The following is a 131464-nucleotide window of genomic DNA, read 5'->3' on the forward strand; positions in this document are numbered from 1 at the left end:
GCGCATTCCACTGTTACGCTGTTACGCCACACGCGCGCTCTCATCGATCGCAAAAATGTGCACTTGCGCTGTGTGCTGTTTGGTTGCAGCGTCAGCTTTACCAATTGCCATTCCTGACCGTGGAGTGGTTTGGTGCGTTATGTTGACGAATATGTGAAAGTGCACGTACCGAAACATTCGCGACGTACGAGGATTGTGAATTGTTTGAGTGGTATGTTTGGTTTTTTTTTGTATGTGCTTGCTTCATTTCCTTTCATTTTGCCTAAAAGGAATGCGGCCGCCGGACTCACGCGGAATAGAATGCTAGATACGGCGAGGAGGCCTGTTTAGCTGCGCGCCGTAAATCCGTTACGGCAAGTTGATCGCTACCTATCGGTGTATACACCGGGTGCGTTGCAGTTCATTCATGCAACCACAATCGAAAAACAGCGATCGCGATCGTTTCCTTTCTCGATTGTAACGAGTGCGTTGCAATTGCGTTTTTGCAGTCACAGCTCGTCCACTTCAAATCCATCGCCAATCGATGTGCAAGTAGGATCGATTTGAGACCGTATCCCCGGTCCCTAAGGGGACCGGCTGCAAAAGGGAACAAGCGTTCCATATTGATCGTGCACGGGGGTAAAAAAAGCTAAACATTTACAAGAAAACAAATAAAACTAGACTACGCTACGGTTGCACATCACCGCATTTCGCTTGCTTGGTATTCCCGAGTGGGTTTTGAACCGTGCACCGTGCAGAAGCGAAGAAAAAACGACGGAAAACCTGCCATAACCGTCAACTGGTTTAACAATTTAAGCGAGAGCTCTCTAATTCCCCCTAGCGGGGAACAACGGCGAGTGAATAGAAAAAAAACCCCAACCTGAACGACCTATCAGAACATCCCGTGATACCATTGCATCAAGTGTCTTTTCTAACCGTGTGCTACACACACACACATACAGAATCGAGAAAAAAAGCAATCCTTATGCTAAAAGAAACACAACAATCAAGGCAGACCATAAAAAAAAACTAATTCTACCAACCCCATGCCGAGGTTCGTCGCTTGCACAGTGATTGAAATCTCCATTCGCACCAAATCAATCACCCGTCAGACGAGCAGCTCGTCCGTACAAATCGTTCTTGTGTATGAACACGCCAAGGTAATATTTTTCCTCCTTTGTTTTTTTTTTCGTTCTTGCTAAAATTTATTGCTTTTATATCTTTCCGTAAGACATATTTTCCGTGGCAGAAAAAAGGAACTAAAACAAATGAGCTAAGCTGGTAAGGAATAAAAAATAAAGCCATGTTCCCATGTTCCCATCTCTCAAGCCGCTGTCTCGGGCGTGGTATCTTCATGAGTGAGGATCGAATTTGAATGACTTCTAGCGACGATAAATCCGTTGCACCGAGCGGCCGTCCGGTCCGATCGTCATCCGATCGGACGCGCACGCAGACTCATCACAGGACCTACTTGTCATTTATGACAGTTTGTCCACTTTATCACTCACGCAAGCTGATTGGCATCGATGCGCACTGCACAAATACCTTCGACAGCGGGTGCAGCCTGCTCGACTCGGTCCACTCGCAGATTAAACCGATTTGCATTTCGCGGAAACGGACCATTGACGAGCCGTTTCCTTTCGCCTACTATAGCACTGTCTCGAAATCATGAGCGCACGTGAAACTTGTGGAAGTTTTTTTTTTTCATTTTCCTTCGTTCTTTTTTCCGTTCCTCGTTTGATCCTTCCGATTTTTGTGTTCCGGTGTATGTGTGTGTGTGAAAGGGTTTTTTTTCTTCTTGTTTTACTGTTTCGTTTTGTGAGACATGCGCCCCAAAGGCATGTCCTGTTGTCTTGCGTTATTAACTGCTTCTAACGATTTTTCTGTCATTCCCGGGCTACCGTTTCGTATCGTCACGATCCGTAAATATATCAAACTGTCAAGCGAACGGAGTGAAGGGAAGCGCCAGGCCGCCGAAAGCCCGCTTTGAAATGGCAATTCGTCGGAATTGTTGCCATTTCCATTTGTTGTGCTTTTTTTGCTCAATTTTTATGTACATCCGTTGGCTTTTGGTTCGTCCGGTCTTGGGTCTTGGTTTGGTTCCGCTCAAGCTTTGGCAAAACATTATTTCGACAACAGACAATCAAGTCTGTATGTTGCGCTCTGTTGGGAGTTCTAAGGCGAGGAAAAATTACTGTAGCATAAACAAATGCACAAATAAAGTACAAAATAAAATAAAAATACTGGGTGGAGACACTTCAAATGTCCACGATTCTCCCTAACTTCAACTTCTCTAATCGTTCACCCCATCACCGCGCAATGAACTGCAAGTCGTATGTCTGAGCACCCGCTTTCTACTAGTTTTCGTATTTCCTCCCCCAAAACATAACTAAAACGTCCATCCGCAAGGAAACGAACACGTCGGTGCGCGCACCACCAGTACAAAGTTTACATTTCTGCATACTTTGCATAAATGAGTCCAAAGTCGCATGCAAACGAGCTGCCAACCGCAAGTTCATCGTAGCACAACACCTCACCCAATCGGCGGACGTTTGGGAAAAGCGGTTGCCATTGGTTTGTGTACCGGGGCATATAAACGCCGTAAATGGTAGCCATTAGGTGATCGACGATTGGGCCCAACGTCTGGCTGTTCGTTCAACGATGGGCAGACAGAAGGACTGCATGGGAAATAAATTCTTGATTCCGGCCGACACAAAGGTAATCGATGGGGAGTTTTCTTTGCGGAGAATGGAGTAACTGGATGTAGTGTAGATAGCTAAGTTGGAGAGTGAGATATTCATGGAGATTCGGTCTAGACATGCGCCGCATGAATAACCTGACGAACATCAAGCAATCTTCCTGCTCTAGCACTTAGCATCTTTTGACTATTTCTGGATTAAACTCTTTAAATAGTCATGAATAATGAGATGTTTTGAGTTGTGTGAAAAAACAACTTAATAATATCACTTAAGTTTAAGATTAATATCACGTCGCATATCTTCGACCAAATTATTCCTGTACGAACAGTAAATAACACACGCTCGTAAAACACGCAATCAAATCATTGTAATAAAATGTAAACTTCTCCGATCTGCGGTTCCTTATAATTTGTAACGTTATCAGCAAACGTGTCTCCATCGTGATCGGATTTCTTCGGTTTAGCTGGTCCTATCCCGTACCCCATGCTATTTCAATTCAGAACTTCCTTTCCCTGCAGGACACGATAAACATTTAGTCTTTACAGTCCCTCCCGGGTACGAGCTACTCCATCTCGTCCGCACACAAAGTACCCATTTCGTGACGAGGTGCTTACAATCCCGAACGGTTGAAGGACGTTTCCAAAGGTGTCCTTGCATGCGTGTGTGGATTTTAATACCGTTCGTCCACCATTTACGGCCGACGAACCGGTGCGGTGGAAGTTAATTTCTCTAATTATAATCATCTTACCGAACGTGGGATGTTGTGGAGATGTTCCAGCTTCCCCAACACTCCGCCGAACTCCTAGTCCCGACTAAAGCGATTAATGTCCAGCTCTGCTGTGCGTGCGTGTGATGAGGAACGGGTGCATGGGTAAATGGTGTACAAAGGGCAACCAAGATGGGGCTACCCTGGAACGCATCACTGACAGCATCACGCACTTCTGACATCAATCAAACAAAGAGTTTGCCTGTTGCCCTTCTCTCGCTTTGTCCTGCTTGTTGGTTCGATGTTTGTCTCTATACGTTTTCGTTTGCCGGGCTCAAAAAGAAGCCTGGGTGATCCTCCGTGTTAGTCCCCACGCTTTATGGTAGTGTAGCAGCGTACCGATTTGCTCATTTACGATTGACGATCGACTTACCTGTGCTTGCGTTTGCAACATTGTAGCAAATGGAAGCCTTTTGGGAAAGGAGTCCCCATCGCCTTGCGCTCGCGATCTTTCCCTTCGGGCGAGCAGCTTAGCAACCCACATCGTACACCGGCGGCGCACACACGGGTACGGTAATTGCATGGTAATCAATCTTGATGCCGGCTTGACTCGCGCTTCCCCAGCGCGGAAGCTGCTGCCCGGCACAGGTTGCCCTTTTTAGTCGCATTTGCAAAAATCAAATCTAACTGCAACTGCTGAATCGCGTTGGCGCACGTGCGTCCAAATAGAGCGTCGTCCGCGTTGTGACGCGAATTTGCAACAAAGTTGACTTATCGAAAAACTTTACGATCGCACTCCATTACGCTGCGTGGCCCAACGGTTTCTCGCCCGGCTCACCCGACCCCACTGGCCCCACAGTGTTTGTGTCGCTAATAAATGGTAAGGAGAAAAAGCCGTCAAAATGGTTAATTGAATAGTATCGAGCTTGAAAGCAGCTTGGCCACTTTAAGATGTTTGCGATATCCGCACGAACAGGTACCTGTACAGGGATTGGAATAATCAAATTAAACCTGATCGGTCGGGTTTTAAGAAGGACCGGGTGCCAGGAGGCGTGGGTCGAAAATTAGCGTTTTGAAGGGTAACCGACGCGTGATGGTGAATTGGTAGCCACTGCTAGAACCTGCTAGAATAATACCCCCCGGGATGCCCCGAGTTGGACGAATTGGAGTTCTTCATGCATACGACCCTGACATGAAGATGCTGTTAGACAGCATAAAATGAAGTTGAATTTCTAGTTTCAAAAACGTTTTAATTTGGAAAAGTAAATGTACTAACCTCATTCTTCACGATGATGTCTTGGAGATTGAAGAAATTGAGGGCCCATTGCTACGGAATATCGCAATAATATGCTAGAACACCCGCGAAGTTTGTGACATTTCGAAGTTTCTCGTCATTGAAAGAAGCGTAGTGCAATTCGCGTCCATTACGTGTTTGCCCATTAGTTGCATGTGGCGTTGATTGCATCTTACCTCTTCTTAAATCAACCCACGGATCTGTTTTTTTTACTGCCATAAAACGCAGCAGGAACACTCACCTTGCCGGGTCGTAAATCGCGCTTTAAAGAGTCCCCATTGCCAACCCGATCGCGAAGATTTCACTTCCGGTCCATCTGGAGATCCTTCTTCGTTTTCTTTTACGAGTTCGAGCACTCTGCCCAACAAAAATCGCAGCTTAACCTCCTTACGGTGATATTTGCCAACGAGGATCGGGCGCGCTTATCCAGCCATCGTACACGATCGCACACTTGCTATCGAGACTAGATGAATCCGTCGTTTTAGCGGATTTTTAATGTAAGATTGTTGCAAAGATTTGTTCCTTGTCAAACAATCACACCTCGGGGAGATTTAACATTCGCACACACACATACACGCGCGTGATTATAAATTATGCGCCCACAAGTCCGCAGGCTCACTGCAACTGTTTTATGGTGGAGCTTTTATCCACGAAGAGGTCAGAAGTGGTACAGCAAGCAACAAAAAAGATAAAAAAGAATACCAAAAAAAAATCCATCTCGTCGTTGAACGTTGTTCCAAACGCACGTTTAAGTGCATGCATTCGTCATTAGTTTTATGGTGGTTTAATTTTCGGGCATTATTTACGTTTTGTTTTGATGCGCGATGCTATCGCGGGACGTACGATTTCATGTTTGGCTTTATTTCATTTAACCCGTTTTTGCAAACGTTGCTTATCTAGCGGTTTTAAAACTTTATGGCAAACACTGACTGTCTAGCCGACAGACTGTTTGGTGTATGATTTAAACGAATGCCATTTAACAATGCAATCGACGTGTGTGTGTGTGTGTTCGGCCACGCTCGATACTGTTGTGTGAGAACAACGTGTTTCAACCATTTGCAATGAGGTTTACGATTCGTTTAATGGTGGTTTGCAGCTTTTGGGGCTTATCAATGAATCTTGCTAAATAAAACACATCCGGTGATAATGGTAAACAGTGAAAATGAACTTTTATTGCGTCATATTTTAAAATGTTGATAAAACGGTGAAGATCCATCACTATACAATAAAAAAAAAAAAAATTAAGTTGATAAACAAAGCCCCGTTTCAGTTTAGCTGATCTCATTATAACAATATCGTTAAACAAAACAAACAAAAGAGCTTACATGGAAAGAGACGAAAGTAGCCGTACTAGCTCAAATCCTCTATAAACTAAATAAAAATCTATCACAAACTTACAAATAGTATTACAAAAATACTGAAGTTCCCTGCCCTTCATATTTCCATAGAGCCCTGACTGTTGGGTATGATTATATTTACTCAAATAAATTATTATTTACATCTGTTATCAGTCTGCAGTAAAATTCTGTTTAGGATACCCTAAAATTCTTGAAAAGGATCATTCTTGGTACGATCATGGGTGAAAGAATTAAGTAAAGAAAAAGTTCAAAAGGTCTTAGAAATGTGAGCAAATGTTTAATGCGTTAGAAAACAATCAATTTTCTCTCAAACGATAATCAGTTGAGAATAAGATCGATCTCTTCGAAATTGCTAAACTATCAAACCTAAACTGGTAAGTAGGTGAATTAAACTATGCTAGAACAAGTTCAAATACGTCATCAAAACATGAACCAAACACAATCAAATGTAGTTCTTTTTTACAAACACCGTAAAATCGCTCAATAAATTACAGTACTTTTACCCATAAGGAAGATTCCCATCTAGATCATGTAACTTCCAACCACCAGTAAACACTGCACCTCTCATTACACCAGCTGATTCGTGGCGAATCATTGGCTACAGGAAGTGAGTCAATCTGTAGCAAGTTATAAATTATCCACCTCATTCTACACCCTACGCAGACAATCCACTAATACCACGGCCAAGGGATGCTGGATCCAATCGGGTGGCCCACCATCGTCACCTTAGTGCGCCCGATTCTCACCCGGACAAACGTGACACGACGTGAGGTGCCGCCGCGGATGTGCGAATTCTATAGCGCAAAACGATGCCACAAGGTGCCAACGACACCCGCGCCCTATCCATCAAATCATGGTAAATGATTTTTTAATAAGAATGCAATAAATTACCGCCTCGCTCACCGGTGCATCGTTCCGATCCGCGGCTCACGGTAGGTGCAGTTCGCTCCGGCTCCGGCGACTTTGGTGCGATTTAATTTGATGGATATGAGCGCAAACCAAAATAATGAATAATAATGGCGCACAAGCACAACGGCAACATCCATAATCCGCACCGGTTGGGCGCCCCGGTAAAGCCGACCGCGGGATGATGATTTCGCTTCGGTTTCGGATCACAGTTTTCGTCCCCGTCTGTTCGGTGCCGGTCCGAAAGGGCGCCGGTAATCGCGCATCTTCAGCACATGTAGGAAGCTGAACGCGATTATAAACCATTTTATTTTCGTGCTTAAACTGTGCAACCCTTTACAAATGGGATCTTCGCGATGTTGATCACGCATTACATGGTTGTGTGGTTGGTATGAAAAATTACACCGCAATGTTGAATTGATTAACGCTGGTTTCGATTTTATTAACTCTCGACGTACGTACGGTGCTACGGAAACATGTTTCTGCCGTGACGGAAAGTTTAATCAAACCAAAGGAGCTTACCTTGTTAACTTTGTTCGCCGATAGTGAAAGGTTCGTTTGCGACGAATGTGTCAAACACAACTGTCAAGAGTTGAAACTGGAGATTTTACCCTAAAAGAGCTGAACAAATAGTAATTGAGTTTTTAAACAATATTTGAGCAATTTCTTTGTAGGTATTGTAAGAATACAGTTGTTGGATGTACGGAACAAGTGCCTCAACTGACCTCCTATAAGAGACCCAAGTACGAAAAGTTATACACTAGCTGCTTTCGATATTATTGTCAATCTCTTCCAAATCGAAACCGCGAAGTATCAATCAATCGCTTATAGTAAAACGACTAATATATCGACATAATGTAATGTACAACCGCTTTTCGAAAACGATGCCCTCCGTAGCACCGTGGAATCGCTAATGGTAACCATGACAACAGAGACCACCTCGAAACCACCAGCGACGATCGATCAGTCTCGATCGCTTATCAATAATTCATATTCAATAATTTACAGCCATTGACATCGGAATCGTTGATGAGTTTCGTGCGGCCCTAAGAGATTCCCGACACGGCCAAAGGAGATTTAGAAACCCCTCCCCAACCCAACCAAGAGGTGGGTAACGAAAACGGGCAAAGCTCATCACAATGGAAAACGTGTTAAGGGATTCATCATGTACATGTATCCTCAACTCCCCAGCACCCCAACCCGCCGCCAGTTTCCGGGAGGTGAAAGATGTTTTACTGAATAAAAGATCATAAAATCACCTAAGCTATTGGGCAGACTTGCTTGACGATCACCATCAACCACCTGTCGCCAAATGGAAGTTTGTTTTCCATGTTTTAGATGCGCTGGTGACAACAATCGTAATAGGAATGGTAGTCTCGCTCGGTAATTGGAATTTTACGATACACGATATGGATTTGCTCACCCAAACGACCATGCTTCAGCTTGTATCGAAAGGATGATCGTTTAGGACTGGTGCAGTAAATATAATAAATTTATCCATTCATTAAGCAATAAATCATTGTGTGGCCATGTTAAGCTGCACGCTGTCTATGCTAGTTGGGATTATCGTTCAGTATTACAATCCCAAGTTGTATAGTTAATTTCACCTCTCTCCAAGATTTGTGCTGCAATCCATCATGAAAGTGACGAGACGGCGTAAAAGAGATATCACTATCACAAATTAAGTTACAATCAGATTATACAAATTACAAATTTTGTTATTTTCACCAAATATTAACAAAGCATTTCATCCTTAATAGTTAAACCATCTTCTTAATAATAAGGCATAGACAGGTAACATTAACCTCATAGCCAGCTGTTCACATGATGCTCGCCGGTTTCGTTCACAATGCCGATGGTAATGATTTAATGCGGCATTAGCCGGATTAAATTATTTTCATATTAGCTTCCTGACCTATCAACACAATTCGGAAAATAATGGTTAATGAATATTGTTGGCGTTGAATTACCATTTGCGAACGCTTGAGCCTTACGTTGCCTAAAAACGTGAGCCATGTGGAGGGAACCGCATGGATAGCAGAAGGAAAAATAAGCGTTGGATTTATCGTTTGCAGTTAATGTAAATTGTACATAATTAATTATCAGCTTTTTCGAACCGATAACTAATAATGTTGCTGCTAAACTCTTGGATCTCGGTCACTAAACGGCATATCAATGCCCACCAAACTGTTGGATTATTAATAAAGTTAACTGTAACGTTATACAGGATTAACTCTTTATTTTATATTATATGAAATATAATTATATTATTTAATATAAAATATAATAAAAAATATGTTTTCTAAACGAGCATGCCCAGGATAAGGCAAACGACAAGGAAGAAATGCCTTGAGAAATATGTACTCTCCTCAGCCAAAATATGGTAGATGATATAGCCGTCAGAATGTAATAATAAAATAAAATATATACAAAAAATATGTTGGTATGGAAAACCCTTAGTATAACTTACTGTGAACCTATGGAAATAACGATGACAACATCGAGTAGATTCAATACACATGGATCTAAAGTAGAAATAACTAGTGATCTCACTTTACAACTGCATACAAATAGTTCAATCATTCAGCCACATTCGTTTCTTTCAACGATCTGCTTTTCCAAACTCCTTACGTGCTTGGGCAAAGAGTCAGATAAGATAGCAAATCACTCCGTGTCTGATGGTTTGAACCAATCGAACGCGCATTTACATGCATTTCCATGATGTATGAGTTAAGCGCTCTGTCCGTATGCAAAACACCGTGTGTTTCTAATCCCTCACAAGTATTTGCATTCATCCAATCTGCGCACTAAATTTTCACCACCGTCTTTTGGAGAGCGCTGGCGATAGGCAAAAACATTCACTATCTTTTCCCCTTTTGACTTTCGATCCCGAACCGTTACCGACCAAACATATCCGTTACGGGGGGGAGAGAAAAAACTATCAACAAACGGTGAACTAATTGAGCTTCTACTCAGGCAACGACTGAAGCAAACCGCTGGCAGAAAACGGACTCCACACCACAACTCAGCTCCCGGGCTATGAATGCACCACCACGTGCACTATGAATCATTGCACCGCACTGGAATGCATCGATCGTTTGCGGTACCAGCATTCGGAACTTGGCGTACCTGGGCAGTTTGGGAAAATCTCCAAAGCAAATGCAGAAATCAGAGCAATCTAACTAGATCTCGAACGGGAATGGTTTGTCCCTCAGATCCGTTGCTAACTGGTCAGCCCGATATCCCGCACAGCCGATCGTCGATCGCACCAACGACAAGACTTTCCAATCCGTACCGATCACCTTACCGGGTGTATTGGGAAAATTTATGGTTTACCGATTTATAGATCTCATTCCGAGCGCTCCCACGAAACCGAGGCTGGCTGTCAATCCCCGGACATAATGGCGGTACGCCACATGTAAATTTTTTTTTCAATTTTTGTTTTACCGGTCTTACGGATTCTTGCAATCTTTCAGCTATCGTACCGATTGACCTTCAATCCTTTTGCGTCGGGGAGAGATACGCGGACTGTTGGTTCTAGAATTCCTGGCTACAATCTAGTGCTAAACATCGGCAGCAAATTGTTTCTAACATTTGCTTAACGTAGAGAGAATTTAATATGGCTTGCATATAGGCTTTGTCTCAATATGCCTCAATACGGCTTTGAGTCTAATACGTTGCACAACTGTGAGATCTCCGTGTAACTAACAGCCAATGTAATGACTTCTCCACTGTCCTTCCAAATACGAAAATATGTTTGGGCGCACACATCCTTCCAACAACGTCGCAAATGGTTAATAGAATTTTATCGCTTCAGAGCATATCTAAATGATGTATGTGAGTACTCAATATCAGAGCAATATAATCTTTATTATACAATATAATGTTTGTTTGCAAGAGAAGTATTCCCTAATTGTAGAATATCCGGAAGAAATAGACCAGCCTTAATTTTAGCATCATGTTTTGTACTTAAATTACATTACCTTATGTTATAAGCTATCAAAGGCTTATAGGGCCAGTCAAAATGCGTTGTGGAGCAGTTGCCTACATTTTCTAACAATTAACTTCTTATCTTACAATAATTTAGTCATCTCCAAATTGTGGATAACTATAACGCATCCTATATCAGATATAAACGCACTTTTTAGCAACTTATCTAATCAATTTCCTGAGGCACTGTTCACCTCAATTTCTTTTCATTCTTTATTCTCATCAAGCTATTGACACTCAATTAACTCAATTTTCGTTTCCTAACAAAAAATTGGAAAACCTTTTCTGAAAGGTTAATAAAAATACAAACAAAACACGTGCCAATAAAAACAGACAACATAAATCGAGACACCCTCCAGATATTTCCCGGAGTTCGTGCCACGTTCGTGACGACTGCCCGCTTTTGTTTAATTTAACGAATATCTCATAAAATTATTAATCCAATTTAAAACGTTATTGGCCACCTCTACAGCTGCAAGCGATAAACATTAGCGTTTTAAATGCTCTCGTTTTCACCTCTTTAGGGCACACGATAAATTATTTACAGTGCGGTGCAAAAATTAATTTCATTTCCAACCATCCACCGCAGTAACAAACAATTTTTTTTGCAACAGCGACAACTCATTACTGCAGCACCAAAACCGAACAGTTTTCATCGTACGGTATCGGTGTATCGATCGTTAACCGTTGCGTTTGCCAGTCCGGTCACAACATTCTAAGCGGTTTTTATTTTTCACCTTCACCTCAAAGCACCGGGAAGCCAACCGGTCGCTTAATTAGGTGTGTGTGTCTGTATGCATACATATGCAAAATAATAAACATCGCTACATAATGAGTATATTATTGCACATTTTATGGTGCTACCTTTCAGACCCTGCTTCCGTGACGATCACAAACCGGGGTTGCCATTTTTCAATCGGGCCTCCGGAAAATTGGCCTCCCAGCGGGAGATGCCCGTCCGTTAGCACGGCTACAAGGGGGCTGCTTGCAAGGTTCAACCGGTGGCGAGCTCGATCGTACGGGCATGCTTTCGGGAAACCTTAGCGGCAGTTACACTCGGTCCCCACACGACGCCGTTCACCACACTATCGGTCCATAATCTACACCTTGCACCGTGTGCACCTTGCACTTGCATACCGCTCGATAATGTTTTATGATTTATGGGTGCGTAAAATGTGGATTTTTCTATCCCTCACCGCACCACGGGGGTCTAGCGACGATTATGGTTTCGTGCAGAAGACCTGGCTACGAATCCGGCGATCGCCCGCTCGATCGACAAAGAAGAGGCGCACACACGAGGTTGAATTACGGAAGCCGCAAGCGATGCTGCACCCGGCACTAGCAGGCCCGTAAAATGCACCCCGACTCTGTTACACCTTAATTCTGTATCTAATCGTACGGTTTAGGAAGCGATCTGCCAAGAAATCGTAAGATGCACAAGCGAAATAAATACCACCAGCTCGCCAACGCCATTGGTACGGAAGCGATGCCCACATGCCACAAACACAGGAAAGTGAACAATTTTCTTTTCGCTTCACCATTCCACCAGTAATCGGTACGGCGCGTGCTCTACCATCACGATCGATGAACGATTAGCCGGAAGATCGACCGAAAACATCCCTTTGCCAACTTCCCCATCTTGCACGCGCAAACTTCCCCGGGTGCCCGGTAAATGATAAAACGGTAGCTAATTTATCGAGATTGATTTTACACGGTTCATGGATTGCATGCCGTCATAGTTGGCGAATATAATCTGCCCACCCATTCGGATGTAGTGGGGCGATGTAGAACTAGCCGAAAAGGGTGGAGAAGGTTCCTACAACCGATCCGATGAGTGTTCGATTATTATGCTACACCCGATACACCCGATGGTGGGTTGCCGTACGCTGGATACGATCGGAACAGAAAGATTTGTGATATTAGCAGGTATTAATGCTGTTCGTTTTTTTTTTTTCTTTGCCTCACTCTTCCATTTCATGACCCTGCTGGCGAACCGATCGCACACTCCCTAAAGCACACTGTTTGCATAGAGCGTGCGTGAAGAAAATGATTACATTTAGCTACAGGGCATCATCATAATAAACCGCACCAGGTTGGCGCAGCACCAAACCTCCGCGTAGATCACCCACCACCACCAACAACAACAAAAAGTACTCCACCCTGGTAAGCACGGGCACGTTTTTGCCCTGGCCTGGTACTGTGGGGTGAAAAATCCGATCCGCAATTGGGCCAATTTTCTAGCTTAACGAACGATTAATTTAATTATGTTGTTTTGTGTGGATGTGGGGCCGTTCGGGAAGCGTGCAAAACGAATCTGGTGTGATTTATAAAACGGACTACCATCGAACATCGTTCGCATGCAATTATGTTTTATCATTATTATTAAACATTTACAGCTTTCAAACGTTCGAACGGTTCGTGCGGTTGCGGACGGAGCGGATTTCTATACCCACCACCCACTTGCGAAAATTACTTATTTAAGTACCCTACATCTCAAGGAGAGGCACCCATGTGGTTTTAGTACAAATATACAACAATAATAAATATAGGAATATATGAATATGAAATAAGATTGAATACTTCTATCTTTAGAGCACAATTTGTAGAAGTTATATGCTAAATTCTCGTTTCTCGTTCATCGTAAGAGAATTCAGGAGAGGAGAGACTTTATACTAGAGAACTATCTTTAAAAAAAAACAAACTATAAACGAGTAGAAATTACATTAAATGAAACAATAAACTGTAAGAAGATTTGGTAAAAAACTGCTAAGCATTCCGAAAAAAATATTTAAAACTTTTAAAAACTCTATTGGAATATTCAATATAAAATTTAAATATATGACAAAAACCAAGTCAGGAGTAGTACATTATTAGTATACTAAACATTGATATAGAAAAACAAAGCTATAAATATACAGAGACTGAAAACAACACACAACAAAGTAAGCAAACTTGAACCAATGAACAAATGTTTACCTTTATCGCACTGGCTGAAATAAAGAGCTAATAAAGGTAATGGAATGCAATAAAGTCCCGCTAAAAAACGCTAAAAGTTGTTTAATAAACAAATTCAGGGAAAATATTTCGAAGCCATTTTAGGCGGTCATACGCCAACTAACCAGAACCTTAGCTAGGATAGGGATGGAGATCAATTTGTCTTCGATCTTCATCTTTAAAATCTACTGTGCTTTAATGTACCGTTTGTTGTTTATTGCCATCACAGGAATTCTGTTTGGCACTCTTGCCTTTCTCCAGATGGGTGATAGCTTAAGTGGCTCTCCAGGTGAACTGAAAGTGATAACTGTCCATTTTTAAGATAGATTTAAATATCATGAAAAATCATTTTTAAAACATTAAAAAACATTAATCTAGAGTATTTCTACACAAGATTGAAAGTTATGCACTTTTTATTACATAATGTTTAGGAAGTGTTACAAAATTGCAATGAAGCGTACCACGCACAGCTAAACAACCTTGTTTTACAATACAAAAGCAAGTATCAAACATCTTCCACCTTGCCGCAAGTTCCAAAACTAGCTATTTATCTATATTTCATTACACTCGTCGTATGGGATGTCAAATTGTCCAGCCCAACCAATCAAGGCAAGTGATTGGGATTTCGTAACACACGGTTATGTGTGTGTGTGTGTGCGTGGAAGGTTGATTTGAAATTCAAAAATTGCTCCCACCCGATTTGGCGGCCTACGCAAGCATTGGCGACGTCAACATCTTGAGCAACCGATTTTGTGAATAGCTTCCCCGCAAAGTCAAGTTGGAACAGTTGGAACTCAGGCACATCCCACAGGTTACAAGTCATGCTCACGTCCTTCGGCCAACACTTTCTCCCGTTCCGTACAAGATGAGCCCTTCAGCGTGTATACGCGTGTGGGCACCTACGTCAACAGTTGAAGCGATCTAACTCCACCGACAGTTGCTTGATGTTGGATGCCCAATTCCAGGGTCTTCGCTTTTATTATCGACATCGGTGCTTAGCCATCACTAAAAAGCTATTGACAGGGTGAGGTGTTTGAGGAGTTGATGTTTGTACTATATGGACATTACCCTGAAAATAAAAAGATTTCTACTGTTATCGTTTACTAGTGCCACACGTACATTAACTGCTTCGTCCAAGCAACACGTGCCACCACAAGCCCACGATACAAGCGAAAGGGCTTTGCAAGGCATCATTAGCCTCAGCGATCGGGCTAACCTGCCGAACCTCGGCCATGTGGTAGGATCACCCTAGCGCCTGCCAGCTAATCAACAACGGTCTGATAGGCAGATCAAGCCATCAGGCAACCCTGCCAATAGCCAATGTCAGGTCCACACACGCGGGCGAATGCAAATCTATACTCGCCGCTTTAAAAAAAAAAACAACACAGAAGGAAGGCCCACACTCTTCACACTCCCTGTACTAGCTATTCGTGAGCCGTGGACTGCAAACGCGTAATCACCATTTCTATGCAAAACATGAGTGCAGTCGATTGCTGCAATCGTACCCACACACACACACACACACTCAACTCGATGGTCGATAATTTATTTCCACACACTTGCCAGCAGACCGGCGGCACGGGTTTTTGCGCATTTTCGCACTATCGTTGGCGCCACTCAAACTGGATGTGTGGGGGGGGGGGTTTGGTGCCCCGTTTGCGAACCGGCTGTTTTGCCTGCAAGATGTGAAAACGTACAGATATGAGTGTGGAAAGCAAAGAAGAGGCAAGATAAATGCAATGATTTAGCCTTTGCTTATAACGCACGACCGACCTACTCATCCTTCGAGGAATGGTTTCCATTTCCATTACCACGGCGACTGTTCCACGCTAAGGTGCGTTTCCTATACAGGCCCATATCATATGCTTCAATCAGTTGCCAAACTGTACCACGGTTACACAATGCACTAACGCGCCTCACGACGACCCACGAATCTTTCCAAAACATTTCACGCAGTTCGGATCGCGTAAACAATTCTCCGGAAAATTACTATGGCGTCCATGCGCGTCCTATTCGTCTTAAATCATCCCAGCCGCCCTCAGTCGCTACTCAGCATAAAAGACACATAAAAATTCAAATCAACCGTAGTTCCGTAAAACCGACGATCGGTCTGTGACACTGGCGCATGATCATCTGCGAAAGGTGCGACTGGCGAGACAGTTGCCAGTTTGGTGTAGTTGCTGGGAAATTATTACCTTCGATCCGTTGGTTTTAAGTACATTGCTTTCCGACGAATTGAAAGTCTTTACGTTCTCAGAACATTATTTTACATTGTGAAGGTATTTTACTGATGTGATGTTGTTGTTGGTGGAAATTTTTGAACAGGTGTTGGACCTCCTGGGTCTTTTTCACCTCTTGCGGAAATAGGGGAAAAATAGTTTGAAAAGAAAGAAGGAAAGGATATGTGAGGGGTGGTGTATGAGATTTTGAGGATTCTCGTACCTTATTACCTAGGATGTGGCATACTATAGAAAAATAGTAGAATCTACACCTTGGGAAAAAACGGAGTTGTTAAGGTAACCCAAACCTTTTGCCATTTATGAGCAGATAGACTAGTGGTATAGTCGAATTCGCCCAAGGTTTTTTAATTATTCCTCTCCAAAATTAAATACAAAGTATTACTAAATTATAACTGTGAATGTGGTGTTATATTTGATAATGCAGTTTAGTTTTTTTCAGTAATCTTAGAAGATTCCTCTGTTCTGTAGAGTGAGGCGACAGAACTGTGTCTAGGTTAATATCCAAACCGCAATGATTTCTCTCCATTTCATTACTGAAGTGATGGTTTCTTCTTATAGGCATCCTACCAATACTGTCCGACTAGAAATGTTTCCATTCCATAAAAGAAATAGTTACATTACGAGGTACTACAACTGAAAACTATCTTGCATTTTGAAAATGTTTCTCAAGATAATTAAGTAAAATTTTAACATTAGCATTTTATTAGGTGTTTGGTTTTATTACGGATGCAGTAGTGGCATCGTTAGTCAGATTTTGTCCGAGTGCAACATAACGTGAGGATCAATGTGACATGCTCGTGTTCGTACTGCCCTCACATCGTTCTACGTTGTATATGCATTCTTGCAAAGATATACTATGCGTGTGGTGTGTGTGTGTGTGTTTTTTTTTGTATGTGTCCAACTATGTTACGAACGAATTTCGTTATCATTTTGCCTTACTGGTTTGCCTATGATATGGTAGTTATTATTGACATAAACCGTACTGTTTTGTAGTGTGTGTTTTGCTAAACCAGAACAAGATTTGCTTTACCAGCCTAGAAGTGGTATTTGGAGAAAACTCGATCGCGGTAGTGGAAACTATTGCTGCCGTAGCCTTATACAATTTAACTTTGTTTATAGCAAAAATGAAGTAGAGTGAATATTAGCGAAATAAACACAATTTGGCAAGTACTTCTGCATTACTTAACTAAAAACAATATACATTTCCATTACATTTGATTCTACTTCAGTCGACAATAGCTATATGTTCGTGTTTGATGATATTCTTGCATATACTTAGTTGTGCTGTTACCAATTGTAAATCAAGTACGTACTTTCGGTTCGATGTTCTTAATGGCATTTGATTGATACAAATTAATTTAAAGCTAAGTCTTCCACTACCATCAACTAAAACTTTTCCACTTCGATACAGTCCAAACAATCAATATTGTGTCGTCAAATGTTACTTCTTTTGCAAGTAATGCGAATATGCTTTATGCTAGCCTGTAAGTTTGGTACTAATGTTCAACGTTCTTCCTGCGATACATTTTTCACGTTCACACCGCTAATGGGTCTTTTAAAGTACGACTTATTTCATTAACTACAAACATTTGTACACTGTTGTGGTTTTTGTTTTTTTAGTGGTTTGCAATTGCTGCTGGATAGAGTTTTTTTTTAAGTTCGACAGTGAGTTTAATGTGATGTGCTACAATATTTGTAGAGTAACGTTATTGAATGTGTTTCTGCGGGATTTCACTAACTATCGACAATCGGGTGCTTCGTACAGATTAAACTGTGGCTTGGTATGAAAACGATCGCACCCCAAGACACGCGATATGGGGCGTTGAAGAGATTACTACAGTACTGCTGACGCCATGCAGAGTAGAGAGTTGATTGAATTTGGTCAGTTTTTGCACACAAAACTTACTTTTGTTAATTATTAAAAACAAAGAAACAGTCTAACCTGATTTAATTTCATTATAATCTTTTTGTGCACAAAAACGAAAAACTCATAACAACTTATTTCGTTCGTTAAAAAGAGTCAAATTAATCCGGCGTTAGCCGCTCCGTTACGATACAATGTGTCGCCGTTTGTTCATCGTTTGCACATCACAACGCACCTATACCAGTTTCACCTATCTTCATGTTATTGTCGAGAGTGTTTTTTTTTTGCTTTTTTCATCTCATCTTTTTCTTCGTTTCGCTTACAAAACGTTCTAACAGCCAACTTCCTTTCTCTACTCAGGTGTGGAGATATTATTCATTTACTAGTTTACTACTACCAATACAATGCTGCCATGATCAGCAGGATTTGCCATCTACCAAACACTATTCCGAGTTTACGTGGCTTCTCTCTCTCTCTATTTCTCGGTTTCCAATACAGATAATCACTACGTGCCGATATTATACTAGCTATCTATGTTACATTACCGCCATTGGTTTCGCAGTCAAACTGGAAGTTATCATTACAGCGGCATTACTAGGAATGGATCATGTGTTTTCTGCCGGTAAACAATTCACAAATAGGTCCGACTATCAGGTTTAGTTAGAAAATATCGTTCGCCTCGTTTCTGCAGCATCCCTACACTACACTGGGGGAGAGTTGAACTTGAACCTAGTTTCTGCCGGACAAATACGTACACACAATAATCCAACCGTCCGCAACTGGATGCAGTCTTATGAGCGTTTTGTTTCAAACTGTGTGAAAATTAACCATTATGAAGTAGCTGTTTACAACAGGAATCCGAACCGAAATGTTTGAAAACATCAGTGGCTTGATTTGTCTTTGTGGGAAACTAAAATAACTAAATTATCTCACATATACACACAGCAATATTTAAAACAAAAACTAAATAATCCACGGTACAGGATTATTGTAGTAACCATCTTTACCATCCATTCTCTTCGTACACACATGGTCTTACGTGATTTACATTGTTGTAAATCGTAAATAACGTTAAGTCGATGATACTTGAGCCATCGTTTCTTCATTCTTTAAAGCATTATTTTTTTACCAATAAATAAACCAATTGCTTATCACTCTAGAAAAAATTAAACATATTAGATTTAAACCAAACGCTATACAATCAAAAACAGTTAAGATAAACGGTAAGGTACATGGAAAATAAATGATAACGCAAACTTACGTACAGAAATCGCACTCAAAGCTTAACCGAAAGCCAAAATGAATAACATACAACTGGAACAAAGATATTACTTCTTATAAACCCTATCGTTAACCAATTAGGCTCGTACAAAATTTTGTTACTGCATGGTTAGGAAACTCTTACGCATCCACCACACGTCCGTCGTAAGAATGACTTATACGATACTGTTTCCAGTTTAAGCTCTCTAAATATTGATTGGTAGTTCTGTGACATGTATGCTTCTACTACTATTCCGTTAAACGCTAGACAGTTAATGCTTTCCTTGTGCACGGTATGTCATGAACTTGTCCTGTCCAGATCTCTGCCAAAGCGATTGGTATTTCATCCACTTTATAATCTTTCAACCAAGCAGAAGTGTTCCCATTGATGATCATGCTGGTAGGAAATGCTTTTTGCAGTCCTATCCTATGCTCCTATGTGTTTATGCTATTTAAAATTAGTACGCCCTTGCGCTTCCACTAACCATGGGCAGGCAAAACAAAACCAATGGCAAGGAACAGGGGTTTGTTTACGCAAAATCCTCCCATTCTTCCGATCTGACGGGGATAAACGATACAGTCTACTTATGCTACGATGATATTTGGATTGAATTCCTTCATGTTACAACCTTCTTTACATTTAATTTTCATTCATCGGTTTCTGCGCACCCCACACACATCCCTGTAGGTATATATGTGTGATAGAACTTACTCGCTACTTGCTGATTATTACTGGTAGGTGAGCGCGTGAGCGTATAGGTTCGATAGTACAAAAATGGTGAAAGCATCTAACAAATGTTTTCGTGATTCTACAAAACGGATACTCGCTCCGCACGGGATATGCGAGTCTGCTCTACGATAGACGCTACGCGTTCTAGCCAGGACAGTTGTATGTTTGGGGGGGAAGGAGAGAACTCTAATCATATGTACAATTTTCCGTTACACTCTAAAGGTACCATATCATATCACGAAAGCCTCGCAGAATCTTACTATCAGTAGGTGGCCCTAGTCGAGAAGGTTTAATTTGACCATCCCGCTTACACCCTATATTCCTGTCAGGTCTGCGGCTGTGTTTTTGCGTTCCCTATTCGGATTTCCCCTGGATAAACTCGTACTCGTTCAGATTATTGCATCCTGAGAGCGAGAAGTGATGATGCCGCGGTAGAAAGTTAAGCACAACTTGCTTCCCGCTTTCAACAACGGAACCCTCTACTAATAGATGAAGTGAGATAATTTTCTTCTGGTGTGTAAGGCATTTAAAATGGAAGTGGAGAAGATTGCAGGTCTACCAGGCCAACCAGTGCCCGTTTTGTGGTGCAATACGAAAGTACCGCTGCGCTTAGTTGTGCGGAGCACGCTTGCCTACCATATAATTTTTCCACCGTTCCGCCGTTTGCGATATCAGCGGGTCCGGGTCGATTGTGGCCAACAGCAGCAGCTGATTCACGTGCGTTGCATGGTAGTCCCAGCGGGCTAGATTCGGTGCAATACCTATCGGGGAGTGTAACGAAAAAAAAATTAAGTGAACAATTCCACAACTAATTCTCGTTGATCAGAGCGAATTTGCTTACCAAGAGTAAAGTGTCGTAGATCATAGCTCGTGCCAGAGCCTGTATCGTACAGAAGCAACATTTTCTTCAAACTAGCCATACCCTGTTCAAACAGAACTGCCGCCTCATTCGATTGATTGGCGGGTGCAGTTGAGTTCAGATCGTACAGTCCAAGCAACGAATAGATGAACCCATTCAGCACGAACGAATGTGGTGTCGTTGGGTATTCTTCGTACCACGCGTACTTGCCCAGGAACGTAGCCAATACGCCGCCCTGGTACGATGGTATCCGAAACAGCTTCAACCCGTCCAGTGCTGCTCTTAGATATCGCTTATCTCCTCTAGAATGATAATATGCTCTCGCCAGGAGCGATATCGCGTGTCCTTGGGCCATTGCCGAGTACCAACCGCGGGCCAGCTCGCCAAATCCAGATCCTAGCTTACGCCGCACCGGTATTGGCCACCCACCAGTACTCGGATCTTGGTGCCGAATCAACCATTCGGCTGCATCATAAAAATGACTAATGTGTTCACTCGTCGAAAGTGTCAAATTATCGATACTACCATTACCGAGCAGCGATATCTCGATCACCTTCAGCTCGGTGCGGCGCATTTTACGCCGCTTGTCCGTGCTTGCGTACTGAGGCAGTCCCTTCTGCAGATCGACAAACAAATCGCGCGTCAGATGTTTCCACGCACCGGTACTGTTTAGACCGATGCCGTAGTAAATGTTCTCATCCTGCACGCCGATCAGCAGATCCGCCAGTATGTAGTACACGTGGTACAGCTTCTGCGTTTCCCGGTTCTGTAGCGTGACACATATCGTGGAATTGGGCTTCAGCAGCACATCGATACTCAGCACCAAGTCCAGCACGTGATCCATCGGCAGCACCACAGCCGTATCGAAAGATTTGCCGGTGGAAAAGCTCAACACTGCACCGGCCACCGGTCGAAACCGATCGATCGTACGATTCATCGAGCTACCCTTCGGTACCACCCAGGTCGCCATCTCACGGTCACCATCCTCCACAGTTTTACGGCGCGGTTCCGGTTCAGTTAAATTTTTACTATAATGCGATAGTCCGAACTGCGCGATCTGGGTGGCGTAAAAATAGCCCTGGCTTTCCCACTGTGTCGATATCGGTACACCATCGATCGCACTGATGCATTTGACGCGATCACGCATTTCTACGTTGTAGTTTTCGAAGTACATGAAGATACCGCGCGGATCATACGCTCCCTTCGGGTAGTTTACCTTCCCGTAGCTGTGCGTCCAATCGAACCGCCGACTACCGTCCACCACGTTTAGCGAACCGTACACATCGAAGTACTTTTGCAGGAAGGAAAACGGAAGGTACACCTCCTCGCCCTCCTTCCGGCACCCGATAGCATACTCCTGGTTGATGATGCAGTCGATTTCTTCCGTCTGTTCGAACGGATTATCTGAGACGGAATGGACAAGTGCATTAAACCATTATTCAGTGCAAAATTATGTGAAGAGCATAAGCTTACCACCATCGCCATGATGCTGGGGCCACTTCGGTACAAGCCCATGTCCAACGCCACAGTTCGCCCACAGAGCGAACGTTATCAGTGCAACCGTCACGCAGAGACTTATCAGCAAGAACTTTAAATTCAGTCGCATAATTACAAGGAAAAATCTTGCCTGCAATGGAATGAAGAAAACAATCATAGTGAAGTTGGACGATTGCTGATACGAAGGAAAACAGTGATTGATGTTCGAACTATATTGTTTACCGGGAAGCATGAAACCTTATCGATTACTTCTAGCCTTTTTGATTAACCAACAACCAGTTTAATAGCATTTCAAATTACGCCCGAAATTCTGTCTGGAATGATTTGAAATTTGTTCCAAGAAAAATGGTAACTTTCGCAAACTATCCGGCCTGGATACGTCACTACCGAGATTGGGGATCTGTTTAACATATTTCTTCTCACAACGCAAACCATCAATAACCTCCCTCCTACGACCGGGAATCTGTCTATTTCGTGCGATTTTCGCATGACACCGTCAATAATCATAAATCATAGACGACAAACTGATCGATAACCGGCAGTCGGACAAACCGTTCGACACACGGCAATTGGATGGAATGGGGCGGAAAATGATTCGCGTTCCTTCTGTGCTTGCGTTTTCACCGCGCATAATTGAAGCAATGGGTGGTTAGCGAAAGGTTAACCCCGAATAAAGTAATGCTTAATGAGTTCACCGAATCGTAAGTGGCGTGAATTTCTTCCGTTTGATAAGTTTTCGAGGAGGGTTTCCTTCTCCGCATTCGCTCTAGGGTGAACATGGTAATAAAAACATAAAAAGTAATCCAATCCAGGAGGTTCGGTTCTCACTTCAGGAAAACCATGCCATCATCATTAATATGAATAAAGTTAGTAAATTATAAATTTAAAACATTTTCACCATTTGCCATATAGCTGAACCTTACCTTTTGATCTGCGGATGCGCCAACACCGTTTTTTAACGCAGTCATCGATCTCGTATAGATGTTTTCAACTGAATGTGCTTCCGAATACGTATAAACTGTTTTCTTTACGCGAAACGAATGAAAACAAACCGAACCCGATTCGGTGCTGATGTAAAACACTCTTCCGGATCTTCCCTCCCTAGCTAGCTGCTCATTGTGGGTGTGTTATTTCCGCAACGTCGTACCGTTTCACCGGAAGACGCGGACACATTGCGTCCATCCACACCCGCAGAAAAATTTCCTCAGGATGTTTTCGTTTTCGGCACACTTTTCCGTGCCGTGATGGTTTTCTGCCTTCACACGCGTGGGTGGATGGTGTGGCCATATGACGAGGGTCGCAGAGACATTTAGTTCCACTTTTTGTTATGCACGTCACTCTTCAACGGGAAGACCACCGGGTGGCGAAAAGGCGGAGGTTTTGATGTGAATTCACTGCACGGATGCTTTTTTCATGGAAAGCTTGTATTTTTGGAGCGTAGCACAATTTTAAAACATATTCCCGGTCCCTTCAACTATCCACCGTCGCTACCAGGTGTCATGGTCGTTAGCAGGTGTGACCGCCAGTAGCTTACTTCGAGATGGCTGTGATTTTGTTCCTTCTCGACCTACGCGAACGATCGTCCTTTCCCAGCTACACTGACGTACGTGTACAAAAGGGAACTTCCACGGGCACGGTACGCAAAATATATGAAAAAGTTCTTCCACCTGCGTCGTTCCGCGGTTGCTTTCACGTTGGGTGCGTGTCCGTGTGTGCGTGTGTATGTTTTTTTCTGAGATTCTGACAGCAGGCAAATCAAAACAAACCACAATGGCGTATTTCACTCACTGCGTTATTGCTTTTCGTACCAGGCCGTGAAATACGCCCATTAATCAAATTTTCAACCATTTGCAATTAAAACAGTTTAATACGGGAATGGTTCTGGTAAATAATTTCCTCGCTTTTTTTAATATAGCACGTCATTTTCATTTTTTCTCTATTTTGTTGTTCACTTCTAGACCGAAGCGTTTCGTCGACGAATTTCCCTTTTCCATTCTGCGAGACGCGCAGCGTTTTTGCTGTCACTTCGTGCTGTCAAATTTCCTCCCAAACGCTTCGTTGCTTGACGTGCGGCCACGGCTTCAGAAGCTAAAAAAAGCCAACTCAAGAAAATATCGCGAGAAACGCGATTTCACGAATAAATAATATAAAAAAGTGGTGCTTTATCTCACCTTTCCCTTCGGTTGTTATTCATAGACGTGGGCTAGCTGTAATGCTTTCCGTGTAATATGGGGAACATAATTTTCGGACAAGAATAGTGTCGTGTGGGACGAAAGCAAAGAGCTCCCCTGCTCTGCTATGTGTGAATGCATGAAGAAGGAACTCGCTGTTACTGTAGTAGAACGATTGTGCACAGTTGAAAGGAAAACCGGCCGTGACTAACGCTGTAGCCATCGGTGTGAATAGTTGTTATTGTTGTGAAGACTGTTCCGTTTGGTGGCGAACAGTAAGTAAAACAAACGGAGCACGATGGCACCACAACCATTGGAACAGGGAGGAGCGGTGACGAGCTTCATCCCGACCGGGCAAGAGATGGCCCAGCGGCAGAATCTGATCCCGTTAGGGCGTTTGATAGATTTCATCATTCAGCGAACGTACCACGAGTTGACGGTGCTTGCCGAACTGTAAGTTCCTCTTTACTTACCTTTAACTCGCTTTTTCGTCGAACACTTCACTGATCCTGCTACCGTTTCCCCCCTTTCCACAGACTGCCCCGTAAAACTGACATGGACCGCAAGATCGAAATTTACAACTTTTCTGCCAGCACACGGCAACTGTTCATTCGTCTGCTGGCCTTGGTGAAGTGGGCCAACTCAGCCTCCAAGGTGGACAAATCGGCCAAAATCATGGGTTTTCTGGACAAACAGTCGATGCTGTTCATAGACACGGCTGATATGCTATCGCGAGTAGCACGCGAAACGCTCGTACACGCCCGGCTGCCCAATTTTCACATTCCTGCAGCGGTTGAAATCCTCACCACAGGCAGCTACTCCCGGCTACCGTCCGTCATCCGGGACCGGATAGTGCCACCGGATCCGATAACGCCGGCGGAAAAACGACAAACACTGCAGCGCCTGAATCAGGTCATACAGCATCGACTAGTGACGGGCAGTTTACTGCCGCAATTGCGCAAATTTCGCATCGAAAACGGACGCGTTACGTTCAAGGTGGATCACGAGTTCGAGGTGTCTTTGACAGTGATGGGCGATGCACCGACCGTACCCTGGCGCTTGCTGGACATTGATTTCTTGGTAGAAGACAAGGAGACGGGCGATGGTAAAGCGCTGGTGCATCCGCTACAGGTGAATTACATTCATCAGCTAATCCAGGGCCGCATTGTGGACTGTACGGATGCGCTGGCGGAAGTGTACACCTGTCTGCATTACTTCTGCCAATCGCTGCAGCTTGAAGTGCTGTACACACAAACACTTCGCCTAATCCGCGATCGGCTTGATGATCACATCCACGTGGACGAATATGTCGTAGGTTCGCGTCTTACCGTTTCGTACTGGCGTGAGCTCACAAACAAGGATCCTAAATCAGAACTAGGCTATCGGCTAACCATCCAGACAGATCCGAACGATGCTGCGAAACAGCTAGCCATCCTGCACGTACCGTCAATCGGTAACAAGGAAGCTGACATCGCCGATCGTGCCGTCCGCTCGGACTTGCTGTCCATGGAACGATTGCTAGTACACACGGTATACGTGCGATCACTTGCACGCCTCAACGACGTGAAAACGGAGCTGCAGCTGTTCCTTAAGGACGTTGAATATCACATCCAAGGGACACCAGCCATGCTGACCGTACCGGTGCTTAATCCATGCCTTCGCGCCGAACACATCTACATTACGGTGGATACGCACACGGGAATGTTACGCTGCCATGTGCCGAAACATCTTGATTGTCCAATTATGCCCGAAATGCAACACGCACTCAACAACGACTGGTCGAAGCTGCAGCATCTGATATCGGAGTTGCGCTACTGGATCACGCAACGAAGGTGTGAAAAAACGTTGCAACATTTGCCAGCAGCAACGCAAGATCGTTTGCCGTTGATCTACCCACAAAACCATCCGATCGCTCGAATGGGACCGCATAAGGTGTTTATTCAACTGTACCGGCATGCCAACTTCATTTTGGTGAGTTCTGATGAACATGGGGACTATAAAGGAACATATATTTGATAGTTTCATTTGTTCTTCTTCTATTTACAGATTGTGGAGCTGAAGGAAAAGCAAACGTGTCCCAACGAAATGACCTACACCTTCTATTTGGTGCTGGTGAAACCATCCTCGGTCGAAGAAGGACAGTCACAGGATGCGGCATCCGCCGGCCAAAGCAACACAACATCCAGCACCGGAGGACATGCATCTGGCAATGAACCGGCAACCGCTGCCATGCCAAAAATGTACCTTCGCGTGCTTTCGATGATTGAGTTCGATACTTTCGTGGCAACGCATGGGCCAGGCACGTACATTGATGAGCCCAGCTCGGCCAGCATTAGCAGCAAGCGAAAGATTTCGCCCCTGGACAGTGCCCTGTCCAGCATGGGACCTCCGTTAAAGCAGCAGAAAACCATCTATCCGGCGTACTTCATTCCCGAGCTGGCGCATGTCGTGGCGATGTGCGACGAGAAGTTGCCGTTTGTAACACTAGCCAAGGAGTTTACCATGCGGAAGATACCGCACGGTGGTCTGCAGGTAGAAGCGAATGCAACCTCACTGGTGCTGAAGCTGCTGACACTACCCCAACCGAAGCCACCACAGGTGCCGCCTTCTGCTCAGCAACAGCAGCAGCAACAACAACAGCAACAATCCGGTCAATCAGGGTCCGATGCCAAAGCGGCGGCAGCAGCATCGGCAAACGAACCGAAAACCGTACATGTACCTCCGATCGATAAACAGGTGTGGAATGCGCTGCTTAAACGTTTGCTTTCTGTGTCGGTACGGGCGCAAGTTAACAAGAGCAATCAAACACGGCTCTGGACGGTGGAGCTCGTTTTTTACGGTTCGCCGCTACCCAGCCTGCACCACAAGGAACAGGGTATGCGACGGGCCGTTTATCTCCAGTACGAAATGCAACCCGTCGAATCCGTCGCGAAGGTGGTCGATCAGCTGTTGAGCGATTGGTCGAAGATTGTGTACCTTTACACGCTAGTGCACGAGTTCCGCGAGCAGTTTAACAACGAAAAATACAACCTACAGAGCATGGTGACGATCAAATCGTACAGCTACACCAACCTGCTGCTCGCCTACGGCCCTAACAAGGATGTCAGCGTAAACATCTGCTGGGACACGGAGGCCAAAGAGTTTCGGCTCGTCTTCACCGGTGGCAACAGTGCCATCAATGCTCACTCGATGATGCGCGATCAGCTGCAGGCGCATCTGAACCATAACTACAGCCTGGCACAGATCGTACATATGCTGCACGAAACGTATCAACCGCTTAGTTCGATCGCGAAACTGCCGATCATACCGCATCTGGCAATTTTACAGTCACCCAAGATCCCGGTACTGTCCTTCTGCATCATCCCACAGTCGCCGACGCTGCTGCGCATCTCCTTCCAGGGTGTGTACTGTTTGGAGGTGCGTTTCCGTGGCGGTGGCCTGTGTACCATTCGCGATGGCGCATACAGTCGGTTCGATCGAAGTCACGTCGTGGAAGAGTTCACCCCAACGCAAGGCCTGAAAGGATTCCTGTCGAAGTACGTAGACGAAACGGCCGTTTTCCGGCGACGGTCACAGTCCGAGGATGACAATCCACCGTCCCCGGTGACGTTAGAGGATCCGTCCGGACATGGCGGTGCTGGCGGTGGTACCGGAGGAGGTAATAATGGTGGCGCTGGTGGTGGCGGTGGTACAGGGGGTGGTTCAAACACGTTCCTCAGCGGAGGTACTGGTATGAGAGGCCCACAGAGTCCGCGCGACCCGGGTCTCCGCTTTGCGGCGCCTCTAACACCGCCCACCAGCTCGAATCCGCACACACCGGCTAGTCCGCATCCGATTGGTGGTGGAGGCGGTGCAGGTGGGGCTGGTGGTGGAGGAGCTGGAGGTACGGGGGGTCAGGGTGGGCAGCAACAAGGTCATATGAATAATTTCAACATGACTTCACCGCCAGCATCTCACATGCCGCATCCGTCGCCGAGCGGAGGACTCATGCCATCGTCCCCACTGAATGCACAACCAAGCCCGATGGCGGCACACTCGCCCGGCCCTAGCAGCTTGTCGTACATGCAGAGCCACACGGACGGTAGCCCATTCGCAGCCCTCTCGCCAGCCGCATCGAACTGGCCCGGATCCCCGGGAATGCCTCGGCCATCACCGCGTCCCGGTCAAAGTCCGGAACATAAAGTACAAAGTATGTATCCGCGTGCGGCAATTACCATTTCGGTTGCGGTTTAATTATTTATTTTCCTGCGTTGCTTTTAGCGTCCCATCACTACACGTCGCGTGTTTTGCCCGCACGCTCGTGGGCTGGAGCGATACCGACGACACTGACTTATGAAGCGCTCGATACGCTTTGTCGAGCCACGTCCCATCCGCAAAAGGAAGTTCCTGGACCGGAGTTGAGTCCGCTGGAGCGTTTCCTCGGTTCGGTGTTTATGCGCCGGCAGCTACAGCGTATCATTCACCAGGAGGAAAGCGTAAGTAAAATAGCATCCTTTGTCTGGGTTTTGAGGTGCAAGGCTCTTATGTTTTCATTTTCAGCTGATGGCAATTACGTCGAATGAACCGGGTGTTGTGGTATTTAAAGCGGATTGTCTTCAATACCAAGTCTTCCTCAATCCTAACCACATGCAATCGCTTCACCTGAAGGTGGATCAGCTACCGATGGGTCCGATGATGGACGGAAAGCCTCCGTATCAGTGGGGCGCCCAAGATCTGCAAATCCTAGAACAGTTCTTCGATCAGCGTGTGGCCGCACCGCCCTACCGCCCAGCGGTCATGACCAGCTTCACGCGCATGCTAAACCTTCCGGCTAAGGTGCTGAAAGACTTTATCCAGATAATGCGCCTAGATCTGATGCCGGAGCTGGTGCAGGGCAACAAGTGGAACGTACAGTTTGTACTGCGCGTTCCACCATCGGCCACACCGATCGTACCCGTCGGTACCACGACGATCCTGTCCCACAGGCAGAAGATACTGTTCTTCATTCAAATTACGCGCGTCCCGTACATGCCGAACATGGAGTGGAAGGATGCGGTAACAATGCTGCTCCCGATGGTGTACGACATGAACATGAATCACACGACACTGGCCGAGCGGCGCGAACCGATGCCACCGCAGCTAAACAGTGCCGTCAGTGCGCACCTGCGCCGTTTCTCCGAATGTTCCGTACTGCTGCCCGATGAGTGTTCCCTCTTCCCGGCCGTACACGATTTGCTGCTGACACTAACACTGCCGAACGAACCGCCGGCACCGGGACAAATGCAGATGCAGGTAAATTTTGGACCGTCACGATTAATATACAATTTGTTACAAATTGTTCTTGCTTGTTCCTATAGATGGGTGGAGTAATGCAACCTGGAGGCGGACCGGGTGGTCCGGGCGGACCCGGCGGTCCGATGGGTGGACAGATAGGAGGTCCCTCGCCGCAAGTTGTGCCGCAGGTTGGTTCTAGCCCGGGCCCGATGATGCATTCGCCGATGCAACAGATGGGCGGTGGTGGACAGCAACCAGGTGGTTACGGTGGAATGGTAGGTGGTCCCGGCGGTGGCCCACAATCCGGCGGTCCTGGCGGTGGTGGTCCCGGTGGACCCAACTAAACGGAGATGTATAAATGGAGGCAGTGTGTGCAAAACAAATCAAACTGTAAACCAACAGGAACGCAAACAACCAGCACTATTATTTAATTACCAGAATTCTAAAATATAACAAACATTTGCAACCAAAAATTGATAATCATTTTGCGTGTGATGAAAAAAACCGTACATAGTCAATTTGTTTCAACCAATCCGTACGGTTTATTAAACATTGCTTTAGTTCCGAACATTCGCACTCCTATTTTACACATGATTTTGCAGCGAAATCGTACCCTTTTTGCATCACTTCAAAGTAATGCAACGGTTAGGACACGGTGCCGAACCTCTATATTTAACCTATTGATCCCCGTCTCTTTTTATTACAAAGATAATATATTACCCGCGGGTTCTCACGTACACACTACTCTCCACGAGAGAATATCGTCTATTTTACCGACTTGCATTGTCCCTGTCTTGTGTTTATTTTTATCACCGGTATTAATGTTAATATTTTTACAATGTCTCCGATAAGGACGAACGCCGTTAGGGATATGCAATTTCGCTTACTATCTAATCGATTATCACCTGCGCAAAGGAAGAACGTGCGTAATCACTGTTTTTTTTTGTAAAAGGTGTAAACTCATTCCCAGGGTGATTGTGTGCTGGTACTGTACATTATCTACCGCACCGATAAAGGAAAGAAGGTCGTGTTAAACACGCGAAAGCTATAAATTTACGTAGGGAAACGGTTTGCGTGAAATGAATGTTAAGTATTGCAACAGAATCTTTGGTTCTTGACATCGTGAATGATTGTGTGTCTTGTTCCGTTAATATCCGGTATGCATCCCTGTAAGTCCTGCGTTTTATTTCCCATTAGTGAAGAGTTACTTTTAAAAAAAGAAAGTTTAAAAAACGAAGCAAAACACTTTTTATGGTCTTAATGCTCAATCTTCTGCCGATCCATCCTCGGGCGCTGTTTCTTCCGTTATGGCAATCGGTGCCATCGTCTGCTCCACATCACTCAGCGGTGCCGTCATCAGGACGGAGTAGCGAATCTTTTTCGTCTTGAAGTACGAGTACGAATTGTCAAACAGTACGTGATCTGGAAATGTAACCAAACGGAAAAAAATAATTCCCCTTGACCTTGGTGGAACCTCTGCAGCTGATATGAATCACAGCAGTACTTACATGTACAGCCCGGTTGGCAGGTGATAAACCCAGACTCGTCGATCTGATGGGAGGACACCCGCTTCAGTGGTACCTCAATAATCGATTCTTCCGTCTTCTTGTTCACGCACTTGACGCCAAACTTGATGTCGTGATCGAATGTACGGAATTCCCACCTGGAAGAAGAGATGTGTTAATTGCGCCATTAAACAACTCTCACCTATCTGTTTGCGCTTGTATGCGTTGCAAGCTAAAATAGGCAAACAATCAAATGTTTGACCAATCAAAACTGGGAGCCGATTGAAACAAATAAAAATATTGTTTCTATCGGCTTTTTTCCCCCCGTTTCTATGCTAATCATCTGGCGACGTCTGGCTCCTACACTCACTTCAAGAAACAGCCAGCATCCTCACAATCGAACGTCATCTTCAGCTTACTGCCCTTCCGGATCTCCGTCTCCGTAAACGTTAGATTGTTGTTGAAGCTGTCCTCCTTCGACGTGTACAGCTCTTTCGGCACCTTGCCGCCCCAGCAGATCTTTTTCTCACATTTCGGATTACCGTCCGGATCGGTTTGGGTGCCACCGAAGTACGCCGGGATTTGATCCGGATCGCACCGTTCCAGAATCGATGGCAGCCACTTGTTCCGGTCCGGCTTGTAGATGCGGATCTTGTCGATCGTGTACTCGCCGAGGAACTTCTTCACCATGTTGTACGCGAACGCGAACACCTTCGGCGTGTTGATGATGTAGCAGCACTTTAGTATTTCCGGATAGTTTGCCTCGTACATCTTGATCAGCGAGATGACGACCTCACTCGCCGGGCGCCAGATGTACTGCTTGAGGTTGAAGTTGTCCATATCGAACACCACCACAAACTGTCGGCTGTTTGGGTTGTTGGTCTTCTGGCTCTGCTCGTACGCCAGCTGCATGTAGCCTTCGAGCGACTGCATCGTCATGCGGATGATGTCGGCCCGGGACACGCTGTGCAGCAGTCCCCAGATGTCAAACCCAGCGAAGGGTATGATGATGATCGGTGAACCTTCCTTATCGAAGCCCGACACACCGTGGGGGCTGTAGTCGAGTAGAATCTGTGGCGTGGGCCACTTGGCGATCTCATCTGTATTCCAGCGCTCGCGGAACTTCATCGAGTCGCGCAGCATCTTTTCCGCCGCCTCAGGGTTCCAGTTGCGTGCTAGAATGTAGATACAAACGAGAGATTAGACATAAGGCTTGGGGATCATGCAAGACCAAACTATTATTTTCAACAGTAGCTCGATGGGGTTTGTTGAGGTTCTAATTTCCATTAGAAAATTGCTACCTTTCATTGCCTCATTTGCTTGCTGTGTGGTAAAATCGCCACAAAAAAAGGAAATCCACATCCGGTCCCTAATGACTCTCAAACGAGATCAGTGAAAAACGCACCACTTGTTAACTTCTCCTTCTGGCCGCATTTTAACATGTCTTTAAGTCGGTGGCCTTCCGAAAGGTGGCGGTCTTCATATCATTCATCGACAAGACTTCGTTTCGTTTTGTGTTCTGTGCGCGAAAACAGAAAGCGCACGGTGAGAAAAAAAACGTTGCCAATTATAGTTCTAAGGCCACTCGCACGTGCCACACACGGGGGGTTTTTTTTTTAGCAGTAGTTGACAAGTGAAGCACCCAGTCTCAGCTTGTAAAGCATCCACCCGCGCAGTGGCGCATAAATACCGGCGTACCTGGGGCGTCCGTCCCAAGAGCGAGAGTCATTTCAAATATTTACTTCTTCACGCAAACCACTAATTGCCAGCAATCAACCGTAAGACCCCGAACCGGTTCAAGCGGCCACTGTTCAGTGTGTGCGACCTAATGCGACCTATCGCCGGTTGCACATGCGCCGATCATCAGTAGGACGCCCCGGCTAGAGACTCTAGACGGTATCGGTAACGCTTACCTCGCAGCCAACGCAGCAGATAGTAATCATCGTGCTCCGGTTTCAGTACGTCAACCACCTGCCGACGAAACTGTAACGAGAAGAGAAGAACGGGAGATAGGTGAGATAGGTACCGATCGATGCTGCAATCACCGTACAAGGGTAGAGATGGAATTAATCAAATCGAAAACCACTAACCGATCAACTTGTTTGCAATCGAATAGAACCAACCAAAACACTCACGGCCCAAAAAAGGGCCAAGCGTGGCGTATTTGCTCGGAGCACGATCAGGGTTGAGGACACCTTACTACCTTTCCCATCGCCCACATAGCGCGGTGACTCGTCTTGACCTTCAACTCACAATCATACCTTATACCCATCGCTATTTGGTTCAATATCACCAGAAAGATCATTAGGACACGAACTATTCGGGACCTTCGTGACGGTGGCACTCCACTGTTGTGCCCCGCGTAGATGACCCTCAATGGCGGTCATACGCGTGGAGATCATGCAGTGTACAAATGGGGTTTAATTCTCTCAGCCCTATCACAGCTGATTCGAGTGTTGTAATCTTTTTTTTTATCTAAATTTCTCACGACGAGTTATGTCGAAGCAACCGCTGGAGCAAAAGGCTCCATGTGTCACGACGGAAGGTTGGCAATTAAAATTCGCCAAATGGCTCTCCGTTATTAATCACAGCGCTGCTGCGTTCGCAACAAGAGTGACCTCAACCGTGGCCTGTCGCCAAGGCAACCCCCTGGTATGTCAGATGATGAGCTTGAACTCAAGTGCATCTGTCGTACAATCGTGTGCACAATGCAGGGGTACACGCCTTCCTCTGCGCTGAAGCTGAGCTAATTGTAATTAATTTTGCGTTCGATGCAACCCTGTGCAACCTTTTCCCCACGACCGGTGAGGCTCTAAATCACTAGCAGCTGCAGCGTATTTTATGCCACACTGACGCACCGTGTGTATTTTAAAATGCTGCACGTGTAGGAGGCGCTCTCATCGGGAAGGAGAAATCTCTGCTAGTATGATGGGAACGTGGTGTGATTTAAAATAGTAACAAAGCACGTACAATAGATTGATTGATAGTCATTCGGGTGGGATTGTGGATCATGATGCGGATAATTGAAATTTATTTTTGCTTGGCATACTCATCACAATAAGGATGGAGTGCTATCGTCCGGGCATCACTGTTAGAATGTATGAATCCATAAGTGGGGCTTCCGTTGCTCCTAGAGATAGTCACGGAAAGCTTAACTATCTGAATGCGTTTAACCTTTCCACCTTTCCAGTCAACCGTCCACTACGCGCGAGGGAAAGGTGTGAAAAATAGCAATTCCCTACTAAACCAAACATACGGCCTACTGAAATATGCGTACGGTAGCAAACAGAATAAATATCACGCCATTGCTGCACATCTTTACAGGTCTCCTGCTAAAACACGCAATATTAAAGTGGCGGTTTTATCAACGATTTCCTGGTGGGATCTTACCACTCATTGGCATCTACGAGGAATTGTCAGTTTACGACTTCTCGCGGTTGAACCAGGGGCTTTTTTCGCGCTCAACAGCACCAAGCACCGCGTGTGGCCTTCAAGCAGAGGTCACAAACATGACTGAAGCAATGACTTTTGCTGATCGTTGGGTTGTAATTAGCATTGTAATTGATTTTGATTGAATGGTTAGCTTCAGTTTGGGCATGCTGCAATGTATTGTTATGTGCAATTTGTGCCGTATGGAAGTATATTATTAATGGCTAATAGCTTTTATTTTATCGCTGAATTCTTTTCAAATTCTTTTTTATAAAATATTCTATAAGAGCTAAGCGTCTGTACACTTTTTGTTCAATCTTCCAGTTGCACTTTCTTCTTTTGAATTTATTGAGATTTTTGCCTTACTTTTTTAAACTCCGCGTGTCATGATCAAATAATAATTTTATATCGTATTGTATTGTATTTATTGCTTACAGTTGTCCGCCCAAAAGGTCCAAACTAGTGTTGTGCACAATGATTAAGAATGAATTAATGATTTATGAAATGATCTTTCTAGGAAGTGAGTTAACTTTAATCTCGAAGAAGAGTATTTAAAACTCTTTGCGATTTAATTCACTCCCAAAGAATAAAATCGTTGTAAATAATTAAGATTTAATTCTTCACGGCGACCTTCAACTCTTGTGGGAGTTAACTCGCGATTTAAGTTCGTGGGTTAACTCTTGTGGAAGTTAACTCGTGATTTAAGTCGTTATGGCGAGCCTTAACTCTCGATTTAAAATAAAAGAGATGACTCACTCTTGTGGGAGTTAACTCACGATTTAAATCGTGAGTTAAAGGTCGCCGTGAAGAATTGAATAGAGAGTTAACTTAAGATTTAAATCATGAGATAAAGGCCTTTTGAAATTATTTAAATCTTGAAGAGTGAGAAAAAGAGTTTAATCTTCGTTCTAACTCTTTAACTCGGATTTAAATACTTAGTAAGAATTAAATTTCCCATCTATAGTCCAAACTTTTCCTGCCGAATATTCTAGAGGAGTACAAACTAAACAGCACAACAAGAGCGCCTTCAAACAGATCGAATCTCTGATGTCAGTTGTGAGCCTATGGGATAAGCCCCACAGCTTTAAAAGCTTTCTTTACAATGATTATGAAGTGAGCGTTATATTATAAAAAGTCATATAGCATTATCATTGGTCATTTTGATATTAAGTTTAATATCGTTTCTCCGTTTCATTCTGACAGTGATCATAATAAAAAAAATCCCCAAATTTCCCTTTTTTTTGCTCGATTTCTTTAACCAAATGATTTCCTGTTTGTGACTCATTCGATACAATGTATTTTTAAGTCTTTCCAAAGTTGCGAAATGTGACACACAGAGCTTTTATTTGTTTGTGTAACATTTAGCGCTTCAATTATTGGTACGGTTTGTGTGTTTGCATCACACACTACCACAGTTTATTTGTATAATTATTTTACTTGCTCACAAAAAAATACTAAATTTTTGTTACTGTTGTTGCAATACCACTACACTGTTATGCTGCTGCTCTTCTCAGCACCTTGAAATTAAACCTTTACTTTAACTCCGAACATTGGCCATTGCGCGTAAGGTCAATAAAAACAGCTAACTTATGGCCATTACTCGATTACGCAAATGCCACATCACAATCTACCGAGCTTCCAACGGTCAACAAACGTTTAACCGAAAACTGATGAGCCGGCATTTCAAGGCAAAGGTCTACCGTATGAACAAACCAACGGATAACCGATCTCATTCGGTTTGCCTTGCATCTTGGGACGATAGCTCGAAGGTATCTCCCGTCGTTTATTAAATCATGCCGCATGGATATGGTTTAGCCGGTCAGTGTCAATAGTCAGAGAGGTGCTACAGATTGAACCGGTCCGCGCACCATTCCAGCTCCGGCTCCGGGTGGCATTGGTCTACGCAAGAGACACCTTTCGGGTATTGGCGCTGGTCCATTGCTGCGTGCTCAAGTATTGCTCGGTGCGCGAAAGAGCACGTGCGTTGCGTAACCGCGATCCACGCGCCGCACTGACTGCGCAAATGCATTCCAAGCGTGTGCGTGTGCGTGCGTATTTGTGTATCGCCGTCTGTCGGCAGTTGGCCGTCAAATAATTGTTAAGCGAAATGAATCACAAAAGAATGGCAGAAGAAAAAAAAACAATCGACGTACAAATTATGCTTTAATTTGGATTTTACACGTTTTCGAATGCGTGTCTTACCGAGGCAAACTACGTGCGTAGAAAGGAAATCAACCTTGAAGGACCTTGACGGTTCTAAAGATATGCCCAATGAATGTCAATGTTGGATTTCTGCCATGTGGCTAAGAGCAAATCAATGTTCTCTCCAATAAAATAATCTAATGACGCTTATAGAACCATTTTAAGAAGTATTTTGACACAAATGCAATTAATTACAATTGCAGTTAAAAAATGCAATTATCAACAACTTTCGTACGATTTTTCGACAACTGTTTGCAATATTTGCTCGAGATTGGGTTCAATTCGCCCTCAATGTGCGGCACTCGAGTAATTGCATCAGTATCCAACGAAAAACGTCTACTCAATCGTGCATTGCAAAAGCAGTAAAAAAAAAACCCCATCTTCTGACTCATCGAATTCACTCACTTTGGCTCAGTGTTGCATTCGCGAAAAAAGTGCGCAAATTACGTCCTGCGCAAACCTCGCGCTTGCGATCTTTCGTCCACCGTTTGAATGCACATTTCGCACTTGGATGCGACTTGGCGGGCGAACGAATTGGGCAAAGGAGTGCCGCCGTGCTGATGTGGCTCGGTCGCAGCCGCACGTTCCCCGCTGCCGGTCAGCTTAATGCGATTTCAGCACCACAAACCGCCGGCCCGATTGGCACAAAACAAACTGAACTGATCGCCAAACAAACGCATCCACATATTTTTTTTTCCAATGTTCAAGATGGTACGAACACTTTTGCCATTCAGCGAACGATCACGACCAAGAGAAGGTTCGCTACCATCATCGCATAAATGCTGATCATCTTTGGCAGGTCCTTTCGGAAGTCGTTGGTCATTCGTTGGGAGCAATGTGTTTCGATGGAACATTTCACGAGTTGACGTCAAAAAGACCGTCTTTGTTAGTAAACGACCACGGCAAGCTTAGTCGGACCTTCGATGCATGCGAACAATCTTGAAACGTTAAGTGCTGCACAATCGTTGCACACTGCGTGATGGTGCAATGTGCAGATGCACGCCTCGGCTGTTGGTAATGTGTGAAAAATCAATAACCTCTTCCTTATTGCGCTTGTCATCGGTGAATGAAATGTGTTTCAAGTCAGAAAATATCAAGCTGAAGTGTTAATAAAATATCCAAATAAATCAAAAATATGAGATTAGATTGAGAAGATTTTTTTTTAATTAAAGAAAGGTTTTATTGAAAGATTAAGGATTTATTTAAAGGACGAAAGAAAAAATGGCTTCTAATTCCAACGATTAATTCGATGATATCAAGATTACTTCATTTCACTGTCAAAATTAATTTAAATGAATTGACCGTTACGACCGTTAGAAATATTTAAAATGCACTTCAATCTATAGTCAATCTGCTCCTTAAAGAGCCCACTTTCTACGTTAATAGCGTTTAATAAGAAACAATTTCATAATTTATGGCAGAAATTTGCGCACCAATTGTTTCAATCGCTCCTAACGCTTCCAAAGGGCTGTAAAATCATTCGACCATGCGGACGGAAATGTGGCACTAAGCGATCGTTCGTTCAGTGCACTTTATAGGCAGCTATAATAAAGCACTAATAACGTTAGGATGCTATAAAACCCATCACCGTACATTAGGCAAACGATAATTTTAACCGCCACTCCATTGAGACCCATGTACCGATGAGTGTTTCCGTGCGCTAAAAGATGATAAAAACGGTGGAATCGGTGCAAAATCACATTTTCTTTTTTGATTACACGAACACAAAAGGTATCTTGGTAAGCGTGGAAAAAGGGTGGCCCACAGTGCAAATGTCAATCCGGGTGACAAATGATCGCTTTTTTTTTAAGGGGTTTGCAGTCTATTTTCTCTTAATGTTGCACTGTGACTACATTGAAGCACTAACAAAAATGGCGATCTGAAACACTTGCACCCGGCAGTCGGTTTTAACTGCACTCGATGTCAGTAAACCATCAATCATTTGCGAGAGAAAGTGTTTTTTTGTTGATGAGAAAATATTCAATAAACAGCGTCATCGTTTGCGCTTAACCAAGACCAATGTTTTGACGCTCTTTAGCATTGTGTTTTTGTTATCTGTTGCTTACGTATTACACAACGCAAATATTATGCATAAAAATATGGGGGGGGGGTTGAAAATCGTCGTAAAAATAATGGTCGTTTCAGCCTAAGCTCATCCGGTAACATCCGACGTAACTGTTTCGTTCCACAACCCGTAAAGCTATGGCTAAATTAAGATGACGCTTTTAAAATTCCCAAACTGGATCCAATCAACATCGCGACCGAAGACGTATGTTTATTTCACTTTTATTTGACTAGCGAACCTGTTTTTGCTCACTAACCCATTCCAGTTTACCCACGTACACATTTCGCAACAGTTCGCGACCGTGAACCAACCCAAAACATGCGGCATTTGGTCTACCCCCGACCATCAGCTGGAAATGCATTCTCGCGCGCCCAACTTAAGCCGCCGCACACTAAGCCCAACCGCTAATCTCCATCTTGCACAGCGCGCTGCACTGGTCGGGAATAATCTTCCCTTGCATCAAAAGCTGCACACCACGACCCGTGGAGGGGAGGGGAGAAACGTGATCGAGGCCGAGGGACGGAGGTGCTGGAAACGGAAAACTGCACCGAAGGTGAGCAACTTTTTCTAAGCACCCGTGGCCATGTGCCTCATTTTCCTTCCTTCGCCGATCGTACCGAACGGTGCCGCGGAACAGCATAAGCCGTTAGTTGATCGCGCAACAGCATCCACGCTGCAAGCCGCTGGCACCGTGACCGATTATTGACTCCCAGCATAACACCTGGCCGGTTCGGGTCGCGTGTGTGTGTGCGAGTGTCTGCCAACGGGTCGATATGGTGTAAAAAAGCCGTCACTTCGCTTACCATCCCATGTTGATTGTTTTGAGAAAGAGAGGTGGCGAACAAGTGGCAGTGTGAAACGAAAGGAACCGCATGTGGTGGTGTAAGTTAGGTGTGCACACATTTGCATAATAAAATTATTAAATTAAAACATAGGCCCCAGGTTTTTTGGTCCCCCATCCACAGTTCCCGGCTATAATGCCGGCTAGAAACGGCTCAAAATTCCCATTAACCATTCGCATGGCATGGAAACTTCCCAAACCCCAAACCATCATTAGCATAGCCGCGCTTAGTGTCCGGTATTCCAAGGCTAAGCACACCGGCCGGGGATCGGTGGTTGTCTCACTGGCACCAGCAACTGTCGGCCGGTATCACGTCTGGGTCGCTCATAGTAAGTTGCCCAAGACACCCACCGACCCCGATAAAGAGCGAGTCCGGGGCGTTCACCGACATTTCGGTTCCGATTCAGTTGACTAATGTTACTGTATGGGGTCATACGTTTATAGTACAGCGGTGATTAATGTAGATGATCTTTCCCTTTTGCGTGTAATTGTACCAGTTGCATGTTTATGGACACACGATCCCCGATATATATTGTTTTTTATCGAAAAAACGAATCAAAAACGTTAGAAAATCATATCCGCTTCTCAACAGAAAGATTGAAGTCTTTTGTTATTTTCTCAGCGACGAACCTTTTCAGGCGGGTGGATCGTTAAATAAAAACACCGAACAAGCTTTATTCAGAGGTTATTCGTCTTGAACAAATAATTTTATTGTGTAAATAAGCGTTTTCAAATATATTTTAAGGGATTTGTTTCCGAATGAAGTTAGTCGTTAGATCATGACAAATGTCATATTTAATATTTAACGATAGGCGGAAACGAATGTTTTCTTCTTGTAATAATACGCGTTTACAGTATTTAAGCCAGACCATACACCATTTGTGTATAATTTAACCAAAATTAAACGATAATTGCATTGATGATTCACTTCCTGAATCACTACCGCCCACCGTCCCATTGTGTGTCACTGGCCGGTGGATTAATTAAACATCTAATGGTGAAATAATTGCCAGCCTTATCAACTAGTGGATGTTATAATTTAACCCCCAACCAAACGCTCACCAGCAACAACTTCTAGAACCGTTCGGAATGGAAATATTCACCACCGTAGCTACGGTTGACGTATAAACGATCATAATGACGATTCCTTAGATCGTGCCGTTGGCTTCGATCGGTTAACTAATACTTCCCGCGATTGTCGTCACTGGACACATCGCCACGCGCAACTGCTCCCTTTTCCTTTATCGACACAGTTTCTGGTACGGGTTTGGTGACGGGGATAAAGATAAACCGCTGGAACGCGTGCTGGAACAAAAACCTTGTGGAAGCACAATTCTAAACGATGACTACAGATTTTGCAACCGAATGCATTCCGAATCGATAACACGATCGTTCGTTAGGGGCGGGTCTATTGTTTTGCCGATCACACTGCAATGGTGTGTGTGTGTGTGTATGTCAGCCAGTAATTACGCCAGGAACTGTTTTCTCATCGCAAACAATTGGCGAGGTGCGTGCCTGTGCCAAGGGTTCGTCGCTTACTAGCCAAACGAAAGACTTCAACCATGATGCGTATCTGTTTACTACCGATTGCTCTGTCGACTTTCAAATGTGGACAGGTTTAATGACACGTGGTGTAATTTTTTTACGTTGAATTATTTTAAAAACCAATTTAAACTTAAGCTACCGTTCTAATAGTGCCCCAACATTATAACACATCTGAGCATTAGCATCGTGTAAAACATAACAAAAAAACAGCTTTATTTTTCCACCTAAACCGGCTATCCGTAGTCTATTTCAAGGTTGCGGGCACGGCGCAGACGCAGACAGACACAGACCGTGTCAAATATGAAACGAAAGCAATAAAGCTGCTTTATGAAGCACAAGAAGCGTATCAAAACTGCCAACAGAAGAAGAAGAGGTAGGAAAAAAAAAACACCATTCTCCGAAGGTTCTCAACCAAAAACGCTCAAACACCATAAACATACCCGCCGATCTTCTTCCGTTGCACTTCCTTATGCGCCGTTTTGCCATTTGTTTCTCTTTAGTTCTGCCACCGTGTTTTGTGAAGGATTTTTCGACTGTTTTAAATGACTTTACAACGGCCGCATGGAAGATTCAGGTGAAGGAACCGTGGTGCTGCAAAGGGAGTAACATATTTTCAAAAACCTTTGCCACATCCTTGGCGCGCTAGAGAACCCGCCTCCCTCCACCACCCAACTGGTGGCCTCCCATTCCAAGGCAGGTGGTAGATTTGACCGTCAAAAACAAAAAACTACTCACACTCCGGTTGCCCACCAAACAAGAACACATCGGAAAAGTAGCACACGCACGGAATGGTGTTGTAGAACAAGCAGCCAACGGACTCGCGCTTGCGCGCAGGAAACAAGGAAGGATAGAACACACGGTGTTCAATGGACCAAAAATGATTAATTTGTTTACGATATGATGCTTCGTTACGATTAATGGCAGTGAAAGACTCGACGCATGAAGGAAATATTGTTGCCATCCAAAACAATAAGCTATTATAAATGAATCATTATTTGTTATGCTTCTGGGAGGTGTATTTTCGGTTGTCTATTTCATTCGAGCTATTTCTGATTACACTAAGATTGTGTTATCGTTGCATGTCGCCAAGCTTTGGTTGTTGCGAAGCTTAAGAGATAAGCTATTTCGACCCCAAAATTGAAAGTCAACCTGATAAAACCGGTAAGCGCTTTGTCATTGTTCTATTCTAGAAGTAAATATTACTTAGCTCTTTGTAGGTGTAACAGCAAAAACTCAAATAAACCAGCTTATCTAGCAAAGGCAATCCCATCGTGTAACGCGGCTCGGAATTATGGTCCAACAAGTTTCGTACGAGCAGTAATTGCACAGCCGTTGCGATTACGGGATTGCTCGTCACTTCCCAACCACACAACCTACCATCAGCCAACGTCAGTCACGCTCATCATTTTTCCCATCGACCGTCCAACAATCTAATGATCGACAGATAAATTGTCAACCACCATACTTCATTCCCCATCGCGCAGCGGGAGGGCGCCCCGATTGATAAAAACAAAACACCAAACGCACCAAAAACCATTCACCAACCGTCCCGGATACGCATCCAATTGGCGTTCGTGTATCATCATTGGGGACCATTAATTTTACACGCTTCGAACAAACGCTTTGTGTAAACTCGTGTATATGTGGCCAGGTGTAAGCGACTGTGTGCCGGTACCTTTTCTTGACGCGAAAACGGGGAGAGTACGGGCCGCCGCGTTTGGGGTCGTACTGTACCGGAAAACAGATTTTTAATTGTACGACACGATCGCACACGATCGACGAACGCCGAAACCGGAACACCCCGGTGCCGACCCCGCCAGCGTGCTTGAATATTAAACGCAACGTTGCATGAAATTGCAACTCCTGAATGGTGCACTCCACGCACACATTGTATCGAGGATTTCTCAACACCTTCCACTCCCATCCGGGAGTATGTCGATCAGAAGCACCCCATTGGAGTCTGAACTTTCTAAATCCCCCCAACCTACAGTTCGATCGTCCCAAGGCTAAGGGATATAAAGGTAACACGAAGCAACATAAGTTCCTTATCTGACAAACGGGCGTCAACAACAAACGGCACAGAACAACAGCTGGATTGACAAAAATGTGCGCAAACAAATCAACACCCTGTGCCCATACGCGCTAGCGGTGGTGACGGCGTGATCGTAACAAAAAAAAAGCTTATCTTATCGAAACCGTGTTCGATAAAGGCTTTTGAATATTTGCCCCCCCCCCCAAAAACCACACAAAACCCGTTCCCCCGCACCTCATTCGGTACCTACCTTCATCAGCGCAAATCGTTGGTCATCTTCGAGGGAAAGCATTTTCATCGACATTGTGTTTTGCTAGCAGTAGTAGCGAACTGTGCACTATTTAGTATTGCTCGGCCCTGTTTGCACTGTGTATAAAACTGCTTCTTGGAGCTGTTGAAATGATGGAACAATATAACAATAGCACATAAACACACACACACACACACGCATCCAATCAAGTGCGCGGGATAAAGTATCGATCAGCGTTATTACGTCCGTTCGGTTTACTGATCGATCATTAACCTGGCGGCTTGATTGAGATTACGACTGTGCAACCGTGTCTTATCGATTGTCACCGCGGAAGGAGTGCCCCTTTTACAATTCTTATTTGAGTACGTATTTATTACGGGCTTTTTCAGTTTGCTTTGTGATAAATGACAAGTCTCAAGCTGATTAAGCGAACCAGATGGAATTCTATTGGAACCAACAACATGGCTTATTATGGGTTGACTATGGGGCTTAACAGTCCATCGTCTTAAGATAATGATTTAATCAATCTGATTCATTTCAATACCGCGTTGTTATACATTTTGTAAATTAACATTTTCTTGAGCACATTTTATTTTTTTTTTTTTAAAGTTCATAATTTAAAATCATCTTTCATTGCACTACTGCCTACTTGCACGGTACTTTCCACAATTTTTCTACCAAATCTGTGCATATATTTCGTTTTAAAATCCACCTGCATTAAATTGCCGTTTTTAAAAATGCAACCCACTGGCATCCTGTCATGCAAAGCAAACACGCACTGAATATGGAACACGATCAAAGCATTGCAAGAAACATTTGCACTCTGAAGCTGAACGTACGTACGAAAGAGCTTCCGCTACAGCGAAAGAAGCAACGCACAGAACGGTGCAAAAGAAAACAGGCACAACACACAAATTCAACCACACAAAACAACACGGCAAAGAGAAACACAAACGAGTGCAACAGTACAGTGCGAGAATGCCGGGCACGCGGCGATACGATTCACGCTTCACAAACGTTCCACGCCGGAACGCCTCAGCCTAGACGCCAAGACAACACGCGTTGGAAAATCCGCACCAAAATACATCCATTTTTCTCTGTAAACGGCACCGACACCTCTTTCCGCGAGTGCATAAATGAATACGGTAAATATCGACGGCACTGCCACAACTGTTCAAATTCACACACGGTTTCAAGGTACGTAGTTGGTTTTGTTTCCGTTTCGATCTGGCTGGTTGTCTTCTTAACACACTCGTGCTTAAATTAAATTGAATTTTGTACGCTTGATGTTGATCTGTACACCGAACGGCAAAACACAACTCGCCACCGATCGATAGTCACAATACCCGTCACAGCGATCTTCCTTACGTTCGGCACGTTCGGCGGTTCGTTCGAGAATGCGATGATCCACTAGCGCCACTAGCTTCCGATGGGTGTTGAGGGTATTGCATCTGAAAACCCCTGCAATCGTATAGGGTAGCGTGGGGCCCGATTGCCTGCATGAGCGTCGGTGAATAAACGACCGTTCGCACTGTATAACAGTTGAAGCGGTTTTTCGCTTCGGCACTGTTGAGCAAGGAAATATGTCCAGGGTTTGCGCTGGTCGGGAGGATCCAAGGTTCGGTATTATTATTCGGCGATCATGTGGATCGATCATTCGATGGATACGAACGTCCAGAAAACGGTCATTATCCTTTGGTTAGAGTAGGACAGTTGGACTATAGATCGAGGGATATTGGCGCTCACACCAACAAATTAATTAGGTCCGGGAAGTCAACAATGAAGATATGGAGTTCAAGAAATGGACGAGGTTTGTGGTAAAGTATGTCAGAAAAACTTCCGAATCTCGTTATCTTGGACACCTTTTTGGAGGATTGCGCGTGTGATTGGATTCAAGCTTAAAAATCTGATCTAAGCCAATAATGGGGCAGATCATATCATAAGTTTGAAAGTTTAAGCCTTCAGGCTGTATCTGTCAAATAATTCAGGTATTGGGCTGTTTCGTTCCATACAGATTCGTTTGTTTTGATATTTGCCGAGCAGCTTACCGAAGCTTTCATTAGAAAAAACAATCTAAACCATTTTTTCTAGGCTTAACATTGCTTGTTATTTGTATGGGGAGCTGTAAGCGGATAAGCCTGGAAACGTCAAAACTCATACAAAAAAAACTGGCTTAGAGTACGATTTCGACCCATGTTGTATAGCGACGTTGATCTCTAGCGATCCGAGATCACCGTTGTATGGAAATATTTAAATTGGTGAAATAGCATATATGTAACGGAAATGAATTGGTAGAAATTATTAAAAAATATCAAAAATATCATTCGAGGATATCTTTCGCAAGGATTAGGGACGTGTTGGATGCTAATTGAGCTACGAAAGTTCAATGAATACACCATTTTAAATGAAATAAAACAAAACACAATTATTACGTTCGCCTTTGTTTAAATGTAACGGCACAACCTGTGAGAAAACAACACGTACACTAAACTTCCATTGTTCATTACTTATTTGGTTTACTATATTTTCAACACATTTTTCAAAACATTTTTAATGTAGATAGTTTTTTTTTACAGTTTTAAGCAACCAAATGAACAGGAATTCCTTTCTGGACGCTTACTTTCATTACTCACACTGTGATAACTTGAATGCCTATAGCATCATCTTGCATGCAATTCACACTGTAACGGATAACGATTCAGTATACGCTGGGACAAACAAATGTTCTACCAAAGCAACAAAACCCACAGTTTCATACTTAACTAAAAGGACGAAACGAAACGTGCAGTAAATTACATACCCTAATTTATTTTACTTAAACAAAGGATGGGAAAACATAGGTAGGACAATTTGTTACTAAAATACACATTCTTAAACAGATAAATTAAGCTTAAATAATATACACGATTAAGTTTATACCTTTCGTTCGATAGTTTTTGTTGTTGTTTGTATCTGTTCTTTGTTTTATTTCCATTTGTTTCGCTCACGCCTGCACGTGACGGGTGTTTTTGCATATATTTGCGCGGATCGATCGCTTACTTATCGTATCGCGTGCATGCGCAGGATTTAGGTATGCTTTAGGTTTACGCCGATCAACATTCTGGGATGAGGAGGTGAGTGGCTCATGCACAACATCCTTTTCTCCATTCGATTCCGTGTTTGTATTTTCTTTGTAGATTAGTTGATTTCCGTTAAATAGTTTGCTTGTAAGTTGGTTACTACCTTTTCCCAAAATCCTCTATACCGCTTGAACTATTGCAAATGCATTCCTGCTCTTCAGTACCACTCGAGCTGGTAAATGAAAGAATCTCACTTATCTTCACGCGCAATAAACAGCCCATTGCCAACTGTCGAGAATGAAAATTACGGTTGCATTTCCATAGATTGAACGTTTTATACTCGGAATGGAGGAGCAAGCATCTCTGGTCACATCTTCGTTTGAGGTCGATTGCCGATTGCGAACCAAATATTTATGTTGTTTTCGAAACTATCTTCTGCTTGAACCAGCGCTTATGGTTTATGGGTAGTTTTTTTATTTTTGTAACAAATCCGTATTATATATTTCTTTGAATATTTCGTCTCCGGTTTCTTTATCATTTCGACCTCTGTTTCTTATCTTTTCTCATTCTCACTCTCATGGACTAACTATCGCGCTGTTGGCGAATTCCTCCACCTTAAACCGTTTCATCATCTACTAAAGTTTCCATCTAATTCAGACTTATCAGTTCGAGTGTTTTGTTGTGTATAGTTTTCTTTGTTAAATGTGTTTAGTGTTTCTGTGCATACGGGAATTTAGCGCAACAGTGTACTTCTGAAGTATTTTTTTGTTTGCTTGTTTTATTCGACTATTAGTTATAGCAAAGGGTGTTTGTGTATGTTTGCCTTTAATTTTCTCTAGCCATTATGTAGTTGAATAGTATTTACTTAGTTGCTTTACGTGTGTGTGTGTGTGGCGATAATCAATGGGAAATATCGCATACACGTGTGTGTGCGTGTGTGTGTAGGATTCATCAACCCCTCGTACGTTTGTTCTATTGCTTTTCCCACAGTTCCGCAGCCTTATCATATTTACGTACGATTTGGGGAGGGGAGAGAGGCTCTGTTTTGTAAGCATTCAGTGCGCCCGACCCACGTGATATTATTGGTAATGCGAGTAGATTGTACTGGATTATTTAGCTCCTAGCGTAATGGTTCTGAACAAGAAGGTAAGCATCCAAGAGTGAGTAAATGTTGTAATATGCACAAATCTTACGTACGCTCCAGCTCATCCTTTATTTGCCGCACTCCACGTTAAACGCCTCTGGTAAACACAGTACAGGATCCAGCAGTGCCCCGCCGGTGGCTATGGGGTTGAGTACAAATAGCAGCAACATTATCGTAATCCACCAGTTGGAAACATACCTTCGCTGCGAACCGCCCCACACATTGCCTAATTGATATATCTGCTGTACCTTCGTTTTGATCAATTTTGTAATTTTTGAATAACTTTTCGCAGTGTAGAACCGTTTCTCCGCTATAGTAGATTAATGTTTGTGTGTTTTTTTGTCTTGAGTTTTATTTTTTAAGTTTTTTTTTGTATTTTGTTTTGATAATATCATTAACCCCTCGTACAACTTCAACGAGTCTGACTCGTTGGCAAAATTTTGAAGCCTAACCCAAGTGGAGCTGATTCTGTTCGGTGTGTTACGGTGTTAAATTGGTTACGGATAAGCTTTATTCGTGTCAGTCATTGTATTTTCTTTATCGGAAATTTCACTAATCGTTAAAAGATACTTTTTCCGTCCAAAGAATTGACTATGTCCGACCAAACCCTGTGCAAAATCCCAATACGAACCAATCTTCCGTAACAAAATACGTGGTAAAATAAGTCTAGTAAGCCAGAAATGGCAGGCATGACCTAGCAGATCGTTACGCCAAGAAGAATAAATGAAAGTGGTCATTTTGATCTATTATGAACGAACTTAGCCAGAACGTCGACCCATTTCCATCGCAAAAACTAAATGACCATCTGCAAAGTATTTAACATGCGTGTAACGATCGTTAAATCAAATAGCAAGAAGAAGAATAAGCACAAAGAGTTAATGCATCGTTTAGAAATCGGAAATGCGCTTCTAAGAAGTATTCCAATGTGAATAAACACAACATAGGCGTGCGCCCATAGCATTACAAATGTCGAATCAGTTTTTGTTTGCAATTTTGTCTATATCGTTTGACAATCATAAGAGATTTTCTTCTTTAAATCGAATTGTTTTACTAACTTAAACTAAACCGTCAAAATCTCTCACACGGACATATCCGATGTCTTTCTATCGATTTTTTTTGTTACAATCTTTTAAGTGTTTTCCTTACTGTGTACCGTGCAACATAGGTAAATAAACCCAATATCCGTCCGTTTGGCAGAAATATCCATTCCCATTCTTGACGCTATATGATTGCCCCCGGGGGAAGGGTGACTGCTTGCTAACAACTTGCAACAGGGATCAAAACAACAATTTGAACGCGTGTGTCATTCGCGATATTATCTACCGATACGCTCATATCGTATCGTACGTATTCCACTTAATACGGTTATGCTAGACCGCCTTACAGAGCCTAGAGTTAAAATTAAACTGTCACAAACTAGTATAGTAATTTGGACATTTGAAACGATCATCCATTATCGCTCTCGGAAATGTTACGCCGAGGTTCCTGCTTGTCGTTGCGTTAGCGCAAAATCATTAACATTAACTGTAGCTAAAAATAGGTATGCAAAAAAAAGCTAGCTGCAAAGAACGACACTTGGTAAACATTTAACAGTACTTTTTTTAGTCCTTCTTGTCGATCGCAGTGTTTTATATATCTGTAATCAAATAATTATAAAATAGACTACTAAAAATCCTTTCCGATTCACGGCGGACGGTACCACATCGCTGCAAATGTGGCTAGACTATTGTGTTCCGCACGTTTGTATGCTCATGCGATCGCAATCTTGTAGTGTAACCTACACTTAAACGAAATGTTGAACCTTTTACAGTCGAAAGTAATAAATTGCTTCGAACTATATACATCAAAAAAGTTTTAACAAAACTGGACCGAAGATAAACGCTTCCATACGTACTCCTAGAACTCACAGCAATGCGGCAGACAACAGACACATAAAGAACGCATAGAGCTGTGGTTCTACTGTTTTTGTTAGTGAAGCGCAATCATCTTATTTTTTACCAGCACCACCACTGCCCTGATTGGTGGCCGTTCCCGCACCGGATCCTCCACCGTAGTAGTACGGTGGCAGTGAGGACGATTGCATGCCCACCGGGCCTGCTTGTCCAGGAATCTTACCAATCATGCCTGCGCCAACGCCACCCCCGGATGCGTTCATCAACATCGAACTGGCACCGGAAGCCGCCATTTGCTGCTGAAACTGTTGCTGCTGCTGTTGGCCGAATTGACCATATTGGGAATAGTACTGTTGCTGTTGCTGCTGTTGCTGTTGGAGTGATGCAACCGATTGCTGGTAGTCGAACCCACCCTGATGATTATATCCGTGCAGGCCTGGTAGTATTCCGGCTGCGGCTGCCATAGGGGCGGTTACAGCCGTCATGGATTGGTTTGCATTGTAGATACCGTACTGCTGTTGCGGTTGGGATTGCTGCTGCGGTAAAGTTGATAGATTCTAAAGACGATAAGGCACATTTTAACGCTAGGCCATATAATCAATCTTATCCGAAACAAAATAATAAATTAAAAGTTTCTTCACCTACCTTGCTGGATGACTTGCTACTATTGTTTCCGGGAGCCACTAAACCACCACCATTTTGACGATTTCCGTGTTCCGAAGATGAGCTAGATGACTTCGATTTACTTTTCTCACGATCCTTTTTTTTACTACTACTATTACTACTGCCACTACCGATAGCATTGGGACCTCCCATCCCCATGATTGCTCCTAGTCCGCCCATGCCCACATTTCCTCCAGCAGGACCAACCGCACCACTAAGATGTGGACCACCGCCTCCAATTGCCTCGCTTGTAGCGCTGACATTGTAGTGTTCTATTTTATCCTTGGAAATTTTCAATTTTAAGGACGCCGATCCGCCACCAACACCAGCACTGGAAGAACTACCCGCGCCAGAAACACCATGACCCGATGCACCATGGGAACCTCCGGCTGATGACGATGCGCCGCCTGTTGCCGGACCACCAGGTAATGAGGACGAACCGGACAATCGGTCCTTTGGAATTTTTATCTTTAATCCATCATTTCCCGTACCAGATCCGCCGGAACCTCCCGAACCGGAAGCATGTGATCCAACTCCATCCAACACTGGCGGGATGATCGCACGGTTAAGTTTGATCTTAATCGGGCCCGGTGGTGGCTGTGGATCCTGGGCCGAATGTGAACCGTACGGATGGCCACTACCGATACTACCACCACCACCGGAAACATTCTCCGATCCCGCACCTGACCCCGAATGGTGATCTCCTTTCTCCCGATGTTCACGATCCCGATGCTTGTCTTTGTCTTTTTTGTGCTTTTTCTTCTCCTCGCGATCGCGATCCTTCGTCTTGTCCTTTTCTTTGTGCTTGTGCTTTTCCTTCTTCTTTTTCTTTTCCGATTTAGACCTATGACTACCTGCACCCTGGTCCGTGTCTGGATCGGAAGCCGTTGAGGCCGTTGTACCTAGTGTGGGTTGTGTAGTAGGATCAATCACGGCAGCAACACCCGGTACTGGTTGTACGTTCGCTGGCGGCGGAACACTGGCAGAAGTATCACTCGCAAGGTTAGCATTTGTAGTTACCCATGGATAGGAAGGTGGAACCACACCGGATGGTACCGAATCGCCCGCACCACCAACCTGCAACTGTTGCTGACCGGCGGACTGTGGCGGAAGTCCGTGCAAATTATCCATCGCAGTCATTTGTGGTTTCGTGTCCATAGCTAACGGTGCACTGCCGCTCGTATCGATTGGCTTTGTATCGGTAACATCAGACCGTGCCCCACCGGCCGGTGCCTCATTCGTACCGTAAAGGGAGCCGAATTTTGGCGTCTCGCTGAACAAACTTTCCTTCAGTAAACTGCTAACGAGCGCTGCGTTCGTCTCGATGCCGTTAATTGTGTTGCTAAAAATGCCACCACTTTTTGCCAGCGTCGACGGTTTCGAGTCACTCAGCAGCGGTTGCGAAAGCAGCGAGCTGTCGTTAAAGTTGAACAGCGACGAGGAATCGTCCATCTTGTCGAACGTGCTGGCCAGATCGAAGGAGGAGTTAAACAGCTGGTCTGAAGGCGATCCAGAAGAGAGAAACGATGAGTTGGATGGTTCAGTTCGACGTACTTTCTGCTCTCGAAAATCGGTCCCATCGTCTTGCCGAATCTGTTCGTTGCTCGGATGCGGCCGTTTCGCTTGCGAGGACATGCTGCTAGTGCTGGTATTAGCGGCGCTACTTGCTGCTCCCATCGAACCACCAGGCGCTCCATTACCGGAAAGATTGCCAAGCGACGAACCATCGCTGGCGGCTAGTACATTCGGAGGTAAACCCGATCCGTCTAGTGATCGTTTTAAATTGTGGCTAGGGTGAATATTACTACTGCTACTACCGTTATTGCTACCAGTGTTACTAACGTTACTATTGCCACCGACCATCGGAAGAGCGCTGGAGGACCCCGGTGGCATTAGCGATTTTTTGTCGTGTCCCATTAGCTGATGCTTGCTAGAAACTATTGGTTGCTGTACATTGAGCCCCGAAGAGGCATCCAGACGGCGTTCTTTCTTCTGTGCATCAGAGCGCGATGGTCCCATTGTCGAACCGTGATGCTGTTGAAGCTGTTGCTTTTTGCCGCTAGGACTACCCTTCGGTGGTTTTAGCAATCGATCGGATGTTGCACCGGCCGTTACATTACCGTAGTGGCCACTCGATCGTGATTTACTCGGCGGTAAGTTCTGCAACGATTCGTTTTGCGAATCTTTCCAGTCAGGGCTGAAGATTGACGATGGTTTGTTTTGTTTTGGCGGTGTACACATCTGCATCGGATCGGTTAAGCGTCCTATCGATTCGTCAAGCAATCGGAAGGAAGATGATTCCGTTTTTGGCTGATTACTGCTACTACTGCCTGCACTCGATGACGATTGCTGCTCAGCTAGGGGAAGATTCGATGCACGGCCACTGATCGATTGGTTGTAGCTTGGCGGATGAGAAAAGAGAGATGAAGGTTGCTGCTGAGACGCTTGCTGTTGATGTTTCGCGTTATAGTTAGGTGCTACGGAGCCTGACGTTGAAGAAGTTGACTGCGGTTTCGGTGCTAGTTTCTGCCCACTGCTACTGTGCCGTTCCGCCTTCATCTGGTTGTAACCGGAATGCATGGACGATGAAGAACCGGATGACGAGCTTCCACCAGCACCTGTTGCAGCACCTGGACCGCTTGCTTGCTGCATCAGCCCGGAAACAGACGACGGTTGACGGGATTTACTTCCCTCGTGTCCCTGATAGCCACCGGCGCTCGATCGCTGAGACGACACGGCACTGGAAGGGTTAATCAACATAGACGACGACATGCTGCCTCGGTGCGATGGTATCGATGGTGGACCTTTGCTATTATTGCTGCTACTACTACTACTTCCACCGCTTCCATAATGCTGAGGCGGTGCTTGTTGCTGTTGCTGCTGACCCGCCAAACTAGCGGATGACGATAGACCCGCGGATGGTCGCTCGGAACGCGAACGGGATCCCGAACCAGACGACGATGAGGAAGGAATCTTTTGATGGCTCCCGGAAGACGACATTCCGTGCGGTTTCATCATTTCGGCTGGAAATGGTAAGCATGAAATTAGTGTTAGCGTGCCCTAAGAGGGATACCCATGGTTGACAAGAGTTTACTTACAGCTGGAACCCTGCTTAGGACGATGATGACTAGAGGCGGACGATGAGGTCGAACTGCTTTCATCAAGACCGCGCGGTACAGATGATGAGGAAGGTGCAGCCATTAGGCTACTGCTGCTACTACTGCTACCACCTGTTCGTCGACCGGATTCCTCCTGTATATTGGACAGTAAGCATAGGCTATAAATAAACTGACCAACATTTACAATAGAAGAAAGATATGTACCGCTCCCGAATCTGCCCGTATCGATTTCATTTTGCTTTTCAATCTCGTCGGACAGCGATCGAAAATGTGCAGAAACTCGTCCGTCAGCTGCTTCAACAGATCGAGCGTTACCGTCTTGTCCACATAGTGAAACCAGTGGCGACCCTCGTTCGACTGCGGAATCTGGGTATAGCGATACGGTAATGGGAGAGAAAATGGTTCAGTTTACGATCGTTTTACATATCAATGTCTGCGCTTCCCATAACGCACCTCCCATCGGGACCATTTGCAGGCGAGATGAATGCAAAAACAGGCCACGACCGTCGGTTTGTACTGCAGGCACATGGTTGTAAGGTGTAAACTAAAAAAGTTCAACAATGGGTTAAGGTGGTATGTAAATATGAATGTAACTTTTCAACATACCTATTGGATGCCATGAAGTAAGATGTCTGCGCCAAATCTTTGGAAGCTGTAAAAGGAAATGAATGAATTGTTTCATATTCAATTCAACGGGTTAGTACTTAGCGGATGTAACAGGTCTGCTAATGGATATTACCTTTCACAAGGTGACAGGTTTTCACTACATGAGTATGGGGATGATCGATGGCCACATCAAACCCTAACGTTTGCAACAGCACATTCTCATTGAACACTAGATCCTGTGCCTGTTCGGCATAGTTTTCCCGCATCGGATCAGGTGCGTCCAGCCCGAGACATATGTGTACGACCTTGATGATGTGTTCCAGCTTGCGTGGTTGTTCTTCGACCTACGGTAAACCATGTCACAATTAGATAGACGATCCATGGGCATAGTTTTTCATTTAGTTTTCTTACTTTTGCTGCTAGGAATAGAGCGGCGGCAGCTATGCTGTTGCGGTGGAATTGTGTGAACGAATGAAATGCATAAAACCGATGCATGTAAACAATGGCCGTGTTGATGCATAATTGAGATCTACGAAAGATAATCAAACTTACATTAATGCTTCAATCGTGTCAATGGCATAATCCGCCTTTTCTCTGGCATCCATTTTGTATGTGTATCGAGTAGCCATTGATGAGAATAAAACTTAATAATAGCATAGAACAGATTCTTACACTTGTAACCGCTGACCCATATCCTGTATCAGGTTGGCAGCACGCTGTCTGTACATAAGCTCTTGATCCGCATCCATGCCACACTTGCGGCTCGGCGAGCTTGCGAGCTGCTCGGCAGTAAAGTACCATTTCGAGTCATCGTTCTTACTCGTCGTTCCGCTCGCGCTACCACCAGAAGCCATCGATGGTTAGGTTCGAGGTGATCGGACGCTTTCCTTTACGCCGACTCGTGATGGGAACAGTGCAAGTACGATTGATGGCTCTATCACCTGAGCACAGGAGAGTCACCAGAGCGTGTCCTCGACAGAAGAATCCTACGTTCTACTCGTTCCGATGCTAAGCAAGCATGCTTTCATACCGGACTTTCTTGATTGATTGTGCCAGAGAGTGTAGTTTGGGATATTTACCTCAGCCACAGCGCGGTACAATGGTGCGGAGACTGTTGTTTATAATTCTGAGTTTATCCATCCGTACCTGGCTCGCGTTTGTGACGTTTAGGAATAAACATAGAAGCCGCCTACTAAAATTCACCACCACCCTTCTCGTTAAACACGTTTCAGCAGATGATGCGTTCCGAACAAGCCGTTTAACACTGTGTGCGTGTTGCGAATGGTACTATACACACACACACACGCGTTCACAAACCTTGCACCCTTGTTTATCGACCGCACTCACACACTGCCACCCAGTGTTACCGTTAAATACATACGCTCGTCGTTTGCACGCACACTTGAACACACGCCTTTTCTAATACGGAAAATATGGCGATCAATCGTTGGCAGTAGGATTTTTGTTTTGCAACGTCACAGATAACTTTCGCATGCTCTATTCCTGGTCAGCCCGTAATGATCTAGGGGAAGATCTCTACTTTAGGCGCCAACAGATCCGAGCAGTAGACATCCAGCTATTCCTGGCCATCGGGGAAGCAGACTACCGCCACCACTGCACACGCGGTCAATTGCTGCGAACCCGCGCAAAGCGCTCAAGAAGTACATTTAGTTTGTATGGTTAGAGCAATTATTTCATCATTTCATTGGTCTCCGTCGTCACACCAATTTCCCAAGACGCCATTCGACCGCAAAGCAAGCAACTAACAGAGTGAAAGGGGAACGGTGCGGGAGCGACAGAGAGAGCGAGAGAGTGAGGGCCTTCTTACGTCGTGTCGTGCCGTTTTTTTTATCTCGTTTCTTGTCTTTATAGGCTGACTCTCTAGGACTGGCTTTGGCTTCTGCTATTGGGCCCGGTTGTGAAAATCGTGTCGTGCACGCGCTGGGTCGCCGTTGCTTCGCTGAAAAACTATCCGAAACGTTGGCTGGCACGTTCGGGAAGGCAAGGCAACCGAATCCAGCTGCTGGTATGTGAGTTTGATGGTATTATTTTGGTGTAGAAAAATGCACTCCACAAATATGTTTTTCACTCCGTAATGGCCGACCTCACAACCAAGGTCAGTATAGCATACAGGCTGGACCATCTCGCGCCGTTTGACAGTTCGGAGCGGACAGCAACAGTAAACAAAAAATAAATTTATGTGCATGAATTATTCCATGTTGCTATCAGGCAGTAATTTCAACCATAACCCAATTTCTTTTTTTAATGCCAATCACCTATATTGGTTTTCTATTTTTCAATAGAAGTGATCGTTGAAGTCATGAAAGGTGTAGAAATGGCTCAATGTAATTGCACTCTGTTGATGAGGCCGTGGTGTAAGTTATCGTACACACTAATGTCCAAATTGACTTTCAACGCATGGCGGTCTGCCCCATCCATGTACCAGCCTTGTATTCGCCTGCGTTTGCATGAAATGTCACTTTTTCGTTTCTTCAATACATGGCGTCGCTTCTGGCCGTATTGCGTGTTTTCCAAGCTTCGTACTGAAAAACATTGCTCTAAATAATTTTCCGACGTGTTTAAAGAGGTAAATGATTGTTTTTTAAGCTCAATACCATTGCCCTCATTCTAAAATTCTTCTCAGATATGGGACCGACACATCAGCAGGCAGGGCGATCTGCTAGCCGCAGCGGACCGAGCAGTAGCACCGGCCAGGCACCAGATCAAGCACAAGCGCTCCGCACCCAAATCCAGCTGGAAATTGAACAGAAAGCTAAAGTGTGCGCTAACACGCAGTACGAATGTACGCTGCCACGGGTAGACTCGTACGTTTACTGCTTCCGGCACATACTGCAGGACCCAAATGCTCCGTACAAACAGTGCGAATTTATATTTCCCAATGATCGTCGTTGCTTGGAACCATCACCGAAATATGACGTAAAGAAGGACTACGGTTCCAATTATTGCTTCGAGCACAGCCGGCAGACGCAGCTGAAAAAGACCAAATCCACGATCGGTAAGCTGGTGCCCGTGGAGACGACAGAAACGTTGCTTCACGGATTGGCACACCATGTGAAGGTGGATAAAACCAAGCAGCATTACATGGGCAACAACACCCCTCTAAAGATAACCGTGCATGAAGATGACGATGATGCGGATGTGGATGTCGTAACACCATCGGTTGATCCTTTCGGTAAGAGACCATGCTTTGTTTTGCAGATTATTTACTGTATATTTCGATTGTGACATCAGCGTGCTAGTGGTGACAGTTTACGTAAGCTTCTACCTAACCATGCACCATCGGGCGCTGGAATCCAGTGTTTAGGGCAACACCGGCACCTGCATTAAGTGTCGCAGAACCTCCATCGCGCGATATTCCACCGAGAATGGTGCCCACTGCCAACCGCCTGTGCCAAGCCACCGCCAAGGGTACCACCGTTGTAGAGTGTAGGTCCTTCGAAATTGGTCTTCACCTCAAGCACGTTTCCGATCAGATTGATTCCGGAGCTAAGGTCACGTCCTAACATATTCAGGGTTCCCGGGATGAGTCCGCTCCTTGGAAGAACTCGGTGTATAGTCATTGGCAGACATGGCGTTGATAATGGCAATTAATTGCTTAAGCTGGTTCGGAGAGTTGAGCGCTATGGTAACGCTGTGCGAACCGTCAACAGTTGCGACTGTAATCGAACCGTCCGCGTTGTTCGTAATCGAGAACCTAATGATCTGTCCCTCAGCCAGCAGGGTCGCGGTTGCGACAAGCAGCGTTAATAGTACAAGTCCTTTCATTTTCTTGTTGTGTTCTCCGGGCTATCCGGAACCACCTTTTTATATGCCTCGCAGAAGGGTGGACTCGAGTCGTGCAGAAATTTATGTTTACGTTGAGCAAACCTGGGCGTCCCGGAGAGGCTGTACCTGGATTGTAATATTTTTCTGCGCAGACTTTTCGAGTTCCGGGATGAATGGGACCCCATTTTGAACTGGTTCTATCAAATCTATTAACTATTCATCATACACGTCTGTGCGCGGTGTCTTGCGTTGTTGATGCACAATGAATTTGGTTGTGCCTTAAATATAGAATGACACAGAAAGATTAGAATGTGTAAAGCGAAATGAAGAGACGTTAACGAACCTTTTATATTGCTACAATCTTTCCTTGGATGATCGCTGCTGTACGATAAAATTCTTTCTCTTTTCCTTTCAGTTGACGTCGACGTTACAGCGATTAACGATTCCGGACGCATCGTGCTGGACTATGCTTCCGATTCGAGTGACGATGACGCGGCGATACTCCATCCTACGTACGGTTCATCCTGGAAGGCGCAAGAGATGGATAACTCAGACAACGAGAGTGTCGATTCGCAGGGCGGAGATCCGTTGAAGCATGCCGGTATCTACACGGCCGAGGAAGTGACGCGCATTACGCAGGAAAAGCTTTTCCGCCTGCAGAAACTGTACATCGAGCAGATTCACCGTCTGCAGCATGTGTTGCGCGAGCGGCGTCGAAACTATCTGAAGGACCAGCGTACCGAACGCGACATTCATTGTAGCATATATGACCAGATTAAGCAAACGCCCCGCGAACGGTTGCTGTACGAGAAGCTGAAGGGTTTGAACCGTTATCACCGTAAGCATGGTGTGGAAGCGATACTGCAGCGGAAATATTTGGAAAAACGGGCTAAAGCAACGGAGGGCCTACAGCAGAAACCACAGACACTGCCCAAGTGTTCGTACACCGAGGGTGGCGTGAAGTGTGGTGAGAGAACACTGCCATGCTGTAAGCACTGCCGCAAGCACATCCTAGAGGACAAGAAACAGGTGCTGTTCCGAGCGTGCGGCATCGAGAAGAGCGGTGTCGTTTGTCAGGAAACATTGGCTGGATTGTTCGAGAATGTGACCTGTCCGTTGCACATGGAACTACCGGCCCAGCGTTCGTTCAACAAGCGTAAATACGAATCCGAATCCGAAGGGGAGTGTGAAATCAGTGCCATGGAGGTTTCCAGTACAGTGGGTGGGGAGAAATCTCCCAAAGTAGCAACCAACGACAATTCCAGCAGTGTTGAGGCCACCGAGGAGAAGAAAGCTGTGCATTTAGAAACAAAAGCTAGTGCCGAAGCGGATGCAAAACCCTCGGTTAAAACCGAAAACAAACGCAAAGTTATCAAAACGGAACCAAACACGCCGGTTTCACGATTGCGTAATACACGCTCCTCCCGGGCAGCCATGACCAAACAGGAAGAGCAGCAAACACCGGATCAAGAAATGACCAGCACAGCAAACGATCAGGAGGTGAAGCAGGAGCCAAATGAAACGCAAGAAATGGTCACAGTTTTGCATCCCGTCACCACTACTACCATGTCCCAGGTGGATGATCTCGACTTGGAAGAATGTCTTCTGCCGGCCAGTGTGATTCACAAAAAGAAACCAGACGAGAACACCACTAAACAAATCGTGCAATTGGAAACGGAAGCGACTGACGTTACTAGTGGATCGGTAGTTGTAGAAGCAGAAAATCGAAGCGAAAAAGAACCGGAATCTTCTGCTCAGGCCTCGAAAGAGGAGAACAAGCAGTTGGAGGAAATGATAGAAGAAGGAACATCAGTTGTCAAAGCTGAAGATGCGAATGTAATTGAAGATCCTGAAACCATTTCCTCCAACATGTCGAATCAGGAAGCTGTTGTAGATACAACCACGTCAACCACTGATGAGGCAATATCTGCACAAAAGGAAAAAGACGATCAGGATGAAGCGACCAAATCGCCGAAAGTGTCTCTGACAGCGAGACAAAAGAAGCTATTGCTCGCTACAGACAAGAAGGAATCGTAGACTTGGATCTTCTCACAAATACGGGCTTTGAGTTTGCAGAAGATAGCGAACAGCGGGCAACTCACCGCCATTTATGGAACATTGCATTGCTTGTTTATATAGGTATTGACATCGTCGCTGAAGTTGTTTCATTATTTCACTATTAAAATTTAAATGGTCAATAAACATTTTTACGTTTGATCAACATATGATCAACATCTGAATGATTTCTTTGCTATCCTTGACCCGCAGCCGTTGATTCCTATTTGGGTTGCCTCAATGATTGGTAGCCTATCGTCTGGTATACAATATGTAGTAGAGCCTATAGCTGCTCGTTTAACAGATCGTCGGCACGTCATCTAAATATGGAGACCATTGCGAGAGGACACCTGGCTTGTAGCGGACCAGATCTCCACCCTTATTTCTACGGCATATCGCCTTGAGTCTGAAGTTGTTTCGGTAATCTGCTCTCATGTCAAACGGAAACTTAGCAGTCATTATTCTAACCTACACAATCGATTCATTATGCGGGCAAACTGTTTTCCACACCGCGTTGCAATTCTCTGCTGCAAGCGTGATGATGTGTTAACGGCACTAAATGCAGCTTCTTTCATCGTCACCACGGTTACCAACATTTAAATAAGTGTTTACAATGATTCATGGGGAATCTTTGAGGATTCATGAATCTCTGAGGATATTTGAATCCCTGAGAATTCATGAATCTTTGAGCAATCTCTGAAGATTCATGAATCTCTGAGGATTCACAATATCCTTAGAGACTCGACTTCTGATTTGAATGACTCCTCGTCAAAGATTCATATGACTAAATCTCCGCCAAAGATTCGTTAAGCACAACACCAGAATTTTACACCATCGGACCAGTACACGACCAATACACGGCGCTCCACACATTACAGTCAATTTAAGTCCTCCACACACTACAATCAATTTAAGTTTTTCCACCCATTTTAAAGTGATATGTTTGGTTGTTGTTACCAATCTTTGCTATTATCCATCACCATCGTGAAACAATGCACGTAAATTTAGATTTGTCATTCAATGTCACATTTTCGTGTCTTCAATACATGGCCTCTAAAGCTAACCGTGCATGAAGATGACGATGATGCGGATGTGGATGTCGTAACATCATCTGTTGATCTTTTCGGTAAGAGACCATGCTTTGTTTTGCAGATTATTTACTGTATATTTCGATTGTGGCATCAGCGTGCTAGTGGTGACAGTTTACGTAAGCTTCTATCTAACCATACACTATCGGGCGCTGGAATCCAGTGTTTAGGGCAACACCGGCACCGGCATTAAGTGTCGCAGAACCTCCAACGCGCGGTACTCCACCGAGAATGGTGCCCACTGCATTGCCCAAACCAGCTGCTGCACCTCCGACCAAATTGCCAGCCGCCTGTGCCAAGCCACCACCAAGGGTACCACCGTTGTAGAGTGTACGTCCTTCGAAATTGGTCTTCGCCGCAAGCACGTTTCCGACCAGATTGATTCCGGAGCTAAGGCCACGTCCTACCAGATTGATCGCTCCCGGGATGAGTCCGCCCGTTGGGATGTTGCCACCCGTTCCGATTCCAATGCCTGGTCGGACTCCTCCAAATAGCCCACCTCCCAAACCGAATCCACCGATGCCAATTCCACCGCCGATACCAAAACCTACACCATGGCCACACGAGCGGGTAACTGGTGCGACAGTAGTTGTCGGAGCTGCTGTGGTAGTCGTCGGCGCTGCGGTAGTTGCTGCCGTTGTGGCAACCGTAGTGGCGGCCGTTGTTGCTGCTGTTGTAGCAGCCGTAGTGGCTACAGTCGTGGCAGCAGTGGCCGTTGCGGTTGCAGTAGTAGCCGCTGGCGCGACAGTCGTTGTAGAGGCATTGGCAATGATGGTGTTGATAATGGCAGTTAATTGCGTAAGCAGGTTCGGAGAGTTGGCCGCTATGGTAACGCTCTGCGAACCGTCAGCAGTTGCGACTGTAACCGTACCGTCCGCGTTGCCCGTTATCGAGACGTTAATGTTCTGTCCCTCAGCCAACAGGGCCGTGCTTGCGACAAGCAGCGTTAATAGTACAAGTCCTTTCATTTTCTTGTTGTGTTCTCCGGGCTATCCGGAACCAACGGATGCCTTTTTATATGCCTCGCCGAAGGTTGGACTCGAGTTGTGCAGAAATGTATGTTTACGTTGAGCAAACATGTGCGTCCCGGAGAGGCTGTACCGGCATTGTAATATTTTTCTGCGCAGACTTTTCGAGTTCCTGGATGAATGGGACCCCATTTTGAACCGGTTCTATCAAATCTATTAACAATTCATCATAGACGTCTGTGCGCGGTGTCATGCGTTGTTGATGCACAATGAATTTGGTTGTGTCTTAAATATAGAATGACACAGAAAGATTAGAATTTGTAAAGCAAAATGAAGAGACGTCAACGAACCTTTTATATTGCTACAATCTTTCCTTGGATGATCGCTGCTGTACGATGAAATTCTTTCTCTTTTCTTTTCAGTTGACGTCGACGTTACAGCGATTAACGATTCCGGACGAATCGTGCTGGATTATGCTTCCGATTCGAGTGACGATGACGCAGCGATACTCCATCCGACGTACGGTTCATCCTGGAAGGCGCAGGAGATGGATAACTCCGACAACGAGAGTGTCGATTCGCAGGGCGGAGATCCGTTGAAGCATGCCGGTATCTACACGGCCGAGGAAGTGACGCGCATTACGCAGGAAAAGCTTTTCCGCCTGCAGAAACTGTACATCGAGCAGATTCACCGTCTGCAGCATGTGTTGCGCGAGCGGCGTCGAAACTATCTGAAGGACCAGCGTACCGAACGCGACATTCGTTGTAGCATATATGACCAGATTAAGCAAAGGCCCCGCGAACGGTTGCTGTACGAGAAGCTGAAGGGTTTGAACCGTTATCACCGTAAGCATGGTGTGGAAGCGATACTGCAGCGGAAATATTTGGAAAAACGGGCCAAAGCAACGGAGGGCCTACAGCAGAAACCACAGACACTGCCCAAGTGTTCGTACACCGAGGGTGGCGTGAAGTGTGGTGAGAGAACACTGCCGCAAGCACATCCATTCTCTACTGCAAGCGTGATGATGTGTCAACGGCACTAAATGCAGCTTCTTTTACCGTCACCACGGTTACCAACATTTAAATATGTGTTTAAAACAATGAACCCTCTCTCCCTCCCTTTCTTTTGATGGAAAACTATTGCCAATTCGTTTCATGGTTTTGTTTCTTTATTCATTATCATGTTTCAGTTTCAGAAATACTTTTCCTTGCTATTTATCGGGATCGGTAATAAACATAATACGTCCGTGCCCCATGTGTTTTGTGCTCCTTCGTTGATTGCAAAAATATAGGAACGAAATTATTATAACAAAATTACGAAACGGTATTCGATAGAATTGTTAAAGTTCACACAATACAATGGCGCTTCAAAGTTTCAAAAACAAAACGATAAACTAAAAACATTGATAAACGAAAAATCGCATACATAAAAAAAACACCATTCGTCAACTTTACTTAGATCCGCTTTAGCGCCTAGCGTCCCTTCCTCGCTGTCCTCACTGGGTGGTCACAAACCGTGTGGCTTCGATCATCAATTTCGATGATTCACTTATCATCTACGCTTCCCCGCTTTTGGCTAATTATTAAAGCATTCCTGTTCACATCATTCCAACGTCCTTGTTCCGCGTTCGAGTCACTCATGGCCGTAATAGTACGGAACATTGCAATAAGCAATAGGTGTCCTTTTCACATGTACGCTTTTTCCGCGACTTTTCCTCCCGATTCCTCGGTGAATATGGATTCAACGTATATGCTTATATAAGTATATATATATTTGTTTTGTTTTGAATAAAGTTTCTCAGCCAAACTAGATCACTTGTAATTGTAATTTTAATCATCATTTCCGTCCATTCTTACAAGAACCATTTTTTTTTTTGGTTTGCCATACTTTCCCTTTTGCAGTTCTGTTGTCGATTTTCCTACACAAGACGTTTACACGCTTCTTCGCTAGTGCTATTGAATTGATATTATTTTGTTTTCCGCCTCTACATTCGCCAATTGTTTTATTTTACTTTTCCTTTTCTTTTGGATCGTTATATGCGTTTTCCGTTTTTTCTGAATTGTTTTAACCTTTTTCTAATGCGTAACATTACTTTCATGATTTTGTCCATTGTCCCATGTAAGGAGCAAGTCTATTCAACCGCACGTTTAGGAATTTTCAACCATCGGACCTCCACACAAGGCGCTACACTACAGTCAATTTAAGTTTTTCCCCCATTTTTAAGTGAATATGTTTGTTTGTTGTTACCATTCTTTGCTATTATCCATCACCATTGTGAAACAACGCTCGTAAATTTAGATTTTGTTTCGCTTGGAAGTCTTCTAATTTTGGTCGTTTCTCATTCTCACGCACTCATCGTTGATACAAGGATTTTAAAAGGATGAAGGAGGTACCATGGTACTGTACTGAATTTCGATTTAGCAGAAACATTATTGCTGGTAGCTCGGGACTAGACACGGGTCAAACTGATACTCAGCTGATCGCTAAATATTCAGTTATTCCAGCTTATTCCACTGGAAACTCGATCAGTCTGACATGCCTAGTCCAGATCCAGCGCAAAGTTAATTTAAGCTTCAACTATTGAACACGGATGTGCTCGCCCACGTTGTGGATTATCATCCAATTCTGCTGAGGTTAACGCGCAGTAAGGTTTCTCATTGTACTTCATGTACGCTCACAGTGGTGTTACCGCTTCCAGGTTTGAGAATATTAGCTCTGGTTATGCTCCTCCCTAGACTCGAAGCGGAACCAACTATCACAAGAAAGTAACGTTTTGTGCTTCCCGTTCGTAGGCAATGTTGTTGAAGGATTTTCCTAACAGGTAGTAGTAACAGTGATGATACCCGGAAGAAAACGAGGCGATATTGTTACGTTATGTGTCATCCATACGACTCACGCGATTGTGAGATCGTGCTCTTTTGCTTTTCAAGATTGCTTCTATATTGTGTTTTCACTCCGTAGTAGTATAATTGATCCGATTGATTGGGTTTTTGTCCGCGGTTTTTTTTTACTAATGCTGCCATTTAACAAGGAGGTTCTTACGAGGTGTTATCGTGTAGATGAATGTGTACTGAGTTTTACCGGGAGTGTACGCTTTTAGGGCACTAGTACCATTTACATTTCTTACTCGCCTTTAGTATAGGACATCGCGTCGACCCTTCTCCTACGGTTCCGTCTAAATTGCTACTGTCACCAATGTAGTTTTATATAATTTATTTACTTTGCTCGAGATTGTATTCTGCAGTAACTAATTGCATGGTTTTGAACAAGGGATCGATCACTCGATAATTAATTACGCATTATGCTTTTGTGCTAGTTTCTTTCCTACTCCGTTGCCAGTTTAACCATTTGCTACTGATAACAGCTCTCCTTCACCTACCTGTCCCCAATAAAGTATAGCATCCATCTCTCGCTCTCTCTCTCTCTTGCTCTTTCTCTTTCTGTGCGTGGAATTAACATACGGTGGAGGTTGTGTAATTAATTCATCAGTTACTGTTACCTTCATTGAGCAGTCTGTGTGTGTGTCATTATTAGTATTATTATCCGGTGAATATCTCCAACACCCCACAATATGCATGTCCAGATCTCAGTGTATATAGAGGGCTGTTTTTCTTGTGTTGCTTACCATGTTTGCATTACATTTGAACACACAAGTCGTCGATAAATGTACTCCTGGATGAAGAATACTTGTTTTACTTGTATCTTCAAGCTACTAAACAAAATGGTTAAGGAACGGAACTATCTTTTATAAGGATAAACATAAGACGAGAAACTTCAGACAGTTCAGTGGTTCAGGATAAAGATATCGTATTCAATTCATTCGTGTTTTATGGTTGGAAACATTTGCGTGGCGACAAATGCAATCAAATAAGGTGGGGAATACAGTTTTCGACCCGAAAAAATGCTATAAATTCAGAGGAGTTCATTTAAGGTTTCTAGTCTTCTTTTTTTATACGCTACAAAACGCGTACTTTTATGCGTTGTTCGTAAACCGTAAGCCTTCCATCGGGCTGTTTCGTTACTCCCAAAACAGCAAGCATACCACCCAACAGCCTATTGCTTTCCATCCAGTGCATCATCAAACGCTCTCCGATTGTATACAGTCTTCTCGTCAAGTGTCCGTGTTCCTTACACAACGGTGCTTGTGTTCGGTTTGTCCTTCACCTCACAATCCATTTACCCCTTTCTCTATCTCTATCTCTTTCTCTCTCCTCTTCCCGCATCATCTTCCCAATTCCCAATTTGCTTACTCACATGGCACCACATGCCCTCAGCACAGCTCCATTCCAGCCTGTTTGGGGTGGAGGAGCGCAGCAAAAAGGCTGCACTATCCCACACTTCACCAGAACGTATAGCCGCCACCGTTGCCACCGTGGAGAAAATTGTTCTTCTTCTTCGTCACCACAACCTGTTGGCCCTGCATTGTGGCCATCTGGGCTGCATTGGGAAGGATGCCGGGTGGTGGCGGTGGAACCGTCGGCTGCCCACCGGTTTTACCGAACCGTGCACCGGCATCAAACATGGCACCCTGCAAAAGGTAGGAACCCAAATTTTGGTATGCAAGCGAATGACCATAGATAAAGCAAGCGAGCGACTTACTTGAACTGGATACATTTGCGTTTGGTAGACCTGCGGCGGCTGTGCCTGCGGTGGTGGAGCAGCCGCAATCTGATACTGGTACATCTGCGGATGCATCGTCTGGGCTGGGATGGCCGCAACAGCGGTCGGTGTGGCCGCGTACGGTGGTGGCGGCGGTGCAAACTGTCCCTGCGGGGACGGATTCACGCTCCAGCTATTACCGTAGAACGGCTGTGGCACGATTCCGGGAGGATATGGCGGATAGGTCGGCGTCATACTGGTGACCACCGAATTGTACGAAGGCGGCAGTTGTGCATGTCCAGGAAGCTAATCGAGAAAACACACATTAAGAAAACGGAACGATTAGCTCGGTTCAAGTGTTTGCTCGTGGCTGTGGGTGACTCACCTGACCGTTCATGTATTGCTGATATGCGGCCTGATGTGCGGCATCATACGACGGATATCCTGCAAGAGAAGGGGCGAAAGAGATGGAAGACCGAAACGTTCACAAACTCATTCTCACAGCACCGTGTGCACCGTTTATGCAGCTTCCGCATAAAATTCCCCCCTCAAACACACATACGCGCGCGTGTAACACAACAATGAATCACGCACGGATGGAAAATATTTCGCAATGGTGTGCAGAATGATTCCGCACGGTGCGTAGTTGTTTTCACAGCAATCATTTTGTGAACTGATGGATCACTTCCTCCAATCCGAAGACGGTGAAACTGCGAACTACAATTTCACCTTCAATGGTGCCCATCGAGGCTACTTAGATCGATCCACGAACGAAAGTTTTGCGTTACTTTTGACCCTCGAAAACCCACCACCACATGGGTGACGCGGATTTTTCCATCGAAAAATGCTTACCATTGGCTCCTTTGTTATTCATGATTGGAATTCGTTTTACGTTTTGTTTTGGTTGTATCGCTTTTTCACAGGCGTTGTTTCGCTTTTTTCCCTTTTCCTGCTACGCCTCGTTTGTATTGCGTTCTGGTTGCTCGCCTCGCGGTTCGCGAGTCGAATTTCACTAATATATTATGTTAACTTGTAAATTTATAACTATAAATACGCGTGTAAAGTGTATCTATGTATGTTAAAAATAAATACAAAGTTTAGGGTTTTGAGTCGCGTTGCTTCAAGTAATAACCAGAATATCGATCTGGTGTTTGTGTAAAATCGCAAAGTGACGGAAGATTGGGCAGGTCCGTACATACACAGCAACAAGACAAAGATCTGTAGAAAAAGGACGTGCAATGACAATGTCAATGCCCTAGGAAATAGGTTGCTCTCGTTGAATTCGTGATATGTTTAGTTGCTCAAGGCAAAAATCATTCTTTATTTGTTCTAAATTCCCATTTCGACTGCGTTTGGAAGTAAATCAGGCTATTTGTTTTCAACTTGCTGTTCAAAATGGCTGCTATATGCTGCCACACTGCATGAGCCTTTTCTACACATGTAATGTGGCACAACTCAAGTGGTGATGGACGCTGATCTGCATTTTTCAGATAAAGGCAGATGTTATTTAAGAACTTATTATTGTTATTTGTGAATGAAATAAATTGCTTTTAAAATACGAAGAATATCAATTTCATCGCTATTATTGCAAGGGAATAATTCTCTTTGGCGATTGCAGCGCTTCCAGTGGTCGGAAATATAATCTTTTGACAACCGGCTGCTAGTAAGCAGTTTTGAATTTGTGCAGTTTTAAATCGAACAAGAAAACTATCGTTATTACAACAAATCTTCTTCTTAATGCCCCGCTAACAGTTGGGCAAGCAGTGCTAACATGGTCTGAACTATCCGGGTTGTAGACTGCATCCCCGGCTGCATCCCTGCTCCGACAGCTTTAGTTCCACTTGATGTAGTCAACGAGTTCGTGTGCTCATCTACATCTCGTGCCGAATCTCGTTACTGATGAGCACTTTCCTGGTAGTGCAAGCGTCTGACTTCCTTGTCACGTTCCTCAGCCATCGTATCATTCCGACCTTTATCACCGTTAGGATATCTGATTCGCGCATGTCGTACAAGACTCATGGCTATAGAGCACCCCATAGATGAAACTGGAAGTCTTGTGGATTGCAGGACTATGCAGAGCCAATAGGAAGCATAAATTTCTAAACCATCCTCCGGATTTCGTTGTTTAAGTTCCCAAAGCTACGATCGTACCAACGTAGCAGAATTCCTCTCCTCTACAGCTTTAAGATCATCGTTGTTAACTGATATGTTAGTCTGCTTTCCATCCAGTCACCATCGAATGTAGTAGTAAAAGCCCGCAGATAAAGGAAGAGTGCCACAGCCTCTTGAAGGGCGGTACAGGCCCCACGGAACCATTTCCCTGTATAGCAACATATCTCTCTAAATATCTGAGCTTTTTCCTTTGGTTCTGGCTTCCTATGGCACTCTTATCTATTAAAATGCGAAGGTCCTGCGACGGAACCGGGGGTTAACGGAGAGGCTTTCAAAAAGTCGAGCTTGGTAAGTTCTGCACTAGTTATAATTTATTCTTTTTTAAACCTAAAACATATTCCTGCTAGTAGTAATGCTTTAACACGACGATTAGCACTTTTGTATTCATAATATTAAGATTGGAATACAATACAATGGATAATTATTAAACTGACAATACTTAAACTGTATCGTCGAAAAAGCTGTTCAACATTGTTGCGACATCCGATGGACGATATTTAACGTACTTGTCGATGTTCTTACTAAACTGTACATCAGAGTACCTAAAAGTAAGAAAAAACCCAAAAAACTTCGTTATATATATTATTACCCCAAAACAATTATAGATACTTACACCTCAAAGAAAGTATTATACTTTGGAACGATGTGTTCGCTATTGTCACGTTTGATCCCTTCTCGCAGGAGCACATCTGGCACAGAGATGGCGCGCTGTGTTTTCACCGCATCATCTAACTCCTTGTTGAAGTTTGAGAACCGATCCTTAATAGTGGCTCGTTCCTTGTCCTTCACTTTACCATTGATCGGTCGTGGCATATCGTCCAGCGGGTGAATAAAGGAAAGCAGCTTTGACCACGAGCCCAGATATGCTTTCTTCAGATCTTGGATCATTTTTTGATACCGACGCTCACAGTCGTGCTCGGTCAGTGCGACAATTTCGATCAGGCTGGATCGTTGCAACGATTTCAATATGTAATGCGTATTGTTCAGCTTGAACAGCTGCTTCGTGGCCGTATCACCATACTGTTCTGATTTGGTTGCAATAGTGTAATTCAATTCTGCTAGTACTTTCCCTGCGAATGTGAAGAAACGACGGTGATATGGAAATTTAATTCTCGTTGGCATTAAATGTTAAACGAATGAAATACTTACGGACATAAATCCCCAACAGAGCCTTATTTTTCTGTTCAATCGATAGTGCCTTCTGCGATGCAATGCGATCGAGATCGTTCGTGTATATTGACTCTGTTTGCAACAGTCCGCCAATAGTGTCACAATGCTCCTGCAGCTGCTCCAAGAACCAGATCGTGTTCGAAGTCAGTTCGTACACCGTTGCATCGCGTGGAACGTTCGATCCACCACCGTAGCTTATCGTACTTGATGTCATGCTGACCATCCCTCCGCCCCCTGCATCGTTACGAACAGATTCGATAAACTGTTCCAAACCCTTCGAAGCCGTTTGCTGCAGACGGTTCAGTACGCCCGATAGTTGCTGCTTCTGCGTAGCGTCACAGATACGATCAATGTCTGGTTGCAAAATTTGAACGTGCTTCAGGGCAGAAAATATACCCAGTGCGGCGGACCATTCCTTGCGGCCAATACTTCGCATCACTTTCGAAGTTATTTGTTCAGCATCCTTTACCACCATCTCGATTGAGGGTTGGGACAGCCGTGAGAATACCTCGTTGTGTCGCGACGGAGGCACAATATCGTTCAAAAGCTGTCGTTCCCATACTAAAAGCTTTTGAAGTCCAAGCAGTAGCACTAAATACTTTTCAAGCTCCTGATCGTTATCATTGCCGTACTCTTCTGCCGCCAAGATATCACCGAAAGAAGAATTCTTTCTCATCGCCAATCCTGCCGACTGGCCAAGGGTTTGGGAAGCTTTCATGAACATCTTGTTAGCTTTCCGTTCGAAACTAAAATAAAAGAACAGCATGAAGTACATTGAAACATAATTCGTAAGCGTCATGAACTCTAGTTAACGCCACTTACATTTGTTGCAAACGAGCAGACGTTGTTTTCTTAACTCCCGTTTCCGCCCGTCCATAGCCATGTCTTGTACGCAACGGTTCATTTCCCCAGCTGCCACTCTTCTGATGATCTTTCAAATTTTGCAACGATCTCATGATCACTTCCGATCGTTCGTCGCCAAATATTTGCACGTACTCGCGCCGCAAATTGTTGTCCAACCATTGTGCAATCACGTTCAGTTCCTCCCGTGCGCTGGGTGGAAGCTGTTTGATCGACGGGCAATCTTCATTGGAAGAATCTTCCTCGATGTAGATCATATCTAGCAGATCGACCGGTTTTAGTGGAGAGTTATGCTTTTTAAGCAACGATTTGAAATGATTATTGAGCGTTTCGCATCCATTGTTAAACAGGCTCGTGACGTTCTCCAGCTCAACGCTTTGTGGGTTGTTGTTAAGAAAGTAATCTTTTGCCTTCTTCAGCTTGTTCAACCCATCCAGAAATGATCCTATGTTGCCTTCGGACGGTCCCTGGTGGATTAGGTTGCACACATCCTGCGAAGCGTCGTAGTGGGACAGTACTTGTTCCATGCATTGCAACGTACTATCAAGATCTACAAATGATAATCAAGGGTGTCAGTTTGAGGCGTACTACAATATCAGCTTTTCATTACTCACTTTGTTGCTGTTTTTGCAAGTTCTTTGTAATATTGTAAACGGGCAGTATAGTATGTTCCAGCTTTCCTAACCGTTGCTCGAATGAGTTCAGAATCTTGGACATGGATTGCGTTAACTCGGAATACTTCTCCACATGATCCTTCAGCAGTGCTTGATTTGTTTTCTCCTGCAACCGTAGCGAATATTATGGCGGTGGGTTTTGTTTTATGCACAAACTATTCTAGAACTCACCTTTTCCAGCTTAATCTCAATTTGAAGCGTATTCTCAAGAGCACTCATGGCGAATTAATACTTTTATAAATGTGTAGAAAGCAAAATTATACTCCCACCAAGCAGTGATGACGAGAACAATACCCAAACACGATTAGAGTAGACGAAACGCAAATGACAGTGAGGATATAAACAATCGACGATTATTCCTGTTGTTTCGTCGATTTTGCCACTGCAGTGGGTGTTTTGGTAGGCAGCTGAAAAATTGAAGAAAACTAGCGTATTTATCAACTAGAACACGAACAAATCACCTGTTTGAGATAATCCTATAAAGTGTTAAGAGTTGCAAATCATCAGTTTGGTGGCTTTGTCCAAACTACAGTTGTTTGCAAGACCAGTGCAGATTGTTTACCTAATTGTCGTCGAAATAGACTATTGTTCGGAAGAAGACTGCAGCACAACAAAACAGAAGGTCGGTAAGAAGACGATAGACGAAATCGATAGTGGTCAGACGACACAGTTTTTGGTAGTAAAGTGAGCTTCTTCCTTCCAGTCCCCCGAACAAAAATCTGCATCTGCAAAAAACTTCGAACAAAAATCTGCATCCGGATTGCGGTATTTTACATTTGCTCCGTAGGCAGGAACATACGAAACCACCCACAATTCGCTGGGTACTGCGGCGTAGTTGATGAGTACTATCAAATATTGGCTTCTGGTAGCGTTCCGGCTGTTTACGCATTTTTTCATTTGACAATTTAACCGCATCGGGCAGCTAACGTTAGCCAGCGCTACGTCCGCAACCAGCGGCACTAGCTTTTCACGCACAGCATCGCCCATCGGGAATTGCAACTATTCTCTTGCTTCGAATCTCACTGAGGTGGTGGTGTGTGAATCGCAACAATCATTGCAGGCGCATCTGCAACAACAAAATAGCAGCGCTATCAATAGGCAGTGCAGTGTCGTTGTTTGCGACAAGAGTAGCAAATTGAACAGCCCCACGATGTTTGATCTCGATCGTCATCCGCTACCAGATCAGCTCGGGTATCTGGTCCTGTCCGAGGATGGGTCAGTACATGCTTCCGGCGGTGAGCTGGAAAACGACGAGCGTAGTGCAAATATAATAAGCAATCTTCTTACACTCACCGAAAGGTAGGAAATACATAACTATCTGAATTAGTGCCGAGTTATCAAAGATATATTTTTGCTTCATCTTCCACAGTGTTGATCCAGCCATTTTCTATGCACGCTCTTGCAGGAAAGTTTCGATCGTTTTCGCTGACCACAGTTTCACTATATGCCTTTCGAACAAACGCATTTACGTCGTAAAGAAACGAAATCGCACGGATGCAACCGCTAACAGTGGCATCGAGTCGGATAATCATTCAATACTAGCTTGATTTTACGCGCGTCTTTCGGAGTAAAATAAATATTTGAATGCTTTTGAGTAAGGCTTTACTTTCTATTCACGACTTCCATTTACTAAAGCGTTAGAATCAGAAACGTCCATTGCATGAGTTACAGCAGAAACTGGGAGACGCTTTGGTAGTACGATTGCTGTAACTGCTTTTTCAACTCCTCCTGACTGAGCCACTGGTACTTAACCTTACTGCTGGCAATGTTTCCACTCGTTTCCTTCAGAACACTACGGAAGAAAAATACTTTTGCACCTGTCGCTTCGGTACGCGCATTCGCAGGATATTTGTACTTGTAGAAACCGACTGGTGCATTACCGTAAAACGTAACTTGCAGATAATCACCACAATAGTCCTTCAACGTACGTTCGGCAGTTTGGCGCATGGATTCTCCCTTCCGGTGAAGGCCTTGCGGCAGTAGATAATGGCTCTTGGTGCCTAGCTTTTGCTCCACCAAAAGCACAAGTGTTTCCTCCAGTTTGCGGTCCAGCGATCGAATATCGTTCTTTTGGTCTGCTTCCGTGACACGAGGTGCAGGTTGAAACCGTGCGAATTCTTCGTTGTAAGCGTCCTCCAAATCTTGGGCGGTTTGTTTTAGTGTTTCCGAATCCAGATCTATCTTGCCCGCTTTCAGCAGCTCCAGCTGTTGTTTCTCGGTTTCTTTGCGAAGTTCGTGGTTGGATTTAAGGCTTTTTTCTAGCTCCATTTGATTCAGCATTTGCTACGAAACACAAAAAGGGACAGGTTATTTGGAGCCAAACATGGTTTTTAGATGGGTGTTACCTTAAATTTTGCCTCTATGGGTTCGAGTGTTTTCGTAACGATGGGTAATCGCTCTACCAGCACTCCTGCATATAGATCCCATTTTTGATCTGGTTGTGTTGCAGCTGGTGTAGCCTGTGTTGCTAAACTCCTAGCTGAAAGCAGCCGTGCCGCGTGCAATAACGAACGATTTGCGAGAAGCCGCATTTTGTGTGCCTTAAGAAAATTTTTACCGGGTTATGAAAGGAATTTGCGCAAAGCAATGTTTATGTTATCGAATGTGACAGCAAGGTTGACCCGAATGTGTTATCCTCGGTAAAATACAGTAGAGGATTTGGCGTTAGGAAGTTTGTCGGAAAAATACTAGGTTGATTTTACGCGCGTCTTTAATACAACATTTTGTTTGCTGTAATTTGATGTTTGTTTCTCTGTATTTTTTCACAATATGTTAGATGTGGGAAGTTAATCGTAACTGAATATATACAAAATATTTTAGAATGTCTGACACACCTCAATTGTTTACCTTGGCACAGCGATGTGACAGCCGCACCAGCCAACTTTACCAACCTAGGTACAGCGAAAAATCATCGCCGCCATTACGGTACAACGAGTCGCTCGCAAAGGTTGGTTGCGTGAAAAGTGAAACAAGTTAAGAAAACGGCAGTCAATATCGGATAAAAACGTACGGCGAACGCTTGCCAAAGCTGTAAGTAGTGCAATGGGCAGTGATTTATGCTACCATAACGTTTTCTTTACGCCAAAAAACGTCGATCTCAAACTCCGTCCGTAAATCGATCCGTACGCCATGTAGTGTTGTGCACGCGTGTGTGTGTGTTTCGCTTAGGGCTAAGCAAATGGGGCCACGGGAACAGAAAAACGAGAAGAGAGAAAAAAACGTCTGCGTTGGAAAGCTAGATTGATTGACACACCCAGTCGAAAAAGTACTCGGCGGACCTTCGGTGTGATATGGATGCATCTAAATCAGTAAATTGGAATGTTGAATGAACGGAATAGCAATCACGAGCGGAAGCGCACTAGCTTTTCCTGGACTATGCGTATGCTCCTGCTATCTCTCCCTGCATTGCCGTGCCGCGCCCTACAAGCGCGAGCTGGTGTGAAAAATCGATATTTTCAACGACCCATGGAATACACTACGCATTCAGCACACACTGCGGGATTTCGATTGGTTCGATCGAAAGCCAATAGGTTGGTGTGAATAGTTTTGTGAGTGCTCATCCTTACCAGAAACATTCGGCTAATGTTTAGGGCGTTTTCTTTAATAACATTGCTTGTAGAACGGTTAATGAAGGCGGTACGAAACGTCCCCTTTGAAATACGTAAACAGTCCGCCAAGTTACCTTTGCCGGGGTTGTTGCTGGAGCAAAAACGGTATATTTTATGAAATAACGCCGAAGTAGCAAATGTCAATTGAATGAATGAACCGACCGAACCCCACCAACCCAGGACACCGCCTCACTGCCTTTGACCCTTACGCTGATTGGTTGAATCTGATATTGATGCGGCATAAAGTAAACCAAACAGCTTCATGCGCCAGATTACGTCATCGCCTTTCGTTGGGTTATTTTTAAACATTACCAGCTCCGGCGGCCACAGCACTGATCATCATGATTCGGGATGATGATCTAGTGTGCATGTGTGTGAATTCATTTCCGTTTAAGCATGGGATGAAGCGACTGTTGCTGGATATTTTAAATTATACACTATTTAATGTCGATTGTGAAAGAATGGATTGTTTGTGTCCATTTTGGGGAAAAACACAAAACTAAACAAACAATTCAATAGAAATCTTTCTAACCGTTTCTGGCTTCCAAATAGAATGAAGCGAATGTAGCCTGCAAGCTCAAAGTTTCTATAAAACCAACCAACAGCAAGTGCTTGATTGAACGTGGAATTCGATGGCGTCATAGTCGGAGTGGTGTTCGGTTCGTAGCGGTGTATCTTTTCCACCGCACTTGCGATAAGATAAGAAGCATGCATGTTTTCACGTAGTGTAGAGTGTTAAGGTGTGTAGTCACCAATGACAAATAACATCTATGTGGTGTGAAGCTTGATTCGTTGGGTTGTGTTGCACCCATTGAGAGTGGCATTTGTGAAATATCCTAACCAAGAAACTGCTGAGCATCAACTCTTTTTCGTGGTTAAACTAACCGAACCGATAAATTCTTTCCAATTTGCCCTCCGCCTAAATCGTCATATTGTACACATACCAAGCCGTTTAGTGAAATGAACGTTCAAGTGTTTAACATAAAATTATGTTGAAAACCATCTACGCTTATGTTGGTGCTACTTGGTATGGGAGTCTAGTAGTCGAAACAAAACAAAAAAAACACAAACCACTGAAAAGAGAAAGACGATGAGAGAATAACAAAAGAGAGAAAGAGAGAGAGCATTTGAAGAGAAAGAGTGAAGAGGGTATGTAAATTGAGAGAAATGATTGCCAACATAAAAAGAAAACAAACCGCGCACCACGATACCCGGGTACGACGAAAAGCGTATGCAGACGTGCATGCCGGGTGCCGATGTGTATGTAAAATGTTGAGTGGCAATGAAGCCATCCAAACAGGCAAAACTTATAATCTTGTGCATGAGAGAGGGCGGAAACAGTTACCGAAAAATTCAACTAGATGACTAGATTTCGCTGCCGAGTATAGACTTTCAAGTGTTGTCTGTCGTATATGTTTCACAGCATTGGGATTGTGTTGTTGATTTTGCGCTGCATTAGTTACTCACCTTAGCTACGTATTCGTTTTGTACCATCCGTTTAACGTTGCAGAATGATCATTCAATTTGAAAATAAAGGAAACCAAACATGTTGACACCATAATCATGCATTTTTTTTGTACCGCTAGATGGTTTTGGTACGATGATTATTTTTTTTAGTTCAATGCAAATTCCATCCCACCAATGTTTTTGAAAGTCACCTTTCGTTGTTTGCGCTCATGTACGTATAATGGCTCACATTGTAGTTATGTCGGAATGGAACATTTGGCAGCGTGTCCACCCTAACGTAGTCACAAAAGCTACCAGTTATTATGCAGCCAATTTTATGCACGATTTATGGTTGTTTTCGACGTTGTTTTTTGTGTAACTCTCTCTTTACTCTCGTACACCTGCATTCCATATGTGTATTTGTAGTGTTAGTAAGGAGGTTGAGACCGTGATCGATTGTGGTGCGATGTTGGTTTCCATTTTTCCCATGCAAGAAATGGAATGGAATGGGCCTTCGATCGAACATCATTTTGTTTACCTATCTTTTGTTAACTATATAAATGTATTTATGCGAATGAGAAGCAGCAAAATTTTAGTTTATGTTGTTACCTTTAAAATCTGACGTTGCTCCTTTATCTCTCTCTTTCTCTGTGTTTCTCTCTTTTTTCTCTCTTTCTCTACCGCTGTCACTATCTCTCATTCTTTCTCTCTCGCTCTCTCTCTCTGTCTGCCACTTCCTGGTTGGTAAAAATTGTCAAAAATGGGCCAACTTTTATGTTCTTCTTTCGTACGGGTGTGTGCGATCCCGACGGATCCGTAACACCAAACCGTCGTGTCAAACGATAAAATCGATTTACAAAAAACTCCATTTGGATTCTCTTTCCTTTAATGACTGGTGCAAATGAAATGCGAATGCAGAATCAAGTGCTGCGCTGGATTTTGTGGAACCGGTGACGAAAGAAGAACAGAAGTGAAGCGGGGGGCGAGGGGAGCGAAGAGTGAACGACACGTTCCAATTCTCCGCACCTATTACACACACCCACACCCACAAACATACCTCCTGGCTATCTAAGTACACTCCCGTCCCAGAGAGGGGAAGTGTATGTTCATTAGGTAGGTTGGACAACCCGGCCCATTACCCGCAACATTCGCGCCTATCGTCTCAGCTGCAACGATACTGCACCTGCACGACACAAAGCAAAGCCCTATAGCCGACAAGGGAAACAGAAGGGAGCGCGCGCGAACCAGGGAAGGTGCGGGAGGATGGCACAGGCCACGGCAACTACTACCACCGGTACCCGGCAGCAGTCTGACGCGGGAGACGAGCTGGTGCCAACAACGCCCACGGACGATGAGAATCTGTTCATCAATCCGTCCGACGGTCTGCCGAACGAGCATCCGGCCTTGCCGAGCGCATATGATTCCGACAGCGAGTCAAACCCTGTGGCAGACGATGATCTGTTGGACGATCTACCAACGTCGATCATCGTAACCAACATCCACTCGGAGGTGTTCGCCGACGATGCGCTCAAGGCTAGTCTGGAGGAACTGTTTCGCACGTTTTCCGAAAACACCACCTTCCAGTGGCTGAAGAGCTTTCGCCGGTTGCGCGTCAACTACGACAGTGCGCTGGCAGCGGCAAATGCGCGTATTCGGTTGCATCAGTACCCGTTTGGAAAGTCCGTCATAAATTGCTATCTGGCTCAACCAGTGACGCCGGTGTCGAACACCAACCTTAAACCGCCCGCACCTGTCAAGCAGTTCCTTATATCGCCACCGGCATCACCACCGGCTGGCTGGGAACCGGCTGAGGAGGGCGAACCGCTCGTTAACCATGACCTGTTGGCAGCGTTGGCCAGCTTAACGCCGGGCGAAAGTCATGAAATTCACGCTCAATCCGAACACCATCCGGGCATCATTTTACACACTGCAGCAGAGCAGCTGGAAGCGGCGGCAGCGGCCGCGGCGGAAGGGGCAGATGACGATGAGCCGGGTGCGAAATCTTCTAGCATGGGCAGCAGTTTCGAGGACGATGATCCGGACAAGGAAAATTCCCCGGTCGTTGGAACGAACGCGCGCAAAACTCGTATCATGCAAACACGCTGCCCAGAGCGCAAAAGTTCCACCTAGATTGGTTGTTCAACCCGGTCGTCAATGGATCAAAGGGAAAGGTCAAAGTTTCAAAATGGATCTGAAACCGAATGAAACAGTTTTTTGCAATTGCGAACCTAAGGGATCCTCCTTTGCGACAAGTGGATCAGAAGATATTGTTGGGCTTTATTGTAGCAAATGGAAGAAGGTCATGTAAAAATGTACTATCCCACAATTGTTCATTCTTGAGCTCGTTCTCCGTTCCTGAAGCATATTCGCATACGTGTCGTGATCTTGCGATTTAGGAGTCTCCATTGTCTGTAAGCGGACATCGTAATATGGAACGACAGGCAAGCTAAATATAACTAGTTTTGTAATTAAATCCAACAGTGATCGTACGATACGCACCTTTCTTTCTAATGTTGATGATAGGTTATCGGTTTCGGTTTATGTTTTATGTTGATAAGGTTGCGTGTTAGATATATCGGTCAAGTAAGCGTATAACTTCTTCGTGTTAGGTACATTAGACAGCGTCAGTATCAATCAGAGTTCATTTGATTGTTTTGCTCTTATATTGGTTTACTTTTCTTAATGGCTGTAGAAATGGTTATATTTAAAAAAACAAACCTCATTATGTATATTATTTTCTTCTTTCTTTCCACATTTTCGAGTTTGATTATCTTGAAAATAAATCAATTTGTATTTTATTGGTTTCTTAAACATTCAAACTTGTGTTAGTACGTTAAGTTATGGCTTAACTCTTGTGCATGTTTTGGGAATAGAAATTTTCGTGAACCTATAAAATAGTTCGTTAATTTAAGTGTCTGTCGTTGGCTTATGTTAATGACCCACTGCTGAAGATGTGCTCCTTGTTATTTACAAACGAAATCAAAAATTTGAAGCATATCGAAGTGTTTTAAGACGAAAGTTGGAATCCTAACAAAAGTGCGTACAGTTGGCACAAGCCACTATATCTATTCAAGACTTTTAATTTTGCATATAAAAAGCGATGTGCGGGAACCAAAGTTTCAAAACATTAACAAGCGTTGTTACATAACAAGTCCATGGGTGTGTTGCTGGAAGACATTTTTGTTCCATTACCTAAAACAGAGTTGATACCAAATTGGTGGAGGAGAAAGATACCATAAATATAAATCTTCTATACCAAAATTCATTATCCGTACGACGGGTTTGTTCCTCCACGCCCTTTTCCACGGTGTTGTGCTTCTAGCAACGCGACTCGCTAAATCGACTGTTTTGAAAGTCGTCATGTGAGCTGGGTCCGGTGTTTATGTGCTTATGTGTAAAGTGTATTCAAGGAAGAATAATGATGTTGTTGCTATCGGATGTGTTACTTTTCCCATTTCCCATCTACTTAGAGATGAAAACTACATGTACATTTATGCGCTCTCGGACACAACACTCAGTGTTTGTGTCCGCCAGACGTGTTTTATAGCTGTTATATCTATTCGATGATGACGAGCCAACGGGTTCGTGTGTTGTTGTGCTCATCTAGAACCTTTGTCTTGTGTAATGGTGGTTCGGTTTTGGAGCGTTTTTTTCTATATATTTTTCTATTACTACGCGACACGATGTACCGCACAGAAAGCACATTACCACACTGGCCATCAACAAAACAACACCTGGTCAACCTTTTGATCCCCCAACAGTGTGTGTACAATAGACATAACGATACCCGACAAGTAGAACCTTTTTAAAGGGGATCTTTTGGTAAAGACAGGGCACTATATTGTCACAGTACTTCCAATATTTATCGTAACGAGATATTAAGCGTTGAACTGATCACACGGATACCGGTATAAGGGACGAACAAAACCGATGCATAACATAATGCAAAGTAAAACAATATTTTAGTTAGTGCTACGGACGTAACGTGAACGCTAACTAACTAGTGTGTTATACAATGAATACAAATGGCTTTAGCGGTAGAAAATTTATTGACACACGATTTGATTTCAAGCAACAAACCATACAATTCATTATAAAGGTCATTGGAATTGATTGGAAAGCGTGAGATGTTTGGTAAAATAAGCCCGTTTTTATTCATTCAATAGATGAGATGTAATGGGAATGAGTAATAAAGCAAAGGTTAGTACCGAGTGACGAACATGGGAGATATTCAGATGAGAAAAGGATCTCGTTAATTTTATCGTCAAGGCAAACTAGTAGTGTAATAATAGTGAAAATATAGACGAAACGAAAGGAGTGAGAGAACGTATGTTTGAAGATAAATGACTAGTGTAGAGGAAAACAGATTTAGCAAAACAATATCAAATGAGTTGGATGAGATGGATCAATTATTATTATTGATGAAGGGTGAAGCAGTTTGAAGGATATTATATACATAACTGTCAAATAAAGTTTGATATAGATTTAAATGGTTTGATGTTATTTTGTTATTGGTGTTACTGATCGTCACTAACGAAAAGAAAACTGCACAACACACATAACACTACATGGCGGCGACAAAAAAGACGGACTGGGTTTATATTATCGTTTGTTATGTTGAGTTTCGATGAAATTTATTTTTTATGTGTCTCCTCGCATTTCGGCATTTATATATATTTACAGGTTTTCATATCCAACCGGAAGGAATTATACACTAAAAGGAAATACCGTAGCGACAAAAAAATAATATAAGCAAAACAATTATCTTCATCTATCACCAAGAAATACAAAAAGAGGTAAATTAGAACGAAAGAAAACAGCCTCTTAAGATCGTTAGTAAAGTCACCATTTTCTTTTCTTTTATTGCAGGCTTAAAGGAAGAAATTATCAACATTACATTAAACAGAAGCCAGTAAAAATGGAGCAGTTTACCCCGAAGGAAGTACGCATTCTGGAGAGTGCCGAAGACATCCAGGAACGACGTGATCAGGTGTTGAATCGGTACAGCGAGTTTAAGCTCGAGACACGCCAGAAGCGCGAAAAGTTGGAAGATTCGCGTCGCTTCCAATACTTCAAGCGCGATTCCGATGAATTGGAAAGTTGGATTAACGAGAAGCTGCAGGCGGCTAGTGAGGAGAGCTACCGCGACCCTACTAACCTGCAGGCGAAAATCCAAAAGCATCAGGCGTTCGAGGCAGAAGTGTCGGCGCATAGCAATGCGATCGTTGTGTTGGACAACACGGGCCAGGAGATGATCAACCAGGGCCATTTCGCGTCGGAAACCATTCAGCGCCGGCTGGAAGAGCTGCAGCGCTTGTGGGAGCTGTTGCTGTCACGCCTGGCCGAAAAGGGTATGAAGCTACAGCAGGCACTAGTGCTGGTGCAGTTCCTTCGCCATTGCGAGGAGGTCATGTTTTGGATCAAGGATAAGGAAGCGTTCGTGACGGCGGATGAGTTTGGGCAGGATCTGGAGCATGTCGAAGTGCTGCAGCGCAAGTTTGACGAGTTCCAGAAAGACATGGCCTCGCAGGAATATCGTGTCACGGAGGTTAACGAGCTGGCCGACAAGCTGCTGTTCGGTGGTCATCCGGAACGGGAAACGATCACGCGCAAGAAGGAGGAACTGAACGAGGCCTGGCAGCGCTTGAAGCAGCTGGCCATATTGCGCCAGGAGAAGCTGTTCGGGGCACACGAAATCCAGCGTTTCAACCGCGATGCGGATGAGACGGTTGCGTGGATCGCTGAAAAGGATGTCGTGCTGTCGTCCGACGATTACGGGCGCGATCTGGCCAGCGTACAAGCGCTGCAGCGCAAACACGAAGGTGTGGAGCGTGATCTGGCGGCGCTCGAAGACAAGGTGGCCGCTCTCGGTACCGAAGCTGGGCGCCTGTGCAGCATTCATGCCGATCACAGCGAACAGATTCGTGAGAAGCAGGCAGAGATCGCTGCGTACTGGCAGTCGCTGACAGCGAAGGCCAAGGAGCGCAAGCAGAAACTCGACGAGTCCTACTTCTTGCACCGTTTCCTGGCCGATTTCCGCGATCTGGTATCGTGGATCAATGGCATGAAGGCGATCATCTCCGCGGACGAACTGGCAAAGGATGTTGCCGGTGCGGAGGCGCTTCTGGAACGCCACCAAGAACATAAGGGCGAGATCGATGCACGCGTGGACAGCTTTAAGCTGACCACGGAAGCTGGCCGGCAGCTGCTCGAGCGCGAGCATTATGCCGCGGCCGAGGTGCAGGAGAAGCTAGCTGCTCTCGAGAACGATAAGAGCTCGCTTTTGGTTTTGTGGGAGGACCGCCGCATCCTGTATGAGCAGTGCATGGATCTGCAGCTGTTCTACCGCGACACCGAGCAGGCTGACACGTGGATGGCGAAGCAGGAAGCTTTCCTTGCTAACGAGGATCTGGGCGATACACTCGATTCCGTCGAGGCGCTGATCAAGAAGCATGAAGACTTCGAGAAGAGTTTGGCAGCCCAGGAGGAAAAGATTAAGGCGCTGGACGTGTTCGCAACGAAGCTGATCGACGGTCAGCATTATGCTGCGGATGATGTTGCCCAGCGTCGTGCAATGTTGCTGGCTCGCCGTTCCGCTCTACAAGAGAAATCTTCAGTACGCCAACACCTTCTGGAGGATTCGAACGCTCTGCAACAGTTTGAGCGCGACTGTGACGAAACCAAGGGTTGGATTAGCGAGAAGCTAAAGTTCGCTACTGATGACAGTTACCTCGATCCAACCAATCTGAATGGCAAGGTACAAAAGCACACGAACTTCGAGCACGAGCTGACGGTGAACAAGAGCCGCATTGAGGACATCACGGCAACGGGTACGAAGTTGGCCGAGAACGAACATTATGCGGCGGACAAGGTGAATGCTCGCATGCAAGAAATCGTAACGTTGTGGGAATCGCTTGTGCGGGCTTCGGACAAGAAGGGCTGCAAACTGCAGGAAGCTTCTCAACAGCAGCAGTTTAACCGCACTGTCGAGGACATTGAGCTGTGGCTGAGCGAAGTGGAGGGTCAGCTGCTGTCGGAGGACTACGGCAAGGATTTAACTAGCGTGCAAAACTTGCAGAAGAAGCAGGCTCTCCTGGAAGCTGATGTAATGGCACACCAGGATCGTATTGAGGGCATTAAGGTGGCTGCTAACAAGTTCGTCGAGAGTGGTCACTTCGATGCGGATAATATTCGCGCTAAAGAAGCGGCACTATCGAAGCGTTACGCTGCCTTGGCTGAGCCAATGGCGATCCGTAAGCAACGTTTGCTCGACTCACTGCAGGTCCAGCAGTTGTTCCGCGATTTGGAAGACGAGGCGGCGTGGATTCGCGAAAAGGAACCGGTAGCCGCATCAACAAATCGAGGCCGCGATCTGATTGGTGTGCAGAATTTGATCAAAAAGCATCAAGCCGTTCTTGCGGAAATTAACAATCACGAGAGCCGATGCGCTGGTGTTATTTCCAATGGGGAGCAGATGCTTACTGAGCAACCGACAGCGAGCGAAGAAATCAAATTGCGCCTGGATGCCCTCAAGGACCAGTGGAATTCGTTGAAGGAGAAATCCAACCAGCGTAAGCAAGATTTGGAGGATTCGTTACAGGCACATCAATATTTTGCCGACGCGAACGAAGCAGAATCGTGGATGCGCGAGAAGGAACCGATTGTTTCGAACCAAGACTACGGAAAGGATGAAGACTCTTCAGAGGCACTGCTAAAGAAGCATGAAGCTCTGGTGTCGGATCTCGAAGCATTCGGTAACACAATTCAAGCACTGCAGGAGCAAGCGAAGAACTGTCGCCAGCAGGAGACACCGGTCGTGGACATCACCGGTAAGGAGTGCGTGATGGCCCTTTACGACTACACGGAAAAGTCGCCGCGCGAAGTGTCGATGAAGAAGAATGATGTGCTAACGCTGCTCAACTCCAACAACAAGGACTGGTGGAAGGTTGAAGTGAACGATCGTCAGGGTTTCGTGCCAGCGGCGTACATCAAGAAGATTGATCCTGGGCTAAGTGCCAGCCAGCAGAATCTGATTGATGGTCACTCGATCGCGAAGCGCCAGATGCAGATCAACAGTCAGTACGATAATTTGCTTGCATTGGCTCGTGAACGTCAAAACAAGCTGAACGAGACGGTAAAGGCGTACGTGCTTGTTCGTGAAGCAGCCGATCTGGCGACATGGATCAAGGACAAGGAGAGCCATGCCCAGATCAAGGATGTCGGCGAAGATTTGGAAGAGGTAGAGGTACTGCAGAAGAAGTTTGACGATTTCAACGACGATTTGAAGGCAAACGAGGTACGACTGGCGAAGTTGAACGAAATCGCCATCCAGCTGACATCGCTGGGACAGACCGAGGCCGCACTGAAGATCAAGACTCAAATCCAGACGCTTAACGAGGAGTGGGCTACGTTGCAAACAATCACGCAGGAACGTGCGAGCCAGCTCGGATCAGCCCACGAGGTGCAGCGTTTCCATCGCGATGTCGACGAAACTAAGGATTGGATTGCAGAGAAAGAGAACGCCCTGAACAACGATGAGCTGGGCAAGGATCTGCGCGGTGTACAAACGCTGCAGCGCAAACACGAAGGTTTGGAACGCGATTTGGCTGCACTGCAGGACAAGATCCGCCAACTGGACGAGACGGCGAATCGATTGATGCAATCGCATCCGGACACGGCCGAGCAGACGTATGCCAAGCAGAAGGAGATCAACGAGGAATGGCAGCAAGTCGTGACGAAGGCACAGCAGCGCAAGGAGAAGCTGCTCGATTCGTACGATCTGCAGCGGTTCTTGAGCGACTACCGTGACCTATCCGCTTGGATAAGCTCGATGATGGGATTGGTGACGTCGGAAGAACTGGCTAACGATGTTACCGGAGCGGAAGCGTTGATCGAGCGTCATCAGGTAAGGAAAAAATGTTTGAAGTTCGTAATTGTTAAAACTACATTTCAGAATAATTGTTCTTTGGGGAGGGATCGATGTTGTTTTAGGCGAGTTTTCCCTTTTTCCCAGCCCCAATTTTATTGTTGTATACGGTTGGTTCATCACTTTGTGTAAGCGTGTTTATTCCATTTGTCCTATGTCCCTTTCTAGTGAATGAATGTTATTAGCGTTAGTGTGTTTTTATAGAATGTATGTACACCTGTGTTACGTCAAAATTGAGATTATTTTGTTCCAGTATTCATCATCGCACTGGAACCGATAAGAAATTCGAAGTCATGTTATTAAACACGCAAAGCATTCATTTTGCACGAACTTTTCTGCAGTTATATTTGTTTATCACCATCGAAAAATGGTCGTCGCTGTAAGAAAACAGTATTGACGTTTTTTAAAGATGTCTTTACACTTCCAGGCAAGGACCTGACTACAGAAATATGTACCAATTGGCTACTTAACACTGAATTATTTTAAAGTTTTTTTCACATGATCGGAAGATTTTTTCGAGCATTTTGTCATCCTTTGATCGGAAAAAGACTAGCATCTGGCAAAAGATAGAAATCGACATTGACTTAATATTTTGGAGACGAAGTGTTTTTTACAAATTAAACAATGAATTTTAGGTTTTACCATACGGCCAAAATCTGATGTTCGTTGTTGCAATCAAACCCATACTAAAATGTGATTCTTTTCCAAATCTGCCATTTTTATTTTTCATAGAACCATCGTGCCGAAATTGATTTTCGTTGCGGTCTCCCGCAGGTACAGCCGACTAATTGCCACAACACACTACCCAAAGCCACGCCATGTTTTGTGTTTTCAATAATTGTTTCTAAGCCTTATCTAATTAGTGCTTTACATATCATGCATCTAATTTCCGTTTCACCACAATATGATTCATGTCCACTCTACTATGCTTTTAACAATATGTGGGTAAACATATTTTAAATGGCAATAACATAGTTTTTGAGTTAGCTTTATCATCATTGCCGATTGTGTTTCAGATGCTGCATAAAATATTTGGCACCTATATGTGTGTGTGTGTTGTTTTTTTTTATTAACGGATAAGGTTGGAGAGTTTTTAACCATGTTTTTCGTTGCTAAACGATAATTTTGCGATCAGTTTCTTCTTGATTGTCTGCTCTATTTTTGTGTCCTTTTTTCTATAACATTCGCTACATGCTGCAGTACCGTTTTAATAAAATTTTGCCGGCCTTTCTAGCCTTTATAATCCCAACAACAAATCATTCACATTCATTCTGGATATAGTTAATTACGTTACAAAATGGGCCATACATACAAAGTAATGTAACATTCTCGCGTTCATATTGTTATTAACGTTTTTCGAATTTCGTATGACTATTTGTTACTTATGGTAAATTTAAGAAACATTCGCTATCCGTTAGCGTCCTCTAACATCTAGTGACTAGTTTTAATTATTTATAGACCTTCACAAGACTACACCTCACACCGGTAATTAATATATTGTTCGCTCATGCTTTTCGTTTCATTCGTGAGGTGATCAACAGAATAATAGGTGTATTATTATCGATATTAATTTACGCTCACCGGTTTTCATAATTTTGCTGTCATTTTTGCTCACAAATTGCGGGGGTGGAAGCTCACTTAACCGCACAACTCAACAAAAAGCAATACTAAATGTTTTCATGTTTTGCACGATCGCGCCTTCGATCGCACATTCCATGCTCCTTTACATCCGTAGGAACACCGCACGGAAGTCGATGCACGCGCCGGTACTTTCTCGGCTTTCGAACAGTTCGGCAACGAACTGCTGCAAGCGAACCATTATGCGGCTCCCGAAATTCAGGAAAAGATTGAGAATCTAGCCAAGGCCCGGGAAGAGTTGGAGCGTGCCTGGACTGCACGTCGTCTGCAGCTTGACCAGAACCTGGACCTACAGCTGTATCTGCGCGATTGCGAGCAGGCTGAAAACTGGATGAGCGCTCGTGAGGCGTTCCTGAATGCAGAAGAGGTGGACTCAAAGGGAGACAATGTTGAGGCGTTGATCAAAAAGCACGAAGATTTCGATAAGGCGATCAACGGTCATGAGGAGAAGATTGGTGCGCTGCAGGTGCTGGCCGATCAGCTGATCGCGCAGGAGCATTATGCGGGAAGGTTGATCGATGCCAAGCGGCAGGAGGTGCTGGATCGCTGGCGTCACCTGAAGGAGGACCTGATCGAGAAGCGTTCGCGTTTGGGCGATGAGCAAACGCTGCAGCAGTTCTCGCGTGATGCAGATGAGATCGAAAACTGGATCGCAGAGAAGCTTCAACTGGCTACGGAGGAGAGCTATAAGGATCCGGCCAACATTCAATCGAAGCACCAGAAGCATCAGGCATTCGAAGCGGAGTTGGCAGCAAACGCCGATCGTATTTCGAGCGTGCTGGCGATGGGTAGTAACTTGATCGATCGTAATCAGTGCAGCGGATCGGAAGAGGCCGTGCAGAAGCGTCTGACGCAGATCGCTGATCAGTGGGAGTACCTCACGCAGAAAACCACCGAGAAGTCTCTTAAGTTGAAGGAAGCAAACAAGCAGCGTACGTATATCGCTGCGGTGAAAGATTTGGACTTCTGGTTGGGTGAGGTGGAAAGCCTGTTGACTTCAGAAGACGCAGGTAAGGATCTGGCTTCGGTGCAGAACCTGATGAAAAAGCATCAGCTGGTGGAGGCGGACATTCACGCGCATGAGGATCGCATTAAGGATATGAACAGCCAAGCGGACTCGTTGGTGGAGAGCGGACAGTTTGATAGCGCTGGCATTCAGGAGAAACGTCAATCGATTAACGAACGTTACGAGCGCATCCGCAATCTTGCTGCCCATCGACAGGCTCGTTTGAACGAGGCGAATACTCTGCATCAATTCTTCCGTGATATCGCGGACGAGGAGAGTTGGATCAAGGAGAAGAAGCTGCTGGTCGGATCGGATGATTACGGACGCGATTTGACCGGAGTTCAAAATCTGAAGAAGAAGCACAAGCGCCTTGAAGCTGAGCTTGCATCACATGAGCCTGCCATCCAGGCGGTTCAAGAGGCGGGTGAAAAGTTGATGGACGTGTCGAATTTGGGAGTACCGGAGATCGAACAGCGCTTGAAGGCTCTGAACCAAGCGTGGACCGAGCTGAAGGGATTGGCGGCTACTCGCGGCCAGAAGCTGGACGAATCGCTCATCTATCAGCAGTTCCTGGCGAAGGTCGAGGAAGAGGAGGCTTGGATTACGGAGAAGCAGCAGTTGCTGTCGGTCGAAGACTATGGTGACTCAATGGCGGCCGTACAGGGTCTAATGAAGAAGCACGATGCATTTGAGACCGACTTTGCGGCACATCGTGACCGTTGCTCGGACATCCGCGACCATGGTCAGACTTTGGTAACGAACAATAATCATCATGGTGACAGCATTTCGCAGCGCTGCGTACAACTTGACAAGAAGCTGGAGAATCTGCAGGCATTGGCCACTCGCCGTAAGACGGCTCTGATGGATAACTTTGCCTATCTGCAGTTCATGTGGAAGGCGGACGTGGTTGAAAGTTGGATCGCTGATAAGGAGAATCACGTCAAGTCGGAAGAATTTGGACGCGATTTGTCTACTGTTCAAACGTTGCTTACTAAGCAAGAGACATTCGATGCAGGTATGGCCCCTTTGAAATTACAAATACTTTTTGTAACCATAATTTCATTATTCAATAAATCATCTTATTCCAGGTCTCTCGGCGTTTGAACATGAGGGCATTCATAACATCACTGCTCTCAAGGATCAGCTTATCAACGCAAACCATGCCCAGTCGGCTGCAATTCTTAAGCGCCACGAGGACGTGCTAACGCGCTGGCAGAAGCTGCGTGCCGATTCGGAAGCTCGCAAGCACCGTCTGCTGAACATGCAGGATCAGTTCCGGCAGATCGAAGATCTGTACCTCACGTTCGCCAAAAAGGCTTCCGCTTTCAACTCGTGGTTCGAGAACGCTGAAGAGGACCTCACGGATCCGGTGCGTTGTAACTCGATTGAGGAGATAAAGGCGCTGCGCGAGGCTCACGCCGCTTTCCAAGCTTCGCTGTCATCAGCACAGGTAGACTTCCAAGCTTTGGCCGCGCTGGACCAAAAGATCAAGAGTTTCAACGTCGGCCCCAACCCGTACACCTGGTTTACGATGGAAGCTCTGGAGGATACATGGCGCAATCTGCAGAAGATCATCGAGGAGCGTGACGCAGAGTTGGCTAAGGAAGTGCATCGTCAGGAGGAGAACGACAAGCTGCGTAAGGAGTTTGCCAAGCACGCGAATCTGTTCCACCAGTGGCTGACGGAAACAAGGTATGGTATTTGTTATGTTGTGATTTCCTCAAATTTAATGTTTCTGTAGCACTATAATCCTCCCCGGTACTGGAGAAAGAAAGTTAACGGTGTATTTTATGTTTTTTTTTGTTCCGTTCAATTGTTTTACTATCCACATCACACGTATGCACCACGTGACCTCGATAATCCACATTAAACACTATATTCACTCTTCCACCATCCACACCAATCGCATCGTTCTGCGACCGGCAACTCATTTTTTACCGAACTTTACCCTCGCCATACACAACATCCAACTACAACCACCTTTACCTACACCTTGTCTTTCTATGCCGTGACAATCAAAGATACAACATTCTTGGATGGGATAAAAATGGGTAACGAACGAGTGTTGTGCTCACTGACTGCTGATCATCGTTCGATGGTTTGCGCGCAGCAACGCATTCTAACGAAGATGAAGAAGCATGGCTCCCTTCTAACATTACTAATGCTAATAAAAGAGCAGTAAAATCAATTTCATTCTTTGGGCAATTCGCACATTAGGCATTTTGGATTTTATTGAAATAATAAAAATAAATAGGTTTTTTTTTTCAAAATTTAAGAATGATTGATACAAAATATCTTTGACATAATGCTTAAAACTTTATAACCCATCGCCAACCACAATTTTAACGTGCATACACGGGCTGCAAGCGTGGTGTGATCTAAATAACACCCACCTGTAGGTTTTACGAATGTTATTAATATTCAACTGTGATTCTTCTACGACAGAACGTCACTTATGGATGGATCGGGATCGCTGGAAGAACAATTCGAAGCGCTCTGCCACAAGGCAAATGAAATTCGTGCTCGTCGTGGGGACCTGAAGAAGATCGAGGAGCTAGGTGCCACGCTGGAAGAACATTTGATCCTGGACAATCGCTACACGGAACATTCAACGGTCGGGTTAGCACAGCAGTGGGATCAACTCGATCAACTCGCCATGCGAATGCAGCACAACCTGAAACAACAGATTCAAGCCCGCAACCAGTCCGGCGTGTCGGAAGACTCGCTCAAGGAATTCTCAATGATGTTCAAGCATTTCGACAAGGACAAGAGCGGCAAGCTGAACCACCAGGAATTCAAATCATGTCTGCGTGCCCTCGGTTACGATCTGCCGATGGTGGAAGAAGGTCAACCGGATCCGGAGTTCGAGGAAATTTTGAACGTGGTAGACCCGAACCGAGATGGTCAAGTTTCCCTGCAGGAATACATCGCCTTCATGATCTCAAAGGAAACAGAGAACGTTCAAAGTTTCGAAGAGATCGAGAATGCTTTCCGCGCAATTACTGCCTCCGATCCGCGACCTCGCCCATACGTCACAAAGGAGGAGCTCTATTCCGTAAGTACAGTGATCGAAAACTGTCTCGGTGTTATATTGAACGCGTAGAATTACATTTAAATTGTTTCCATTTCAAATCTTCCGTAGAACCTCACCAAAGACATGGCGGACTACTGCGTGCAGCGTATGAAACCGTACAATGACCCGAAGACCGGCCACCCAATTACGGGTGCCTTGGATTACGTGGAGTTCACCAGAACGTTATTCCAAAACTAAGCACCCAGTGTCGGCATCGATCAGCATCGGATTGGGCGTTATTAAGCCAGCAAATCGCCTGCGGTGTCCCTGATGTCGCTTTTTTTTTAATAATTTGCTACTAAATATTTTTTAAATGCATTTTGACGATAAACAAAAGAGTTCCCCCGTCGGGAGAATAATATATATTTACTTTTGATTTGGTATATTTATCTAAATTTTGCGACCAATCGTCAAACGCGACGCTTGAGTAAATAGTGATAGTGTTAGGGCATGATCGAACAACCAACCTTCCGCCAATTTCTTTTTTCACTTTCTCAAAAAGCTTTCTACGGCTTACGCGAACGTATGTGTATCACAAAGGCACAGAAAACGAACGAACAAACCTTATAAAACGAATCAAAAACCGTTTCGCTAATTAAAATCCAGTGTGTGGTGAAACAAACGGACGTTGATGACATATTTTTCTGGTCGGTTTTTACTCTAAAACGGACTTTGAACTGTGTGTTTAAATAGCATATGTTTGCAACCACAACAAACTTTAACATTAAACTCCCAAATATTTGAAGGCAAAAATAGTATATTTAACCATAATAACATCTTTCCAGCTATGCTTGTTGGTGAACGTTTATAGTAGTATGAAGAGGTATTTATTTACACCACAGTTGACCACGTTCGGGATAGGGAATGAGCGGAAGGTAATGTGTTTAGACAATTGCCAGAAATGCGCAAAATCAAATGTTCAGCTTTTACAATGCAAACGCATGGCGTTCCTCTCCAAAAGAGGAAACGTAGAACAATGCACACAAACGCAGCTAATATATCGATATATATGTGTATTTCTATTTATCACTGGCATCACTATTCGACGGATAGAATACATCCGATCGCAAAATATTGCTATATCTTCTTCAAATAAATGATTGCAAAAATTATACATTTTCGTTGTTTTTCTGTCAGTTCGAATATGTGACGGAGCTTAGAGAGTACAGTTTTGGGTGAAGGATTGGTTTATTTGATTCTAATATATTTTTCTTGTCTTTGCAACGAATGGAATTAAACAGCTCGGTTTGCATTTGATGCAGTAAAGGGTGGACTAATCGGAAAGGCTGGAATATGAGTATGCAGCTTGAACAGAATACTAGAAAAATATACCCTTCACGTGCTGGTCTAATATTTTCTTCGTCTCCTCGGTCACGTCGATCAGGGTGGAGCTTTTGTTGAGGATGATGAACACATGCCGGGAATTGCAGCTGCGCTTCACTATCCAATAATCGTCATGTGTCTTCACGATCGTCTCATCCATCACGCTCGATCGATTGCTGCGAACGTCATCCAAAAGGTCGACGATCAGGTTCATCACGTCGTTCGGAAGTCCACTGCCGTTGACCGATTGGTATTGCATCTGGCCCAACCGTACCGTGCCACGATGCTGCAGGTTAAGCTCGTTGAAAAATATGAACTTTGGTGTCGTGGCCGAATCTTCCTTACTTCCGGCGCAACCGAAACTATAGCTCGATTCACCACTACTCTGCAGATGCTGACTAATGTCCGAGGAAATGCTCGTTAGTTGCGGATTAACGACCGCGTTCAGTTCCAAATAGAGCGACTGCTCATTCTCTACCGCACTGTCGTCGAGCAGCAGGCACAGGGAAATGTTCTGTACCTTACGGCACACCATTAGTGTGTAGCGTTTGATTTTGCCTTTCTCGGTCACGTAAGCTGGTCGCGTTTGCTTTGATTGTGCCAGATGATCGAACATGGGACTGTGGAAGTATTCGTACAGCGTGTACAGATCGGTCGGACTAATTCCGCTCCATACGACTTGATCGCTGTACAGGAAAATACAATGTTTGATCGGGACAAACGTGGCCTCGATCATGTTGATAAAATTCTGCACTCGGAGAAACAGCAGTTGGTTTAAGGGCAGATACTGCACGCTACCGAACGCATCCACGACGTCACACTTCTTCATCTGCAGGTGCAGTATGTAGCTCTGAAAGAAGGCTTCCAATTTGCCGATCAGATTGGCCTGTGCCTCCAGCTCTTCGTTCGGTTGCAGATTGTCTTGGAACGTGCCATGGAACATGCGAAACATTCGGTAGGATTGACGCAGTACCGATTGATAGATTGTGTCATGTATCGAATCCCCGTGGTACTCGTTGTAGTCACCCGTGTCGCGCGTCTTGCGATCGAACGGAACGTTCAGCGTCATGATCATCCAGTAGCCGGATTCGGGTTGGTAGAAAAATTGGCAAGTCTTCTGCGTATGCATCGTCTGTACGCTGTCATCTTTGGTGAATGTGCTGCGGTTAACGATGAATTATCGTACTATGTACCATTGGCTGAGCAGTTCCCAGTTCATACTCACTTGCTAAATTTGATGATAGCTTCACTTAAACCAACGTCCTTTATTTTGGTATCTATGTCGGTATCATGTGGATGATAAAACAGCACCTTTTTCTCTTCCTAAAACATAACAAGTGGAGGGGGTTATCAACTCAACCGATTGCTAGTATTTATCACAAACTTACCTCGCCCTCCTTGGGCCCGAACGCTGAGTTAAAAATGTAAAAGCTCCTCAGAGAAAGTTCTGCCGTAAGAACAGGATTAGTCATCTTGCTTGGAAAATGAAGAGTTAGAATTCGAGGTGAAAATTTAATCTTTCATCCAATTTTTACGCACTTTTCCAGCACAAATTGCGTTGATTGTTGTACTGTGTTTATTTACTGTTCTCTCTGTTCTGTCTCCGAAACCACCGGTGACAGTTCGCTTGTTTACATTCTGATAACATGTGCAGTCATAATGGGTTCATAAAATAATGAAAGTTTTATTTTGTCTTTGTGTCTAATTTTAAATTACGGATCCAAACCGAATAGGAAGTGAAGAGTAGCGATAATTTAGCCGAAATAAAAAATATGTAATAAATTCATTTTGTGTTTTATTGAACCAATCACAGTTCATCCCCAGGCCACGAATAGATGACGTTAGCGTAAACTGTCATCTTGTCGGAACAAACTGTGGCTTTCTGTTTCTGTTTTTAGCGGAAGCTGCACAGAACAACTTGCACACGGAAAAGATGGAGAAAATCAACCGAAAATCGTCGGCTCGTCCATCGGTTAAGCTGTCAGATCTAGACTATACGCCGGTACTGATCGCGCTAGCAGTAGTCCTCCTAACGTTTGGTAAGAACAAGCACCAAACATACCATCCACCCTCGCTAATTCACTTGAATCGATGCAGTGGTTCTGTTCCTATGGAAGCGCAAGAAGACCGTGCGATCGGCGGTACTGTTCACCGGTCTGTGTGATTCCGGCAAAACGTTCCTGTTTACCCACTTGTGTCTTGGAGGAGGTCGCGAAACGTACACATCGATCAAGGAGAATGTGGGAAGCTTCCAGACAGAAAAGGGCCGCGAACTGAAGGTGGTCGATGTGCCCGGGCATGAACGATTGCGGGGCAAATTCTTCGATGAGTACAAAAACATAGCCAAAGCTATCGTGTACATGATCGATAGTGTTACGGTGCAGAAAGACATCCGGGATGTTGCGGAGTAAGTGTTTGTTGACCGAAGGAAACGTTTCTTTAGTAATGAGCGTTGCACGTTTTTTTTGCAGCTTCCTATACACTATTTTAGCAGACAAGGCCACCACTAAAATTCCAGTTGTAGTACTGTGTAACAAGCAGGATGAAACGTTGGCCAAAAGTGAAACTGCCATCAAAAGCATGCTTGAAAAGGAAATGTATGTCGTACAGGCTTGTTACTCATTGTTGATGTTAGTTGAATATTTTTCACATTGTGCCATTTGCTTATTCCAGCAATATTGTGCGCCAGACTAGACGAAGTCAACTGCAATCGGTCGATAATAGTGCGTCGTCGGATACATTTTTAGGAAAATCGGCCGGTGTGGATTTCGAGTTTGAGCAGCTCGGACAAAGGATACGCTTCGTGCCATGCTCGGCAAAGGACGAACAATTCGAAGGACTAACAACATTCCTGGAAGCGCTGTGAGTGCACAACGCGTGCGCCTTCTTGCGCTATTCATATCGTCCCCGTTTCTCATCATTTAATTTTATGTGTTTCAATCCGTACGAAATAAAGTTGTTTCCATAATAACATCGGTATTAACAAAATGGGTTGTGTGCAATAGCGTCATGGTGATGTATAAGTTATGCCTCTTGTTAAGAAATGTATAATTCAACATGCATACTGGTGAGTCGAATGAGGGAATAATCGGACAAAACATTTACACTAGTTGAAACAGTAATTGGGACAATGTGAGTTGTGCCCCAAGGTAGATGTAAATAAGTTCGTGGCCAAATTGTCTCTGAAAGAGATTAATTTTGTTATTTTTCATTATTCTATAAATATTTCCATTTGTTTTATTTCTTCATGCGTTTACTTTTACAGAAAAAACATTCTGCATATTGTTCTAGCTAAAAATTGGCTGCGTACTTTATCGAACCATGTTATGTGTACGCCTAAAAGTATGTATACCGCATTACACACAATAAATACTCGATGAAAACGTTTGCTTCATAGCACTGTGTTTTCCTTCAGCAAGTTTCCATTTTAAGGTGCAATGTAGAAGGCTATGTAAAAATTGTATCATTTTTGGTTTTGGCTTAGGTAAATAGGACACCACCTCATAGAAGAATACGCGCTTTATGCATTCCACGTGTGCTCATAAGAATGCGCTTTCCGTGAAAAATAAGACGCCTTGATTCGATGAGATTCTACGAAGAGTGCAATCTACGAAAGCCCACCGGAGGGTTCAGTCATTTTAATGTCGACCTCATAAATATCCTCACAAGAGCCATCCATCGTGGTAATACGAGTAGATTAACCCACCAACCAATGGTAGCCCGGTTGTAGTATCATCACGATCGGCCCGGTTGAACGGCAGGGTATAGCAACGAAGCGAAAGTCCATCATCCGAAGCACACGATCCGTTTTTATTGCATCGTTCGCTGCTTACGAATCATCCGGGAAGGCTGGCTCGTTTCCGTAGCGTGATTCGAATGGGAAGATTAAAATTCTTCAATCGTTTTGACCGTCCCGGTCATCTCGCATTCGATAACAGTAAGGACGCGGCGCTTGCTCGTACGGAAAGTGAAAGAGGCAAAAGGACTCAGCGAACGAGCATAAAAAACACGCACACAAAAAGCGAGATCGATGGAAAGCGCCGCCAAGTGTGTTGTCTAAAATTGGGCGCGATACTTTTAATAGGGTTGAGGAAATTTGAATTTCAATAAGTCCCTCGAGACCGGTGCCACCTTTTCTTGGAAGGTTTAGGCGTTCCGTTTTTGCTACATTCTTCCCGAATGTAGCGAGCGTTTGCTTTCGCTCTTTGCAGTTGTGTTTGCGACCGTTTTGGGGTAATTTTTTCCCCAAACATCTCTAACGGCATTCCCGGGCATGGTGGCCGAAGCGTGCTCTTATGATAATGATAATCCATATCGTTCGACGTGCTCGATCCCGTTAGTTACCTTTCTGATCGGGCGAGAATCAACAGCAGTTTCATCGGGTAATTATATGTTACGCTTTATTTTAGCATCAAACATCAATGTCCGGATTTATGGGTTCAAAGAACCATTTTTGTGAAGCTTATCATTTGGATTTTCTTTGCCAATATTCTTAAGGAGAGATTTCCGACATTTACTAGTGTCATATCTTAATAGTACCCTTTACCCTAAAAAGGTTTTGTTGTTAATTGAGCATTTGGTAAAATAAACATTATCTACCACGCTGCTTGATGTAACCAACGAACTTAATGAGCTTACGAACGCCTTATGCCAAACAGGTCGCGGAGCAATATTTTTGTGGAAGAACATACGTAAAGTATTCTCTTCAGAAGTCCCAATCATTGCATCCTTCCGGACGTTACTATCTTCAGGATTCCATACGAAGTAGGTGAGCGAAATTAATGGTCTCAGTCATCATAGTGAAGAAGTAGTGACCATAAAGGTCATACTTCTAGATTTATGCCCATGTGAATTCTGCTGTTTTTCGTGTCTTGAGGAAGTTTTCTCGGTAATAGGAGTTCTTGTGATATTCCCCAGGCTTAAGGCTTCGTGTATAGCCGAAGGTATGGAAGTTTGGTCGTCTCATAAGCAGAGTCGTTACTACTCAATAATGCACCGGGTTTGGGTTGAAATCTCGACTAGGTGTTCCTTTAACGTAGGACTATCGTTTCGGATATTGTTAATTCAAGGAATAGCACATCCAACCGTCGCATGAGGCAACAAGCATGATCCGCATCAGAGAGGCTATAAGAACAACACATTGTACGAGACTCTGCAGACACATAACCATTACCCGTGTCGGCATAACGCCACCATAATTTAATCAACCGATGCATCATCCTCCCCTGCAGCGGTGCGGTAGAAACGATCTTTCGCTCATTATTAATTGACCACAACTAAGCGCGTCCGATTGTTTAGCGTTCTGCCTTCCTCGGAATCCTTATGGCCAGTGCGTAATTTCGGTATCACGAAATTCGCGAGCCAATCCTCATTCCAACCCACAGCCGAATTGAGGAATTGCTACTAACTGCTGCTGAATTCGGCAGAAAAGAATAAAGCGCATCGCATTGCATGCGTCCTGGATGCTCTTGTTTAGTTGCTACTCCTCGAGGGTTATGGGCCTCCCCTCTTACTTTGGGAGCTTTGTTTGGTAAGCAGATTAGCCCGCGAGGTGCGATCCGTTGTGGCACCGCGATGGAAAGCAACATCACCCGAAGCAAATGCACCGATCCAGTCGGTACCAAACGGTTCGACCGCCATGCGATATGCCGTCAGTCGTTTAGCAAACCGCTGTTCTTACGCGCGAAGCTACCAGCACCGGACATGGACAGCATCTCGTGCACTTTTTTTGCTGTAGTTCGCGGCGCGGAGACGGGCTGGAGCAGAAGAATGTTCTTAAGCTTAAGCTTAATGTTCGGCAGCTTCTTCATTACCCCGTGGTTCGGCCCGACGGGCATGTGGCCATTTAATTTGATTGTTTGCGGTCGGGCCGCAAAATGGTCGGTAGGTACGGTGAAGACGCCTGTCAACAGCTGCAGCCAGGAATTTTCGGGACGGGGGGGCAAACCATTGGATGCTGCCAAATGGGTTGTGTCTGACTGCCTAGTATGACGAATCTTTTCGGTGCTTTCGTTTTTTTTTTGGCTCTGGTTCTTTCCGAGACGGTGGTTTTCGCTCATTTTTTAGTTGGGTAGTTACAGGCCTTTAAATTGTGGATGCATCCAGCACCGTGTCCAGCGTGTCCGATGTGCTGCAGAAAATTATTGAATAATGCTAGTTATTTCGTATTTGCTGCGTAATGATAATTGCTGTCAATGGTGTCGTTTCACAGGCCTGCAGGATGCCGGCTTGCGTTAGACGCCTCCGAGCCTGTCCCCAATTGTCCAGCGGATGTCACCTTTCCCCTGCCCCGAAATGCCCAACGGGAACGCCTCACCGAGATGTTGATTTTTGCAATTGGCTGTACGGAAATGAGGGGTACTGTGGGGTTTTACCCTTCGGAGGGTTTGGCAGTCATGGTAGGACGCTGCGGGTTCGCTTGCAGGTTGGCTAATTAGTAGTGATTTGTTTCAAGGATTCGTACACTGATGATACTGTTTATTAGCTTCAGGGCGAGAGCCCCAAAACCAAGGAACAATGAAGCTTCAGCTTTGAGTGTCTGATGGTTATGTTTGTGACACGACAACTCACCTTCTGCCCTCAGAAAGAAGGGGGACATACATACTTAACCTTACGCCGAATTGTGGCCTCCGGCAATGTGAGATAACCTTCGCGACTGGCCTGTCATTAAAAGGCAGAACTCCAAAAAGGGAGTGTCAAACAGCCACCAACGATAGTTCTAATTTGTAGTGTTGGTTAACCAAGCCATTCTTTTCTGAAGAACTGACGGAAGAGTTGGAATAGAGTGAAGAATGGCTTAATTCTTAACCTGACCGCAGTGTGCACCGTCGTAAACACCTGGATACGTTTGTCTTCTCAGCTAATTCTTTAAATGAGTTGAGTTCATTCGCTAGTGGACCGTACTTTGGAAGATGAGCTCTGAGAATGTGGAGTTCTGGAGTACTTTGTTCTGAGCAAGGCCACAATTAGAGTGTTAGTTAAAAGCACACAATGGAAGGGCTGTACTGGATAACAATAATGTTATAATTAGTAAAGTCAATAATAAGTACAACAGTATTATCTTCTCCTATCCTTCATCACATGAAGAATTCTCTCTCCCTCTGTCTCACTCTTCTTGGCGTAACGACTTACTTGGTCATGACTGCCATTTCTAGCTTACAACACTTAGTCAATCCTAGCTACGGGGGATAGGTTCAGATGAGATTTGGGACCGGTGCTGTCGTGTGAAAACCGGCGCCGCTACCAATACACCACTGGGCCGACATGAAGAATTCGTGGAAATTAAATTGTTAATGGTAAGTTCTTCATATAATAAACTACAAATACATAAATATGGTAATTGTATTTTATTAGTCGAATAAATTATTAACACAAACAATCTGTTCCAAGACCTAGACATGTGACATCTTCTTTTTGGTACCAACAACGTTTTTACATGATTTTCTCCAAAGAAATTAAATGCCCGACTGTTGACACAGCGTTGGAACATGTTCCGAAGCATGCCCCATCGTACGATAGTCGTACACCAGAGCACAGAGCGTGTGGAGAAGGGATACGAAATTTATAATCCCACCTCGTTTATGACGGATTTTCCCACGGCTTTTGTGCGACGATTTCAGCCGAACCGCAACAGTGACGGCAAGACACGCTTTCGGACAACATAAATTGTTGGCTTTAAAGCTTCCCGTAAACCGGAAGCTTGTCAATGCCGAAAGCGTAGCATGCGTTTCGCTCATGGCATGCGGTTTGGCGTCAGTGTCAGTATCGAAAAGGTCCAACCAACTCCTTTTGGGCTGTTGTCGGGAAGCGGAGTTAGCTTTTCATCTCGAACCATTCCGATGACGTACGGTGGCAAAAAGTGTCATAAATAAATTCGATCCAATTCCGATGTGGCGGGACGAGAGAAAAAAAGGAAGCGATCCTTCGTATGCCGCGCATCATTAGTAAAGCATCGAGCAGCAGCCCAAATGATGATGGGTCAGCCCGGGGGCTTGATTAAGAAATATATCATAGCGATTGGCTCGCGTTGTCGTGATGTTGTGCCACGATCGTGGAACTAATATACCTTTGCGGCCATTGAATTGCTAAGCAGGTTGGGGAAGTTATTTTTGTGTTAAACTTGAAGATTCCATCAATTTGGAGAAATCGAGAACCGAACGAGGACGAGATGGATTGACGGAGTACACTCATTGAAATTCGAGCAGTTTAGCGCTACAACAAGATGCAACCGAAAAAGGTTTACTACCAGCTTGTTTTTCCAATGGTCCCAATCATTTTCCGCCATCCTAAAGCTGGTAATGGTTCTAAGAATCCTTCACAGAAAGGATCTTGCCCGACTCGTCGGTTGCTTCGTTCGGTATTTTTTGGGTAATTGATTTTCATGCAACCCACGACAGCCGTACCCATTGCAACTGGTTTAATAAAATCTTGCCCAGGCGCCATTAAAACTGCCATGAAATCATTAAGCGTTCCCACCCACTGATCGCGACGCGCGAGGTACGTGTGACTCCCGGGATGTGTTGTTTTGGGTAAAAACTAACAACCGAAAGCAATTTTAAGGAGAAAAGCGATAAAGTTCGAGGTTTGAGCCGGAAAGATAGACACTTTACAGTGCGTGCGGTTTTGTTACGATTTTCGGTAGTGTGGTCTCTTACCCTGGGACTGCCTTTATGGCCATCCGGTTACAGTGCCGGACGCATTTCCAGGTGCTACAATCTCTTGCTTGACTGTTTTATTTTTTTGCCTCGAATTTCCGTTCTCAGAATATCACAGTGCACTGGCAACGGGGGCATCGAGAAGTACGAACCGTGGTACCAAAACACCTTTAAAACATGAAAATGAATGAACACTGATGGTGGGACGGCAAGGTAAAACCACCGCCAGCGCGAGAACCATGTACAGACCCTTGCCATGTAAAGAGCTTTAATTGAATTCTGTACTACACACATTAACTTACGGGCACTTGGCAAGCTGTGAACGGTGCTGGGAAAGCATCATCACGTGCTGCCGTACGGCGGTATGGCTCATTAAAATGGTGTTAGGAATTCATTAATGAAATTAAAGGAGCGAGCCTGCCTGTGCGTTTTTACGGCTTCCGGCGCCGTTGCGACCGTGTTTGGAGATAAAACCAGCAGCACCAGCGTCTGTACGGCGTATTGATGTTGCTGCTCATTCTGTTGGTGCGTCCGGTTTACATGTTTTGCGGTTTGGTGTATTTTTATGAAAGGACTAACATGCAGATAACGCATTGAAATCACATTATGTAATTTTGTTTATCTGATGAGTTTCTAAAATGCACATTTGAATATTGAATATTTAAATGATATTAACAAATGATCGCAAAAGTTCTAGTCCTTCGATGTCGATCATAGTCGAAATCCAGATAAGAGTTTATTTCAACTGGATCTAACCGTCGAGATACTTGTGTTATTTTGCTTTATACCTGTTTGAGTATGGTCAGGCCGATTTGCCTCAGCAGGTGAATGGTATCTTTCCAGTTCCAAAATTCTAAAAATAAAAGTATTCGTAAAATAAACCGTCTCGGAAATCGTTCGTTGCGCTAAAAGCTGGATAGGGTGACATTTGTTGTTGAGATTGCATACTTTGAGGCGTTTTCCAAACCACGGTTTCGAACATTACGTTATCGACAAAATTCAAACTTGGTGTGTAATTGATTTTGATTGATTTTGTTTTTTTTTTTTTGATGGTCATCCCGATTTGCCTCAGCAGGTGAATGGTATCTTTCCAGTTCCAAAATTCTAAAAATAAAAGTATTCGCAAAATAAACCGCCTCGGAAATCGTCTGTTGCGATAAATGCTGGATAGGGTGACATTTGTTGTTGAGATTGCATACTTTGAGGCGTTTTCCAAATCACGCTCTCGAACATTACGTTCTCGACAGAATTCATTCTTAGCGTGTAATTGATTTTGAATAACAGTGTTTAAGTTTATGCTAACCGTATGTATCAATGTCAGTATGTTAGGTCACCAACTAAGTACATTATTCGTCCTTTTGCGCCTAACTAAAGCGATAGGGCAATTCTTCAATGGTTTGCGTCCATTGCAGAACAATTTCACAGCAAGATATTGGCAGATCACCACAAATGACGATCGTCGTAATCGAGCCAACAGTTTCCAGTTTCCGTCCGAACAACAGCAACGCCAGCGAACTCCTCCGCAGAGAAAAAAAGTAAACGAACGCCCGGAAAGGTTTGCCCTTTTTTGGACGCGCCGTGAATTGCGTTGGTTTTGATCCGGGAAATAAAATAAATCGAATAAATAAATAAGAGATTTACAGCGGCCAGCACTGGAAATACGTGGCTGTACGTGCATGATCCCGGTACCATCTAGGGATATACGATCGACCGATTCCAACAGACTCGAAACGAAAAGCTGGCGCTCGAATATTGGTGATGAAGATTCTTTGAGTCTGCCGGAAGCATTCGGGATTCACCCCCCCGGAGCACTGGGGCCGCTTTGTGACGTGAGCCTCGGGGTTTGGTCGTCATCGTGATCGACAACGCGGGGTCCGATCGTTGATGGTTTGGTTGTTATTTAAATTATGACACCCCACGTTCTTCTCTGGCCATCGGGAGCGTGGCCGTAGCATGTTCCCGGTGTACCAGGCCACTCGGGTGAAGCAATTGAGCGCGTGCTGGCCCGTTGATCCGTTCGGTGCGAACGAATGCTAGACGCAGAACGCTGTGAACCGGATCGTACAGCGCATCCACGGTCTGGGTTTGCACGCGAAGGTGCCCGATCCGTACGAAGGGCATGTTTCGTTCCCACGCCACGCGACACATGAATTTGTTTTCTTCCGTGCGCCTCCCCGGGGCTTTTGTAGCTCTCCTACCGGAGGCTGCAGCGACTCGGCAGGGGTCCTCCCGGAGGTTACGATCGTGATCGGTGTGGTTCGTCCGTTTTTTTTTTGCTGTTCACTGCTTTGAAGTGGGTATACCGTCTGCTGGATGCTGGATGCCGTAGGTTGTGAAGGTCTTATTCTTTGTATACTCGGTGCTGTTCTTCAGGCCCGCGCCGTTCCCGTATCATCGTACAGGTTCCGAGATGTCGTTCTACGCTGTGCGCAAGTTACCCATCTCGACCGACTTCACCGGCAGCTCTGACCCGTAGATCGCGCGCACTGATTTGGTCGACTCTTCTTCTATTCTTTATTCTGCGGCTTCCAACAGGCGGGAACGTACGGAGTCCGGAGTCTAGCGTGGCGTTAATTTTCATAAACTCGTGTTCGTTCGTAACGCACAAAAGCGAACTTCCATGCGTGTGTTTAAACCCGATCCTTTTTCGTTGCCGTTGTTTGGTCCAAAGATGGGTTTTTTTCCCTCACACGCATGCCGCCCGTCATGATGTGTGATTATATTTCACATGCATGTAAGAGCATTTATTTGATTTGGACGGGTTGCACTAGGCGCGGATGCTACCAGCATCGCACCAGTGTATGTTGTTTGCACTGTGAAGGTGTCTATTGGGCACGCCTGAGGGAAGGATAAACAAATAAAAGGTGATGGAAAGAAGACGAAAGGGAAGACCCATTTTCTGTGCCTCTGTCTTGGGAGGAGATATTCTAAGGCTTTGGGTAAGGAGTTGGACAGATTTTAGATTAAAAGGGATGAACAGTGCAAGATAAACATCGAGGCATTCGGAATGGGGCGGTTTGATGAGCTTAATCATGTAGCGGGATGTCCTTGTTTTGGTGTAAAGTTTGGTTTTATTTAAACTCTGAAAGCAAACGGAGACTTTTATTGGTGGTTTTAATTTGAGGAATATTCAGCAGCTTAATGAAGAATAAATTGAACTAATACATAAAATTAGTTATGCTTTATACGATACTGGAGTTCTTTGCTTGATGGTTGTAAGTCTATTTGTGATAGTATAAAAATCTACAATAATATAAATATAAAACCTCCATCAAATGCTTTTGCGAGGATCGGTTATTGTCAATCTTAAGTGTCCGGCATTGACAAGCGCAATAAATGCCAAAGAAAATCGTACAACATTTTTCTTTTTTTCGTAACAAAAACGTAAAAAATAATTTATTTTTATTATGAAATGCAATACTTCAATTTAGAATCTTATAATCGAGGATGGACTGATTAAGGTAAATTATAAGGAGGAAATGCTTTGTAAAAATTGTATAAAGTTTAATGTAAGCGGCGGCGACAATATGGCGTGTGACGTCATCATCAAATAAAAATGAAATAATTTCATTTAAAATTAGAAGTTTATAATTACAATTTTTATGTTGATTCCTCATATACACAAAGGAGTTTATTTTGTTGCTTCTGTATCAAACATGCTAATGAAAATTTCATTCGATTTATACAAGAGCGTCACCCACATTTGGGTGACGTGATCGATTGGAAACATTTCGCGTCACCCAATTTAAACTACTTCATAATTAAATAACATTTCAGAATTGTTATCTGATTTTTATCATATAAATAGTTATTAAAATAAATATTCATTCACTAATTTCCAGAAGCACTGCTGAAAGTTTGTGTTTAAAATACAACCCATAAACGGTTACCAGATGACGCCTGTAGAAAGATTGTCATCCATGTGACCATTTCCAGCGAAGCAAACGCAATCAACCCATCACTACTTTGAGCACTTTACGATACGGAAGCCAACAATGAATTGTGTGCAGAACAATTTAAGTACCAATCGGGCATTTTATACATATCGGTCTCCGTTGCCGTTTAGCAGCTTACGGTTTACCATCGGGCCGGTGTTTCCCGCGATGCCAAGAAGGTGCAACGAGCGCAAAGACGATTATCGAGTGCATTACATTGTCCCGCGGTCATCGTCGCTGCACACGAATGGTTCACATTTAGTCTTTCCACCCCGTGGCAGTGCCTCGTCACACGATCGGTTTTAAACCTCTTGTTCGCAGTACATAGACACGCGGCAACATGCAGCGTGGTGGGAATGCGATATAAAAATAAAACATATGGCCCACGCCCGGTCGTTCTCGTTATTGATCCGTATTAAATTTTTACTAGCATGCAAATCAATTTCATCACACTTTCAAGCTTGATTTCAGATCGCCCCGGTGCTGGGCGGACTGGATCTTGATCGCTTCTGCGCGATCAGAGAATCTTGCTCGGGTTGAACCATTGTTCCGTGGCATCGTTAATGCTGGAAAGTGTTGAGATAAATGAGCGGCTTTTGTGCTCCGTAAGCACAGCGACGTGCCTTGAAGTATCCTTGTTCATCGATGTCAATTGGGTTTTGCCATGTTAGGTGATCGAAATATTAAAAAAAAATCGTAAATGACACACATGCAACAGTGTAAGCTTAACATGCTTCGGTATCGGTATGAGAAGGTTTTTACTGTTGTGATCTGCCAAACTGGGAACAGTAATCTTTTGTGTAGATGTGGAAGTTTTTTTTTATTTACGTAAAACCGTGATGAAGTACTTTGATTTTACTGGCAATGCATAAGCATACTTACTTTTGAGCGAGTTTTAAAAATTAATGAAAGATTACGGTATAGTAAGGTAAAATACTGTTTATTGGCTTTGCGTTTTTAAAATAAATATTATTTAAATTTTCATAACTTTAATTCAAACTCGAGTGTTACAAAATAAATATGTTTAATGATCCATACTAAAAATTCAACTTCATTCAAGATCTTTTAAACTTTTTATAAATTTTGTTAAAAACCAACGTGTAAAATTAATGCAATAATTTAACAAACAATAAGAACAATTAGTCACTGTCCCTTCGAATTTAAAGGAATTTGCAATATAATGATTTAAAATATTTTATAAAATAAAATTTTGTTTACAAATTTAACAAATATGCACGATGTGCTTTATGATTGCGCTGCTAGCTTTGTGACTCATGCAAGACTGTTCGATCAGTTCGTTAGCGCATCGTGACAAGATCGGTCCGACCGTCGGCGCCATTCTGAGTCACCGTCCCGAAGAATCCGGAGATGCGTCGCATTTGTACGCAAGAAAATCCCTTCACACCAACGATGGGTGCCTTTGGCCAGAGGAACGGAAGGACGCACGATGTGTACGAAAGGATGCAACACGAAAAAAACGGAAAACGCCACAATAAAACCGGGAATGTGCAGCTGCACCCGAGCGACCGGTTTGCCCTCTAATGTTAGTGTTGCGGTGTGGGTTTTATTTTGGGCTGGTTAATCGGGCTCCCAGTGAAACAAAACACTTTTGGTGTGTTTATTTTCGGTTTTCTTCAAATCCGAGCATGCGGTTCGCGCTGATACGGAACAAAAACGCGTGTGCAGGAAGTTGGGAGTTACCACGCGGTAAGGTTTCTTTGCTTCTGGTGGGTATTATCTGGACATAAAATAACGTTATAAGTATCATAGCAAAGGTCTTGGGTATGGCGTCAATATAAGAAAATATGCTTCCATATTCTTCCACTTCCTTAAATCAAAAGTATCTTCCATTCGGTATTTAATATGTAGTTTTTTTTAATTAACACTTCCATTATAAATATGTATAGATCCCTATCGGCGTAATAGCGGACAGTGACGTTTGGCGCGGACTGGAAACGTAATTAATTATTTTCAACACAAACTCATCACCCCATGATGGATCAGCCGATGGGCAATGGCTTAATTTTGATGGTCCTATCAGACGATGCAAATATAAGATAGCAGAGCGAGCCGCGGAGTTGCATTTATAAAATAAAACAACTTGTTGGCTATGGAAGCTTTAGTTAGGACCGCTCCGTCGGTGAAGTATTTTTATCAATAATGAAACCATTCGATTGCGATCCTGGGATGGTTAAAGGTTGAGTTATGATTTACAGCGTTCCGTTTCGTGACGATAGTGCTATGAAAGAATGCATTAGGCGATTGGCAGAAGCTTACGAATTTGTCGAATTAAAATAAGTTTATCGTACCGTCAAGGTGTCTCTGACGGCACATGAAGGTTAGGAGTTCGCATTGAATGGTACGCCCCCAAATTTGGCAGCTTAATAAGTGGCAGTTCCCAAGATTGTTCATTACCGTAAGAAGTCAAAGAAAAGATAATTTCCTTATCATAAAAAAAACTGCACTGGTAAATATTTATTTGGCATCTTTTCATCGCTTTAATATTGACGATAGTACAGGTTGAACTATTCCTCTTTTCTATACTTAGCTTGTTGGAGCAATGCGTTAAAAAAATCCCCAAAACTCATACCACTCGCGATGAATCTAACATACCCTTAAAGTGGCACATAATTACAACCTCCAGCGCTAGAAAATAGATTTCTCTATACGTCGCCTTATGAACGGTGTGATCCTCAGCCCACGGCCCCGGTGGAGAAAGGTAAGCACTCCAGCTCGCCCCATCAATCTTCATACCGGTGGCAATCCGACGCCTATAAATCATTTGTTGATAACCATCAACTATTATTATTATGTTTTACTTCGCCTCGGTATCTAGCGCACCGCTCGCGAACGGTCGAGGTTAAGGGAGCCGAATGTCGTGGCTCGTGGCCTTCACGTAATCGCGTTTCGGTTCGACATTCCATGCTGATCTACGATGGTTCGATGTGGGGATATTGGGAATTCAGATGGTGGTGTTTTTTTTAACAAATTTATTTCATAATTCTTCAATATTTTTTTCTTAACTTACAAAAACCAAATTTGGAAACATTTTCTTTTGACTGGTAATAGTTGTTAATAGCTTTTAAAGTTATCTTCGCATACAAAATACGAATGAAAAAAAAATAATGCCCTTTCAAGTCGCCTCATTATCCCAATGTTCGATGCCTGGCGGGTAGCTTCGGAGATACCCCATAGCATAGAAAAGTGTATCTATCCCTACACGTACAAACGACCCTTATTGAATAAAAGCGCACCCGGCATCTTACCGCCACCAGTGGTTGAACCGATTAGAGCCTGATTGAATTTATCAGTCACGATTTTCGAGTACCGCCTCGCGCACGATCAGCAAGCCACGTGTGTCTAATAAACGGCTCACCGACTGGCGGCAGCCGGTCGCATGCGGAGCCAAAAACCAGGCGCTACACCAATGCTAAAGACAAGCTGTCGAACAACGCGGATGAGCGGCAAGCCCGAAAGACTTCGGGCGCCGCGAAATCTGTGAAAGCGGCCCATCCTTTCCCGGGGCGCATGGCGTCGATTCTGCGGGATTCCTGGACCGCTTTGATGGGGGAGTGACGCATTTGTCTTGGGAAAGCACGCACTATTTTGTGCTTGATTATAGATGTGCCGCTTAACCGTTTGGATGTTGCAGTGGGGAGGGAGTTGTGAGAACGAATGCTAGAATGATGATCCATCACACCGGGGCTGCGTGTGTCAGTTCGTGCCGCTAGGGAAGAACATTGTTTTTTCCATCCATGCCCCATCAGCACTCCCGGTGATGGTTTCCAGTGTTCTTGTTGTCATGAAAGAACCGCTTGATGGTGCGCGGTGTGCGATGCGAACGTTTGTTAGTGATCTGTAATTAAATGTGTATTGGTTGGCAATGCTTTGAAGCGTTTGACTGAAAGCACTTTGTCGATGAGGGATCAAATTGAGTTGATCAACTAGGCGCTTGGCGATGCGTAAATGTGATTTAATTGAAGCAAGGGTTTGTCGTTGATCCTGCCGCTCAGCTCTTTTGTAGTTGAGCTCCCTTATAAATCCCTGACAGTTTTATTATTTAAAATGATCATTTTGTGAAGTAATTGTTTAATTAGCAATGAAATGTTTGATTCGACTAGCTTTTATTCTGGAGTTCGCTTCAGCGATCACATTCTAAGAACATTTAAATTTTTTCTGTTTTATTTGATATTTATTTTTCTTGAAATTTTCAGATTATCTTAAGATGTTTGGACGTAAGTTTTGTAGTACAAAAATGGATCCGTGTTACGGATGTCCTACAGTATTTTAAAATATGCTACTGGGGTCTTCCAAAACGACTTTGCGCCATACAGAACTTCAACAAGCGTTTCTGCAGCAAGCATACGATCCATCGAAACGACAAAGTTAATTTCATCGTTTTTGTTAGTCTGCATTAGTTTAGCTTCATTTGGCGGACTACATGTTGTGGTTCTTCTTTCGCTCACGTTTCTAAGCATCTTTGCTCGTTTTGGTTTAGAATTCGAAACGTCACCCAGCCGCAACCGTGTGAATCGTTTAGCATCGCTTTGCGACATGCGGTGTGTCCTTTCAGTTTGTAGCAGCTGCAACCTCGGTTAGAAATATTGCATTCCTTCCCAAACCCAATCCTTTGGACTGGTTTTTGGGTACAGGTTGAGGATGTTTTTTCTTCTTCTTTCGATTATCTGCTTGTTATAACTTTTTTTTTTAGTGGCATATCTGTCGCCCGTTGAAACTTGTTCTGGTGGAGCTATTAACAAGCTAAAATCATAACAGGATCGTTGCACGATTTATGGCCATATCGATGGATAATGATGACACAAATTATGAAGCGGTATAATTCATAAGAAGTTTGCCTATAAAATCAAACATAACTTCATACGACCGTGTGCGCCTTGTGAAGCGTATTTGTTTTTCACCAAACTTTTGGACTCGTTCGGTCTATAGCATTGAGACAATACGTTGGAATGATGCGCTAAATGGGAGCACAAATTGATTTAAACGATTGGATGGAACATGGGTATCGTAAAATGCAATGGGAGCTTAAGGTCGTCGCACGATGCTCATCGTTTATGGGCACATTGCAATGCTGTCCGATTGATTCACATCATGTGTATTTTGTGGTCATTCCATCACGATGACATTAGCGTTAGAGGACATATTGGAAGAATGCGACGAATTCGCTAGAGAAAGATGCACAATTTGTTTGGTATTTGATCAAAAACGCTGTTTGGACAGTAAACGTGATAACGTCTATCTTAAATATGAGAAACGAATTTTTCAATAACGATTTGACAGTATAATTTGAAGGAAGACTATGATGTTGTGAAATTTTAAAATATATCTTGAATTTTGTGGCAATTTTTAATAATGATTTATTAAGAAAGTTTAGGAAATATGTTCCCTGTAAGTACCTTTACCAGTACTCGTAGAAGAATAATTAAACAAGATAAAAAAACACCACCACACTGTCAACTCAGCATGACATCACCCGGCGCACGGTACCGATGGTTTAATTTTTATTGCACCGTTGACATTACAATTAACAAATACGGCTCGAAGTAAGCCGACCGGTTTGAAGCCGCGCTTTTGTGTTTTGTGAATGCATATTGCACCTCAGCCACGATCGCGCCGGCCCAGACAGACGGACATTGGACATACCTCCACTCAATCTCAAGGTGCAAACGCCGTGTGTTAATGCACGGTGTGCGCCAACGCAACTGCAACGCCAATAAAACTTTCACTTCAACTAATTCATTAATTAACCGAATGCTTTCCTCCCCGGGCAGTGTGCTGTCGCGCCGAAAAAGGATCACACACAGACGGACGGTCGGATTCTGTGTGGCGTAACGCGTGGGTGACACGAATCGTCGCCGTTCGCGTTGTAGTTGTACGGAGCAAAAAGCGCTTCCATCATTAGCTTGGTTCTGGTTCCCGAACGTTACCAAACTAAGTCCGTCTGCGGTCCGGGGGCTGACAACTCGGGGGCTCAATAAAGTATTGCTGTCTGCTGGTGGTTAATTGAAAATTTATTCAATGATGCGTTCTACGATCGTGGTTTGATCTTCACGGTCGTCGGAAGTGATTCAGGTCAAAGCAGAACATTGTCTGGTGGTTTGAAGAAAAAAGGAGATGCAGTAGGTTTAAAAATGGTAGTATGAAAAATAGTTTGGTTTTGTCAACCAACCATAATTTCATTATATACTTTTTCTACTGTTGAATATTGTTTTATAAACGGTCTTTAAAAGATACAGAATATCTGGTATGTACAGATTTTTAAAATTGATGGCAAGGTGACTTTCATCGACTGCGATGGAAATAAATTGTAGTAATTTGTAAGAAATCGTTTAGCCAGTACTCACATACGCCTCAGAAATGTTAAAGATGCTGAGATGTAGATGCTGAAGACAACGGAAGAGCTGCTGTAATATCAAACTCTACGAACTGTATAATGAACTCACTATCGTCAGGCTTTGGTCGGCTGGTCATGTCATGAGAATGACACCTGACGACCCAGTGGTCTGACGGCCAATGAGCGGTTTTGAGGACTCCTACTGCAGGTCAAGGCCACGATGTGGTTGTACCGCTTGATAGGCATGTAAATAATTAACTCCATAACTTCTAAATATAAACAACATAACACCCCGACGGAAAATGGGCAAACATTCTAGGATTACATATTTCCAAAATCTCCTCTGATAATGTATTACACAATTACTTATACTGATAATTTGAAAATCGTCCACATAATCTGCGACGTCTAGTCTAATAATCTCGACTGGATTGTAACCTTAAATTGTAAAGAACTCTGCAAAAGACAATACCCCACTTAGATAAACAAAAGTTGTAAGTTTAAACATTGATAAATACACTGTACGTCCTTGTTAAGTTCAGGTCATCTCTTTTTCTTCTATACTAAGTGTCCTTCGCTACAGATTATCTACCCCTTTATGATCGCTACCAAGTAATCATAGTGCAGAGACAATAACCACAAACAATTGTTGCTCAGGTGCAAAAGGTCCTACCCTGCCCGTGTCATATCCTCCACAAAACCACCAGCCCAAAACCTCTTTATTAAGTATGATTAATCGACTGCAATTATGCAAATGACTTCACTCCTCGTTGGTGCACAAATTAAACGTACGGACTTCGATCAACATACAGGCGGTGGAAGGGCCGGTTTGCGTGTGAGCCTACTACGACTGGGCTGGAGGTTAAATAAACAGAATAAAGTACCTTCCCGAGTGCCTTCGGATCAACTTCAATTTCCCAGCCGGTCGCTAGCTGTTGCGTACGCACCCGGGAGCACAAGTGTGTCCCCGGGGATGCCGGCCGTTCTACGCAACCGAGCCAACCAAACCGGTTGCCCTTTGGTGGCCTCGCCGTTGACGGTGCCTGGCGGTAGGTCCGCTGGTTAAACAAATCGGGCCTGCTTAAGCGTGCGGGTTTGCAAACAAACAAAGTGTGTAAACACGGCCAAACCGGGCGTTTGCCGTTTATGAAGTAATTTATGCAAAGCGCTTCGCGGCTCATCAATTTCGGGCGACGACAAACCGTGCACTGTAGATACGGTTGCAGCTGCATTTGCTGCTATACCTCGGTACGGTAAAGCCGGAAATGGCGTGCGCATAATATGACTTCCATTAATCACCCAACCAGCCCCCAGGGGTTTGGTGGGTTCTAGCGGACTTCCCGAGCGGGTCTTAAAACCGGGCCCAACGGAACGGTTTGACGTTAATGATGCCGATCCATTCTAGAGATGAGAGGCCGTAGGGACAAATTTTGCATCTATGCAAAAATGCATCCCGCCGGTGGATGCATTCCCATGCTGGGAAAAACGTGCGTGTGATAGAGTTTTCTATTAGGGCGCAAGACGCCGAACGACTCAAACGATCGATCGCCGGCCGGGGTTCGTATCACGGGGATTGTGTCAAATCATCCACTTGTCATTTGTCACACGGCGACTTTTCCCGCTGGCGACCGGAAGGGACCTTCGGCGAATTGTAATTGAATGTGCTTACGATCCGATCACGATCCGACTAATCATTACATCGACCGTTAGCCGTTGCCGGTGAGCAACGGAAGAAAAATAAAAGGGCGCCACATTTAACCCGTTCTCGCCCATCGCTCGGTACCGGTTGCGGTGGGTTGCCGCGTTGTGACGGGATTGGCAAGGGATTAACATTATTATTGGTTGCGAAATCAATTTACCTTGATTACGGTGGGGTGATTTTGCATAAATACTGAATGAGTTTGCATTCGCATCGGTTGGTCGGGTTACGGTTTAAGCACGCTGGTAACGCTGTCCACAGCCATGGGTGGTTTTTACGGGTGAATTAATGATATTCTTTATGAAAATCGCTCCCATTTGTATGCGCGAGAAGAATGGATTGACGGAAATGTAAAATGAGTAATCTTTTCTTTCTAAAAAAAAGGAATGTTTTACGCCTTACAATCCAACGAATGGGTTGCAATCCAACTGGCAGATGTTTTATCGATGAACGCTTTTCGGGTGGAGGGTTAAAAGTCAATATCATGATGGTAATGGTCGTTTTGCCTGATTGGAAAAGACACCCAAACTGATGCTCATTTGTTTAAGTATGTATTAACATTTTCAGCATTAAACCTTTCAAATAAGCACTTTCTATCGATGTGCGCATCGTTTCGAACCGGCGAAAGGAAAACATCGAGTGTATGACAACGTGCCATATTTCATAAACCATCAGCTATATGTTGAAGACGTTACGATGCAACGTGCTGCAACGATTGCGGATGCGCAAGCCATGCACCATGAGCGCCATTTGCAACCGATTGAGCCCACACCTAATAAAGCACGACGCCTACGTCCGCGGGAGCGCAACATGATGCCCATATCCATACCCCAGCCCAGCCAGTGCATCGTAAAACATCGATGAAAGCACAGACCACAAGAAGGAACAGATTACTGCCCCGGCGGCACAGCGGGAGCTTAATTAACGTGCAGCCAGGCACAAGGATCCGCGCACCCAGGATCCCATGCCATGGTTGGTACAAGTTTACCGAGCAGCTGTGGCACATGGCTCCCGGTGTGGCAACATGCAGCAAGCCCGGATGACAATGTCCACGCGTGTCGCACTGGAAATTCGAAACCGTGGCAGTCACCCCCCCCCCCCACACACCCCAAAAACCGATGAGTCCTTGCGGGAACGGAATGGGAAAGCAAAAACCGCAACATTAAAAAGGATATGTGGGTAGTGAGGCAGAAAAAAGCCACATTCCATGCGAAGGGATTTGCGAAACGTCCGTCATTAGACGCCTGAGACAGATAGGGAGAGCCTTACGGATTGGGTTTCACGGTGTGGCTGTTCGGGGGTTTGCATTCCATCGTGCGGGCTCGTGGACCGCTAGGGAAGGATTCAATCTTGAGGGAATCGAAACAAAAAAAAAACGAAACACCGTTAAAGTGGACAAAAAAAAACCAAGCCGTACCGTACGAGGGATGCGAAGCTGTGGGTGGTTTGGATGCGAAGGCCAAGAAACAAAAAACTGCCCACCAAGCGACGAACCCTTGAGTCATGTTTTTGCCCAAGTCCTTTCGAGCACGGTATGTGTGCGATGGTAACGTTTTTTTTAGAGCTTTACCTTTCATATTTTAATATGTTTCCATCATATCTGGTGCTTGACTGGACTGGGGGTTTATTCTTGGCGACCGTCCGTTAGCGTCGGTCTGTAATTAATACTTTTTTTCTGCAGTCGTTACTACTAGGCTGACCGCAAGGATCGTAACGGCCAACCTGCCGGAATGTCGTAAAACCTTTTCGAAACATTCTGCCCTTGGGTTTTTAGATAATCCTATCCCGGTTTCGAAAGAACGCCAGGCATCGGGTGCGTTCGGCCCAAATCGTGAGTCATCGAGAGGGCGAGAGATGATGCAAAGCCGTGGGACCCTTTTCTAAACTGCTGCCAGCTCCCTGGTGCGTCTTTCGGTAGCCTTGGCATGTCTTTTTCTTGCGTGCTGTCGCCGCATCGCATCGCCGTAAAGGGATCGGCTTTCGCGTGCCTTTATCTTGCGATGGTTACGACTCAAGGGTTTGTGTTGCTGTTGGTTGTCTTGATAAGTTTGGTTCGTTTATTTTCTATTGCGTCCCCTTGTTGTGGCCTTAAATCGTTTCGTGGCTTCAAGAATGGGCCAGGAAATGGTTGGAAATTTTGGTTGCTCACCACTTGCCCTGCCGCGTGGCTTGCTTATCGGTTTTGTTTTTCGTGCCTTCCCGTAGCAGAATTTCCTTTTTACGCTTACAGTGATGAGTATGCTGTTACCGTAGGAATTTTCTTTTCCTTTATTGCTGTCCCTTTTCGTGTTGCCAATGTTTTTGCTGTTATTCTTTAGGCGTATTAGGCGACTTTAGAGGAGCCGTGCTGTTTTGAAAACATGGAATGACACTAGAATATACCGGGCAGGATCATTTTTCATTCATGGTTTGACGGTTACGATGATAAAGTTTGGTTGGGACCTCAATTTTTTTAAAGTTAGCCGATTAAAGGTTACAAGCATTTAGTGAAAACAGTACTGGTGAAGTATAGTAAAGGGTTTTAAAATAATGTTAATTTTTAATATACTGACCAAATTCGATTATAAGTTCCCATGGAATAAATTCGAAACAAATCTTACTTACGAAATCGTTTATACCAAATAAATAATAAGAAATTATCACAATACTGCACAAAGTTTTAAAAAAATCAAACAAACAATTATCTTCTTAAAATTCGAATAATTGTTGTTTGGTGCATTTTTCTTTCAAAACTATAAGTGCCGCCAGCTGAAAAAGAAACAGAATGATAAAAGCTGCTGTAGCTTATTTTTTGTATGTTTTCTTCCTGTCTCCTGGCTTTTATTCCTTCGTGGGTTTGTAAACTCTTTCGGTCGGTTTTCTACCATATTTAAGTCGCGTTCCAGACCAACCCAGACGGACATTGCATCGATTAGTTTCCTAATCTTTCTACGGGGTCTTTTACGTTTTGTTTTTTTCCCCATTTCTTGCTAGCGCTATGCTGGCGGCAGGCCACGTGCACGTACGCCCGAATAGTTTGAGTGTTTGTTTCCTTTCGATTCCACGCATGTACAGCTAGAAGGAAACGTAGAACCGCCGGGGTCGTAATTAGTCAATGAACAAACGGATTGTGTGTTTAGCTTTGGCTGCGTCTCGTGTGCTATGTTTGCCGGATGCCGAAACCGAAGGATGCCGGAGGCAGATTGGTGGGCTGATAAGTCGATGGTTTGGCGCACTTGACTCAGCAGGCAGGTCGACGGCTAGACACGCACAGCGCACGCACCGGCTGATAATTGGTGCTTCAGTGCAGACACCGGCTCAGGTAACTGGTAACCCCTAGTGGTAAGTACTGGCATGCTTCCGGTTCCCTGAGAAGGCTGATCCTCTGGACGATGTTTCAATTTGTTCTTAGCTGCATCGTCGCCATCTCCCGATGGTGCCGTATCCTTCCCGAGGGATGCTGCAGGGTTCTTATCTGAAACAGGAATATACCCGGCCGAGGAGACTGACTGCTCTTTGAAGACGTCTTTCCTTAAAGATAAGTGCTAAAGTTGTTACAGGCGACAGAGTTACAAGTTGAGAATGAAATTACAAAAAAAAAACACATGCATCATCCCTGTGTTCTCGAGTCCCTTTTGGCGGATCGACGCCAGAACCTGGAGTTGGAAGGAGCACTGGGACGATTCCGCTAATGATCACCGTCCAGCCATGTTTTTCGCTCGTCGCCCGTATTATCGCTGGCAAGAAGTTTGGCAAGGAGACGGTGGGAAATCTTTCGGCGTCCCGAAATTGGCAGGTGTGCGCACCTTCTGACAAATATGTGACGAACACGGAATGTGGAGCATTTAATTGAATTAAGCATAATTAAAACCCGACTCGAGCTGGACTGGCCGAGAGCTGTACGGAATTTCTCTACCGGTAGAGAGATCCGAACCAAAAAAAAAAAATGCAAGTGGAAAACTACCAGCTCGATAAAACGGTTCGAGAAACGGCCTTTACAGAACAATATAATGCATCATCCCGGGTGTTCCTGTGTGGTAGAGCTTTTCCCCTCGCGCTGGTGGCAATTTTGGCGAAACGTTGACAAATGGATCTACCACAGTTTGCGTGAGTCGATCGGCTACTGGAGGCTATACACTTTTTTCGGGTTCGTTTTACTTGAAATCATTTGTAGCGTTTCAGTTATACTTTTTCTGATCGTTCCTTAATGCTTAATGTAATTTCGTTTTCGATACGAACTCGCGAATTTTCTGCGAATTTGCGGAGGCATCGTGTGGAGTCGATAAAAAATAAACTTGGAACTCTTTGGCAAGGTTTGAAATAACGTGTCGCAAGGTGTCTGAGTGTATGGAATGGTGATCGTGATAGGTCTCACTTGGACGACATTTATCCGGAGAAGCAAATTATAGCGTAAATATTTATCCGCCTTAAGCTGGATTAAGAGGAAGATAGAGTAATTGTTGATCGGGGTATAATTGAATGGAATGTTTAATAAACTGTTAGCAAATTGGAGCACAAATTGAAGGGCTGTTCTTCAAATTGAAGGAATTTTCTTTGGATTCCGTCGATCGTTTAAAGTATGATTTCCGTTCAGCTGTTACATAAATAATTTATATTTATTGTATATAAATTGTTATTTTTTTTTTTTTTCGTTAGAACGGCCTGGCCGTATCGACTTATTTTACCACGTAGCCGGATAGTCAGTCCTTGCTACGGGGGATTGGCCCGGATGGGATTTTGGTCCGGTCCGTTCGTGTGAAGACCGGCGCCGCTATCATCATGCCACCGGGCCGCCCCTATAAATATTGTTATATAATACTATTTTTATATATTTAAGAGCAATAATATGTTTTAGAAATTAGAAAATCGAATGATGAAATCGAACGATAGATTGAGGAGTTTGTTTTAGTGTCATAAAATCATTAGACTGTTAAAATAATTTGCTCATGTTGGGAAGATTTATTCCCATAAATAAAACGCTAGTTTAGCGATCGATCCTCCCAGAACGAAACGGTCTGGCAGCATTCGGGGGAGGTCAATAATATCTAGAACATATTTATGACACGTACGTTTAGCATTCTTCCGTGCAGTTCCCAGGGATGCGATGCCACGCAATGGACATCGAACCATTGTGCGATGAATATTCATACCCGCGGCAAACGATGGTCCGGGCCGCAACCGATGGGGCCCGCGCGATGTTCGAACGCACAGCATGTTTATTTCCCGCGAGGCTGCAAGGTTGGTTTCGTTTCGTTTGCAAAACAAAAAAAAAACCTAGCCTCATGCCGATCGACGAAATCGAACGGAATTGATCTGTGACAATATTCTGACATCTTTACGACTGTCGAGCGTGACGGGTTGCGGGTGTTATTTAGCGGGCATGTGCAGTGTGTGCCGATGAATTCCACATGATGGTCCGTTCGACCTTACGGTAAAGGGTACACGTCATGCGGTGAAGTCGTTTTATGGTGTGACGCCTGCCTAATGGTAACCCGGCAGTTACGTGGGGAACCGGGCGCACGGGGCACATAGTAACACCCTGCTGCGCCGGGCGTGGACGTGCGGAATCATGCCGAGATTAAATCATTATCCATCGGATAGGATACGTGCTCGGTTTGCGTCTGGGTCTGAAGGTTCGAGAGATGCAGATGGTAACATTCCAACCACGCGGTGTGGTGATCGACGAGCGGGTTGGGAGCCCTGTGGGGGAGCGAGAGCGAGACCCAGGGATGAGCGTGTGTGACATAAAAAGGGGATCAGGCGGAACGGTTGAATTGTAAATTACGTTTTATGCGCGACCTAATGGCCGCTGAAATATGATCGTAAAACATGTCACGAGTGCTGCGCGTTTTACGAGTGTTTTGATTTTTCGTGCGCTAAAAGACCAACCCCGGTGCCGGTGCCAGAATGTGATCTACTACACTGCCTCCAGCCACTACACGCCGCGACTACTGCGCTGGTGGCGTTTCTGGTCTACAAAAGAAGATGGGACCGTACACGAATAGTCAACGGGTCCGAAGTTAATGCTAATGAGGTGTCTGTTCGGCTCGCGCGACGGTTTATGTGCGAGGGTTTTTCTTGTTGTTGTTGTGGTATGTGGCTTCCTTTTACCGGAGCATCCCTCCGGGGCTGGAGTTAATTTGACAGGTTCGCAGTTGGATTTGTCGCTTGCCAATCACACGCCTCTTCCCTGCGGGTGGCGATGGTGACAGCGAGTTATTGGAGGGAACGATGATTTAAGAGTCCTTCAATGTGATCTAATGAGAAAAATGTGTACTAGCCTTAGTAGGTGACTGGCTTTAGTCCTATTTGGCCTTCCAAAGACACTTTTCAAGAGAGTCCAAAGATTTTAAATCTGGCAAAAATCTTCACGATTGGACACGTCTTGAATTGGAATTACCACGAGCTCGCCATTGATTTAGCATTCTGTGTCAATCTTACAAACGCCTCCAACTAAAGCCAAAATAGGCCATCGTGCAGCGTTGGAGCGCGTGAAACATTATCTCCTCCTGGCTGGAACGTGTATCGTCCCATTATTCTCTCCACGAGCCCTCCAAAACGGTATGATCTCGTCACGGATTTTAATGGTGCGCGTCAAAGTAAGGTGTCGGCAAGGCGCAGTGTCGGCACGCCACTACCAAGTGTCACGCTACACCGGACCAACGTCGGCTTGGCTTGTGCTTGTAAATTGTCACATTAGTTGGTCGGGCGTCGGGGCAGAATGACGACGTTTAAAGCGGGAGGCCCGTTCGGCGATTACTGGACAATGCGCCGCACAAAAGACGAGATCGGCGAAAGGCAGGTGGCACATTCCGGAGCGAAACTCCGGTGCCCGGTGCGGCACAGATTAAATCAGTGATGTCGTTAATAATATTATGATAATGTAAATGTATACCATTTCCATTTTACGACGGTGCGTTATTATCGGATGCACATTATCATTCAAATTGTTTACGCACTAACCGACGCGCGAACGGTTTCGGTGGGACGGTGCGTTGCGTACGGGGGTTTAAGAATTCGGGTTTTCTGCTGAAGGTTAAGGTTAGCTTTCGGAAATACCTTAGTGGAGGCACTGTTGGGACGGCATCAATGCTGGTATCTATTCGCCTGGCTATTAATAAAATAAACGAGTGGCAATATAAACAAACAATAGATCGGTGGCTTTGCACTTGGAGATTAGACGTATCTTCAGAAGGAATTTCGTTTGTATTTTGTATTCTATTTCTTCGGGCTATTGAGACCCCATTAGAATCATATAAAAGTTTGTAATATTGACTTGGCTACATTAACGATCTTCAGAGATTAAATAGAAATTAAAAATTATGTTATACTATTTTACAATTTATGTTAAGAATCAAGCTTGGTAAGCTTACAATTTATGTCTTGTTAAATACCTGTTGTATGTAATACTATACCGTAAGTTCTTCTTAGAGCATGGTGTGTCATGAAAATCTTTTTAAAGCTCCCCATTCTTCCAGCATATTGCGATGATTGTAGCATCTTAAAATAATTAAATATTGGTAATCTTTAACATCTGTACGTAACATCTGTACAAAAGTCCCGGAAAGTTAGTCCTTGATACGGGAAAAAGGTCCGGATGAGATTTTGTGCCGGACCAGTCGTGTGGAATCGGCTACCAATTTCAATATCAAGTGACACAAGCAATTTCCTTTTATGAAACACGAATTAATTTTAGTTTGAGATTTATCGGAGAATTAAGACAGATATTGGACTTTTTCAGTGCTATTTTATCAGTAGAAAGTTCAAATTGATTAAACAATTGCTGTGAATTAATTGGCAATTTTGCAACATCGCCAATTTCGTTTGTCACAGATAAAAGTAATGTAACAGGCAATTATGTATGCGGCAAATTGAGGTATGTAATGGTTTGTGTCCTATTGCATGGACAAATGTGTTTGTTTGTGTTTGTATTTGTTTTGCACCGCTATCTGAAGAATGTTTACTCAGTAACCATTTTCTTCTGTTCGTTTGTTGCGTGTGAAATTCCATTCCGCACCGTTGGGAGGATGGCGTTGTTGTTGCGAAAAAAAGGGGCACGGAATCGAACACAACATGTGGACACACGTATCGATACTATCGGTACAACCGCAGCAAACTTGCCAGCTTTGAAGCGAAGCGATACGTTTTTACGACTGTCATATATTTCGGGCAGGATAAATATCTCTGGCAGTGCCAACGAAGACCCGGACAACCGATGTCGTTGCACTCACCCAAAGGCTGCAATTGCAGCGATTGCTTTGGCTGTTGTTCCGTTGCGTTAGTACTACCGAAAAGTGTTCTGCAAACGTTCTGCCGTACGGTTCCGCCGTTTAAGCAGCAAAGGAAAAGGTCTCCCTGGGTGTTTGTTGCGTGGTACGGGAAGTGAGTTTTGGGGCAGTAAAAGAAAGACATGCCCAGAAGTTAACTAAAAAAAAAAACAAAATTACGCTGCACAGCGAAGGTGCAACTCGTGCAAGGTTTTGGCCGAAATCGTCAAAAGCCAATCGACACGTTTGCATTCCCGCTGCGTGCTTCGCTGCGCACGTTCGGTATTTATTATTGTGCCTTAGAACCATTGCACCAAGCGCAATGGCATGCAGAAGCGTACCAGCCCGACCCGGGCAGTGCCTTACACCGATTTAAATTGCGTGTATGTGTGCTTTTCGGGGAGGCTTCGCTGCTCACCTTGTTGCACTTTGGGGTCCCCGGTGGAATAATTCGATGGTTTTATGCCACAATAAAATATCGCAGCCAGCTGCAAATACCTGACCGCGGGACATGTTGACTGACAGCGGCGCGATCGTGCTCGGTTTGTTTCGTACTGGACCAAGGGCCAGCAAGAACAGAACAGGGATCCGAAGACGTAATCTAATTTGGAAAGAATGTAATGCCACCGTTGGTCTTCAACTGCTGAATGTGACTTTTAAAATGGGAGAAAAACTCCTTCCCTTTATGTTTTTAATGTTTGCTTCATGGAAGAACATTACAAAACGCTGAGAGATGTTTATGTTTTACGAATTAGGCATCTCCGAAAAACAAGCTCTGTTGGCTATCTCCTACAGTCGTTAAACCAAATTCCCATCGCCTTGGTGATCCGCTGGATCGCACAGAACTCGCGTATCCGATCGCTTTGATTAATTGTCCCCCACTAGCAACTAACAAGCTGCCTTCACACCACGTTTATTCAATTAGACATTATAGAGTCTATTTCCTGTCACACGGTCATCAGCGCGTCTCCCAAAGGAACGAACCCGCTGGTGACAAAAACCTAGCACAAAGTAGTCTCGATCGACGAGCCAGCAAAAAAAGGGGGCCAGCAAAAGCAACGAAGCAAACCGTTGGAAGCTAACGCCAACGATAGCGGGACGACCCATTCATCTCGATGTGGAAAGGAAGCCTGCAGCTTGCGCCCTGGACTCGGGCCCGGGAGACACTTATCCATCACACTTGAGCACACAGCTCAGCCCGGTGGACAGATCCGGCTTGCTGTTTGCTTTGGTTGTCAACCGTCCGTAGCCCTTTTCCCTGGTGCCCGTGTATGGGGTTTTCGTTGTTAGTGCGCTGACATGCAGCGTGTTTGCGGATATGGCGGTACAGGCGACAGGCAAAACCTTCGCTGACCCTGACGCTGATCACTTTTCGGCGCGAGCTGGAAGGAAAGTGTTCTAGGACGGGTTGGGCGGGTGGTGATAGGCCGACGACGGAAGACTGTCGCCGTCGAGTCGAAGCAATTTATCCATTATTCAATTTTCGGTTAATCCCGACGCGTCCATCATTCTCGTGTGCCGGGATGGTGTAATTTGATTAATGCCATTTGATTGTGCAGGCGTGCCTGGGCAGTGTCGTTATTTTATCTTTTTGATGGTGTCGTTCAAGCGATCGGGAATTTTAAACGATCACTTGAGCGATGGGAGAAAGCAAATGTTTCCACCAGAAATATTTTTGTTGCTTTATATACTCTGGATAAGACAACAAAGTAATGAGAGCTTTTGTATGAATTCAAGGTTTTCAATTAAAAGAAATTATAAGAAATGAATTATCTGCTTTATGAAAACGAATTAAAATAATCGAAAACTCATGGTTTTTTCTCTAATTTCTTGTCCCATACGTGCAACAATTTAAATCTAAGAATTGTGCTTTCGTTACAAAACACAATAAATTTCTTTCCATCGGTTATTATTGCTTATTGCCATTTGTAAACCATTCATTAAATAACAGCATCTGTATAGATATTCTCCTGTCAATGAGGTAGATCATCCCAAAAGTTAGAAAGCTTAAGCTTAAGCCGGTATGTGTCAAATAATCGAGCAGATTTCGAGCGGCGAATCGGTAACGGGTTGCATCAATCACATACGGACATAGATTTTTGGCATAAAGAATGACATTAGGTATTCTGTACCGAGATTTTCAGGATATTTATTTTTTATTTTAGTTTAAAATTGTATCTACATTTTTTATATACATAGATACTTATAATAATTAACCTTATTTATATATCAGTCAATTGAGCCGTCTCAACAAGAAAAGCCGGTTCAAAACCTTTATGAGCTTATTAATCCTACTCGGTATTTACATGTCTTTCAAAAGATTGGTTCAAGCATGTTCAAACCGTTTTTTATACTCATACTTATGGGAATACGTAAATACAAGCTAAGAAATTTCCTCAAGTATCGTGAGTCAAAAACAATTTTATGTAATTTATAAAGGATGAAATTCCTTTATTTCAACATTAAAAAAAACATTCAACTTAAAAAATTATCAATTGTTGAGTCGAGCGAAGAACTCAAGAATTCAATCCGATGCTGACAACTAACCCGTCACCCGTCACGCCACATGTTAAAAAAATCAAAGGATTATATCTCATTCGCGCTTTCGTTCTCATTCGTTTGAATACTGTGATTAAAGAAACATCACAGTTTTGTTGTGTTGTGTAAGTTGTGTTCAAAGTAGGCGTTGTAGTTGGTATGCGATCCGTATGTAGCTAAATCTGGTGTATAAATAAAAGGAGAAATCACATGCATGTCGCATTTTCGAGTGTTCAGTGTGTTAACTGACAAACGTTCGAGTTTGAAGCATGATCCTTAGAACAACGTTGCGAATATATCCGAAGCATTTTACTGTATCAACGATGAAGAACATGGCAAGTGGAAGACACTGATACGGCCGGACTCGAAGAATATAATCCAGATCGTGACGGTCATGGTGCGGCACTAAAAAAACTTTTTTAAACAGTGATTGACCATCGAAGCAGCCTATAATGCTGATAGATTGATGAGAGCTGGACGAATTATTTGCTGGCTTCCCGTCAGTATGGTTATGACGTTCTCATTACGAGCGATGATTGCTGTACCATGAGTAAGCCAGAGATCGAGAAGTATAAGGAACGGACGTTCATGGCTTTGAAGAGAAGAGCTATAACGAACTAACTGGCAACGCTTAGAGTACTGAGGTTTTGTTGAACATGTATTTCCATACACCTTGCGCTGTCGTGTGAAAACTTCGTCGAATCATTCCCCTCGTGCTATAGCTGTATTAAGGAAGGACACCAATCAAAGAAGCATACTTCAGCCAAAGAAATTGTATAGCACTCTCAAGCATCCCATTATCCAAAACTGACAATCCAAATGGTGCAGGTAATTAAGATCTCTGTTTATTCTTAACAGCACATGCTTAATTTTAAAGCAGTCGGTGAATCTCGAATCTAACAGAATGCCAGGGTCTTTTATATAAAATTCCATGTACAACGGTAAACCGCAACGGGTTTAATTAAAGTAAAGGACTACAAAATGTTAGTTACTCTAGATCGCTTAGTTTGGGTTCCGTGTTGTTGAAGTTTGACATCAAACAGTAAAAATGTATAAATGCACGAAACAGTTCCATGAAGTAGAAAGTAATACATCACCATATTTTTTAAAAGGATAGAAGCTACGAGGGTGAGCTAAATTAAATGAGCTTGCGCATCACAACGCAACAACAAACGGTATGTTCATATTCTGTATGCTATTATAATCGAGAGAAATAATCGGAGGACGCAAACTTCGGTTCAGTTTTAAAGCATAATTTATGTTTCGTGTTATTTTCAAGGCAATATTTAAGTGATGTTTAGACTTTGTAAACTGTGAACTGGAAAACTGCAAGTAAATTGAAATAATAATTTACCTTTTTTGATAATTTTTTTTTAACTGATTTTTTTATAAAAATAATAATTGTTAAACACCAGAACACCAGAAATTAAAAAAAAAAAAAACTTATTAATAATGCGTATTTATGTATTTTTTTTCCTTTTTTAACATCCTAAGCCTATGGGAAATATGGCCTAACCTAGTTTAAACCTGCTAGAAAAATGCTTTGTTTTGATATTTGTCGAGCAGCTGTCGAGCACTTTCATAAGCAAAACAATCTAACCATCGATTCCCAGGCTTATCTGGCTTGGCAGTTTGTATGGGAAGCTGTAAGCTTATAAGCCTGGAAACGTCAAAACGCATACAAAAAACTGGCTTATCCCGTGATCTACCCCAATATCAGACTTAGACCAGAAACGTGAAACTGAACCGTATCGAACAAGCTGAAATTATCCCACATTATAGCGCGGTGTTTATCACGCGGCCCTTGGGTAAGCGTGTTTTGCCAACGAAGTGTATCAAAGGTGCCAAGAAGGATATTCCGATGCCCACGTTACCGACGCCATACCGGAGCGTAACAGTGTTGCCAGTAGAAGCATTATGCTGAGCGTTTTGCGCGGTCTTGTGTGTTTTACGGTAAGCTATAATGAGAGCCCATTGAGGTGCGGTATAATAACTGATTATTAGTGCCAGTGGTGGTATATTTATTGATCAGTTTTAGTGTTGAGCAAGGTGTGTGATTTCACAGTGATCGTGGCTTAGCATGCGCTCGGGTTAGGATCGTTTTACTTATTTGTACAGTGCGTGGATTGTGCTGGGAGCAGGTCTTCCGAATGCATCTTCGTGCGAAACAAATGGATTAGAACGTTCAATCGGTTACATTCAATGGGGTGCATTGTTTAATGGAATCAAATTTGCATTCAATCGATATTTCGTGTCTTTGGAGTGTTTTAATCTGATTTTAAGTTGATGTTTTGTAAGAAGTGAACACAGGTAATAAGGGAAGAATAAAGTGATCTTTTTTTATAAGGAAAACTTAAGCATTTCTGGAAGCTCTTTGCTTCATTTCCATAAACTTTCATGAAATGATTATCGAAAATTGTTTATTGCAACAAAAAATAATCTGTAAAGGATGTTAGAGAAAAACAATGTAATACATTTCTCACATTCAGAATTCATAAAAAATGTCGCAACACATGCAATAAACACCATCGATAAATAGAACATTGTTAAACAAAAGAAAAAAACATAAGCCAATAAAAACTTTTTGAAATGACTTGAACCACAACAGATTTTGATAATTATTTTCTAAAATTGTGACATATAAACGTAAAATACAATTATATTTTATTTTGAAGTACAAAACGCTTACTAAGAAGTTAAAAATTAAAGTAATTGGCACAATTACGTCACCCTGGAAACATTTTGCGTCACAAAAATTTGGAGGACGTGGAACGGAACATGTTAACTTACTTTTGCAAGTTGTTGTTTGTTATTTTTATAGAGGCTTTAGCCTGGGCAGCTTCAATCGCCTCTTTTAATCTTAAGCGTTCCTGCGTTTCCTGCGTCCTTATTTCCTTTTCCCGCTATCCTTTTCTTCCTTCTCTTTTCCCCTTGCGCTGTACGATAGGTCGTTGGGAAGCAGTTGTAAGGTTCCATTTCTGGTTTTACATGAAATTAGATTTTTGTTCTTACATTTATTTTTTGTAAACAGCAGAACAATTTAATTTTGTTCCATCCGTTTATTACTATGTTTCAAAAAATACATACTCAAAACGAATACAAAGATCTCCACCATTTGCTCTCTACCCGTTTTGGAATGCTTTCACGAGGGCACATTCCGATGGGGGAGGGCGCAGAATGAATCACAGCTTTTGAAGAGCTTCTCCAAAGGTGCTACCGGCCGGTACTTGATGGTTTACTTTCTATCTCGCTGATTGCTAGCAAAACGATTACACATTTGCAAACCCTATCGACCAGCTGGTGCCAGAATGGAATGTTTCAGCACGCCAGCACGCGAAAACAAGCCCGAACTCGTGGCTCGTGTACGAAAGAATTTCAAAAATGTATCCCGCACCATGTCAAGTGATGTGTGGTGCCCAAGCACCCGGCACCTGGACGATTTTTGCGCTTGGCATAATTGAACGCTCGTGCGCCGAATGACCATGATTGGCGCACGATTACCGTAGAAGATGCGCATAGGAGTAGGGAGGATTTATTTGCGCCTGTGTGCTGGAGTAACGCAAGCGGAGGTAAAGCTGTTTGTTGCCATTGTACGATCAAAGTGCTTTCTGAAGAGTTGTTCGTCAGTCTCTAGAGATGCAAGCAAGGAAAAAACGGTAAAGAAAAGAACAGCAGAAAAGACGCTCCTCGAGGATGGGGATTAGTTCTACAGGTGAATCACGTTAAGCGGCAATGGTCGCGTTACTTCTGTAACGAGCGTCTCCGATTGCTCCGAGACTCGAGACCCATTCCCACGAGAAGGTTCTGGCGCGCTGTTGGGCCGTGTCTGGCTTCTTAGTTGGGGCGTCGAAAGCGTCGTCAAGTGTTTACATGCAGTTGTTCAAGCGAAACGACCATTAAATGACAATGGCATTGCGCGCCTGCGGACGGGGACCGAACGGGCCGAAAAGCCGTCGAGCAAAGCCAACGCCATCGACAGTTGTCAAGTGACACGATGGAGCGACGGTACGCTCGTTTGCGTTGGGTGTGTGCTTCAGATGATGGGATGGGGACCTGTTATACCATGCAGCACCAATTAACCTTTCGTTCGAAGAAAATTGAACGCTGTGTGTCGTTAAGCCTCCGGGGGTGTTGAGAAAGTGGGTTGGTAATTATAGCAAAGAGGGTTAACATCCGTTTTGTAGCAAGCAAATCCTGTTTTACCGTGGATGCAAAAGCTTAGGACGTGGATGGTGTAACGCATTCAAACTAATCGGCAAATATAAAGATATTATGCTTCTACTCACATTACCCTCGAGCTCGAAACAAAAGGATCGAATCCACATAAAACACAATTCTTTAGCATCTTCGGACATTCCGCCATGCAGTCAGGTATAGCACGAAACACCTATCAACGGTCCCCGACGGGATCGATGTGGCAGCTGCAGAGTAAAGCCTTCGTGACCTGTGCTCACGCACCAGCCATCGAGTCAACAGCATTCCGTTGGGTAGCGAATGGACGTGCACGAGTGCGGCCGTACGTCGCCTTTACCGCCCGGGGAAGGATCGAATTGCATCCGATTGCATTGATTATCGTCACACCTGAGCGAACGCTACTAAACTGCAACGGGGCAGGTTGAAACCGGCGTTACGTGAGTGCGGCCGGGTTCGTTGTCACCACACCGCACCAAGTCTTTTGCCCTGCCGGTACGAACATATGGACATGAAATCAGCGTCCGCTGGTGAGAGACGGAGACTCCTGTCGGTCGCGACAACCGAACAAACGGTGTATGGTCCAGGGCATCGTTACGCACCGGCAGCAAATTTCATGATCATTACGAGGTCATTAAACGCTGTGTATAATATATAAATTTTTGGACCCCTTAATTGATGTTACTTAATATAATTAACTCTAAATAATTGGCGCAAGCCATTTTCTGGCGTACCGGTGTGTCGAAAACGCTCCCGGTTTTTCATGTTTTCGGGTTTGGTTGTTTTCGCTCAATCGGTGGTGGTGTTGCTTGCCGCCCGGGCCAGGAAGAGCTGGTATGTTTCTTAATTTTATTAGTTTCGGCACCATCATTTGGGGCCTATTTCATGCACCGGTGGGAGAGCCACGAAATGAGAGTTGCAGCCCACCAGTTCTGTAGCGGCGCGTTGACAAACAGAGGCGCAAGAATGATTTGGTTCTTACCAAACGAGGTACAATTAATGAAAGTAGAGGGTCGCGTTTAGCCGCCGCATCGTTACGCATTTGTTACACTAAGGTAGTAAAATTATAATTGAAGCATTTGTTAGCGATGGTAGCTGCTGAATTAATAAAAAGTTGGCCAATTATGAATTTTGATATAAGCGATCATTATTTGAATTTTAGAACCAATTTGTACGCAAACCGTGTTGAATGTTGATTTTATTTAATTTATGTATTTCTTCCAACAACCATTCCTGGACAAACATTGCAGTACGAGTTTGCCCAGAAGATCGCAGTTGCTTGAAAATAGTTAAAGTTAAGATTCTTTATTAGGAATTAAGGGAATAACTTTGTAAGATGAATATGACATCAGTAAAACTTGGGGATTCATCAGTGGGGATTCAAGTTTTTAGTATTTATAATCCAACATCAACCTCTCGTAGATCTCAGCATGGATCAGATCATAAGTAAAATTCAGTTTGACGCGTTCGTTCGGTCAATGGGAAACGATCGCGAAACGACACAAAAAAGATGATTTCACGAATCGATGTCCAAACAGCGAATCGATACAAGGCAAAACACATAAACATTTCAACGCGACCCAAAAAAAATAATGTGCGATTTCTTTCTCAACCCACCGGTACAGGTCGGTGCATCTTTGTAAACGTGTGGTTAGTCCTAAATCTTGTTGCACAAAAAAAGGATCGCTCCGAATTCGCGGTGTAGCATTTCGCGAGCTAGTTTTATAGTTCATAAATAACCGTTTCTCCACGCTCCATGTGCGATCGATGATCGATCGGTTGATCTTTCTCGGAATGGAGCCAAACGGAGGAGAGGAATGCACAAAAAAAAAAAATGGATCGGAAACAAGTTCGATCCGTCCATTCGCGTGGTCTACGCTAGTAAAGCGAAAGGTAGGAGTGAAATCATACACGTTCCGCGATTTGTAGGACGTTTTGTGCCGAGACGCATCCGGGGTTCGAACGTGCGTTCGCAACGGAAGTTTAGAATTCAATAGAACTATAATTTTTATCGCTAGCAATCCTAAATCATCGTGATGTTTTAGGAACGCTCACGACGGTTAAGCTGATACGTAGGGGTTACGTTTGGAAAAGTGACCGATGCAGCTTGCAGCTGCCCTTGCGGTTAATAATTTAGGCAAGTTTACAAAAGCTTCGAGTGGCTTTGACTGTTGGCGGTGTATGAAAAATGACATTCGCTGGATAGTAAGATGGTTTAGGTGCAGGTGCAAAATATCCAGCAAAACAATGGAGCCCTTCAAACCGAATCTATTGGTTACCCAAACGTGGCAGGATGTGTGTAAGCTTTTGTGTGCAAATATTGCTGTGAAATATGTACTGGATGGAGCAAAACATTCTAAGAAAATTTCGAAATGCAACGGATTGCTATTTATTTGGCAAAGATTATTCATGAGAAAATAGTTAATGCTTCTCGTCCACAAGGAGTATTTTGTTGCAGTAATTTATGTTGAAAATATAAATAGTTTTCCATAGAATAAGCTATATATATCAAACTTTCATTCAAGACCAACATAATTCAAAAATTTAATTTAGTTCGAATAATTCAAATAGGTTTAAATGAGATTATATTTTCGTAGTTGGTTGGCAAGTTGGTTAAAACTTATAATGGTTTAAACCTCTGAAAACTATAAACGTGGTCATTTTACATGGTGTTTTACTTCGTTCATTCAAAAATTAAACCTTGTTTAGGAAAATACACTGCTATCCAGTATTTAGTTGTTGTGTTGTGTTTAGTTTTTTAGTTGTTTACAAAATGGTAAATGTCTGAAGTTTCACTTTCACTAATTTGCCCCTCAGTTTAAAAATAAAATCCTTTGACGCAAATTATGTTAATAAATATTCACTACATGTTATGGGAACATTGAGTTTCAAGAAAATAAAAAAAATACTTGAGTTTTTCGACCATATCTTCTCTTAAACTGAAACCAAAAAATGTTTGTTAGTCACCAAAAAGGGATCCAATTTGAAGCAGAAAGCGAAACTTTTTACATAACAAAGCTCTGGTGACTTCCGTACTGTTTTTTCTTGTTCGATATACCACAAACAGCACGTGTTTCAAGTGTGTTTTCATTCCTCTTTTCATCATGACCACCATTAGTTGCACTGATCACAAAATCAATCCTCAATACAACGAACATCCTTGTGTGCCATTTGCAGCTCCATTTGGCCCATTATTAATTCAATTTTATGAACGATTAAATTGCACCGTCGAGCGATGTTTTACCGTCTTTGTCACCAAGCCACCATCGATGCAAGGACACGAGCGTGCCCACATCGAGCAGGA

The 131464-nt window shown here is 44.2% G+C and overlaps 15 protein-coding genes across 17 annotated transcripts; 7 read left to right on the forward strand and 8 right to left on the reverse strand.

Annotated features, from left to right (window-relative positions):
* Positions 1-20629: 20629 nt before the first annotated feature.
* On the reverse strand, positions 20630-23344 carry LOC128713458 (D-glucuronyl C5-epimerase B). The gene is made up of 4 exons (XM_053808319.1): positions 23300-23344; positions 22353-22506; positions 20862-22283; positions 20630-20781 (listed from the first exon to the last, which is right to left on the reverse strand). The coding sequence occupies exons 1-4, from the start codon at positions 23342-23344 to the stop codon at positions 20630-20632; spliced, it is 1773 nt and encodes a 590-aa protein (XP_053664294.1).
* Positions 23345-24845: 1501 nt separating this feature from the next.
* Positions 24846-30144, forward strand: LOC128711413 (mediator of RNA polymerase II transcription subunit 14). Its single transcript, XM_053806285.1, has 6 exons — positions 24846-25000; positions 25084-26518; positions 26594-28736; positions 28808-29022; positions 29087-29818; positions 29884-30144. The coding sequence occupies exons 1-6, from the start codon at positions 24846-24848 to the stop codon at positions 30142-30144; spliced, it is 4941 nt and encodes a 1646-aa protein (XP_053662260.1).
* Positions 30145-31064: 920 nt separating this feature from the next.
* On the reverse strand, positions 31065-33707 carry LOC128713934 (SEC14-like protein 2). Its single transcript, XM_053808806.1, is given in 7 exon segments — positions 31065-31222; positions 31309-31463; positions 31676-32480; positions 33219-33288; positions 33567-33580; positions 33583-33628; positions 33630-33707. Coding segments are annotated over 7 exon segments (1326 nt in total).
* Positions 33708-49859: 16152 nt separating this feature from the next.
* LOC128712255 (cyclin-T) lies at positions 49860-55006 on the reverse strand. Its single transcript, XM_053807151.1, has 9 exons — positions 54825-55006; positions 54564-54681; positions 54286-54496; positions 54153-54198; positions 54000-54090; positions 53751-53912; positions 53526-53679; positions 50410-53450; positions 49860-50321 (listed from the first exon to the last, which is right to left on the reverse strand). Exons 1-9 carry the CDS (start codon positions 55004-55006, stop codon positions 49860-49862), a joined length of 4467 nt encoding a protein of 1488 aa, XP_053663126.1.
* A 1792-nt stretch (positions 55007-56798) lies between these two features.
* On the forward strand, positions 56799-59975 carry LOC128713944 (uncharacterized). Its single transcript, XM_053808819.1, has 2 exons — positions 56799-57345; positions 58354-59975. The coding sequence occupies exons 1-2, from the start codon at positions 56799-56801 to the stop codon at positions 59973-59975; spliced, it is 2169 nt and encodes a 722-aa protein (XP_053664794.1).
* A 1237-nt stretch (positions 59976-61212) lies between these two features.
* LOC128712873 (uncharacterized) lies at positions 61213-62049 on the reverse strand. The gene has a single exon (XM_053807740.1). The coding sequence runs from the start codon at positions 62047-62049 to the stop codon at positions 61213-61215; it is 837 nt and encodes a 278-aa protein (XP_053663715.1).
* A 109-nt stretch (positions 62050-62158) lies between these two features.
* Positions 62159-63091, forward strand: LOC128712875 (KAT8 regulatory NSL complex subunit 2-like). The gene is made up of 2 exons (XM_053807741.1): positions 62159-62189; positions 62472-63091. Exons 1-2 carry the CDS (start codon positions 62159-62161, stop codon positions 63089-63091), a joined length of 651 nt encoding a protein of 216 aa, XP_053663716.1.
* A 3297-nt stretch (positions 63092-66388) lies between these two features.
* Positions 66389-67522, reverse strand: LOC128714527 (DAZ-associated protein 2). Its single transcript, XM_053809402.1, has 4 exons — positions 67501-67522; positions 67034-67092; positions 66649-66954; positions 66389-66577 (listed from the first exon to the last, which is right to left on the reverse strand). The coding sequence occupies exons 1-4, from the start codon at positions 67520-67522 to the stop codon at positions 66389-66391; spliced, it is 576 nt and encodes a 191-aa protein (XP_053665377.1).
* A 1737-nt stretch (positions 67523-69259) lies between these two features.
* LOC128712027 (exocyst complex component 7) lies at positions 69260-71744 on the reverse strand. Its single transcript, XM_053806921.1, has 6 exons — positions 71697-71744; positions 71466-71631; positions 70813-71401; positions 69970-70736; positions 69434-69890; positions 69260-69362 (listed from the first exon to the last, which is right to left on the reverse strand). Exons 1-6 carry the CDS (start codon positions 71742-71744, stop codon positions 69260-69262), a joined length of 2130 nt encoding a protein of 709 aa, XP_053662896.1.
* A 931-nt stretch (positions 71745-72675) lies between these two features.
* Positions 72676-73088, forward strand: LOC128714492 (ragulator complex protein LAMTOR4 homolog). Its single transcript, XM_053809365.1, has 2 exons — positions 72676-72824; positions 72895-73088. Exons 1-2 carry the CDS (start codon positions 72676-72678, stop codon positions 73070-73072), a joined length of 327 nt encoding a protein of 108 aa, XP_053665340.1. The 3' UTR covers positions 73073-73088.
* A 102-nt stretch (positions 73089-73190) lies between these two features.
* Positions 73191-74056, reverse strand: LOC128714281 (39S ribosomal protein L46, mitochondrial). The gene is made up of 2 exons (XM_053809157.1): positions 73871-74056; positions 73191-73808 (listed from the first exon to the last, which is right to left on the reverse strand). Exons 1-2 carry the CDS (start codon positions 74054-74056, stop codon positions 73191-73193), a joined length of 804 nt encoding a protein of 267 aa, XP_053665132.1.
* Positions 74057-77842: 3786 nt separating this feature from the next.
* Positions 77843-78709, forward strand: LOC128714297 (protein sarah). The gene has a single exon (XM_053809173.1). It carries the CDS (start codon positions 77843-77845, stop codon positions 78707-78709), a length of 867 nt encoding a protein of 288 aa, XP_053665148.1.
* Positions 78710-81497: 2788 nt separating this feature from the next.
* On the forward strand, positions 81498-91420 carry LOC128711144 (spectrin alpha chain). Of its 3 annotated transcripts, XM_053806007.1 has the most exons (7): positions 81498-85484; positions 86238-86279; positions 87241-89164; positions 89238-89841; positions 90171-90200; positions 90595-91204; positions 91292-91420. In XM_053806007.1, the coding sequence occupies exons 1-7, from the start codon at positions 81498-81500 to the stop codon at positions 91418-91420; spliced, it is 7326 nt and encodes a 2441-aa protein (XP_053661982.1). The 3 variants fall into 3 exon arrangements, with proteins under 3 accessions (XP_053661982.1, XP_053661983.1, XP_053661984.1); XM_053806008.1 differs by lacking the exon at positions 86238-86279; XM_053806009.1 differs by lacking the exons at positions 86238-86279; positions 90171-90200.
* A 1120-nt stretch (positions 91421-92540) lies between these two features.
* On the reverse strand, positions 92541-94017 carry LOC128714237 (vacuolar fusion protein CCZ1 homolog). Its single transcript, XM_053809112.1, has 3 exons — positions 93934-94017; positions 93771-93868; positions 92541-93705 (listed from the first exon to the last, which is right to left on the reverse strand). Exons 1-3 carry the CDS (start codon positions 94015-94017, stop codon positions 92541-92543), a joined length of 1347 nt encoding a protein of 448 aa, XP_053665087.1.
* Positions 94018-94478: 461 nt separating this feature from the next.
* LOC128712195 (signal recognition particle receptor subunit beta) lies at positions 94479-95411 on the forward strand. Its single transcript, XM_053807091.1, has 4 exons — positions 94479-94584; positions 94643-94952; positions 95017-95142; positions 95219-95411. The coding sequence occupies exons 1-4, from the start codon at positions 94479-94481 to the stop codon at positions 95409-95411; spliced, it is 735 nt and encodes a 244-aa protein (XP_053663066.1).
* Positions 95412-131464: the final 36053 nt, after the last annotated feature.

This window comes from Anopheles marshallii, chromosome 3 (genome assembly GCF_943734725.1).
Source record: "Anopheles marshallii chromosome 3, idAnoMarsDA_429_01, whole genome shotgun sequence".
Lineage (NCBI taxonomy): Eukaryota > Metazoa > Arthropoda > Insecta > Diptera > Culicidae > Anopheles > Anopheles marshallii.

Coding starts and splice junctions, on each gene's coding strand:
- LOC128711144 (XM_053806007.1), top strand. CDS start 81,498: ATGGAGCAGTTTACCCCGAAGGAAGTACGCATTCTGGAGAGTGCCGAA. Junction 85,485..86,237: donor CGTTGATCGAGCGTCATCAG/GTAAGGAAAAAA, acceptor TATTTTTCATAG/AACCATCGTGCCGAAATTGA. Junction 91,205..91,291: donor CAAAGGAGGAGCTCTATTCC/GTAAGTACAGTG, acceptor AATCTTCCGTAG/AACCTCACCAAAGACATGGC.
- LOC128712875 (XM_053807741.1), top strand. CDS start 62,159: ATGTGCGTCCCGGAGAGGCTGTACCGGCATT. Junction 62,190..62,471: donor GGAGAGGCTGTACCGGCATT/GTAATATTTTTC, acceptor TTTTCTTTTCAG/TTGACGTCGACGTTACAGCG.
- LOC128712195 (XM_053807091.1), top strand. CDS start 94,479: ATGGAGAAAATCAACCGAAAATCGTCGGCTCGTCCATCGGTTAAGCTG. Junction 94,585..94,642: donor AGTAGTCCTCCTAACGTTTG/GTAAGAACAAGC, acceptor GAATCGATGCAG/TGGTTCTGTTCCTATGGAAG. Junction 95,143..95,218: donor AGCATGCTTGAAAAGGAAAT/GTATGTCGTACA, acceptor TGCTTATTCCAG/CAATATTGTGCGCCAGACTA.
- LOC128714527 (XM_053809402.1), bottom strand. CDS start 67,522: ATGAATAACAAAGGAGCCAATG. Junction 67,093..67,500: donor GAATAACAAAGGAGCCAATG/GTAAGCATTTTT, acceptor CTTCTCTTGCAG/GATATCCGTCGTATGATGCC. Junction 66,955..67,033: donor AGCAATACATGAACGGTCAG/GTGAGTCACCCA, acceptor TTTCTCGATTAG/CTTCCTGGACATGCACAACT.
- LOC128714492 (XM_053809365.1), top strand. CDS start 72,676: ATGTTTGATCTCGATCGTCATCCGCTACCAGATCAGCTCGGGTATCTG. Junction 72,825..72,894: donor CTTCTTACACTCACCGAAAG/GTAGGAAATACA, acceptor CATCTTCCACAG/TGTTGATCCAGCCATTTTCT.
- LOC128714237 (XM_053809112.1), bottom strand. CDS start 94,017: ATGACTAATCCTGTTCTTACGGCAGAACTTTCTCTGAGGAGCTTTTAC. Junction 93,869..93,933: donor TCGGGCCCAAGGAGGGCGAG/GTAAGTTTGTGA, acceptor GTTATGTTTTAG/GAAGAGAAAAAGGTGCTGTT. Junction 93,706..93,770: donor GCTATCATCAAATTTAGCAA/GTGAGTATGAAC, acceptor CGTTAACCGCAG/CACATTCACCAAAGATGACA.
- LOC128713458 (XM_053808319.1), bottom strand. CDS start 23,344: ATGACTGCGTTAAAAAACGGTGTTGGCGCATCCGCAGATCAAAAG. Junction 22,507..23,299: donor GCGCATCCGCAGATCAAAAG/GTAAGGTTCAGC, acceptor ATTCCATTGCAG/GCAAGATTTTTCCTTGTAAT. Junction 20,782..20,861: donor TCTACGACACTTTACTCTTG/GTAAGCAAATTC, acceptor ACTCCCCGATAG/GTATTGCACCGAATCTAGCC.
- LOC128714281 (XM_053809157.1), bottom strand. CDS start 74,056: ATGCGGCTTCTCGCAAATCGTTCGTTATTGCACGCGGCACGGCTGCTT. Junction 73,809..73,870: donor CCATAGAGGCAAAATTTAAG/GTAACACCCATC, acceptor TGTGTTTCGTAG/CAAATGCTGAATCAAATGGA.
- LOC128712255 (XM_053807151.1), bottom strand. CDS start 55,006: ATGGCTTCTGGTGGTAGCGCGAGCGGAACGACGAGTAAGAACGATGAC. Junction 54,682..54,824: donor ATGGGTCAGCGGTTACAAGT/GTAAGAATCTGT, acceptor TATCTTTCGTAG/ATCTCAATTATGCATCAACA. Junction 54,199..54,285: donor AACCTGTCACCTTGTGAAAG/GTAATATCCATT, acceptor TTCCTTTTACAG/CTTCCAAAGATTTGGCGCAG.
- LOC128713944 (XM_053808819.1), top strand. CDS start 56,799: ATGGGACCGACACATCAGCAGGCAGGGCGATCTGCTAGCCGCAGCGGA. Junction 57,346..58,353: donor ACCATCGGTTGATCCTTTCG/GTAAGAGACCAT, acceptor TTTTCCTTTCAG/TTGACGTCGACGTTACAGCG.
- LOC128714297 (XM_053809173.1), top strand. CDS start 77,843: ATGGCACAGGCCACGGCAACTACTACCACCGGTACCCGGCAGCAGTCT.
- LOC128712873 (XM_053807740.1), bottom strand. CDS start 62,049: ATGAAAGGACTTGTACTATTAACGCTGCTTGTCGCAAGCACGGCCCTG.
- LOC128712027 (XM_053806921.1), bottom strand. CDS start 71,744: ATGAGTGCTCTTGAGAATACGCTTCAAATTGAGATTAAGCTGGAAAAG. Junction 71,632..71,696: donor TTGAGATTAAGCTGGAAAAG/GTGAGTTCTAGA, acceptor CTACGGTTGCAG/GAGAAAACAAATCAAGCACT. Junction 69,363..69,433: donor TATAATACTTTCTTTGAGGT/GTAAGTATCTAT, acceptor TCTTACTTTTAG/GTACTCTGATGTACAGTTTA.
- LOC128711413 (XM_053806285.1), top strand. CDS start 24,846: ATGGCACCACAACCATTGGAACAGGGAGGAGCGGTGACGAGCTTCATC. Junction 28,737..28,807: donor TCCGGAACATAAAGTACAAA/GTATGTATCCGC, acceptor CGTTGCTTTTAG/CGTCCCATCACTACACGTCG. Junction 29,023..29,086: donor TCATTCACCAGGAGGAAAGC/GTAAGTAAAATA, acceptor TTTCATTTTCAG/CTGATGGCAATTACGTCGAA.